The sequence below is a fragment of the Gossypium hirsutum genome, chromosome D09, assembly GCF_007990345.1.
Source record: "Gossypium hirsutum isolate 1008001.06 chromosome D09, Gossypium_hirsutum_v2.1, whole genome shotgun sequence".
Taxonomy (NCBI): domain Eukaryota; kingdom Viridiplantae; phylum Streptophyta; class Magnoliopsida; order Malvales; family Malvaceae; genus Gossypium; species Gossypium hirsutum.
Genome location: NC_053445.1, coordinates 40533355 through 40675993, shown reverse-complemented (window position 1 = coordinate 40675993; position 142639 = coordinate 40533355). Strand labels below are relative to the sequence as shown.

General features: G+C 33.2%; 12 protein-coding genes and 1 pseudogene across 28 annotated transcripts; 3 read left to right on the top strand and 10 right to left on the bottom strand.

Annotated features, from left to right (window-relative positions):
- Positions 1 to 3364: 3364 nt before the first annotated feature.
- LOC107891385 (serine carboxypeptidase-like 45) lies at positions 3365 to 6234 on the bottom strand. Of its 2 annotated transcripts, none has more exons than XM_016816168.2 (10): positions 5580 to 6234; positions 5292 to 5393; positions 5120 to 5215; positions 4924 to 5016; positions 4747 to 4817; positions 4312 to 4656; positions 4091 to 4215; positions 3925 to 4014; positions 3723 to 3840; positions 3365 to 3632 (listed from the first exon to the last, which is right to left on the bottom strand). In XM_016816168.2, the coding sequence occupies exons 1-10, from the start codon at positions 5809 to 5811 to the stop codon at positions 3486 to 3488; spliced, it is 1419 nt and encodes a 472-aa protein (XP_016671657.2). In that variant the 5' UTR covers positions 5812 to 6234; the 3' UTR covers positions 3365 to 3485. The 2 variants fall into 2 exon arrangements, with proteins under 2 accessions (XP_016671657.2, XP_040956601.1); XM_041100667.1 differs by having other exon boundaries at positions 5292 to 5366; positions 5580 to 5931.
- Positions 6235 to 14164: 7930 nt separating this feature from the next.
- LOC107891387 (ran-binding protein M homolog) lies at positions 14165 to 21606 on the top strand. The gene is made up of 10 exons (XM_041100666.1): positions 14165 to 14829; positions 15888 to 16034; positions 16136 to 16228; positions 17455 to 17500; positions 17685 to 17761; positions 18807 to 18969; positions 19519 to 19587; positions 20384 to 20443; positions 20661 to 20747; positions 21090 to 21606. The coding sequence occupies exons 1-10, from the start codon at positions 14429 to 14431 to the stop codon at positions 21351 to 21353; spliced, it is 1407 nt and encodes a 468-aa protein (XP_040956600.1). The 5' UTR covers positions 14165 to 14428; the 3' UTR covers positions 21354 to 21606.
- Positions 21607 to 21752: 146 nt separating this feature from the next.
- LOC107891386 (uncharacterized) lies at positions 21753 to 24852 on the top strand. The gene is made up of 5 exons (XM_016816169.2): positions 21753 to 22544; positions 23108 to 23569; positions 23876 to 24253; positions 24333 to 24400; positions 24479 to 24852. The coding sequence occupies exons 1-5, from the start codon at positions 21978 to 21980 to the stop codon at positions 24696 to 24698; spliced, it is 1695 nt and encodes a 564-aa protein (XP_016671658.2). The 5' UTR covers positions 21753 to 21977; the 3' UTR covers positions 24699 to 24852.
- Positions 24853 to 45205: 20353 nt separating this feature from the next.
- LOC107891389 (CDPK-related kinase 7) lies at positions 45206 to 51920 on the bottom strand. Of its 2 annotated transcripts, none has more exons than XM_016816171.2 (11): positions 50724 to 51920; positions 50005 to 50135; positions 49439 to 49480; positions 49236 to 49344; positions 48315 to 48393; positions 47945 to 48241; positions 47564 to 47676; positions 46745 to 46852; positions 46606 to 46668; positions 46316 to 46483; positions 45206 to 45885 (listed from the first exon to the last, which is right to left on the bottom strand). In XM_016816171.2, exons 1-11 carry the CDS (start codon positions 51204 to 51206, stop codon positions 45748 to 45750), a joined length of 1731 nt encoding a protein of 576 aa, XP_016671660.2. In that variant the 5' UTR covers positions 51207 to 51920; the 3' UTR covers positions 45206 to 45747. The 2 variants fall into 2 exon arrangements, with proteins under 2 accessions (XP_016671660.2, XP_016671661.2); XM_016816172.2 differs by having other exon boundaries at positions 45206 to 45988; positions 50724 to 51903.
- A 10675-nt stretch (positions 51921 to 62595) lies between these two features.
- LOC107892895 (uncharacterized) lies at positions 62596 to 65854 on the bottom strand. Of its 4 annotated transcripts, none has more exons than XR_005918125.1 (5): positions 65559 to 65854; positions 64060 to 64230; positions 63451 to 63621; positions 63251 to 63349; positions 62596 to 63175 (listed from the first exon to the last, which is right to left on the bottom strand). XR_005918125.1 is itself a non-coding variant. In XM_016817916.2 (4 exons), exons 1-3 carry the CDS (start codon positions 64103 to 64105, stop codon positions 63270 to 63272), a joined length of 321 nt encoding a protein of 106 aa, XP_016673405.1. In that variant the 5' UTR covers positions 64106 to 64730; the 3' UTR covers positions 62596 to 63175; positions 63251 to 63269. The 4 variants fall into 4 exon arrangements, 1 of the variants encoding a protein (XP_016673405.1); XR_005918126.1 differs by having other exon boundaries at positions 65563 to 65854; XR_005918127.1 differs by having other exon boundaries at positions 64060 to 64226; positions 65563 to 65854.
- Positions 65855 to 68826: 2972 nt separating this feature from the next.
- On the bottom strand, positions 68827 to 70094 carry LOC107891391 (uncharacterized). 3 transcript variants are annotated; one of them, XM_041100665.1, is made up of 2 exons: positions 69814 to 70094; positions 68827 to 69705 (listed from the first exon to the last, which is right to left on the bottom strand). In XM_041100665.1, exon 2 carries the CDS (start codon positions 69685 to 69687, stop codon positions 68998 to 69000), a length of 690 nt encoding a protein of 229 aa, XP_040956599.1. In that variant the 5' UTR covers positions 69688 to 69705; positions 69814 to 70094; the 3' UTR covers positions 68827 to 68997. The 3 variants fall into 3 exon arrangements, with proteins under 3 accessions (XP_040956599.1, XP_040956598.1, XP_016671663.1); XM_041100664.1 differs by having other exon boundaries at positions 68827 to 69724; positions 69814 to 70093; XM_016816174.2 differs by having other exon boundaries at positions 68827 to 69717; positions 69814 to 70093.
- Positions 70095 to 73532: 3438 nt separating this feature from the next.
- On the bottom strand, positions 73533 to 78612 carry LOC107891393 (probable E3 ubiquitin-protein ligase RHC1A). Of its 6 annotated transcripts, none has more exons than XM_041100657.1 (3): positions 78377 to 78541; positions 77318 to 77406; positions 73533 to 74868 (listed from the first exon to the last, which is right to left on the bottom strand). In XM_041100657.1, exon 3 carries the CDS (start codon positions 74774 to 74776, stop codon positions 73841 to 73843), a length of 936 nt encoding a protein of 311 aa, XP_040956591.1. In that variant the 5' UTR covers positions 74777 to 74868; positions 77318 to 77406; positions 78377 to 78541; the 3' UTR covers positions 73533 to 73840. The 6 variants fall into 6 exon arrangements, with proteins under 6 accessions (XP_040956591.1, XP_040956593.1, XP_040956595.1 ...); XM_041100659.1 differs by lacking the exon at positions 77318 to 77406 and adding an exon at positions 78022 to 78056 and having other exon boundaries at positions 78377 to 78422; XM_041100661.1 differs by having other exon boundaries at positions 75879 to 77406; positions 78377 to 78422.
- LOC107891392 (uncharacterized) lies at positions 74824 to 86404 on the bottom strand. Its single transcript, XM_041100221.1, has 10 exons — positions 86258 to 86404; positions 85890 to 85979; positions 83404 to 83469; positions 82912 to 83003; positions 82067 to 82132; positions 81875 to 81941; positions 81393 to 81481; positions 80747 to 80873; positions 74954 to 75025; positions 74824 to 74868 (listed from the first exon to the last, which is right to left on the bottom strand). Exons 1-10 carry the CDS (start codon positions 86402 to 86404, stop codon positions 74824 to 74826), a joined length of 861 nt encoding a protein of 286 aa, XP_040956155.1.
- Positions 86258 to 93241, bottom strand: LOC121220888 (uncharacterized). The gene is made up of 11 exons (XM_041100662.1): positions 93070 to 93241; positions 92883 to 92982; positions 92733 to 92786; positions 92566 to 92618; positions 91657 to 91690; positions 90730 to 90820; positions 89240 to 89331; positions 89020 to 89094; positions 87708 to 87799; positions 87057 to 87150; positions 86258 to 86387 (listed from the first exon to the last, which is right to left on the bottom strand). Exons 1-10 carry the CDS (start codon positions 93126 to 93128, stop codon positions 87144 to 87146), a joined length of 657 nt encoding a protein of 218 aa, XP_040956596.1. The 5' UTR covers positions 93129 to 93241; the 3' UTR covers positions 86258 to 86387; positions 87057 to 87143.
- A 1257-nt stretch (positions 93242 to 94498) lies between these two features.
- On the top strand, positions 94499 to 98921 carry LOC107891394 (uncharacterized). The gene is made up of 4 exons (XM_016816179.2): positions 94499 to 95245; positions 97212 to 97495; positions 97747 to 97974; positions 98050 to 98921. The coding sequence occupies exons 1-4, from the start codon at positions 94834 to 94836 to the stop codon at positions 98557 to 98559; spliced, it is 1434 nt and encodes a 477-aa protein (XP_016671668.1). The 5' UTR covers positions 94499 to 94833; the 3' UTR covers positions 98560 to 98921.
- Positions 98922 to 107042: 8121 nt separating this feature from the next.
- Positions 107043 to 109788, bottom strand: LOC107892897 (AP2-like ethylene-responsive transcription factor PLT1; annotated as a pseudogene).
- Positions 109789 to 116422: 6634 nt separating this feature from the next.
- LOC107891395 (arogenate dehydrogenase 1, chloroplastic) lies at positions 116423 to 118085 on the bottom strand. Its single transcript, XM_016816180.2, has 7 exons — positions 117862 to 118085; positions 117607 to 117775; positions 117370 to 117525; positions 117208 to 117290; positions 117032 to 117101; positions 116862 to 116936; positions 116423 to 116769 (listed from the first exon to the last, which is right to left on the bottom strand). The coding sequence occupies exons 1-7, from the start codon at positions 118038 to 118040 to the stop codon at positions 116683 to 116685; spliced, it is 819 nt and encodes a 272-aa protein (XP_016671669.2). The 5' UTR covers positions 118041 to 118085; the 3' UTR covers positions 116423 to 116682.
- A 1333-nt stretch (positions 118086 to 119418) lies between these two features.
- LOC107891396 (xanthine dehydrogenase 1) lies at positions 119419 to 136366 on the bottom strand. Of its 5 annotated transcripts, none has more exons than XM_016816182.2 (15): positions 136251 to 136366; positions 135974 to 136144; positions 129533 to 129632; positions 129311 to 129419; positions 127286 to 128791; positions 126596 to 126838; positions 125977 to 126291; positions 124394 to 124633; positions 123782 to 124066; positions 123472 to 123693; positions 122729 to 122890; positions 121892 to 122026; positions 121055 to 121291; positions 120370 to 120543; positions 119419 to 119739 (listed from the first exon to the last, which is right to left on the bottom strand). In XM_016816182.2, exons 2-15 carry the CDS (start codon positions 136107 to 136109, stop codon positions 119497 to 119499), a joined length of 4107 nt encoding a protein of 1368 aa, XP_016671671.2. In that variant the 5' UTR covers positions 136110 to 136144; positions 136251 to 136366; the 3' UTR covers positions 119419 to 119496. The 5 variants fall into 5 exon arrangements, with proteins under 5 accessions (XP_016671671.2, XP_016671670.2, XP_040956587.1 ...); XM_016816181.2 differs by having other exon boundaries at positions 136220 to 136334; XM_041100653.1 differs by lacking the exon at positions 136251 to 136366 and having other exon boundaries at positions 135974 to 136228.
- Positions 136367 to 142639: the final 6273 nt, after the last annotated feature.

Genomic DNA, 142639 nt, shown 5'->3' with positions numbered 1-142639 from the left:
TTCCTTTATTATTTTTTAGAAAAATCTTCATTTCGAGAAATCAATGCGTCACATCCAATACGTTAGGACACAATGTGTTGAATTCCCAATAATGAATTCTTATTGATTAAAGAGAAATGCTCGATTGTTAGATTTAACGAAGAAAATCGAAACCCAATACGTTAGGGCTCAATTTCCTTGAAAATCCTAAATACGAGCATTACCTCAATTTTGAAAAGTTTTATTTTAAAATTAAATAAGAGATAGTGTAATATTATGTTAAATATGTAAATAAATGCCCCTTAAACAAATATCAATAATAAATACAACAATTCCATAGAAATAATATGAATAATCAGATAAACAAATAAAATAATGACGCGCAAAATATCTAATAAATAAGCAAGATAATAATAAAAATATGCAAACATAAATTAATAAGCAAATGATGAAAAAAATATACATGTACACACAAAAAATACATAAGTTTAAAACAATTAAAATAATATCAAAATTAATTAAATAAATTAAACATGTGTACACAAAATATACGAAAAATATTGGTTTTTTAAAAGGTATAAATATCTAAAAACCTATATATGTAAAATAATGATAATTACTTATAAAAATCATAAAATAAAAAAACATTATTGAAATATATAAAAAAAAGACTAAATTGAATCATAAGTAAAATTCGGGGGTAAATCCGCAAATAAATAAAGTCTGAAGGACTAGATTGAACGCGCAAACAATGTAGAGGGGCTGGAAGGGAAATTTTCCCTTCTCCTCTAAACGACGTCGTTCACCTTAGGACGAAATTGAAAACAATAATAAATTAACGGGAAAATTAACAAAATAAAAATTTAATTGTAGAAAACATTAAAAAGCGGAGGGGCTGAAAGCGCAATTTGCCCCTCCACTAAAAAACGCGCGGATCCTAGGCCGGGTCGGGTCGGAGCCGGGTCGGTCTCCTCAAAACGACGTCGTTTTGGGCGTCTGGGGGCTCTCCAAAACGACGCCGTTTTGGTGCCCTATAAATATCCCCAATTCTCAAAAAAAAATTCATTTTGAAACCCTTTAAAAAAACAAAAAAAAACTTTAAAAACACTCTCAGCCCCTCAGGCCTCCGACCATCGGTCGGTCATCGGCCGGTCACCGGCCACCGAGCCGGCCGCCGATCTCTGGTGGCGGTACCGCCGTCTGCGGTGGCCGGAAAGGGGAAAAATTTCTCGGTTTGACCCTCTAGACCCCCTGAGCCTAATTTCGGGCTCAAGTCCCACAAAACACCAACGGAAGTGCCCCTAAAAGCACTAAAACCTTTCGGCTTCCGGTCGTCTTTCATCGGAGATGACATCCTCAGCCATCCACGGCGATCTAGGGCCCCAAAACACAGGTTGTGTATTCTCTTCCCCTATTTATTTTATTCGCATGCATATAATGGTAAAAAAAATACAACAATAAGTAAAAACTGCAAACAACCTTTGATTCGTTTGTCTCTCTCTTTGTGTTGTAAAAAAATAAGCTTTTTTATTGATTTCGAAATCCGAATCCCCCCTTTTACAATGTATTGGAATAGCGTTTTTATAGCCGAATGAAAAAATTAAAAGAAGAAACAATATCTTTTTTCTTTTGATTTGATTTGCAAATCTCTGATTTTATTTTCCATATACTGTTTGTTTCCATTTTCGTACAGGTATGAAGATTCGGCCCTTACTGATGGTTGCGGCGCGAGGATCTGCCCTAGAAACCTTAGGGGTTTCTGAATTTGCTTTGGGCTTCTGTTTGGTTTGGGCCTCAGTTGGGTTTGGGCCACATAGGTTTGGGCCACCTTGGGCCCTTTAGATCCGGGCCGAAATAGGGTGTTACACATACTTTGATTTATTGTTGTTTTTCTTTCAGACTTTGAAATTATTGTTTACTTGGGGTTTGTTGTTGATTTTTGGGCTATATTGTATTAGGGGTGAAGCTAAAAAATTCTTTTAGATAGGGTCGAAATTAAATTATAATTTTTACTATAATAAAAATATAATTTTTAAAAGATTAAATCAAAATTTTATCATTTTTAAAAGAGGTCAAAATGTAATTTTATTTTTATTAATTTAAAATTTTAAAAATTTTAAATAATCAAAATAAAAAAATCATTTTAAAAGTGCGGGCCCTACTAACCTCTAAGATTCGCCTGCCTGTCTTGTATCAACTCCTTTCTTTATTATTATTATTAATGACTCTCATTAATGGTTAAATTACTTTATCATATTTATAGTTAAGTTCGCTGGATTAAGGGTAGTTGTTTTTCCGTCTAATGTTTTGATCCTTTGATTTGGTTTTGTTCAAAAATTACTAAATGGAGAGATTGTTGGAGCTGTTATGATTGTAGTTATAACAACAGTTATAATTGTGCCCATAACTGTTCAAGAACTATAACTTCTCATATTTATTAGTAGTAATCTTTTGAAGTAAAACATTTGAGCCATGGTTAAGGTGATTTTATGGAAGTATGTTGGGGCATTTATGTTTGCCAATTTAATGTATAAATAAATCATTGAAGGTTGGATTGATCCAGATCATACAAATCAGATCTCTTATTTTATAGAGATTAGAACGAGTGATTTGAAGAAATATCTTGAAGATATTTTATTTGGTTATTTTAGTGGGGATTATAATTGTGATCGATATGTATGTTAGCAAGTCAAGAATGCTTATATATGTAAGATTTGTATAGGTTAGTAGCACTTTATTCTTTTCATAACGATTTTGTTTAGTAAGTGCATTTTTGTAGGAAAAATAATTGAATCATTTGGTTTTACAGTTGAGTTTTCAAAAGAAAAACTTAATAACAGTGAGTAGTAAGACTTAAATCATTCTTTGTACGCGATTGAAGATAGGGAATTAACAAATAAACGCAAATAATTACCGAACTGCTTAATTGATTGTCTTCAATTGTTATAAAACAGCTCCTTTTATCCCTTACAAAAGCTGTTGCTACATGTACTAACTAGGCTTAGAAGTCGTTATTTGCAGCACTCAAAGTCTAAGGTCAGAAGAAAATAAAAGCCTTAATATACGGGACCATGGAATAGACCATGAAAGTAAACAACAAAATTTAGAAGATAAAACATGGAATCCAATGTTGAGCTATGTATAAAGTGTGAAACCATTTTCCAATTTGTCAGGCTGACCCCCCAACATCCTTTTTCGAATGTTGCAAAAGTAATTGCTTTCAAGGCCATGCCAAAAAAGAAGTGTGAAAAAGCTAGCAACAATTCAATAAGACGCCATGGAAGGAATCTGAGATGCAAATGCAAATGGAAATTAAAACAAAAGAAAGGGGTAGTATATTGTTAATCCATGGATATTTGTTTTTTGATTGGAAAGCACATCCGTGTATGAAAACTTTCATTATTTAATTATTAAAGATTGCCAATGGCAGTAGAATGGATACCGACACTTAGTTTGGAGAATACATAATGCTGAAATAAAAAAGGCATATGGATCCATGGGAACGCTCAAGCTTCTGGCAGTGGTTTCCCACTAAGAACTGCCTTAAACAGTGCCATTGATCGCTCTGGCTGTGAAGCTGGAGCGGTGTGTGAAGCTCCTCTGATGGTGGCAAAGGACAAGATATCACCATAAACTTGTGTCCACCCACCAACCTGGGGAAGCAAAAACGGTTGAAGAATGTAATTAATAATATTTGGTTTCCATTGGTTTACTGGTATAACTCATATTGTGACTTGGCTTACTTGTTTCCCTTCGAACCAAGGTCGGTAAGGCACCGTTGTTTTAAGTCCCAATGCTTTGGCTAGTTTATACACTAAGTTTCTGGTACCAGTAAATGGGATAACAGAATCCTGATCTCCACTGTCATAGCATGGTGATAATGATTTAAGTCCAATTACTGTATAAGGTAAAAGCTACAGCCATTTATAAACAAGCATATAATACCTGTAAACCATGACGGGAATACCGGACTTCACTATTTTACCAACAGTATAAATTGTTGGTGTCTCTAGGTCGTCCATGTATTGCACAATCCTGGAATTAGGACATCAAGTCAGTACCAACTACCAACTAATACCGGTCTTCACTAGGAATATTGAGAAATGATTACTTGTTACATAAGTTCCAGCCGGTGATTCCAACAAGTTTTGCATGTAAAGCTTTCTGCACATCTTTCCTGTTCAAGTATTTGGTTGTTTTGTCTTCTATACAAGGGTCTGCTTCCACTTTAACTTGCTAATCACCGTGAAATATCAGTAAATTGATAAATAAGGAAAGGTTATATAAAATGGCTTGCAATGTTGGCTATTGCAATATAAGCCTTAATTTCACCTGTTGACTGAACCCATCCAGTTGAGAATGAAGAGATGATGAAAACTGAGGTCCTAAAAACATGGGATGACTGAATATTGCCATCGGTGACTGACCAGATGATAGACATACATCGGCAATCACATCGTATTTGTCAACAGATTTACCAAGTTCCTCTGCAACTTCACTGTAAACAGATAGACAATCAGATGAAAACGACTGTGTCAAAGCCTCCCTCATGAGTCGAGAAGAGTTGCAAAACGAAAGGAGTAGCTCATAAGCTGAATCTGATATTAGGCCATGAGACCAATAATATTGATCTGCAGAGTTCATATCTGTAACGAATTCTAGAAGCGGATTCCCTATCTGCATTCATGAAGATTAAACAAAAAGTTCTATTTAGGCAAAATTCAAGTTCAGTAAAGTGGGATAAACTGCAAATTTCCATGTGCTTACAGCTATCCCTTTCAGATTCAGCTTCAGATTGGAGTGAATGATGTGCAGTGTAAGTTGTGGAACATAGTGCCCTGTTATGGTATAAGTCATTAATGTCTGTCCAGTTTGGGGAAGAAGCATATAACTCATAAGCTAATCAAATTTTTAAGTAGTTGCATTAATCTGAGATGAACATACCTGCATAACTTTCTCCTGTGATGTAGAAATCTCTATTCTTGTATTGAGGGAACATCAGTAACCACCTCTCCAGGAAAACAAAATTGTCTCTTGCTTGAAAATTAGACCACAACATTGAAATCCATTTCCTTGTTAGAAGTCTGATGAATACAATCAATTTCTAGCATCCTTTAAGCCAGTTTATATATATATATACCTACTACTTCATCGTTTAAATCGGTGTAAAATGAGTTATTAGCCGAATAAGAGAAGCCAACTCCTGCCGGTGACTCGAGGTACAGCATATTAGCTTCTGCAACAAAATACTGTCAAAGATTAATTGAATGAAGTAAGAAAGTAATAGCTAACTAGTAATGCTGTAGCAAGACCTTTATTCCAACTGTGGACGTTTTTGGTTAAAGTCTTTCCATTTGGCTTAAAGGGTCCATGTTCAATAAAAGCTCCTGCTCCAACAGATGAACAACCAGGGCCTTGAAGAATCAAACAAAACTATACATCAATCTTCCCAAAATATATTCTTTTACTCAAAAAGAGAAAAACTGGCATGCACATCAATGAATGAATTATGGAAAGGGTGCAGAGAAAAGTGAAAGTGGGTTAGTTAATAAATGAATGATTTAAAACTCTAACAGGTAACAGTGCATGTAAAAGTTTACCTCCGTTTAGCCAAAGGACAAGTGGTTTAGAAGCAGGGATGGTTTCTGCTTCAACAAAGTAGTAAAACAGAGCTCTCTGCCTGTGCGGCTTCTCATCATGGACGGTAACATAGCCAGAGAAGTGTTGGAAACTGACTTTGGGTTGGCCAGGCAAAGCTACTATTTTATCAGCTCTGGAGAAACAAACATGCAGAAGAAGAGTAACAAAGCCTACCCATTTCCCAGATTTCATGTTTTACAAGAAGGGTGTGGTAAAAGAATATGACTAAGCCGGTCTCAAATACTCAATTATTAATATCAAGAAAATTATTGACAGGCAAAAGATACTAGTGGCACCCCACCATGGAAAATCGGATGACCCCGGGCCAACTCACAATAACCCTATAAATTAACTGTAAAATCTGTGCATACACTTGACATTATAATTCTAGTTATTAACACTTTACAGCTAAAAAGAAAAACAATATAGTACTAATATTTAAAAACAGAAGATTGAGTTGGTGCCAGGAAGTGATAAAAATGAATTCAGTCCATAAATTCATTAAATTGATTATTGTTCATGTTTAGAAAGTGAAGAACACGGAAGAACAAACCTAAAGGGATGCTCAAACGCACTCCCATGCTAAAATCACTGTTTGGAGGAAGAATTTGCAGTCTTTTGAAGAGCTATAGTTGGGAGAACCTTTATCTCTTTACCTGGTCGTACTCTCCCTTACAGCTGTTCATTAGTCCTCGTTCAAAATAGGGTGAGCATTCGATCGAATCGAATCGAAAAAAAAAATTTCGAGTTAATCGAGTTTTCGAATCTCATTTTATCATCTTAACTTTATTTGAAGTTTTCTCGAATCGAGTCGAGTGAGATGAAATTCGAATCGAATATATTTGTTCGAGTTAAATTTTAAAAAATAATTTTGGGTCTTTGTAACCACTATCACCAATCGTAATAAAATTTGTCCACCTTAATCAATTTTTTTATTAACTTTCATCACCTCATAATTTATTTATTAATTTTTTAAATATTGGTTAGCTTCTCTACTTGCTTATTTGTTTCAATTATCTTCAGATTCTTGTATTTTGGAATTAAAAATATATTAAATGTAAAAATATGATTTTTTAATAAAAGTTATTTTAAAAATAAAATGTGAAATTGATACCAATATAAAATTTTAACACGAATATTTTATGACATAATTAATAATTCAATTTTAATATAAATATTCAATATGACTAAACAATTCAATAATATAAATAATATAAAATGTGAAATTTAATTTAATAATATAAATAGTAGATATAAATAAAATTATTACTATTTGTGTTTAGTGATTTTTTTTAGATAATTTTGATTTTTTATTTGAGAGTAAAGGGTGAGAAGTAAAAGTTTAGGGGGAAAATAAAAAAATTTGGGGAATAAAAGTTTGAGGGAAAGTAAATAGGGGAGTAAAATTTTGGAGGAAAAATATTAAAAAAAATTGGAGGGGGGAGGGTTTAGGGTAGATGAGAGATGGGATGGGAAGGGAATAAAAGTTTTAGGGGAAAAGTGGGAGGGAGTAAAAATTTTGGGGGAAAATAAAAGGTTTTGAGGGTTTTGGGAGTAAAATTTTGAGAAAAAGTAAATGGGAGAGTAAAATTTTGGTGGGAAATGGATTTTGGGTAGATTAGGTGGTTGGGAGGGGAGGGGAGTAAAAGTTTTGAGAGGAAAGTGAGAATGAGTAAAAGTTTTGAGAGAAAAGTAAAAAGATTTGGGAGTTTGGGTAAAAATGTAAAAATTATGAGTCAAGTGTTTCAACTAGAGGTGCTCATGGGTCGGGCCGGGCCGGGCCCATAAAAAGATTTCGGCCCGGCCCGAAATATGTGCCTGAAATTTTGCCCAGGCCCGGTCCGAGAAAAAAATCATAAGCCCGGGCCGGCCCGGCCCGGCCCATTTTTTTAATAAATACCAAAAAATTATTTTAAAAATTAAAAAAAGTATTTTAAAAATATTTTAAAATTAAAAAATAATAAAAAAAAGTATTTTAAAAATATTTTAAAATTAAAAAAATTTAAAAAATAAATATATTTATTATATCGGGCCGGGCTGGGCCTGGGCCAAAAAGTGGTGCCCAAGGCCTTTTTGCCCAAGCCCATATTTCGGGCCTATATTTTTACCCAAATCCTCCAATATTTCGGGCGGACCGTCGGGTCGGGTCGGGCCGCCCGGCCCATGAGCACCTCTAGTTTCAACCTAGCTTATTTTCTAATTTGCTAAAATATTATATTACGTAATTTATAACATAAAAAAATTAAATCATATGAATATATAATATTCTAATGTAAACATTCAAAAAATGTTAACATGCCAATATAATATTTTAATAAATGAAAAAATATATTAAATTAAAAATATTAAATTTTTTTCTTTTCGAAAAGAAAAAGAATATAATTTTTAACAAAATTTTTAAAATTAATATGGGTGAGCTTAAAATGAGTTTAAGTTAATCATTTACAAATATGAGTGAATTTTAAAAAATCTTTTAAACCCATATTTTAGGTCTAACCAAATTTAATCAATTATAAAATATGTTAATATTATACTTAAATCTATCCGAAACTCAATTCCTACCGTAAATTCCTCCACTGTCGCCAGCCACAAATTAAGGCCCTATGAATGAAGATACGCTGGTTATATGGGTTTGATGTAACCTACATGAGCTTGATGTGCCCATTTGGGAGGCTAGAGAGTTCCTCAATTGGGCTGTGATGTACTTGGCAAAGCGACTTTTGCCCAATAACTTATATACACATGTAACTGGTTACTTTTATTTTTTGGATAAAGTGATATTGTCAAATGGTGAGAGCACACGTGTTGTTTTTAAATATTTGCTAAAGTTAAGATTAGAGAGTAATTTATCAACTTTTGATAGTGAGACCTTCAACAACCAAAAGATAAGAAAATGAGGGAAAATGAGAAACTCTATAAATTTTTGGACATGTTCAAAGCATTAAACATTAATTTGTTGTTGCTATAAGTGTCAGAGATAAATGCGTAGATACATTAAGTTTTTCAAGGAAATCATATCCAAAAATTAGAAGAGAAAAGGTTGAGAAAGAATTGAGTTAAACGTTGAGCGTAGTATGCATATATTGAAAACAATTATGACTATGCTCAAACAACGAAGAAGCCTTGTTGTCTTGATAATAATAAGAGGTATAAATTTAGGATTAGCTTTGTGTTACTTATGTGCAAATATTCATTGTCCCGATAATAATACGAGTCAACTAATTTGACCCCTTATTTCGAATTGATACCTCAGTTAATTCCCAATCCAATCAGTTTGACCGACCAATCCAATTTTTTTCTTATCATAGGGGTTCATAGAAATCGAATCTAGTTGAACTTAAGTATTTATATATATATGATATCAATGTAGTATATATTTGTACAACAATTTAGGTCATAATGTTTTGCAATTTTGGTCTCAAATATTATTCAGATTTCTTCATATTATTTTAAAAGGTTAATGTTTTAGATTTTTTTTTTAATTTTGAAAGATAACATTGTTGTTATTATTTATACTATAATACCCATATCTATATAAATTTTATATCAATTTAGTTGTAAAATATCTAAAAATAGATTTTTAATAAAAATATTAAAAAAATTCTTATTGGTTCAACCGTCCAATCAACCTGTTAATTTGTACCAGTTATCAGGTCAGCCAGTCTAATGCCTTTCTCCATATCGATACCTTGGTCGATTCCCGATTCGACTGGCCGGTCTAATCCTGTTCAAACAACAATGTTCAAAATTCTCATAAATAATTAAATTAAAAAAAAGTTTTTAATGCTTATAATTAGATGAAATCCAATTATGCTTATAATTAAAAAAATTCAATAACAAATGCTAACTAAAAAAAATTGGATTTAACAAATCCATTTTTTTATATATATTTTAATATATGTTAGATTGAATTCCAATGAGTTTGTCTACTTCATTCTTACAATTTATATAATAATTAAAATTCAAGAAGTTGTCAAACGAAGCACTAAGGAAGTTTTTCGCTTATCTTCAATAATAAACTCTTACTGTAAGTTTTGCTCCAGTTTATTAAGAGTTGTTGATAGTAAGCTTACCTAATTTTATTAACTTATAGGGTTAATTAAAGGTCACTAAAGTTCTTGACATCAAAGAAGGCTTAACCATCTATCTTTCTACCTTCTCACCATCCATCTTCCAACTAAACTGACTTGGTTTTATTGAATTCTCATGTTGTTGAAAGAGTATCTAATCCCTTTTGCCACAAGCTACCTTGTACCCCATTCTTTAATTTCTCTATTCTATCTTCTTAATTCTTGTTCAATTCAATTCTAAGTTTTAGTCATTGATTTCTAATACTCTTCTTATTGAAATTCCATAATTGAATTGAAGAATACCCTTAGTGCATTGAACCTTTGTCACAAGTTCCTTAGGAAACAAGAAAGAGTCCAATTACTTTGAATTGATTGTTCGGACTTCAAAATTCAATTTTGAGCTTCCACATCATTTGGTATCAAAGCTCATGTCCGACTGTTCCATCCTAATCCTTGATTCTACACCATGTTATCTAAGAAAAGCCCTTGAAGCTTTATTACAAACACAATTTGAAAAAAAACTGACAAGATTCACTTCCTAACCCTTTTCTTTAATTTTTGTATATCTAATTTGAACTTTTTTAACTTTTTCAAAATTTATTTCAATGACTATTTGGATTGAATAAATAAAAAAAGACGATAAATTCGAAAAAAACATATTATTTTGTTAATCTAATTGGATTTCGAGTTGAAATTTTTCAGATAATACATTTTTATATATTTGTTGATTTTATCTTAAACTTTCATAATTTTTAGACACTTAGAACACAAAAACTAATCATTCGAAGTTGAATAGTTGTTTTTCTAGGTTTTCACCATTATTTCTTATTTGTTGGATTTAGGATTCATTGAATACTTGCTTTTATTGATTCTTATGTATTAACTAACTCATTCTCCTCCTAATGTTAGCATGATTTAAAGAAGTTGCACATCCCTTCATACAACTTACTTCATTATTTGGAGCCCTTTCTTGACATCCGAATAATTAAGATTTGATTAAGAACTTAATAATTTACGAAGTCTTGCTCCTTTTTTGAGTGTGTAGATTATCAAATTTTCTTTTGAAAGTTAATAACGAGGATTTGTTTTACTCTCACCCTATTTTCTTTCTTTGTGTGAGTATTTTTTTTATTTTATATTGAGACACATTCATGTACAAAATCATTTAAATTTTATTATTAAATAATCGAGATGATCTTGGATTTAATAAAAAACTTTAAATTTCGCTATACACCCAATTCATTTTTCAACAATATAGGGACTTTATTACCCCTAATAAACCAAGCATTATCTATTAGACCCATAGGAGTTTTCCTTAGTAATACCAATAGCAATAATAAAGGAGAAGTAGAGCAAGCTAAACTCATCACTCTTAGATTTGGAAAGAACTTAGAGAATTCTAAGGAAATTGGAAATGAAGCTAAAGAAGGAACGAGTAAAGTTGAGCCTTTAGACAAATTTAAACCTATAGAAGTAAACAATAGTTAGAGCAAAATCATGCCACCACTAAAGTCTGAGTATGGTGATAAAAATTATATTAAGCATAAACTAATAGGTGAACCATTAGAAAACCCTTAACCACCTTTTCCTTAATGGTTAGAGGTTAAGAAATGTGAAAGTTAAAATTTCTTAAATTATTAGAAGTTTTCAAATGCTTCATAATTAATGCACCTCTATTTGAAGTGTTTAAAACAATGTCTCGGTATAAAAAATTCTTTTGGAAGATAATGTTTGAGAAAAAAAAAGAAGCTTTCTTAAATAGGGGGATTATCATTAGTGAGGAGTGTAGTGTCTTAATTTCTCGTAGGATCCCTCCTAAGTCAAAAGACCTAGTTAGTTTTTTAATTTTGCATTGATAGGAGGAATGCATGTAGGAAGAGCACTTTGTGATTTAAGAGCTAGTGTTAATTTGATTCATCCATTTGCTTGTAGAAAACTTGGGTTAGAAAAATTTTAAGCATATTACTCTTTGCAACCAATGGACTAAACCTTAGTGTATCCGATAAGCATTACAAAAGATGTGCTTGAAAGATTGATAAATTCATTCCTACTAGTTGAGGGGGAGGATGCATTGCTAGATGTTGCTGAAACTTTTATTATTGATGTCACATACTAAAAATCGGGTTCTTAAATTGAGAGTTTGAGACAGATACTGAAATTACGATCATAAATAATTAAAATAAAATAATCAAGTTTTATTTTATTAATTAATCTAAACAAAAGTTAATTATGAGGTTTAATATGAAAACAATGTGTTTTAATTGAGTTTAGACCTAATTGTAAAATGAGAAAAATAGGGAGTGACCAAAAGGCAAAATTGCACAATTTTTGAAAAATTAGTCTTCTACTTTGAGTCATTCAAGTCTAATTTTCTCTTAAACCTAAACCCATTCAAATTTTTCTCAAAACCACAATCAGAAAGTTACCCATTTTACATTTATTAACCTCTCAAACATCAAAATAACCCTTAATATCAAAGGAAAACCATGTTTTCTTCCCCAATTTTGTCATTGTTCTTTTGTGTTCAAATCCCAAATAAGAGTTGTAGATCGTCGTTTTCAACGGATTAAGATAATATTCTGACTTTTTAGGATTAAATAAAGAGCATTGTTAATTCAAATTGAGTTTTAAATGATTGTATGAAGATTTAATGTTTTTAAAGCAAGATTGGATTAGAAAATGACAAATCTCGAAATTTTGAGTAAACTTGTGTTTTCAAAGTGATTTTTGGTTCATTCTAACCTAATTAGAAGGTATTCCATCTCAATTTGATAGGTTCTTACCGAATTTTTAAGAATCAAGCATTTTCCACCTTTTACATGTTATTGAGAACTTCAATTTTTCGAAAATTTTAGAACCATGGATTTAGGTAAAATTAGTGGTTTAGAGCTGAAATTAAATTATATTTAGGGTGTTTGAAATTGAAATTGAGGATTAGAAACGAGATTAGAATGTTGAAACTTCAATTCCGACAAAACTAGCTAGTTTTCGACAGTGAGAAATGAGAGACTTGATTTGTGTTTTCCTTGTTGTTTGGTTGTGTTTAAGGCTGTTTTTAATGAATTTGGAATCTGTTTGTTATGTGTGTAAAGTACTGGATCAATCAAGAGCCACTCCGAGCAAGTTTAAAAGCAAGGAAAAACTTATTTGAGCTTTGTGTTCGGAGTCACTGTTGGTATGCGCGATTCGTAGTGTTAATCAGGATCTTAGGATTAGCCCAAACCCTTGTCTTAAGTTCTAAGAGTAAGTCTTTCCTAACCCTACTTAAAAAAAAACCCTAACTTAAAAAAATGGACACGAAAAATACTTCTAACTAGAAGCATTTTCCTAAAATTAACCTAGTCTCGTAATTTTTGAAAAAATAGCCTAATCTAGTATTTTTTTTAATTTCGGCATTTTTAGGAAATTCAACCAAAATTATATAGTGTCGTTTGATTGACCTACGCCGACAAAATTAACAATCAAACTTGGTCAACATTAACAAAAATATTTGGTTGATTAATTTATATTTTTAAAGGTTCAATTGGGTGGTAATTTTTATTGGGAGGTTAATTGGTTTTTTTTTTCATTGGTGGCTATTTTATTAATAAGTCAATAGTAAATAGTAAAAAACATTCTATCACTTCAAAAGTTTTTCTAAATTTTTCTTGTATATATATTATATAAATTATAGATTATAAGAAGATTATAAATTATAGAAATAAATTATAAATATAGATGCTTAAATTTTACAATAATATTTTTTATAAAAATATTAAAATATGTTATAGGTTTTTATACTTTTCATAAATTTAAAATTTAATTTTTTTATTTTTATTTTTTAGAAATTTAATTTCAGATTTTAAAATTCAAATATAATTATTAACCGAATAAATTGATTGATGTAGTATTTTAAAATTAAAAAAATAATTGTTGAAGATAAAAATATATGAACTAAAATAGGGAAATTTATCACATATTTAACGATATTTGATTAATTCATTATATATAAACTCGGTTAGCGGCAGTTAGACTTACTCATGGGCCCGCCCGAAAAGTGAGAGGGTTTGAGCAAAAATATAGGCTTGAAAAATGAGTTTGGACAAAAAAATAAGGCCCATTTTCATGGGTAAGACTTTTTTGGCCCAAGCTCATAGTTTTTTTTTATTTTTTTACTGTTGTTTTGCTATTTTCTTATTTTTTTTACTATTTTGCTACAATTTTACTATTATGTTGCTACTATTTTGTTGTATAACTCTTGTTTTATTATTAATTTTGTTATTATCTTAGAGACAAGTAAGTTATAGATATTTAGTTGTTAAGTTACATCTATTTTAGTGTTATTTAAGTATATATATTTTTTAAAATTTATTATTAATTTGTTGAAAAATATTTATTTTAATATTTTTAATGAAAAAATATATAAAAGATTAATACGGGCCGAGCTGGATCCAAACTTTAATATTTTAACCTTTTAAAACTCATATTTCGAATCCAACCTAGCCTCGATCCGGCCATGATCACGTCTAGCGACACTAAATTGTAGTTAAAAGAGGCCGTTTTAGAATTTCCCCAAAGTTTTGGTTGCTTCTTAAGTCAGTTCTCTCCTCAAAGTAGAAAGGAAATAAAATCCATTGCCATCTGAAAATCTTCTTTTCAATTAAGACTGTTCAGAGAAAAAGGAACGAAAAAGGCACAGCTCAAAATCAGATGATTGCTTGAAAATAAATTTAGGTTTCCTTGGTTGGGCTTCCATAGAAATGAACTCCAGTAATACAAACAATGGCCAAAGCAACAACGGGAAGAGCAGCAGACTTGATGGCATAAACCGAGATCTAGGCTTATACTTCTTGGAGCTAGCTCGGCTACGCTCCTCTGCGGCTCCGACGGAGATGGAGGAGGATGAGGAGGAGGCTCCGGAAGAGCTCAACACGATCAATAGCTCGGGAGGGTTCCTGGTGGTGGCGCCTGATAAGTTGTCGGTGAGGTATACGACTGTTAACCTCCATGGTCACGACGTCGGTGTGGTTCAAGCTAATAAGCCGGCTCCAGTGAAGTGTCTGCTTTATTACTTCGAGATTTATGTGAAGGACGCTGGGGCTAAGGGACAAATTGCCATTGGATTCACCAATGAAGGCTTCAAGATGCGGAGGCAGCCCGGGTAAGCTACGGTTTTTATACTGAATAATGTTGTTCATAGGAAGGAGTTTTAACTGAAGTGTTGGTGATTATTATAGTTCAAAGTTAAGAGTTCTGTTGTTGTTTTAAATCGTTTTCTTTTAGTTGTTGAAAGAAGAAGAAGAGAAAAAGGGGGTAGGGGATCAATTCGTTGATTATGACGCAGTAGGGGAGAAGAAAAGCAAGGAATAGGATAGAGTGATATTTTGTTTTCTTTTACTGCTGCTTTATAGTTTTACTAGTTTTATTTATTTTTTAAATTAATGTCTGATTAGTTGTTGGAAAAGCGAAGAAATGTGGGGGAAAAAAATGTTTTTACTACTTTATATTTATATTTATTACTGTGTAACATAGAAAAAACGTTAAAAAAATTATTCTGTGTGTGTGTGTGTTTGTAGTTTCGCAGTATGTATGATTGTGTATTGCTTGAGAATGGAAGAAAAACATAAAGATATTTAATCCTGGGTACTCTCTTGTTTCTTTCCTTTTTGTTTCAACGGGTGTTTCCTGAGTCTGGAAAAAGAGGGAAAGAAAGAGAAGGAAGATAGGATGAAGCTCTTAGTAAGTGAACATATGTTAATTGTATGGAAAAAAGGAAAACATAAATTATTTGACGTGGAAGTGCTGCAACTTACTGCAGGAAGAAAAAGAAATGATCTTGTATGGAGGCTTTTCTGTTGTTAATTCAGTTAAGTTGCATTTTTGTCTGGTTTTGAAGAGAGGTTCAGGATATCGAGAGAAATGAGGAAGGAAGAGTAAACGCCTCCTAGGTGAGAGGATGTCTTTTTATTGCTTGAGAATGTGTAGGTAGGAACAAAGAGAGAATGAGCTTTGTCTTTATAAATACCTTTTTACAGTTTTAGATTCTATTTTTTGACCCTGTCAGCAACAAAAGGTTGTTTAACAGAGAAAGAAATTTATTAAGACAGCTTTTGTGTAGGTGTTCTTGATTGGGTTTGTCAATTTTCTGAAACTAAGGAAAAAAATATTTGTCTTCACTTCTTATATGTAATATCAAAGTATTCTTCTTGACTATGGCAGATGGGAAGTAAACAGTTGTGGGTATCATGGGGATGATGGATTGCTATATCGTGGACAAGGAAAGGGAGATGCTTTCGGTCCAACATATACAACAGGAGATACTGTTGGTGGTGGCATTAACTATGCTTCACAGGAATTCTTTTTCACGTAAGATACAATTGTCATTGGGCTTCTATTTGCTTGACTTTTAAGGTATATTCATTCCTGAAGATCCTCACGATTTTCTAAGCTCATTATGTTGATGCCAGTAAAAATGGGGTGTTAGTTGGAACAGTTTGCAAGGAAAAGGAAATGAAGGGTCGCTTATTTCCTACAATTGCAGTTCACAGCCAAAATGAGGAGTATGCATACCTTCTGTTTAGTTTACTTATATGAATTCTCTTTTATATGTTGTGATAAGACACCCATATTTGTTTTGAGTGTGGAATAAGAATAATGGAGATATCATTTTACTCTCTTCTTTCCTCTCATTTAGTTAATTGACCGTGTTGCTATTTTGCTTCTTGACACATTGAGGTTTCTTTCAATAAATGAGTGGTAATGTGCTAGTGATTACACTTCTATTTCTGGCATTGTCCATGGTCTAGTAAAGCTATTTTGAGGTTAAATTTGGCTTAAACTTCCTCTTAGGTTGGGAGTAGATAATTGATTCTTTTTAGATACACGAATGTAGCTAGTTTATTGCTGGAGATTGTACAAGCTTTTTTCTTGATAGTGGGGGTACAATAGTGAGTTACAAACTAAATGGCATTAAGTGGAAATAAAAATTCCAGACCTCAAATTGAGCTTGAATGTTGCTTGAGCCTGAAAATAAATTGTCAAACTGAAATTGAGCAATTGCTTGATACTTGTTTGCTCATCTTGTTTGAAGCTGTATCCTTGGATCGGTAGTGCATTTTCTTTTGATACATCAATATACCAGATATTTCCTTGATCTGGTAGCCATTGGGTTGGATTTACTAATTCCTAGTTGGTTATTGGATTTGTATGAAGCCCCAAAAAAGATGGTTGGAATATGAATTGATAGTGTAAATTGCTACAAGCCCTGCATACAGATAATTCCATTTGAAGTTTTCTATAATGAGGACTCCCCTTGATACCTACTAAATATTAAGAAGTTGATTGCTACCAGATGTGATGTCCGTGAGAGACATGTATATTTTCAGAACTTGGGGAATGTTAGATATATATATTTTGAGGGTGGGGAATGTTATAATTAGGAATATCATGAAGGGGCAATTTCATGGTATTGTGCTAGAAGTACATGTTTATGATTTTTATCTTTAAATGTTGAAAATAATCTGTCATAATTATGTTAGTTCTAAAAATTAAATGCACTCTTCTTGTTCAATGTCTGCTAGTAGATTGTCCATTTTGATCATGGGCTACCGGTTCCTTGATTGTTATGAACTCCTAAAATGCAGTTATGATGCATCTTATCTACTTGTTTAATTTTCCTTGTCCATTGGCTAATATCATTTCACAGTTCATCACAATGCAAATAGATATTGTCATAGTGTTTTTAACCTTGATTATTTGTATGACATTCTTATTTCAAAATGTGCAGGGTTCATGTCAACTTTGGGCAAAAGAAATTTGCTTTTGATTTGAAGGCAAGTTATGCTTCCTTATTTTGCAGCATGCTTTATTTTTTATGAATGTATGGTAACTTGGATTTTAGTATATCTTGGTCCTCTCCGCCTGTCACCTTAAGGGATTTCTTAAGGTTGGTTTGTTTGTTATTTTATTTTATTTATTTTTTATCTTCAAATTTATATGTTTGATGCCTTGCATCAGGAATATGAAGCTCAAGAGAGGTTGAAGCGGCAGATGACTATTGAAAAGATATCTCTTCCACCAAATATTAGTTATGGGTAAGTTTTTCTTTTGCTGCTAAAAGTATTTTCTGCCTCATGCTTGTCTGATTACTATTGGATGCTTTGATGTTTGTGGTTAAAGAAGTGTGACATCTTTAAATTTGAGGTACTGGTTTTATAATGTAATAATTCTATAAAACAGAAGCTTGTGGGCGACACGATGATGAAAATTGTTACGGTCCCGACTGGTGGATCTTGTCACAGGATTCACAGGCAAACCGTCAATCTTAGCAGGGCTCTTTCCCTAATTTCTATTTCTATATCGCAAATGACCAATGATGAACAAGTGGAACTTGTTGAAGGGAGTTTTAGACCTTAGACTCGTTAGAGAGAATCTTAAATCTTGTAATTGTTTAATTCGATATATATATATCATTCACTTGTCAAATCACCTCTTAAATAACGGTTACATACTTCAATTTAAAGACTTACTAAGGAAGTAATCCTACTAAGGAAAGACCTAAAGAAAGCAAGAAGTACTCATAATTACAATATTTAATACTTCCCTAATAAGATAATCGTAAAATTGATTCCTAATAAATAAAATTACCAACACTATCTGCTGCTGTTCTACTTTTGTGCATCTTACGACACAAATGTTTTTCCGACAAATGCGTCTGCCACAAAAATTCTAATAACACAGTGTTGCTTGCTGAAAATAGTTCTGTTTGTCTTCATCCTTGTGCTACCTCATGAGTTAAGAGCAGCTTAGAGGAATCTAAAAAGGTTCGAAGGACCAAAAATATTGAGTACAAGTTAAATTTTTAGCACTTGGAGGATAAAGTGTAATACTGTTAAATCAGATAAATAAAAGTAGATGCATAGAAGTTATATGTAATTGGATTTACTCTTTGGCCATAGCTTAAAGTTCTTAAAAAATAGTTTTTTAGTTGTAGAGCCTTAAGTTGGGGCTATTTGCCTCTCTTTGAGTGGGTGTAAAAGTCAACTTGAGAAAACTTATTACTCTTTATCATATTAAGCTGAATTATTAGTATGGCATAGTGCATATTTTAATATATACCTTTCTATTATTATTGAACAGGCTTGTTCGCTCTTACTTGCTACATTATGGCTATGAAGATACACTCAGTTCATTTGATTTGGCTAGTAAAAGCACTATACCCCCTGTCTATATAGCTCAAGAAAATGGCTTTGACGAGCAGGATATCGGATATGCACTAAATCAGAGAAAGATTCTACGACAGGTTTGTAATTGTTTGACAATTCACAGTGCTGTATTATAGTTGTAATTTAGTTATGTGTTTTCTGTTGGAGTTGTTCCCTTAACTTTTCTAATAATTGAACAGAAAATTTAGACATGTGGCCAATGAAGTTGGCTAAAGCCAGTTATTTTGAGCATTAATAGTTAAGTTTGCCTTTTGTGTAGTCACATCCTTCACTCATTTTTTGCTAGGTTACGAGAGTCTCATTTTGCTGTTAGTTTTAAATCTCCAGTAACTTGGGTGTAAGCTAACTGTTTTGTAAGGATGGGTGTTCCCATTGTGTAAATACCATATTCATGGGCTCAAACTTTTTTTGTTGCTCCAAGCCCCACCAAAAAAAAAAAGAAAAAGAAGTAGCAAGAGTCAACTAATGAATATTTATTCTTCTGTTAGCACCTTCAATGTTATATATATAAGACTATCTTTTCTTTTTTGAATATTTGTTACCTGTAATCTACTATGCTTCCTTTGATCCCTTTCTTCTGCTGTTCTGGTTAAATTAGTGATTATTGTGTTTTTGTTGCAATGAAGCTCATCAGGAATGGTGAGATTGATGCAGCAATTAGCAAACTTCGTGATTGGTATCCCCAAATTGTTCAGGTCTGTACACTATTCGATTTTATCTACTGTTGTGAAAACATATATCGACTGTCATAAGAGGATTAAGTTATGTTGTCAATGCATGTGAATGGGACTTGTATGTGGCTCCTTTAATGTCATTCTAGAACATTGTTTCTTTGTTCTGTTAAAGCATTTATATATATTTTTTGGCAGTTAAAATATGCAGTTAGTCCTTGGTACTTTACAAGGATTAATGACATATTTTAACCTTTTTTGTCTCTTGATTCTTTCTTTTCCGGTTCCATTTTTGTTGTTTTGGCCATTGGGAACTCAAGGAGTGCCCTGCATTTATAAATATCAAATTTAACTTGCATTCTTGCCTTTTACTTCAATAATTCTTGTCATTCCTTCTTTCCCTTTTCCTCTGTCCCTATATTAAGGCTAGGATAGAGATGTTTAAACTGGGTCAGGTTAGCCAGTGATACAACAGAATATGCTAATATTCTTGTCATTTCATCCTTGGAAGAGAAAGAGGGAGGAATTGTATATTATTCTACTTTCAAAGCAAGCAATTACATTAAAACTCATGATTTCTCTCCTCGAACCTTAGGGTTTGACTTGGATATTAGTCACAACATTTATGATTTTCTTTGTCTTCTGATTGTTTGCTACTAATGTATGTTCAATTAGCTACAAATTTCTGCCGAACATAAATTGTAAGTGGTGAAGAAAGTGTTGTGGCAGTCCTCTTGTTCATTATTCCATGTATACTTGAAATAGCTTTAGTGTTTTGGATTTATACACAAACCTTTCTGTTATGTCATGCTACATGCAGGATGACAAATCTGCTACTTGCTTTCTGCTGCACTGCCAAAAATTTATCGAATTGGTTCGGGTACATTTTCTTTCCTATATATTAGCTTATCTAGTGATTAGCATCTTTAGTTTTTTTTATGAAAACGACACTAATTACAGAAAAAATATTATCCATCATGTTTTGAAATCTGATGGAAAATATCTTGCTGGATATACCTTGTTGTCTTTTTCACTTCTTGAGACTTCTAACCTAAATTCTCAGTTCTGATATATTGGGAGATACTTCCTGTGTGTAGGTAGGAGCACTTGAAGAGGCTGTTAAGTATGGAAGAATTGAATTGGCAAATTTTTTTCGGTTGGCTGGATTTGATGATTTAGTGCAGGTAGATAATTCTTTTTCTTATACTTTCCCTTTGGTCTATATTGAGAGTTGCATTTTGAATATGTGAGATGACAAACATTATGTTAGGGATGGGCCTAGCTTGTGAATTTCCTTTTATTTTTAGTTTATATTAATTCATTTTGACATGCATATGAGCTGATATAATTTTGTTTTCCCTTTCTGTGTATATTTTAAGAAAATTAAAATTGACAAAAGCTTGTCATTTCTCGTATGTACTTTTAGACATGGTTAACATCTATTTCCACGTAGTGCATGTGAAGAAGAAGGAATGTAGAATCAAAAGGCTTCCCAAAGCTAATATATGAGTTGGTTTTTCAATTAGGACTGTGCTGCTCTGCTGGCATATGAACATCCACAGGAGTCCTGTGTGGGATACCTTCTAGAAGAGTCGCAACGTGATCTTGTGGCAGACACAGTTAATGCGATGATATTGTCAACAAATCCGAACACGCAAGATATGGAAGGGTGCTTACAGTCGTATCTTGAGAGATTACTGAGGCAGCTAACAGCTTGCTGTTTGGAGAGAAGGTCGGCAAATGGGGAACAGGGTGAAGCATTTCTTTTACGTCGTGTTCTTAACAGCTGATGTGATGATGTTTGACTAATTCCATCCCAATTTACAAGACCTTGTTATATACAGAGTAGAGAGCATCCCTTATTCTCTCTCAACATGGTGCTGTTTCTCCTTGTGCTTGTAAGATTTATTTATTTTCTTTTGAATTTTTTTTTAGTCTTTGAAATGATAAATTTCTAATTTGCTGGATGCGGATTCCAATGTGAATATTTGTATTCTAAGGATCTTACTCACATGAAATGAATGTGTGGATAATTTAAATGAATCGCTTACTTTGTAAAAAATGAATTTTTTATTTTATAATTTAATAATTAAGCTGGTTAACGAGTATGTAGGTAAGAGCAAAAAGAGAAAGAAAACCCTAAAACAACCATTCCCGGTTCTCAAGACAAAATGTTGTGAAATAATAATAAATAAATCCAAAACCCTATTCTTAACAAAAAGGAAAAAGGAGCTGGCTGGCACCATCATTACCAACAGCAAAACCCTTGGTTTTTCTTTCCCTCTCCTTCCCGCCTCTTCTCTTTGAGGGTTTCCTTTCTATTTTCTCTCGTCTTATCTTCTTCAGTTTTACATTTTTTGAATTGACTAGATACCCTAACATCAGACAAAAAGATAGTGAAATGCGTTTGAGGGATGCAGAAACTGATAAGAAGAACCCCTTCTGCTCCTCCCCTGCTTTCCACTTCTTCCCTTAAACCCTCTCCCCCTTCTCTCTCTCTCTCTCTTTCTCTTCCTCTCCCTTTCTCCACCCCTGCTTCTTCTTCTACTATTTCTTTTTCAATGCCCACTGCCACTCTCCCAGGTTGTGGCTCTTCTCTCGCCGCCGCCGCCGCTCTTACAAACAAAACTTCCTCTCTTTCCCGGCGCTTCTACACCACTGCTAGTTATCTCTATCAGCCCCGTTTAAATACAAGAACCTCTCTACGGGCTTGGCCTGGGAGAGTTGGTATCCGGCCGGCTTGGTGCCATTCCAGTGGGATAGAGGAGCAGTTGAGTCCAATTGAAACTTCCAAGGATTTGAATGAAATTGAAGAGGAAGATAAGCCGATAAGGTTGAATAGAAGGCAAAAGGGTTCTGGAGTTTTGGTGGGGAGTCCGGATTTGTTGACGATTCCGGGCGTTGGACCTAGGAATTTGAGGAAGCTTGTTGAGAATGGGATTCAAGGTGTTGCTGAGCTCAAGCAGTTGTACAAGGACAAGGTTTTCTCTTTCTTTCTTTCCTGCTATTATCTATGGGAAGTTTATTTGGTACCGAACTGTTTAATTGGAGCTGGGGTTTTTGTTTTTATTTTATACTGGTTTTAATGTGTATGTTTTGGTTAGTTTTTCATGCTGATGATGTCGAAAATTGATTTAAACAGTGGTTTTGGATTCATTAAAGTCCATTTGGTTGAAGTTTTTAGTGTTTAAGATGTGAGTTTTTCCCCATTTTTTTTCATGAGAGTCCAACTCCTTTCCATTACTTTCCAGTTCCTTTTTCATCATAATACACAGGCATGGCTTCCACAATTCATCGGTGGTTTCTACTTATGTGAATGGTAGTTATGGGTGTATTGGAAAGCAAGGGATAGAGAACTAAATGAAGCTCAATCTGTATCTAAAATGGTTCAAATGGTTGTTGACTCCCTAAACGCGAGGACCGGAATTTTTTATTTAATTGATTGTAAAAACTTGTGTTTTTTATTGGCATGGAAGAAACCATTTTTTGTATGATTATTTTGTTAGATTGTTTTTCGAATTGAACTTTACCTTTTCCTTGGCAGTTTTTTGGAAAGGCTAGTCAGAAGATGGTTGAGTATTTACAAAGTTCTGTTGGGATTATCCACAGAAATCATGCCGAGAGTATAACAACTTTTATTAAGGAGAGTGTGGATGAAGAACTGAAGGATTCGAACTCAGATACAAAGCCAGCTTCAAAGAAACGGTTAACATTCTGTGTTGAAGGGAATATCAGTGTTGGAAAGACAACGTTCCTTCAAAGAATAGCTAATGAAACACTGGAGCTGCGCGATCTTGTTGAGATTGTTCCAGAACCCATTGATAAGTGGCAGAATGTTGGACCTGACCATTTCAATATATTAGATGCGTTTTATGCTGAACCACAGAGGTATGCCTATACCTTTCAAAATTATGTCTTTGTTACAAGGGTTATGCAGGAGAGAGAGTCATCTGGGGGTCTTAAGCCGCTCAGGTTAATGGAAAGGAGTGTTTTCAGTGACAGAATGGTAAGCATAGAGTAGTTTCTTCTTCTTACTTTTTTTCCTGTGTTATTATGATGTGATGATAGAGTTTCTCTGTGTTGTCATGTTCTGCTTTTCAAGAAGTTTTCTTTAGTCTATGTTTTTATCTTGATGTAGGAAAGCGAAATATTAGTTCTTTTTTATGAATTTTCTGTTCAACAATGACCAAAGTCATTGGATTTTAATCCTTGCAGTTTTCTCTTTTCTCCTTTGGTTTATTCCAATCAAGAGGAAGAAAGCTGACCTAAGAGTTTCAAGGTTGATAACTTTATCTCATTTTTACTTATTAAGGTGTTTGTACGAGCTGTTCATGAAGCAAATTGGATGAATGAGATGGAGATCAGCATTTATGACTCATGGTTTGATCCAGTTGTATCATGCTTGCCGGGGCTTATTCCTGATGGTTTTATCTATCTAAGGGCAAGTCCTGATACATGCCATAAGAGGATGATGCTGCGAAAAAGAGCAGAAGAGGGTGGGGTGAGCCTAGATTATCTGCGTGGCTTGCATGAAAAGCATGAGAGCTGGCTTTTACCTTTTGAAAGTGGAAATCATGGAGTACTGTCTGTTAGTAAGTTACCCATTCATGTGGATAGCTCTTTGCACCCTGATATCAGAGATCGAGTGTTCTTTTTAGAGGGTAATCATATGCATTCTAGCATTCAGAAGGTATGATGGTTTCCTTTCTGTGTGGAATTTAGATTAGATTGCTTTCCTCATTTGAATTGTTATCTTTTTCTATGAACAGGTTCCTGCTTTGGTGCTTGACTGTGAACCCAACATAGATTTCAGCAGAGATATTGAAGCAAAGAGACAGTAAGATAACATGACCTTTAGTTTTTCGTCATATTAGCCTTTAGATATTAACTGATTCCTGAACTGGCTCTGGTGAAGGTATGCTCTCCAAGTTGCAGAATTCTTTGAATTTGTGAAGAAAAAGAAAGAAATCTCAACTACTAAAGCTGGGGAAGAAGGCCAAGGGGGCAGTCAACCTCAGATTATACTGCCTCATGCAGGTGGATTATGGGTACCAGATGGAAAACATTTCCCAGATGCCGCTCTAAAATCTCTAGAATTCCGGCGAGCCATGTCCTACATGTCTGGATCAGGCTAGTCAGCTTTTTTTTTTTTTCAGATCTAAAGGTGTCTCTTACTGGTGGATGTAGGATGTCTCGTGTAAAAATGTTTGACCATTATTAACCTTTAGGAATGTAGAGATGTTGAAATGCTTGGACAGTTTTCTTTAAATGCATTGGTCGTTGGTGTAATGGTGCTTTGCTTTCCTGTGGTAGTAACCATTCTAATGAATCATGAAATGGAATCGAGATCCTACGGATATGATATACCCAAAAGTTCTATTGAAAAATAGATAAAAAAAAAAAAGAGGATAGGCGCAAGGAATTGGGATCTCTCCGTTTCCAAGCGAAGAAAACACAATTTTGTTTCAATTTTTTGTCCTTAGCGAAAGGAAAAAAAAGTACAAATTCTTTATTTGTGGAGGTAGAAAGTTCTTCTAGGGCTGTCTCTTCTACATTATCTTCTACCTCCTTTATTGGGTTGTTGCCTGCTTTGATTCCCAGTTTTACCGTTGGTTCATTAAGTTCTTTAATTCCCAACACTTTGGATGTTAGTCATATAGTTTAAATTTATTTCTTGTTAGTCAGTAGTTATTTTTCTATTATTTTCTGTTACTGCATTTTCTACTTGTATATAACAGTACGATTGCATCAAATATACTTGAGCAATTTTCTTTTACTCTCATTCTACATGGTATCAGATGTGATTTTTCTTTCTCTGTTATAATTTTCTTGTAACTTTCTTGCTTTCTACACAATCTGTTTCCTTAATTTTCTTTTCCCACGATGGCACTCCATGATCCTACCCTACCTTCTAGCCCATACTACCTGCATCCAAATGAAAATCCAGTTTTAATTCTTGTTTCTCCCGTCTTATCAAGCTCGAACTATCACTCTTGGTCTCGAGCAATGACAATGACACTTTTATCCAAGAACAAGCTCCAGTTTGTTGATGGCACCATCATAGCTCCGTTTCGAATAGATCCTCTTTATTCAGCCTGGGAACGATGCAATACTATGGTGCTTTCTTGGTTGCACCATTCCATCTCGCCTTCAATCACGAACAGTGTTCTTTGGCTCGATTTTGCTTATGATGTTTGGCGTGATCTCTGTGAACGTTTTTCTCAGGGAGATGTTTTTCGCATTTTTGATCTCCAAGAAGAGATCAATGCTTTCAAGCAAGATGATCGCTCAGTCACTGATTATTTTACTAAGTTGAAGATCCTCTGGGATGAGTTGATGAATTTTCGACCAATTCCAGTTTGTTCTTGTCCAACATCTTGTTCTTGTGGTGCATTTGCCACTCTTCAGAAATATCATGATAATGATTATGTTATTCGGTTTCTTAAAGGTCTCCATGACCGGTTTGCTGCTGTTCGTTCTCAAATCATGCTCATCGATCCGTTGCCTACGATCAACAAAGCATTTTCCTTGGTTATTCAACAAGAACGTCACCTTCTTGCTGGCTTTTCTCAACTGTTTGTTAGTAACACATTGCGCCAGCACACTTCTTCAAAGAAATCTCAGGCCAAATCGTCTACTGATTCAGGGTCAATGTACCTTTTGTGGCAAATCCAGGCATACTGTTGATACTTGCTATGAGAAGCATGGTTATCCACTGGTTATAAGTCTCGTAGTTGGGCTTCTCGTGCACACACAGTACTTAATGATTGTGCTGCACAACCTTTGGACTCTTCGCAGCCTGTTGATATCTTGCCATCTAATTCTTTTGTTACTTTGACACAAGATCAGTTACAACAGCTACTTGCATTGCTTCCAACATCTACCTCCCCACCCCATGTTACCAATACTGCCTCTTCCTTACAACCAAAACCTTCCACATCCTCAGGTAACCTCTTTTCTTTTCAATCCCATCATTGGATCATCGACACTGGTGTGACTGATCACATTACCCATTCTTTATCATTTTTTGCTTCTTTTCATTCCATTAAACCTGTATATATAAATCTTCCAAATGGCACCAAAGTTTGTGCTCTAATTTCTGGTACAGTCATTTTTAGTAATAGCCTTTACATTACTAATGTTCTTTATGTTCCTCAATTCACTTTTAATCTTTTATTTGTAACTAAACTCACTGCTACTTTACCTTGTTCTTTTACTTTTCACAAAACTTATTGTACTTTACAGGCTTTTCCCTCTTCGAAGATGATTGGTACAGCTAAAGTGCTCAATGGTCTTTATATTTTAGACTCACCAGCTCAAACCTTTTCTATTCCTGCTCCCATTGCCCTGTCAGCTACCACAACTTCATGTTCCCTTTGACATCATCGTCTTGGTCATTTTTCCGATTCTAGATTGAAACTACTTTCCCCTTACATTCCTTCTTTGTCCATACAAAATAATGAAACTTGTAAAGCCTGTCATTTGGCAAAACAAAAGAAAATACCTTTTCCTGTAAACAATTCCGTTTCCAATAAAATTTTTGACCTTGTTCATATTGATATTTGGGGCCCAACTAATGTTGTTTCTATCACTGGTCATCGTTATTTTCTAACCATTGTTGATGACTTTAGTCGTTTTACTTGGATTATTTTATTGAAAGTAAAATCTAAAGTTCGAACTCACATTCAGAATTTTTTCACACTTGTTGAAACTCAATTTTCATTAAATATTAAAGTCATTCGAACTGACAATGGCTGTGAGTTTGATATTCCAGCTTTTTATGCTTCCAAAGGCATTATTCATCAAACTTCATGTGTTGAAACTCCACAACAAAACGGTCTTGTTGAACGTAAGCACCAACATATTTTCAATGTTTCACGGGCTCTCTTATTTCATTCTAATTTGCCTAAACATTTTTGGGGAGATGCTGTTCTTCATTCTGTTTTTCTCATTAATCGCACCCCAACTCCTTTTTTGGCAACCTTACTCCTTTTGACAAATTATACCAAACACAGCCATCTTTTCAGCACCTACGTGTCTTTGGTTGTCTTTGCTTTGCAATCACTCTCATTGCTCATTGCCATAAGTTTGATCCTCGAGCACGTGACTGTATTTTCCTTAGATTTCCACCACATGTCAAAGGTTATATTCTTTTTGACCTATCAACCCATGCCATTTTTGTCTCAAGAAATGTTCATTTCCATGAATCTGTTTTTCCTTTTTCTCATCAACCATCTTCTTCTTCTTCCACCCCACACTTAACCTTTGACCTCACCATTACCTATGATTTGCCACTTCAATCACAAATTTCACCTCCTATTCTTTCACAACCCTCTAGGCCACCTCGTCTTAGGAAGCCACCTTCATATTTTGACCAGTATCACTGCTTTTTAAGCAAAGTTGCTACCAATCATCTTCGATGTTTCACACCTTTTACTCTTGCTATCAATGCTTCTTCTACACCTACAACCTATTTGCAAGCTAGTAAAATTCCCCATTGGCAAGAAGCAATGCAAGCTGAAATTTCTGCTCTTGAACAAAATAACACCTGGATCATTACAGACCTACCTCCAGGCAAGATTGCAATTGGTTGTAAATGGGTCTATCGAGTGAAATATTGAGCCGATGATTCTATTGAGCGTTACAAGGCTCGTTTGGTTGCAAAGGGTTCACACAAACTGAGGGTGTTGATTATTTTGATACTTTTCCCCTGTGGCCAAGATTACTACTGTCCGATTATTGCTTGCCATTGCTGCTTCCAAAAACTGGTTTTTGCACCATCTTGAAGTTAACAATGCGTTTTTGCATGGAGATTTGACTGAAGAGGTTTATATGCTTTTGCCTTCTGCTTTTGCTTCTTCCAATTCACATAAGGTCTGTAAGTTGTAAAAATCATTATATGGTCTAAAGCAGGCAAGTCGACAGTGGTTTGCTAAACTCACAGCAACTCTTACTTCTATTGGTTATGTTCGATCTAGTTCTGATTTCTCCTTGTTTGTTAAAAAGGATACATTTCTTTTACTGCATTATTGGTCTATGTTGATGATGTTATTCTGGCTAGTGATCATTTAGATGAAATAACAAGCGTAAAAGCCTTCTTGAATTCTGTTTTTAGCATCAAAGACTTGGGTGATCTCAAGTATTTTCTTGGCTTTGAAGTTGCTCGCAGTTCTGCTGGTTTTCATCTTTGTCAGCAGAAATATGTTCTCGACCTACTGTCTGATTTTGGTTTCTCAGATTGCAAGCCTGTTACGACTCCTATGGCCACCAAAATCCCTCGCAATGCTTCTGCCAAATTGTTTCCTGATAATACTATTTTCAGGAAACTTATTGGACGACTATTATATTTGGTTTCTACTAGACCTGACCTTGCTTTCGCTGTTCAACAGTTGAGTCAGTTCTTGGACCGGCATACAATCACTCATCTTCAAGTTGCTCATCGTATTCTTCGCTACCTAAAAGACTGTATTGACTTTGGTATTTTCTTTTCTGCTTCTTCCTCGCCTATACTGAAGGCCTTTAGTGACTCTGATTGGGCTGGTTGTCCCCTCACACGCTGTTCTGTGGCTGGATATTGCCTATTTTATGGCGATTCTCTTGTTAGTTGAAAAGCCAAGAAGCAAAGCACTGTGTCACACTCCTCCTCAGAAGTAGAATATCGGGCCCTTGCATCTACTGTTTGTGAAATTCAGTGGCTTCGATCTCTTTTGTCTGACTTGCATTTGTTTATTTCTAGGCCTACTGCTTTGTTTTGTGACAACGATTCTGCTCTTCAAATTGCTGCAAACCCTACGTTTCATGAATGTACTAAACATACTGAAATCGACTGTCATCTTGTTCGTGAGAAGGTGTTGTCCGGTGTTGTTAAATTGCTTCCTTGTTCTTCAAAGGATCAACTTGCTGACATCTTTACTAAAGCTCTAGCTGCTGCTCCTTTTCAGCTTATTTTGTCCAAGCTGGGATTGTTTTCCATTCACTCTCCAGCTTGAGGGGGGCTGTTAGTCATATAGTTTAAATTTATTTCTTGTTAGTCAGTTAGTAGTTATTTTTCTGTTATTTTCTGTTACTGCATTTTCTACTTGTATATAACAGTATGATTGCATCAAATATACTTGAGCAATTTTCTTTTACTCTCATTCTACATTGGATCCAATTATGGTTGACCCTCTGCGAAGTATTCCTCCATTAACAATTGTGGCCTCACAACCAGTTGTGCATGAGGCTGCTCCTATCATCTCTTCATCAGCCTTTACCTCCGCAATAGGTTAGTCTATCTAATGTGGATATTATCTCAATGAAAAATGCACTGTTGCAAAATTTGAGATATTTCAAGACTCAAATTCCACTTTCTTAAAAAAGACAGACATTTGTTTATAAGCCTTGGACTAGTAAAATTAAGTTGAGAAAGTACACTCGTGCATTGGGTTCAAAAGAGTTTTTATGTTTTTGTTTTTGAAATTATTTTTTATTGAAATTTTTTGGACTTAAAAAAAGTGAACTTAACTTGTGATATCTATGTTTAGCTAAGCTAAAAATAACTACAAAAAATATCCTTATGAACAATATCCAACATACTTCAAGCTATTTAACTCGTATTTTTATTTATTAAATTGATGAATATTTACAACATGTGCAATAGTTATACCTTTGTTGTAATGATGATGCAAGCACATTAGCTTAAGCTACCTACGCCACCTGTGTTAGTGTTCCAGATATAGTTGGGGGAGTTGAAAATTGTTAGGTTGTATTCCTAGTAAGAAAAACCCAAATGTTACATCTTCTCCCTTGGAGAGATGTACTTTCCATTGAATTCTGATAAGGTGATGATGTGAGCAATAGCATTGATTCCTAAAGAGATACGAGATGTTGGTTCTATTACTGTTCCAATAGAAGTTATGGGGGCGTGAAGGAATCTTATAGCAGAGTAAACTTTTACTTTTTGCAACTGATAAAGATGTGAACATTAATTAATAAGTAGTTAGTTGAGTTGAACCAAGAGAGGTTAAAGCTAAAAATGAGATTCAAGAAGTTTGTTACAGATGTTGAATTGTACAAGATGTTGAGAAGGGCAGCAACTACGAGAGAGGAAGGTTTAAATTTGAGTGTGAACATTTACAGGTTGAGAATGTGTTGGAATATTTTCAAATATTTATAGTATCCCAATAACTATAAATGAATGGGTGTAATTAATCAAAAGATAAAACTTTTGGTCATTGGTCAAAAGTTATATCATTTGATTTTTTAAAAAAGAATTATAACTATTCAAAAAATACTATTTGAATAGTTACAAAATTAAATGAATAATTATTATTATTTATTTATTCATAAAGACACCTATTGAAAGATGTCTCTATGAAGAGACATGAAAATTCCTATAAATAGGAATGGGATTTCATTTGGAAATCATATCAACAAATTCTAATATTATTTCTTCTCTTCCTTCATTTTCTAATATTATTAGATTATTCTATAAAGTATTGCTGCAGAAATCCTTTGTAGAAATTGAGTTTTTGTTATACATTACTCAGTGCATAGTGGACTATTCTCGTCAGTGCAAAACGCAAATAGTCATTGGAGTCATTGTATCCTCGAGGTTAATTTGCTTGGAACTCGTTTGCACACTGAAGATAAGTGGGGGCGAATATAACCTTAAAGATAATGGCTTGATACACGCCTTGGAGCCTGTCCTATTTCTTCTTTTTCTTTTCGAGTTCCGATCGTGTGTTTGAGATTTTTCCTTACCGGAGTTTTGTACTAACAATTTTAAGGTTATATTTCATGATGACTACCACAACACATGAAAGTGGAACACTAAGGGAGTTGGCTTCCAACTTTGTTAAACTTGATCGTTTTGATGGTGGCAATTTTCGACGATGGCAGAAAAAGATGCACTTTTTGTTATCAACTTTGAAGATTGCTTATGTTTTGGATACTCCAAGACCTAAAGAGAATGAAAATGAATCTGTTGCTGCAACCCGAGAAAGACAAAAATGGGACAATGCTGATTACATGTGCATGGGCCACATATTGAATGGTTTATCTGATGGTCTGTTCGACACCTACCAAAACGACGTCACCGCTAAAGAATTATGGGACAAATTGGAGGCAAGATACATGACCGAAGATGTTACAAGTAAGAAATTTCTTGTCAGTCGTTTCAATAATTATCAAATGGTTGATGGTTGTTTTGTTATGGAACAATTTCGTGATATTGAAAATATGCTGAATCAATTTAAGCAATATGATATGAAAATGGATGAAATGATTGTGGTATCCTCCATAATAGACAAACTTCTTCCATCTTGGAAAAACTTTAAAAGAAGTCTAAAACATAAGAAAGAGGAAATATCTCTTGAGGCTTTGGCAAATCATCTTCGTATTGAAGAAGAGTATCGAAAACAAGATCAGAACCTAAATTCTGAAAATGCCAAAGTACATGTTACGGAGGAAGTACAGACTACTAAACCATTCAAGAGAAAGTTCAATCAGACTGATAGAGCACCTAAGTTCAAAAAGAAACAAAAGGGCTCATGCTATTATTGTGGAAAGCCGGGACATTTCAAGAATGAATGTCGATTTTTAAAGAAGAAATCATCTTCTAAGGCTGATAATAACAAAAAGTTCGTTGCAATGATATCTGAAATTAATATGGCACAAGATGATAATACATGGTGGATTGATACCGGAGCAACCAAACATGTGTGCAAAGACAAAAGCATGTTCACAAAGTTCACACAATGTGAAAATGACAATGTCTTGTACATGGGAAATTCTTCCACCGCAACAATTAAAGGCAAAGGGTCTGTTGAACTACAATTCACTTCTGGAAAGGTTTTAACCTTAAATAATGTATATTATGTACCAGAAGTTAGGAAAAATTTAGTGTCTGGAAGTCTGTTGAATAAGTTTGGTTTCAAACTTGTTTTTGAGGCAGATAAGTTTATTTTGTCTAAGGGAGGAATTTTTGTGGGAAAAGGGTATATGTATGAAAGCATGTTCAAACTTAATATTATTAATAAGAATAAAAATACTATTTCTACTTATATGGTTGAATCATTTTGTTTGTGGCATTATAGATTAGGTCATTTGAATTATAGAAAATTGAATGACATGTATAAATTAGATTTAATTCCTGTTTTTAATAATAATATTGAAAAATGCAATACTTGTATGTTGACTAAAATTACAAGAAATCCTTTCCCTAAGGTTAAAAGGAAAACAAAATTGCTTGATTTGATACATAGTGATTTATGTGACTTGCATAATACTCCTACATTAGGTGGAAAGAAATATTTTGTTACTTTTATTGATGATTGTTCTAGATATTGTTATGTATATTTATTGCATTCAAAAGATGAAGCGCTTGATAAATTTAAAGTTTATAAATCTGAAGTTGAACTTCAGTGTGAATCATTTATCAAGTACTTAAGATCGGATAGAGGTGGAGAATACTATAATCCAAGTTATTTTGAACTCACTGGAATTGTCCATCAAGTTTCAGCCCCTTACACACCACAACAAAATGGTGTAGCTGAAAGGAAAAATAGAGTCTTAATTGAAATGGTAAATTCAATGTTATCATATTCAGGTCTTGGACAGGGTTTTTGGGGAGAAGCTGTTCTAACAGCTTGTCATATATTGAATAGAGTTCCTAATAAGGAAACTAAAATAACCCCCTATGAACAATGGAAGAAAAGGAAACCAAACCTTAATTATTTAAAGGTTTGGGGTTGTAGAGCTATTGTAAAAGTTCCAACACCTAAATGTAAAAAGTTAGGTGAAAGAGGAATTGAATGCATATTTATAGGTTATGCACATAATAGCAAGGCATATAGGTTCATAGTAATTGAACCAAATGATTCAATTTCAATTAATACGGTTATTGAATCAAGAGATGCTATTTTTGATGAAAATAGATTTAATTCTATATCAAGACAATTACAACCACAACAATTGATTCATTCTTCAAATGAGAATGAGATTCCATTGAAACAAATTGATAATAATGATGAATCTTGTCAAGAATTAAGAAGAAGTAAGAGGATTAAAAAGGTCAAAGATTTTGGACCAGATTTCATTATGTTTCTTGTAGAAGGAAAAGGTGAAAGTATATGCAATAAGATACCTTATTGTTATAATACCGAATCTGATCCTATTACATTTGAAGAAGCAGTGAAATCTCAAGACTCTGCTTTTTGGAAAGAAGCAATAAATGATGAAATGGATTCAATAATGGGAAATCAAATTTGGATCTTAGTTGATCTTCCACCAGGTTCCAAACCAATAGGTTGTAAATGGATCTTCAAAAAGAAAATGAAGGTCGATGGAACCATTGATAAATTTAAAGCAAGGTTGGTAGCAAAAGGTTTTACACAAAGACAAGGTATTGATTACTTTGATACCTATGCTCTAGTAGCAAGAATTGTTACAATTAGACTATTAATATCACTTACCTCTATATATAATTTGGTTGTTAACCAAATGGATGTTAAAACTGCATTTTTAAATGGTGAATTGGAAGAGGAAGTGTACATGGAGCAACCGGAAGGATTTGTTGTTCCAGGACAAGAGCATAAGGTATGTAAGCTTGTTAAATCTTTATATGGGCTTAAACAAGCACCAAAACAATGGCACCAAAAGTTTGACAAGGTTGTTTTAGCTAATGGCTATAAAATAAATGAATCTGATAAGTGCATATATAGTAAATTTGATAATGGAAAGGGTGTTATAATTTGCTTATATGTAGATGACATGCTCATTTTTGGCACAGATTTGGAACAAATAGAAAACACAAAGAAATTCTTGTCAAACAACTTTGCTATGAAGGATATGGGTGTAGCAGATGTTATTCTTGGGATTAAAATAACCCGAGATGAAAGCACTATAGCTTTATCACAATCACATTACATTGAAAATGTGCTTAAAAAGTTTGATCTTTTCAACTGTATACCAGCATCTACACCCATGGATCCTCAATTAAAATTAGTATCTAATGCTGGTAGGAAAATTGATCAATTGAAATATGCAAGTCTAATTGGTTGTCTTATGTACATAATGACTTGTACAAGACCAGATATTGCATATGCTATTGGAAAATTGAGTAGATACACAAGTAATCCAAGTAGTTTGCATTGGCAAGCTTTAAATAGAGTACTTAGGTACTTAAAGAAAACTATTAACTATGGATTGTGTTATAATGGATATCCTCCAATTTTAGAAGGGTATTCGGATGCTAGTTGGATTACAAGTTTGGAAGATCATGCATCTACTAGTGGGTGGATCTTCATTCTTGGTGGAGGAGTCATTTCTTGGGGTTCCAAGAAACAAACATGTATTACTGATTCCACCATGGCAGCAGAATTTATTGCATTAGCCGCTGCATCTAAAGAAGCAGAATGGTTAAGAAATTTGCTTTATGATGTACCTTTATGGCTTAAGCCAATTTCACCTATTTCTATCCGTTGTGATAGTGAGGCTACTCTAGCAAAGGCATATAGCCAAGTATATAATGGAAAGTCTAGACACATTGGATTAAGACATAGTTATGTCCAACAATTAATCTCTGATGGAGTGATCACTATTAATTATGTGAGGTCAAGTGAAAATTTGGCAGATCCTTTGACAAAAAGTCTTGCTAGAGATGCAGTAAAAAGGACCTCAAAAGGGATGGGACTCAAGCCTATTAATTAGAGTCACCCATGATGGAAACTCGACTCAACGCTTGGTATAACGTCAAGTCTTGAGTTCAATGAGACAAAGTACATCATTAATATGTGACTGTTAGCACTATAAATAAATCCATCCTAAGATTAAAGTGCTAGGTACCCGTAATGATAAGGGAAGGATGAGTAATGTATAAGGGAAGGATGAGTAATGTACTCTTAATGGACCCATAACATAAATATGTTAGAGTGTTATAATTACGGGAACACTTTTGATGGGATCTACCTATGTGAGTGGAAGTGTGGCCGCTTCTAGGAGCTTAAGGGCTTGGCTCTGACAGCACTCATGAAAAGAGGACATAGACACATGGCTATAATAGTGTCCCTAGATACTATGCATTGACTGATGTTGAAATCATTGTGTGAGATGTGTTCAGTTAATCAAATGGAATAGTTGGTTCAAAGCTTAGTCTACCATACAATTTCGATTAACTTTAACATGTTTTCACTAAGTGAAGGTTCAATCGTAAGACACCTTTATTTATGAAAATTGATTTCCAAGAATATCAAAATCTAAATATTTTGAAAATGGGGGGAGATTGTTGGAATATTTTCAAATATTTATAGTATCCCAATAACTATAAATGAATGGGTGTAATTAATCAAAAGATAAAACTTTTGGTCATTGGTCAAAAGTTATATCATTTGATTTTTTAAAAAAGAATTATAACTATTCAAAAAATATTATTTGAATAGTTACAAAATTAAATGAATAATTATTATTATTTATTTATTCATAAAGACACCTATTGAAAGATGTCTCTATGAAGAGACATGAAAGTTCCTATAAATAGGAATGGGATTTTATTTGGAAATCATATCAACAAATTCTAATATTATTTCTTCTCTTCCTTCATTTTCTAATATTATTAGATTATTCTATAAAGTATTGCTGCAGAAATCCTTTGTAGAAATTGAATTTTTGTTATACATTACTCAGTGCATAGTGGACTATTCTCGTCAGTGCAAAACGCAAATAGTCATTGGCTTTATTGTATCCTCGAGGTTAATTTGCTTGGAACTCGTTTGCACACTGAAGATAAGTGGGGGCGAATATAACCTTAAAGATAGTGGCTTGATACACGCCTTGGAGCCTGTCCTATTTCTTCTTTTTCTTTTCGAGTTCCGATCGTGTGTTCGAGATTTTTCCTTACCGGAGTTTTGTACTAACAGAATGAAGCCTTGAAAAAGGAGAAACTTGGGTTACAAATTGAGGCCATGTACAAAGAAAAGATAGAGAAACATGTGCCAAGGGTGGAGTCAATGGGGCGAGATCATGCTGCTGAGTTAGTGAGAGTACAAGAGTCTTATATGTCGGAAGTAGTAGCAATCAAGCAGGAGTTTGATGAGATGCTGGCAAACCTCGCCCAAGAAATTGTCTATAAAGAAAAAGTTAGAATATGCAAGTTTTTCTTTGGTTGCCAATGACAGTTTGATAGCCACTGTCACAAAAGATGCTAAAACTGAGATAGCAGATAAAATACCTTATGTGCCATGGTACCATATTATGTCACGGGTTACAGATCAAATCCTGTGACGAATATGCAAAGAACGTCTGATGGAAATCAATTGATGAAATAGGGCTCATTTGACCCACTTAAACTGGCCCAATTCATGGAACATGTGGAGAAGCCCATCTAGTTGAAGTCTTAGTGACCAAGTGAAGCACTTAGGGCTACCATGGCAAATAAGGAAACTAGTCTTAGAAGATATGTAATTCGATAATGATTGATTTTGTAATCTTAAAGGATTGAGTCAATCCCTTAAGAATCTCAATTGTAGATAGGCTTTAATCTTCACTGTCGATGTAACTCAATATGTACCGTTGGTTTTGGAGGAGCTCAACTATAAATAGAGGTCTTCCTCCCCTTATTTGTAATCATCCCAAAATACGCAGTTGTAATCTTTCATAGTTATTATTATTGAGAGCATTTACTCAAACACTTGGCTTGCTTTTACTTTTCTGTGGCATTTTCTGTTCTTTTGTTACTATTTTGTTTTGACTTCGTTTCCGCTTTATATTCGGTGTCTTGGAGAATTTCCATTGAGGATTCTCATTTTGTGAGAGTTAGGCTGACTTAGGCGGATTTGAACCCAAGAAATCGCCTATGGTCGTACGATTGTGAGACTAAAGTTTTAGCCTCGTGACAATTGGTATCAAAGCTAAGGTTTTGAAGGCGTTGATTGAGAAGACGAAAGGAGTAGACGAGCAAAATGAGCCAATGGAAACTTGTGAGAGGGCCAAGAAAACTAGTCGACCGAAGGGCATATTGTTGGCTATGGAAAAATGAGTGGTTAATCTCGAGGAGTTCATGAGGGATATGAGGGAGACACTCGAGGTAGTAATGGGACGCACTACAAAGTTGGACCCGATGAAAGAGCAACTTAGGGAAACGATGTTGGAGTCTCTCGGTTCTAATGTGGAAGAGATGCAAATGGTGCTTAATTCTACTATGAATAAACTAACAGTAAGGGACAATACTCTCAAGGTCATGGTGATGGCTTTGAGCACAAGAATTGAAGAGCTCGAAGGAGAGCTTGTTGTATGTCGAGTCATCGTGGGTAGAGGAGTGTTGGGTGCAACACTAAACCGAGAGATAGATGTCTCCAAACCGGATAAGTTCAAAAGGGCAATGTCTGTAAGGGAAGTGGACAACTTCTTATAGGAGATGGATCAATACTTTCGTGTTGTGGGCATCAAGTATGATGATACTAAGGTAAATATTATTGCTAGATATTTTACTGATTTTGCTCTTCTTTGGTAGAGGCGTAGGTCCACAGATAAAAAATATGGTTAGGCTACGATTGGGACTTGGGAGGAGTTCCATAGTGAATTCAAGGGGAAGTTTTACCTAGAGTATGTCGAGGATAAGGTTCTAGTTAAGTTGCGCTGGCTTACACAACAACACATAGTTAAGGATAGGGGTGAGCAAAACTTGATTCGACTCGAAAAAATAAAAAAATTTTGAATTTCGAGTTAAATGAATCGAGTTATTCGAGTCAACTCGAATTTTTTTTTTGAATTTCGAGTTCGAATCGAGTTTGGTTTTTGAATTCGAATAAACCAAATATCAAACTATAATAATTTACATTATTATCCCAAACTCCTAAACCTCTTCACTTTCCTCCCAAAACTTTTACTCCCTCCTACTTTCCCTCCATAACTTTTGCTCCCATCTCATCTCACCCTCTTTCTACCTCAAACCCATCCCTCTCCCATTTTTTTTTTGAATATTCCCCTCCCAAAATTTTACTCTCCCATTTATTTTCCCCTAAAATTTTACTCTCTCAACCTCCAAAACTTTTTATTTTTCCCTAAACTTTTACTTCTCACCCTTTACCCCAAATAAAAAATTAAAATCATCCAAAAAAATTCCTAAATCTAAATAATAATTTTATTTATATCTACAATTTATATTATTAAATTAAATTTTACATTTTGTACTATTTATATTGAATTATTTTATCATATTGACTTTTTATAATTTTTTGCTAAAATTGAATTATTGATGATGCCATAAAATATTCGTGTTAAAATTTTATATTGGTATCAATTTCACATTTTATCTTAAAGATAGTTTTTATTAAAAAATCATATTTTTTACATTTAATATATTTTTTAATTTCAAAATACATAGTGACAATAATCAAAAGATAATTTAAGCAACTAAGCAAGCAAAGAAGTTAAACCGTATATAAAATATTAACAAATAAATTATAAGGGGATGAAAGCTAATAACAAATTTGATTACGGTGGATGACATTGATTACAAGGACCTAAAATATATATTTTTTAATTTAACTCGAACAAATATATTCGATTCGATTTGATTCGATTCGAATTCCATCTCACTCGACTCGATTCAAGAAAATTTTAAATCGAGTTAGGATGATAAAATATGATTCTTCAACTTGATTAACTCGAAATTTTTTCATTTGATTTGATTCGATCGAACGCTCACCCCTAGTTAGGGAGTATGTGAAGGAGTTTAGTGAGTTGATGCTCCAAATCACTGATTTGAGGGAAAAAACATTCTTCTATTTGATGGATGGATTGAAACCGTGGGTGAAGTAGGAATTGGAACATCGAGGGGCCCTAGAACTATCCAAAGCCATGATCGTGGTAGAGTCCTTAATCGAGCTTGTTCTGAGGAAAGACAAGTTCGAGTCTTCTAAGCCCAAGGAGAAGGGAGGGACGATGAAGAAGGACAAACTAGGTATAACAATGGTAATAGTGGTAATGAGAAACCACAAAATAGGAAGGGGAAACCCAACAACCCGCAGGAAAAAAAAAGAGCGAGATAAATTCCTGACTTTGCAGAATAGACTGAACCAACTCTTGAACCTAACATGACTACCCCAATGTTTAGAACTCATTCGCTTAGCCCAAATCTTCAAGATGAGTTGTCAAAGTTGATGGACTTATTACAGTATATGCAGTGGCAGCAACAAGCTTATTGGAGATACTAAAAAATACAGGATGACTCAATTAGATATGCTTTTAAGAAAATATTTCACAACCCGTTTGTTTTTGCGCCTTAATTTCCAGACTTTATATTCGATCCATGGACTCCAATGTCGAGGAAGGAACAAGGCAATTCAAGTAAAAATAAGGACGATGAAGCAAAAGATGGGTCGGATTCTAAGGGATCTGCAAATAAATAAAAAGGGGGATCTTGTCTTTACTTTATTTTACTTTTTAGGATATTTTAAGTTTTTAGTTTTAAGCTTTTAGGATATTCTTATTTCTCGCATAATAAAAGAAGAGGTTGAAATCATTAATAAAATTGAACAATTTGCAAAATAAAAATGTGGCAATATATATGTACATGTCTAGGATTGAATCTATCTAGGAGAAGCTTGGTATTTAAGTAGTCAAACTTGACTCACCCCTTTTTCCTGGGATCCTACCTAGCATACAATATTAATTCACTTCTATATTTGCGTTCCTTCTATATATTGTTTTTAATAATGAAGACATTGATCATCGTAAGTAGGGGACCAAAAATTGAAATTGTTTTTTTTTTCAGAATTCATTTTTCCTATCCAATTATGATCAAGTTATATTTTACTCAAAAATTTAAATTTTTGTTAATTATGTTAAACTTTAGTATAAATAAAGTTATATTATCTCAATATTTGTTATGTTAGCTGACTTATGACATAAATGTTACTCTTAATAAAGTACGCAAATCAGACCATGAAATTTTTAATTTCTTAGAAAAGCTAAGCATGCATGAAAGTTTAGGTCTCTATAATTGACTTAGTAATTTCTTGAGGCGAAATCTTCGGAGACATGGAATTTTGAAAATTATTTAGGCAGACTTTGTTTGAACCGTTTAAGCCTTTCAAGTCAACCTTAATGAATATTTATCCCAACCCAACTTTGAGACTATATGGCCTGATTTTATTCAAACCTTGCAATAATAAGCCATTCATTATCTCATAATTATCTTTAAATTTGTCCCAAACACTAGACTCAGTTTATCTAGACTATTCTCTAAAAATAAGTTTGGGGGAGTTGAGAAGAAGTATCAAATGCTCAAAAAATTTGTGGTACATGCGGTAATATGCTCGAATGTGTGAAAAAGAGAGAGAGCATATGTAGTAATAAAAATAGATGTACAAGGAGCATGTGTACTCAAGTGCAAAATTAGTTGGTGAAGTTGGAGGTATTTATTCCGAAGGTCTGATGGAAACTAAGTCTAGGGTTTTTAGCTTAAAATTATCTATCTTTTACCTACCCTTAGCCAAGCTACGTTACAACCTATTTAAAATACCTATTGATTCAAATTTATATGGTGACTACATTAGTGGAGAGAAATTGCAAAACTCACCTACCCCTAGCCAAGCTACGTTACAACCTATTTAAAATACTTATTGATTCAAATTTCTATTGTGACTACATTAGTGGAGAGAAATTGCAAAACTCAACTTATGAAGGCATAATTAAACTTAGGGATTGCAACTTAGTCTTAAATAAGGAAATAAGAGTTAAATGGTATGAATTTAGTATATATTTATTAAGAAAACATTTAGTTATTCTTGCTGTCATGGTAATAATTGAGAATAATTTTGAGCAATATGTATACTTAAGTTACATAGTTTCAAAATTTTTGTTCTTGAGTATAATTACACTAAACTCATAATTGTGGGAAATGATTTTTGAAGAAATTTTTCAAAGGTTATTTCTTTAAAATTATTTTGCAATTTGTGCATTACTTGGGACGAGTAATGAATTAAGTTTGGGGTGTGGAAACACAAAATTATATAGACTTTTTCAACACCTTTTGAGCATTAATTCATACAAGTTCTAAGTAATTTTTGTCGAATTTTATACTTTTATTACTAAATAATTAATTTGATCTCAATTATTAAACAATGTAATCACCTTGCATAACTTATAAGATTGTTGTGATTATAATATAGGAATATATTTAATTCGCTCTGTCTTATACTTGCTTATGAAAATTGATTGATTAATCTAGCAACAATGGATGTTCGAGATTGTAGGAACCCACGGCAACATGTCCACAGTTGGGGATACATTGAGGACAACACCTCGTTAACATATTTTATTAATTTTTTTCACAATTTTGTTGATTTTTATTGTACACAAATTTATTCCTTATCTTTTTTTTTGTACAAAATATGTTCATTCTTTTGTATACCTCACAGATTGTTTAGTCGCATTAAATGTTTTACTTTTAATTTTTCATAGAAATTAAGTGATAGATAATTTCTACCGCATCAAATATTGTGCTTGCTATGGTGAAATAACGAATAATGATAAACCAGGTGTAATGGGTAGGTTGAGGCTCTCTCTCAAGGTATCGAATTTAATTTTTGGGTATAGTTTATTTAATATTATTAAATTATGAGTTGATTTACATTGTAATAATTTACCTCTAAAATTTTATAAAATTATCATTGAATGTTTGATATCAAATATTATGGATGGAAAATTTCTATACAATATACATTACAATTTAACAAAGTAAATTATGAGTTGCAACACAAATATATAAAAAATGACCATATTTTATTGATACCAATTATATTTACATCACAAAAGTAAAGGAAAAAAATCATTGGCGTCGTCAGCCCAAATGTGTGCAACAGAACGGTGGTTGACGGTTGCGGATAGGATTTCTTCGTACAAGTTGGGGTGTCGGCTTCTCCTCTTCATCGTATTCATTGTCTTCATCTTCACTTCGACCTTCTTCTTCAACTTCATCTCCTTCCTCTGTGGTTGAGTGTGGTTCCATCCTCGTCTCTCGTCGTGTCTCCTCCATTCTACAATAAGGTAGTTGCAAAGATAAGCCACATTGATAAAATAATAACGCGGGGGGGGGGGAGGGGGAGGGGTGTTTGCAACACTATCGATGGATAAATGTATGGTGTCACATAAGCCAGTTACACATAATATCCAGAAATCGTTGTTGTTGGTGGATACGTCGGCATTTGTGTTGGCATCGATATCGTCATTGGGGCGTAATATACTGGGGATGGAGGTGTTGCGAAAAATACACCTAGAGGAGGTGTAGATGCAAGATGTTGCAATGGTGCATAATGCGGTGCTTGTGTAAAATAAATGGGGTTAGGGAAAGTAACAAGAAAATATAGAGTGAACTGATCGAGATGTGGTGCAGACATCGATACCTCTTGTTGGGTTGGAGCTGATGATGAACTCATCATGCCATGTGCATCGGACCTATGATTCTGGGGTGGTCGTCGTGGCCTCCTTGGACGAATTTGTTTACTCCTCTCCTCCATCGACAATAGATATGGCTTCTCGGTGTGTTGAAACCATGGCATGTACTCCACAGAGGTAGTCGTCTCTGGTGCAAAAAAAGGTTCGCACATGGGTATGAGATCATTCCTATGATCCCAATGTAAATATATTCCTTGTGGAATTCCCACCAATTTTCGTCGATTTCCCCCCGCAAGTCAAGCTTTTGCAGTGCTTCGGTGTCTTGCAATGGCGGTAGAATATTTTATTTTCAGCCAAATTGTCGCATCACTTGATCAAATTCATGCATCTCTACCGTCGTGTAAACTATCAATGGCTCCTTCGCATCTCACATACTCCAATTGGCCAAATATTCGGGTGGGATGCATTGTGCGATTGTCGGATCAGCGTATGACATCCATTCAAACTATAGGACACAAGTATAAATTTTGTTATTTACAAAATATTAAATTCCAAATCATTGCATAATTATTATATGTTCGAAAATTTCAATAACTAATCTCGGCTTTTAAGCGTTGATCTAACAGAAGCTAGATATTTTCGAGCTATTCTAGTAGTCCCACATAACTCGACCCAAAGTTCCACCTACACAAACCATATGTTAATTCAAACATATAATAAATAAACAAAATTTACTATGGTAACTATATGATAATCAAATGAATTTTACCTTGTCACCAATGGTAATGTACAAGGGGTGTCCACTTGGGGACGTAAAAATGGTAGTCCCCACCATGCTTATGACTACAGCAAGAGCAGACAATTACCGATGACATCTTATCTGGTTCTATCGTCCAGCACAACTCTCGATACAACGTGGGCAACACGGTTAATCCCCAACTCAGTTGACTGCATTCTTTGAAGTTGACCGGATGTAGTAGCCACCTTATGTGTATCAAAGTTTAAGATTATCGAGCATTAGAATGCCCCCGATTATCCGTAGGATGAATACTCGGGCGTATTATTCTTTTTTTATGGCAGTCACGTGCTTATCAAGTTCATCGAAATTATCTTTCAACCATTTCATCTTTAGTCGGTTACCTTGAAACTTATTCAGCACCTTCCCTAAAAATGTCTCGCAAAGGTCTTCCTCATCGGGAGCAACCATTGCCCCCGTAACAACTCGCCCATCCACCGATAAATCGAGTTGTAAAGCTACGTCCTCGAGTGTGATTACACACTCACTACATGGAAGATGAAATGTATGTGTCTCAGGTCTCCATCTTTCCACCAACACGTTGATAAGTGTGGGATCCAATTTACAACCCCTGAGCATACGAAACGCATGTAAGAATCCCGCATCTTGCAAATGACAACGAATTTCATTAGGTGCGCTCTTTGATAAATTGTGTATGAACACCTCCAAAACTGATCATCCGCCTATTTATATCAACCAAATATTTTAAAATTAACTTAATTAAAATTAATAAAAATAAAAAATTTCCTTACCATTATTGATTGCGCAGCGGAAACGTGTTTGTCGTCGAAACGAATAAGAGAACTTACTCGTGAAAAATTAATCAAAATGAATAATTTATGAAATAATAAAATAAAACTAGAATACTTTTATACAAATTTATTGTAAAATTTGGAACTAATTTTGAGAGAACGAAGAGAATCAAGAGAATTAGATTTGAGTGAAAAGAGTGAAAAATAGTTTGGGTACATATAAGAAAAAAAGTTACCGTTGGGCCATTTATAATTTTACTGTTGGTCGGATTTGAAATTTGACCGTTGGGGGAAATCACGTACAGCTAAACGCGCTTTCCTGCCAAGAGGAAAATACATCCAACTGAGCACGCTTACTCTCTCTCCAAAATCAACCTATTTCCCTAAATTAAAAAAAAAACCAGTCCTTTTTACCGTTAGTCATTAACAACATAAGCTTCTCTGTTCGATTACGATTAATTTGAAATTTTTTTAAAAAATAACTGTTCATTTGCTTAAAAAATGAAAAAACAGGAAAGCAAAAAGCGGCCGGCATTAAAAACTAAATTTATTTGTCATTATTCATGTCAAATATGCCTTATCATTTGTCATTATGTATGTCAACGTTCATATTCCGAATTTAATCCTCCTTTCGCTACCTATTGATAAAAAAATTATCAATACTTAATACACATGACAAATTAAGATGTGTAATATTAATTAGCCTCAAAATCACACGTCCCAAAACACCTTTAAAATGGGGTGAATTTTATACATAAATGACACTCCATCCATCCATCCATCCATCCATCCACTACAATTTGTTTCAGGTACAAAGCAAACCCAAGCCTAAACACAGAAAAAATAGTTAAATCAATGGAGTCTCCATCCATTTGAATTTGAGTCTCAAGCTTCAAGGACATAAATTGAACTAAGGGATAGGATGAAACATCTAAGGGTTGGGAGAAAGACTAAACAACAATGATCATATTTATTATATATAATAATTGTTTTACTATTTTGGCAACTGAGAGAAGATATGCAAGAGTGGGAAGAAAAACAATCCTAGACCTACACCCCCCAAAAAGAGAGACGATGAGAAAAGATGGTGCAAACTGCTTGCTGCAGAAACATAAAGGGCATGTCAGATTGGCCTTTAAGCTCTATTTTCTTTTCTTCCGCGATTGAATTCAGATGTCGCATTAGCTTTGCTTCAGATTTGAGCACGCATTTGTTTTCTCAATAGTGAGGAGAAGAGATAAAACGTGGTCCAATTCAACATCAAGATTTCTGAAATGTGCGTGAAGATACTCCATGTAGAAGTCTAACAAATCCCAAGAAACTAAGCTTCCCATCTGAGTGTCTAATCCAATCTTGAAGAACAACGTGAACCGGCACTGATGAGCTAAGTCCAAGTTCCTGGAACATACCCAAATAATATACCCTTTAGCACTACAGGACATGAGATTCGGCAAGCCTTGGTTGTCCCTCAAAAATTTGTAAAATAAGACTCTTCAAATATCTGGCAAAATTACTCAGTTCAATGGCACTTATCAGCAAACTATGCTCTTGGTAATCAAAATATAGGACAAATGGAAGAATCTCAACTGAGTGCTCTATATGTCTCTCATCTTAATGTTTTGCTGCAACAAAATTTTCTCAAATACTGAAATCCAGTTTAGGGTTCAACCATTTCTTTTTAATATACTGCCCTAAATTATTGGGCATATAAATCCCTATGTTCCCCACATCCTAAGCCATGTTATAGGTAATTGCCTTCAATTTTACAACACCTAAGCCAGGAATACTATGACAAAGAAACAGAGAGAGACAAGCAGGGAAGACTTACCGAGGCAAGTTCCTCTATCATAATGGGCCTGTTTCCGTCCTTATCAAACAAATAATATGCACGCCTTGCATGCTGTTCCCATGTTTCCATTCCTTCTAGCTGATGCACACTTACTGCAGAAGCACAAAATTCTTCGAAGTCCAATTTTCTATACTGAATAGAACTAATCTGCACAATACACAAGAGTAAAACAAGCTGTTAGTATTATCAGTTTGAACATGTTGGAAGCATATTTTATCAAAGGCTCTCCTCAGGGAAAAGGATGAAGTAGATGAACTAGGAAGCTTTACCATGTTGACATAATCAAGGACCCGCGAATCCTTCATAGCATCAGTAGAGTTCTTCAACATCACCTGCAAGTTCCAATCTATTTAGAATGACTTAAAATGGATAAACAATTAAAGGAAACGATTACAGAAAGAACCAGACCGTCTTAAAATTCTGCATCAGAATAAATCCACTTTTGTTAGGCCCTAACAATGAGAATTGTTCCCGGAGATAAGCAAGCTGTGGGATAGTCAACGTCTTTGCAAGAGCCTGCCATAATAGGGAAATTTCATCCAACATACCCATAGTCACCAAGGCTAGTCTTTACATCTTTATATCAAGAAGTGAGGCTAATCTTAAGAAATTTAATAAGTTAAACTGAAATATAATAGAATCATTTAGTGTACAAAATGTCAATAATTCAGCATCTCTCAACTAGTATACCTTATATTATAAGCTCAACCAAGTTCTATTTCATTTTACTTTGTCCTGTAGCTGTGTTAGTGAGTGCCGAGTGTTTGGAAGGAGCACAACAGAAGCACTGAAGTGCTTCAAGTGGTTTCGTTGGATCTTAGGAAACCCAACAGCAAACCAGATGCATTTTTGGCCTCCAAAAAAAATTATAATTTAATTATGACTCACAAGAAAATTTTCTGGCTTTGCCCCTAGCAAGAATGATGTACCGGAAGTATTGAAGAGCACAATAATATCTTTTTAATGTGTCAATTTTCAGGATAATTTCCTTACTCCCTAAATTGGTGCTAAAGTTCGCCCTTGTAAGATATATATGCATATATATATATATATAGAGAGAGAGAGAGAGAAACTATTAATATGGATATTGTCAGGTTCTTATAATTGAAGATACAACACCGCAATATCTATTTAATTTTGATGAAGGGCATTTCTACAGTTCTTGCAGAGTTAGATGATCTAGAAAGTTTGTGTCAGCAAAAGATGAACCTTTTAGGGTATACTTACCCCCAATGCTGCTCTTCGTAGTGTAGAGGAGCCTATATAAGCTTTAACGAGCCTGCATATTATCATATCTGATGGTATCTTTATGTCATGAAAGTTTGCCAACCATGGATGACCTAAGCATAAACATGAACAGTGTTATATTTAAGATAAAAAATAAAATAAACCCCTCAAGTTGATCATCATTATAAATAATCATACTTTCAGGTGGAGTCTACTTATGGAAGAAAAATTGTAACAGTACTTTCTATATTCATATCATTTCCTTGAAAGATGGGAAACTAGTAAAACAACTGGAACTTCGAGTGCCCTCAGATAATTGTTGTTACTCTATACAAGGTGAACAAATTGGGATTAGCGATATAAATAGTTTGAGCAACTTACTCAGAGCCTGAGCAGCAGTTAGTCTCTTACGGTAGTCCTTGTTCAACAATCTCTTTACAAAATCTATCGAGTCAGGGGATAAAGATGGCCAAGGGGCTTCATCAAAGCTTGGATCAGCTTTAAGGACAGCTCGAAAGATGCCAGATTCTGTTCGTGCCCAAAATGGTCGACTTCCACAAAGAAGTATATAAGCAATTACTCCGATACTCCACATGTCAGCCTCAGTCCCATACGATCTATGTAGTACTTCAGGAGCAACATAATATGCACTTCCTACGATATCATTCAATCTTTCATCTGGAAAATCCTACAATAGGTCAAAACCCACCCTTTGAACAGAAACAGAGAAACACCAACAAGTAGTTCTAACCTGGCTTCACATAGTCTGAAAGTCCAAAATCAATTGCCTTTAGAGGAGAACCCTCATCTTTAGTAGTGAAAAGAAAATTCTGAAACCAAAAAATAGCACATTAGTGTCACCATCATATATGGCAACCATAATGTGAGAATTATCACGCCAAAATGAACATTTTATCATTACACATCTAATTAAATAACTTCACAATCCAGTTCTGAAACTCCATTCACTCATTGTATTCTAGATGGGAATTTTCAAATCAAACAATATACTGTAACAATTTATGTCCCTTTAAATGAGAGAACACTAATAGTGATGATGAAAAAGTAAACACGTGGTTTCTAATTTGGTGACTAATAAGCATCTGACAAAGAAAAGGTTGAGATCCTGTCCCTTATTTTTTTGTCCATCACATTCAAATACACTAACCATCGTCATTCATGTGTAGGAGTTCAAAGGCTGCAGAAGTTCAAAACATAATATAGCCAAATGAATAAAGAGATGCTTTATGAGAACTTCAGGCAGGATTTTAAAGCAAGTGCACTTAAAACCCAAGACTGACACGGTGGGAAGAGATTAAAATGAAAGTCAACCAAGAAAAATATATCTGTAGCAGTTCGCTAGAGTAATTCTTCAGAAAATCGAAGTAGCAACTCATCCTGAAAAGGATTAAAGCATTCAAATATTAAACTCCATTATTATTAAATAGAGGGTGTAGAAAAGAATAGCCGTTAAGCATATTATAACCACTCTCACAAAGGCCAACCACATTGTTGCAATGCAAATTTAGAGATATAAACAAGGTGAATCAGGCTTCCACACTATTTACTTTTCTTTAATAGTTCAATTAGTCCTAGGATGGAGATCATGAAACTTGATGTTCAGGGTGACAAAGAGCATGGTCATAATGCCTGACACGAATGAGTCAATTACCTCAGGCTTAAGGTCACGGTGAACTACACCTTGAAGATGACAAAAGGCCACAACACTTAAAATCTGAACCATGACAGCCTTAGCATCTTCTTCAGGGTATTTTCCACCCCTAGAGAGCACAAGCAAAATCCACACTCTCAGAAAGTTGTAAAACAGGTCAAACATTTTACAATAAAAGAAAAAACTAAGAGGAGCACATGTACCTTGAAAGTATTCTATCTAGAAGTTCGCCACCCTTGCACAATCTGAAAACCATTAAAAGTAATAGGGAATAAGCTCCAGAAGTGTAACGAGTAGATTTTTTCAGCCGAAAGAAGAAAGAGAAACAGGAGAAAAGAAGACATTAAGAACAACAAGCCATCATGTAATGGAAACAAAACAACCTTCTTTCATAATTTGAGATTTGCTATAATGAATGTTTCCAGGTAGAAGGATATGCTTTGACCAGATGTGAACCATTTGGTTAACTAATTTCATGAATAATATCTAAAGCAGTTACTTAAAAGCTTTAATATCGTTTAAGGTTTACAGTCTCATACAAATTGACTGTATAGCTGTTAAACTCCAAAGCTATTGCTGATCACTGAAGCGCACAGTGAAAATCATTTTGGAGAAAATTGGTTGCATCTATCAATATGATTTGCGTGCCTTACTTCCCATGGAGTCTAAAATAGAACAGTCCATCACACGATTACAAAATTATAAGAAAAAAGCACGAATGTAAGACAATGAAAGCTACATTAAGAAAATCCTATCGGCTCAAACTTACTCCATTACTATGTAAACATTTTCATCATCTTCATAGGCATCATAGAACTGAACCAAGTTCTTATGACCAGTTAAAGCTCGTAGTATCTTCACCTCTCGTCTTACATCCTCTATGGCAATTGCAGTGGTCATCTGCATTGTGTCAGAATAGAGCTCGTTAGTTTTTAGAATAAGTAGCCAAGACAACTGTCTCTATTACAAACTGTCATCTCTCAAGTCATGCTAAATTATCTGGAGGGCATATATAGGTCCTGCGAAGTCCTAAGACTGGAGGAGGAAATAAAAAACATAACACGTCTAGGACCATAGTTCACTATAATCTAATTTGAAATGTAATAATAACTATACAAAAAGAATGCTGAGAACCCCTTGATTTAACAGACAAATACAATATTAGCAAACAAAAACTGCTTTAGCATGAATTGGATATAATTACCAATATCAGGAACCGAGCTGAATATAACTGATTGAAGATAATAGGATCATATGATAAATGGAACTATAAACAAAATCCATCAAATCCAAATACTTTCCAACAATCAACAGCTAAACGGGTGATATCAAAGCAACAAAATGGATATCTGAGATACAGCTGAAGAGTTAATAGAGTGGTAAGATTATATTTAGATCAAAAGATCCTTAATCCCTGAAAATTACTTATCAATGCAAATGGAAAATTGACCAAAAAAAGAGAGAGTAAAGTTAAGATGAAAATTAGACCTTGGACTTAGGAATAACTTTGACAGCGGCGTCATTGCCTTTGAGGCTTCCTTTCTTGGCCTTAGCGGAGCAAGTATATCCAAAATGTCCACGCCCCACTTCCTCACCAAGCTCATAATGAGACGTAAAATGCTTCGAAAACCCAAAACTCTTATTCAAACCAACCTCACACTCACTTCCTTCAGGGATTGAGGCCTCGTTAGGCTTAATTGAGCCATGCCTTCTTGCCAGCAATGACTTGATATGCTTTGCAGGAGAGGGGGGAGGGAATGGCCGTTTGAAGAAGCGAAGAGGAGTAGAATTCACACTGGGTACAGCTGGGGATGTCTTGAAGAGGCTGGGCAATGGACTTGGACTGTAAAATGGGAAATTTGATGACTTTGAGGAGTTGGAATTTGGTGCTGCATCCTTTTCAGCTGGGATTGAGATGTCCCTTGATTGCTTTTGTTGGTTTTCAATGGGTTTTCCATGGCAGAGTCCCATTATAGGAATTAGTCCCCCAGAACCAAATAATAATAATAATAATAATAATAATAATAAGTTCAACTCTTTGATCAAGAAAAAAAAACACTAGGAAAAGGGCAAGAAATCAAACGGAAAGTAAAAAAACTGAAGAGAGAAAAAAGGATTTAATCTGGTGTGTTCTTGAGGTGAAAACACACTTCAGCTTCACTGTTCGATCCAAGGAAAGGAAAAAAAATATGTATAAGCGGGAAAGATCAAGCACAGTAAAAATATTTCAGAAAAAAACCCAAGAAAATTCCAAAGCAAAAAAAAAAAAAAAAGAGTACCCAAGAAGGAGAATTTACTTTAGGGAAAAAAAACTAATAAGTAAAAAAAAGCAATTCAACTTTACTGATCATACAAAAACAATGCCAGAAGGTAGTGAAGGAGGAGCAGAATTTTGGTTTGATGGAAGAAGAAGAAGAAGAAGAGAATGAAAGAGTAAAAAAAAAAGAGAGAAAGAGAAAATATTACTCCACCAACAAGGAAAGAATAAGGAAGAGGGAAAAGATGAGAGAAAGAAATAAAAAAGGAAAAGGGAAAGTAAGGTAAAGATGCTTAGCAGAGGCAGCAAGAAAAGCAGAGGAAAAAAAGAAAAAAGGAAGAAACGGAGGGTTGTTTGTGTAGTGCTTTTTGTAAGCTTTATTTTTTGTTAATGGGGGATGTTTTTCTTTTTCATTGGTTTCCCTCAATTAATTGAATGGTAGGGTTGGGGTATTTGGATATATCCAGCCTGTCCTTTTTGCTTCCCATTTACATTTCATAGCTAACTCCTATCGATGTATTGCATACCATCCTGAAATACTTAAGATATTCGATATCGGTAAAATACAGATGTGAAAAGTGCAGGGAGTTTTGATTTGAAGGAATGCGGCAGCCCTTTTTTTATTCATCTCTGCTTTGACCTACTTTTTTTGTTCATTTGCTATTTTCCCCCCTTTTCTCTCTCTTTCTTATAATTAATTGTAATGCATGAAAAGTTTATGAAGAAATCAAAATGTTGAGAGCATGTGTGATAATAATTAGGACGCAATTATTTAATGAGTATTGTTGCATGAACAGTTTGTCAAACTCCCAAGATGGTTGAATTTGCAGATAGACTTTTTGCCAACCTAATCATGTTGAAAAAACCGTTCATATATAATATTGGTGTTGATTTGAATGAAAATGTATTACCAGCTTCACAAGCAATGTCAAAGCAGATTCATCCTCAGCAGAATTTGTCAAATTTTTGCTCTCTCCTTTTTCATTGTGTTTGGTGTGGTAATAGTTTGAAAAGAAGGCTTAGCTCCAATTTGTTGAATAATCATGGCGGTGTTGAGTTAGAGGACATTGAAATTCCAAGATAAATGCCACTTTTTTATGAGTTCTGATCATGGAAGGTGGCGTTTGCCAAAACAGAACTCCTTTTCACTTTCACCCTTTTAACATTTCATTCCAACTTTTAACTTGCAAATTTAACATTATAAATATAATTTTACTCCATTTTCAAAGAAAAAACAAAGAACAAAGAGGGATGCAATCATGTTTAGCTTTAGTTTCATAGTTTGGCTCACGTTAAATTTTTTTATTATTCATACATAACTTGTGGATTTTTTATTACTTTTTAAAAGTGTTTTTGAACCCAAAATAAAAATAATATAAAATTATATATTTAAATTTATAAGCACTATATTTTAATTATTATTAAAATATAGATTATACATTCAAATTAAATTTTATAAATAAGTAATAGTAATTACTTACAAATATTTAAAAATTATATTTTATATATTAAAAAATTATTAATGAGTTACAATATTTTTTATTTTTTTATTAAAATATCAATGAATTTGAGCTTTATTTAAATGCATGTTTTTTTACTTTACAACCTCATGTGTAAAATGAATATTTTATTTTTCAAAAGCACTTTTTGACTATAATACTAAACACTCAAATTTTAAACAAAGTTTTTTATAAGCGTTTTTTCACTGCACTTTCCAAAAGCAATGAGAAACTAGTCGTTACTTCATATACTTTAATTTTGTAATTTTCAATCCTTAATACTTTTTGAACTTTGAAATTTCAGTTCTTGCCAAATAATAGTTGTTAAATTCATTAAGTTATGTTATTTTCAAAATATAATGCTAAAAACATATTATCATATGTGTAGCATCATGTCAATGTGCTATTTTCACATATTACTTTAAAAAATGCAGTATATGGATCTAATGACTTTCATTTGCATCGAGACTAAAATTTTAAATATCGAGAAATATAGAGATTAAGAATGATCCAATTAAAGAATATGGATACAATTTACAACTTTTTCTAATAGCACCGACTAAAGTAGAACTTAACCACATAGATTTAACTACTATTGTTTGGTTAAGATTAAAATTTTAGAATTCAGAAAAATATACACTAAATTTGACCAAATGCGAAAAGTATATGAATTAAAATTGACCAAAAATAAAGTACATGAACTAAAATTCACAACTTATGTAAAGCACAAGGCCGATAGTAAAATTTAACAAAAATATTTCTCATTTTTAAAATTGAAAAGAAGTGAATATTTCTAATATAATTTAATATTAATAAGTATTGAGTACAATTATAAGACATATAAGAATTTGAATTCGAGAAACTCCCTTTAAAAACCACCTCATAATTCTCAAATTCACCTAAATTTTCTTCTTCTTCTTCTTTTGTTACTAGAATTAGATAATGTTAGTAAAATTAATATAGACATGTTCAAATTTGTCCCATTTAATAGGTTTTGGTTAATTATATTGGACTTAAGACATTTTTTTTTCAAGCTATTCTAATCTAATACAATTTATTATTAATTAACAAAAATAATTTATTTAAACTTAATTTTAAAATATATTACTACTAATATAAATTAACTTTTAATGTCTTCAGATATTGTACCTTTGGCACACAAGTAGAGGTGATCATGGGTTGGGCCGGACTGGGTTTGGATCGGGCCCCAGACAAAATTTTAGGCCCATTTTCTAGGCTCGATCTCGACCCTGCTCGAAATATGGGCCTAAAAATTTATCCAAACCCAAACCCAGCTCGGCCAGGGCCATATTAAATTTTACAACACCAAAAAAGTATATATTTAATATATATATATTTGTCCAAGCCCGAGCCCCGCCCTGCTCGAAATATGGGCCTAAAAATTTGTCCAAGCCCAAGCCCAGCTCGGCCCGACCCATATTAAATTTTACAACACCAAAAAAGTATATATTTAATATATATTTGATTAAAAAGTATATTTGATTAAAAATAAAAAATATATATTTAATATATAATTCAGGCCCAAGCCAAAAAAGTTTTACCCGAGGCCCGGCCTGTTTTCTAAACGGGCCTCGTTTTTTTGCCCAAACCCATATTTCAACCCTATATTTTTACCCGAACCCTCCCATTTTTTGGGCGGGCCATCGGGCTAGGCCGAGTAGCCCAACCCATTAAAAATTTGAATATTTGGTTAGTATTATTATCTAAATTATATTTGAATTCATGTTTACTATAAATAAATTTGAATATCATATAAAGTAATTAATTTGGTTATTTCAAATATCTATTTACTCCCATTCTTATTTCTATTTGATCCAAGTAAGCAACCTATCATTTTTATTATAACTTTTACCTACATCACCTTTTTGTATCTCTTTGTACAATTAATATTTTAACAATTTAACTGTTGAATTTATTATTCCGTTCATATAGATTATACATGTCAAATTTTATGTAAATTAAAAATTTATAATTATTTGTTTTAGATAAAAAAATTTAATTGTTCAATAAATATTAATATATATATATAGTATTTTAGCTCAATATGATAGAGATGTTGAATTGGTTTAAAGATCTACATGCATGACAAGTATAAGTATATCAATAAATTCAACGGTTGGAGCGTTAAAATATTAATTATACAAAGAGATATAATTAGTTTTACACCAGTGTAATTGGATCTCTCCCCTATACAGGGGTGAATCCAAAAAATATTTTAGCAGTGGTCGGAATTTAATTATAAATTTTTATAGATCAAAATATAAATTTATTATTTATTAATTTATAATTTAATCATTTTTAAAGGGCTAAAGTGCAATTTTATCATATTAATTTATAATTTCTTTATTTATAAGAGGATTGAATTGAAAACTTTTTATTTTAAGGAAGGCCAAAATGCAATTTCACTATATATGAACTTATAGGTTCAAAGACCCTGCCTCCCCCTTAAATTCACCTCTATCTCCATATAGAGAAAGATTTTATCTTGTAAATTGGTAGTTTAGTTAGGATATTGAGATCCTTCAATCAATAATAATCCTTATTTACCTCCTAATGATCAACCTCCAACTAACCCCATCCTTGAGCTTCGGTCAAGCACTAGTGCTAAAATGGCTCTAACCTTTTGTGGCGTTTTTAACACAAATGCCACTATAGTTCTAACCTTTTGCGGTGTTTGTTTACTAGCGCCACTAATGTACACATTTTGCGGCATTTTTGGTCCAAACGCCGCTAAAAGTCTGTTTTGCTATAGTGACTCCTCAAGATTAATAGAAAGATGCCATTAGCTAAAATGGCGATATTATGCTTTTTTGTGATAATTTCAACTTTTAAATTGAAGTTTAAAGCTTATCAAAATTCTATTGGATGGCTCTAGTTTTTGCTATTTTGTGCGACACTCCTTTAGGTATTATTAGGAGAGGTTTACTATTGTATTGTGATGTATTTGAGTGAGCGATTTGTGATAAGTGGGGTTTGTATTGGAGTTGCAATTACTTCTTTATAAAAGGGTAGATTGGGCTTAAGCCGATATGTGATTCAGGCAATTGTAGAATAAAATCGTCTACTGGCGAGGCTTTATAGATGTAGAACCATTGTGTCTGAACTGCATTGACAAATATTATATGTTAATTTTGCCCTTACAACTTTACTCTTTGTGTTACTCTGTATTTAACTTTTCTATTCGTTTTTGTTCTAACAACAATCGGAGCGAAACTATTTTTTGAAATATATAAATTATATGATGGAAAAGAAAAGGATTATGAAAAACAATACATATTAGCCCCTTGGGGTTTATTATCAATACTTGTTGTATGATAGTGGTGAGGAGTTTTATTATAGTAGAGGTCCACGTAACACCGAAAACAGAGGGCAAGTTAGAGAATGGATGCTTCTACTTTAAGCAGTTTGGTAGATAAAAAAGAGAGAAATTATTCTTATTCTTTGATACCCTCTTCTCCACCCCATCTTTTGTGATAGAATAAAGTTGATGCTTTGTTAGAGATATTATATATATTTGTAATGTTAAGGCAATGAAATTCCTTTTGTTTTTATTTTTAATAAATAAATAAATAAACACTAGGCTGAATCATAAGTTAACATGGAAGAACATGGGGGACAGATGTTTAAATAGAAGCAATTTGGTCAAATGTTTGTTAAAACCCATTTCATAATAAGAGTGAGGTTGCAATGCTATGGACAATCACCCTCCTTTGCTTTTAATTTTAGTTTTGGTTGAGCCTCAAGTTATGGAATCAATTTTTATTTTATTTTTCTTCAACCCTACAACTTTTTTTTTATCACTATAAAATAGATTGTAATTTGCCAACTGATAAAGAAAATTTAAAATTCAAACTTATGGAATATTATTTTTAATATATTAATCTAGATTCCATATTATTCTTACCATTAAAATGTGTACTCGTGTAAAATTTGATTCAATCTTTTTATTTTTCAATTTAAAAATTCTAGTCCCATCATTATCATCATTGGTAATTTCTGTCAGAATTTGTCAATTTAACATGTTTTTTTCTATCAATCATATGTCATGTCATATGAGGACAAACTAATTAAAATTTTAAGTTAAAAATTTTTTGACAGGAAATATTTACAATTTTAACGATTAGATTGATTTTTTTAAATAAAAAATAAAAAATTTTAATTTTTAACTATTAAATGCAACAACGATCTCAAATTTCTCAAAATCTGAAAACTAACAACATATTTTAACCTATTCACACAACTTAAAATGTTGTCATTATTGGATATAGTCCCAAGTTAAATGTTGACCCTAAATATTAAAAATCCAAGTGTTAGATACCTATTAGACGTGATCATGGGCCGGGCTACTCGCTTAGGAGTAAAGGCTCACTCAAAAAAATGAGAGGTTTGATAAAAAAATATAAGCCCAAAAAATAGACTTTGACAAAAACAAGGATAGCTTTCTAAACGGGTCAAGTCTTAGGTAGGATTTTTTTGGCCCAAGCCCTAATAAACTATTTTGTTGTTGTTTTGCTACTATTTCATTATTATATTTTTACTATTTTTTTGTTATTGTTTAGATATTGTATAACTAAAATATTATTGGGTGTGATATAAATAGGTTTAAAGCTTGAATTAAAGTCGCCTCTTTAATGGGAGGGTCTAGGACAAGTTAACTACGGGTGCATTTGATAAATTATTAAAAATGAAAATTTTTAATATTTAATTCTTTAAATTTCTTTGATAATTATTTTAATTTTTTACTTAAAACAAAATTTTCAACAAAAAAGTGTTGAATAAGATAAAAAGGTTGGTAGCTACATATTCGTTAATGTAGAAAATATTAAGTTTATTTTATTTTATTAAAAAATTAAAATAAATTACCATATTTATCTTTCATTTAAAACTACCCAAAATAATATAAAATAGGGTAAACTAGAAAAAAGTCATTTTTGTTTGCCTCAGATTACATTTTGGTCACTTATGTTTGAAATATCACGTTTTAGTTATTTACGTTATCATTTTGTTATGAAGTGGTCATTTTATCGTTAAACTCCATTACCTCCCTAACGACAGTCCTACATGGTAGTCCAAATGGGTTTTAAATACTAACTTGGATGCCTAATTGCTAGGATGAAAATAGGTTTTTAATCAAATACATTTAATTTGGACTGCCATATAGGACATCCAAGTTGGCATTTAAAACTCATTTGGACTGCCACGTAAGACTGATGAGGGAGGTAACGAAGTTAACGGTAGAATGATCACTTCATAACAAAACGATAACGTAAGTGACTAAAATGAAACATTTCAAACATAAGTAACTAAAATATAATCTAAGGCAAACAAAAGTGACTATTTTTGTAGTTTACCTTATAAAATATTATATTAATAAGATTAAAATTAAAAAATAAATAATATTTTAAAAATCAATATTTAATTTTATCAAACACTTATATTTACTAAATTATCAAACAATTTTTAATATAAATTTAGCACTTATAAAATTTAACAGCAAAAATCCTGTAATGGCCTAAATTCAAGGTTATCGGAACAGTGGTTTCGAACCACAAATTCGATGAGGAAAAATTTATTTTTCTTATATTTTTATGGTCTACGATTTCACAAAATGATTTCGTGAAAATTTCGTTCAAAAATTTCGACGTTTGGGTACTCAATTTAGTCAAAAGGACTAAATTGTAAAAAGTGCAAAAGTTGAGTTCTACATGTTAGAGGTGTACAATTGTTATGAAACTTTAAATTGGAGGTCCTTATATGGTAATTAGACCATTTTTTAAGTCGGTAGACAAAAATGGACATGAGATTAGTGAAATAGGAAATTTTTAAGTTAGGGGCAATTTGGTAATCTAGTAATAAAAAGAATTAAAAAGGGAAAAAGATGGCCAAAAATATCATCTTCTTCATAGTGAACGAAATCAGCAAAGGGGAAGCCATATTTAGGGTTTTTCAAGGTTCCAATCTTCATAGTAAGTGATTCTAAGTCCCGTTTTTAATATTCTTTACGTTTTTGAGATCCTGGTAGCTTAATTTAGCTTATTCTAGCAATAATTTAACCTAGGGTTTATATTTGGAAAAATAATCATAGGTTAAAAGTGTTTATTTTGATGTTTTGTGATAGAATATGAAGCTAGAAATTATGTTAAACAACTTTTGCTAGTCGATTTTAAGCGAAAACGAGTAAAATCCCATAATCGGTAAAATACCTAATGTTCATAAATATATGTTAGAGTGGGAATTTGATGTTGTCATAGAAGAGAAAATGTTCAGCATGTTATAAAACATAAAAATAAGATATGAAGTTTAATTTCCGAGCCTTGGGGTAAAAGTTTAGGGGCAAAATCATAATTTGAAAAAGTTAGAGTCGAGGGCTGTTTTGATGAATGTGAGTATTAAATAAGTTAAAATTTCTATTTTCGATCAAGAAGAACGAAACTTGAGGTTAGACTAAGGGAAGAATAAAGTTGAAGACTAAGTTGGTGAATTGGGCTATATTTGGTACCGAGGCAAGTTTATGGTAAATAAATGCAATATTTGAATAATTATTACTAATGTTGTTAATTTCCAGCAATTATATATTTATTTTATGAAATTATTTAATGCTAACTCAAAATGATTTTGCTCGTACTTGATTTAACGAGGCCTTTTAACACTGATTCTCTATCATCTCATACTTGAGTTAGCATTAAATAATTTCATAAAATAAATATATAATTGCTGGAAATTAACATCATTAATAATAATTATTCAAATATTACATTTATTTATCGTAAACTTACCTCGGTACCAAATATAGCCCAATTCACCAACTTAGTCTTCAACTTTATTCTTCCCTTTGTCTAACCTCGAGTTTCGTTCTTCTTGATCTAAAATATCAAATTTAACTTATTTAATACTCACATTCATCAAAACAGCCCTTGACTCTAACTTTTTCAAAATTATGATTTTACCCCTAAACTTTTACATAATTACATTTTTGCCCCAAGGCTCGGAAATTAAACTTCATCTCTTATTCTTATGTTTTATAACATGCTGAAAATTTTTATCTTCTATGAAAACATCAAATTCCCACTCTAACATGTATTTATGAACATTAGGTATTTTACCGATTATGGGGTTTTACTCGTTTTCGCTTAAAATCGACTAGCAAAAGTTGTTTAACATAATTTTTAGCTTCATATTCTATCATAAAACATCAAAATAAACACTTTTAACCTATGGGTATTTTTCTAAATATAAACCCTAGGTTAAATTATTGCTAGAATAAGCTAAATTAAGCTACCGGGATCTCAAAAACGTAAATAACATTAAAAACGGGACTTAGAATCACTTACTATGAAGATTGGATCCTTGAAAAACCCTAAATATGGCTTCCCATTTGCTGATTTCGTTCACTATGAAGAAGATGATATTTTTGGCCATCTTTTTCCCTTTTTAATTCTTTTTATTACTAGATTACCAAATTGCTCCTAACTTAAAAATTTACTATTTCACTTATCTCATATCCATTTTTGTCTACTGACTTAACCAATGGTCTAATTACCATATAAGGACCTCCAATTTAAAGTTTCATAACAATTGTACACCTCTAACATGTAGAACTCAACTTTTTCACTTTTTACAATTTAGTCCTTTTGACTAAATTGAGTGCCCAAACGTCGAAATTTTTGAACGAAATTTTCATGAAATAATTTTGTGAAATCGTAGACCATAAAAATATAAGAAAAATAAATTTTTCCTCATCGGATTTATGGTCCCGAAACCACTGTTCCGATAACCTTGAATTTAGGCCATTACAAATCCAGTACTTAAATTTTCAGTTTATCAAGCACACCCTAAGTCTCCTCTCTCATGCATAAAATCATAGTACTTTGTATAATAAAATTATAAATCTATGATTCTATTAAATCTTGAATATAAAATTACATTGAGAACAAATTACTAATTTAAAAATTATAATTATAACTATTTTATTAACAATATTTTTATTATCAAGGGATGATTGTTATTACTTAGTTAAACTTTGGATCCATATTAAATTACACTTATTATTTTAGATTAATTATCCTTAAATTGGTGTTACAATTATATACCAATTAAAATTAATATTTAGCATTATAAATAAATACTTTAGCAAAGCATTTTCGTTCAAATAACATCTAAAAAAATATTGAAAAAAATATTTTAGCATTATTTAATAGGTTTTCTTTTCATCACCAAAAAGGTATGATTTTCATTATTAATTGAGATGCTTAGTTATTACTATTATAATTTAATATTTGATGATTTTACTATTATTTGATTTTAATAATATTACATAATGTAAATGTTGTTTATCAATGTCTTGTGATTTTAATAATATTAGGTTGTTTACCATTGATTATTTTATCTAATTACTTGATATTTTACTATCGGTTGTTTCCCACTTTCTTCTTTTCTTTACTTTTAAAATGTTATTCTATTCTCCCAATTATTTTCATACCCATCTCATTTTCATTTTCTAGATATATTTTCTATTTGCTCATTCTCTATTTTATAGAATAGGTTGTATTATCTCTAATGATTATTTTTAGTGTCATTTCAAGTAGGATCTTTTGTTCAATATTTAAAATAATAAACATTTAATTAGAGCAATTAGATCTGTAATTGTCTTTTTATTTTAATAATTGAGTCGAGCAATCAGATTATGAACTATATAGTTGAGTTTGTTAATTTGAATCAAGTCTTTCTATTTTGTAAAGTTATTGGGGAACTAAATCTTAAGAGTGTTTCTTAATATTATTCAATTGAAAAGGGTTAATTATAGAGATGTTCTCCTAGTTAATTTACAATCCAATGAATGGTTGGTGGTTTGAAGCTATTTTTTTTATCACTATAACCAACTTATTCATTCAATATGAAAATATCTATAACTTGTGATTAATTCGACACCCAAGACTATCATCACACCTGAGATTGGAATTTTTGACATTTGACTTATTATTTATTATTTTGAATTTCTATTATTTACATTTTGTTTTTTTATTATTTTTTGGAATATTTTAAAAAACCTTTCTTTCTTTTTTTTCTCACAGATCACTTAGTCGTTCCCACGATTAAGTCTTAGGGTCCGTTTGATTGCCAGAAAAATGTTTTCCGTAAAATGATTTCTGAAAAATGTTTTACTTTTCTGTAAAATGATTTACTGGAAAATATTTTCTGGTGTTTGATTGAATCTGTGTAAAATATTTTCTGCTGTTTGACAGATTTCCTGAAAATATTTTCCGAAAAAGTTGTTTTTACATATATTAATATATATTATAAAATTTTGTATTTTAAATTGTTTTTACATATATTGCAATGATTTATTTATAATAATACTTAATTATTAAGCTACAATATTAATCGTTATAAATTGAAAAAAAAATGCTTTCTTATTAGTTGGAAAAAAAGTGAAGAGAAATGGCTAAAAATTTACCTTTTTTATTTTATTATTTATTAAATGGGAAGTAAACTTCATACAATACAGCATTCTTGAGCAATAATTAAATTCCCAATAGACTAAACTTGTGATTAATTTGGTCAAAAATCAATCAAAGCTTAGGAGTTTGACACAATTAATTCAACCTTTCTCTATAAAATGAAGTATAAGCTTTATGGTAATCGAACATCTCTCTTAAGATCATCAAATGTTTTGTGAGAGTCAAAATTTCTAATGGTTAACCATTTACAAATGATGAAGTATTGTTGTCTAAGAGAGAGAGTAGTGATATATGTATACCATATAAACATACACTACTTTTTCTAAATGTCTGTACATATTAACAAACTTTAATACAACAATACAACTACATGTTGTTGTCTAAGAGAGAGAGTAGTGATATATGTATACCATATAAACATACACTACTTTTTCTAAATGTCTGTACATATTAACAAACTTTAATACAACAATACAACTACATGCATGGTATTGATCCTTTACCTCCTTTTATGTATGTATATGTACTAGTTGATGTAGAATTTTAAGGGCAAGACTGGCTTGAAGATTCTTCTTAAGTCGGCTCCTTCTTTCATGGGGAAAAAATACTGAATGAAGCTTGAATGAAGAAGAAGTCTCAACAACTTCAAGCTGCGTCATGATGATTGAGAAATTCTATTATACAAGGATACACTAGATCTACGGCCTGCATCAAAAGGAAGTGTAAATATTTAGGAGAAGCTAATTATGTTGCATCAAATATGAAAGTATTAAATCTTACTCGTTGGGCACCCACTATATCAGTGAGCAAAATGCAAACCACCTGGTTCTCCAAAAACTTTGTATGTGACCAATGGCTCGAGAATAAGCTTCACTATTTCTGCTCCATTGATATCATTACAAACTAAATGAGAAAAACAAAGCAAAGCAGAACAATAAAACTAGATGCAATTTAGATAGGAGGGATAAATTACACCATACCATATACCGCATCAGGCGGACATATCAGATCTTGGTCTCCGGCAATTGGTAAGACGGGGACATTGCTTTTACTGAGATGATTCTTGTAAAAGAATGTCCCACTCCTGTCACGCAATCCTCCCTCCTCAAAGGCTGTTGCTAGCTGCAAGAGAAGCTTGGCAGGCACTGTCTCTGTAAATTGTGCTTTAATTGTCATTCATGAAATGGTCCAAAAAAGTAGGAAGTACATAAAATCTAACTGTGCCAGGGTCAAAGGGAGATTTGAAGACTCATTTAAATTATTCTAGACTTGTCAAGGATGTAAGTATCAACGAGAAAGACATGAACGAGCAACTTTAATAGGTTGAAAGGGGAAAAAAATAGGACAAAATTATTTAAGTAGGATCCAACACAAGCTGACAAGCACATGAAAACGACAGCAGAGGAATCATCAACACATGGAACAGTGCCTTCTGAACTGAAAGACCCTACAATTTTCTGTGTACCGTTGTACTTCTAAAGCATTTTGAAGCGTTCATATAATATGATAGTTAAAAGCATCAATGCCAGAGTCTACATTTAGCATTTGTGCATTATCCTGGAAGCCAAAGGTGAAGCATATTTTCTTACTGAAGTTTTCCGTAACAAGCTTTTCAAACAACTTTGGCTGGAACATGTCCGGGGCAGAAATTTGAGGACTCAACCAAGACAGGAGGGAGGGTTAGCTGCAAAAGGATGGGTAGCAGCAAGCAATGTTCCAATTGGAATAACAGGAACATTTAGGACCTGTGCAGGGTCTGCCTACTCACCGAAGAGAAATAACATCAGATTATTGTCAATATATATACAAGCAGATAATAACACTTCACAGAGAAACAATGCTTAAGCAATTTCGCTTCAATAACACTTGTTAGGGGTAAAAGCAGTTTGAGTGACGATCTAGAAGACATATAGTCCAATGATGATGCAAACGTAGTGACTGCTGCCAATCCAGAATCCTTTCCTTCATAACCTTATAAAAACAAGACATTTTAGCACTCCTATATATTGTTCAAGATACAAAGTCCTAATCATACGTGGAAATAAGATCAAGTTGTTTCTGCACATCTTTTAGTGCTGTAGAAATGTTGTTTTGCATATCAAAAGCACGTGCTGGAGATGATCTTTCAGCTTCTTCAATTATATTTACAAGCTTTTCAATTAAATCCGTAATTTGACTGGAAAAATCATATCTTTTTTCTGTTTCTGAAAACCTCTTATTATCTGTACTAGAGGTGCTCATGGGCCGGGCGGCCCGGCCCGACGGCCCGCCCGAAATATGGGAGGGTTTGGGTAAAAATATAGGCCCGAAATATGGGCTTGGGCAAAAAAAGAGGCCCGTTTAGAAAACGGGCCGGGCCTCGGGCACCACTTTTTTGGCCCGGGCCCGGCTCGGCCCGGCCCGATATAATAAATATATTTATTTTTTAAATTTTTTTAATTTTAAAATATTTTTAAAATACTTTTTTTATTATTTTTTAATTTTAAAATATTTTTAAAATACTTTTTTTAATTTTTAAAATAAATTTTTGGTATTTATTAAAAAAATAGGCCGGGCCGGGCCGGGCTTGGGCTTATGATTTTTTTCTCGGGCCGGGCCTGGGCAAAATTTCAGGCCCATATTTCGGGCCGGGCCGAAATTTTTTTATGGGCCCGGCCCGAACTCGGCCCGGCCCATGAGCACCTCTAATCTGTACCCTTACCATAAAAATCCTTCCTCTGAGAAATAGAATCTAAAGGGTCTATATATTGTCCAAAATCCATTCCTTGTGTACTCAATCCAGCGCCTCTGAGTTCAAGAATCCAGGTATCATATCCTTGACCGCACATGAAGCGTGCGAACGAGGACTAAACATGAATTTGCATCATCAATAGACTTAAAAACAAGAACCCAAAGAAAGTTAAAAGCCTAGAAATGACAATCCAATAGAAGAAACTCTATAAACAGAACAAGCGTAACCCCATAAAGCCATAAGCTACGAAACCATAATCCAATGGAAGAAAAGTTAAGAACACCGAGAAATACAATTAAAAGCTAAAAATTAATAACAAAAAGAAACCCATAAAAGCTATGAGGTTTAGAAAATTACAAACCCATCACGTAGAAGCCTGGAAATTGCATTAATTCACCAACAGAAATAATTCAATGAGAATGAAGAATGGATTGGAATTCGGGTACAGGGTCGGAGCAGGAAGGATTGAGGGAATCGAAATGAAGAATGGATTGGAATAGGAGAAGCCACAGAAAATAAGTAGAAATGAAAGTGGAAATAGAAAACATACATTTCTAAAAAAAGTCTGCAAAGAAATTTTTGAAGCTGAGACGATGAGAGCGTAGAGAAGGAAATGGAAAATGTCTTACGGAAGGAAAATCGGAAAGACATTTTCCAAAACTAAGGAAGTGATTTTACTCGTATTTGTAAGAGGTTTTCCTTGTGGAATTCATTTTCCACCAAATAAACACCGAAAAATTCGGAAAACCAAATCCCACAATCAAACAGACCCTAAGGAAGTGATTTACCCGTGTTTGTAAAAGGTTTTCCTTGTGGAATTCATTTTCCACCAAACAAACGCCGAAAAATTCGAAAAACAATTCCGGAAAACCAAATCCCACAATCAAACGGACCCTTAATCACAGCAGACTTTAATGCTTTTTATTTAGTATATCTGGGATTCAACCCTACTTCCCTATTTACTAATTTGTTTAATTTTTAGGCATAGGAAATTAAAATTGATGGATTTGACACATAAAATTTTAACATCATTGTTAGAGATTGGTAGTAATTAGTTTTAATTTCTTTTGGTGACCATATTTCAAGGCACGTGTACACTCAAGTTTAATTTAGAAATCGAACTCGAAAAGATAGCCCATTCCCTAAAAAAAGGAAGTAAACTTCTAAAGTAAATAATGTTGGTAAAACATGAAAGGTGTGTGCATCGAAATTTTGAAACATTCATAACCAACTCAAATAGTTAAGAACAATTGATCATTGATAATCTAGCACATATATGTACTTTTGTCCACTTTGACAAGTTGGAGAAGTGGTTTCATGATTAAACTCAAATTATTTGCAAGGAACTACACTCTTTTACAGAAACAACGATATCTTGAGCTGCAAAATTACAAATTTAATTATACAAAAGCTGCTGCAAAAAGGACTTGAAGATATATAATTTGGGAGCAAGAGTTTTCCCAAAAGGTGGTCAGAAGGTCTCAAAAAGTCTAGTCGAAGATACCCTTGGGAAACCCAACAATTAGTCTTAAACTTTTTGCAGAGAACTGCATTGCTTTGCAAAAATGAACATATTTCAAACTACAATCCATAAAATCAGGTGATTCAAAACTATTTCGAAGATAACTCAAAGATCAACAATTAGACATTAAAATCACCCCAAAATCTAGTCGGAAATTTTTTAAAAGTCCAATTGAATTCAACCCTACAGAATCCTACGAGATTGATTTCAAATTCTCACATAACTTCAATCTCTACTTTCAACCGATTGGATTTTCTCCACTATTCTCTAACTCGTAGATTGTATGATGAATGGGCTTAGTTCCAAACACAAACACAAGTACTAAATTGGAATTTCTTAAAGAAAAGTGATTCTGACCCGACTCTATCTATTTTTTAGCCAAATAAGTGAATTGACAACTAAGATTTTGTAATTCTCATCAATTCATTAATATTCATCAATCTTTTCTCTTCAACCAGTATAAAATATTGATAGAGAGTTGATTAGAAGTCCTATTATTTAGAACTACAAATAAAATGAAGAGCTCTGGGCTGAAACAACCATATGGACGACAAACCGAGTCCAACAATGACTCATTACGATGTCCACCTTACTTGCTTGTGCGACAAGTGTATACACCTAATTTTATCCGAGCATTTCAATCTTGAGCTAATTGGGCTTTAAGTTTATTAGAAATGGACTCATTTGGATTTCTTGAGTAAAATCGAAATTTTAATGTAATTTTAAAACAAACTTAAATTTTGATTTAATTATTATTGTGGCTCAATATGTAAGCCCATGTTAAAAAAATCAAGTCCAAGCCTAAGTCAAGAATTAGGTCCAAGAATGAATCAGGCATCAAGTTTGAATCTAAAACAAAGGGTCAAGGCCCAATTTTAAGGCTTGGTTTATTTTGGGTCCAAAATCAGTCATTTTCTTAGATCCAAATTAGGGTTGAAGTTGAGTCCAAGTCTAAGTGGAGATCTTTTAGGGTTTTGGAACCACATGCCTTGGGAATTGGTGGAGTGCAGTAAGTGTATTTAAGTTGTTCATACACTGCTAACATCTTCTTGGTCCAATATCGAAAACATTTTGTTGCAAGTATGAAAGCTTAATGATTGTTAAGGTTCACATCAATTTTTTGCTCTCTCTATAGTTGGATTTTACTCTAATATTTTAAAATAATTTGAGTGCAACCGATATTTATCTAACTCGAAATTAATGCATTGTATTTTAGAATTACCATTTCCTGGTTGTCATGCGCAAGAGAGAGCGGGAAATAAGCTATTTTAAGGACAGTTTCTCCAAAACACCCTGCCTTCTGAAGTACATGTTTCCTGTATTCGCCATTTCCTTTTCAACAGAGGCATGGAGACAACTATCAGAGTACCAGGTGGTACTGCAGTAAGAGGAGACAGTAGAGAGGCGAACATGGCAACAACATCAACTAGCATAAGCTAACACAACAAGAAGAGTAGAATGAGGCAACTGTAGCCAGCAAGATTGCACAGGAGGATGAGGCAACCAAGAGGAGAATGAAGCAGCAGCAGACTGTAGTAGGCAGCATCATAATAAGAAGAGGCAACCGGGAGGAGAATAACAACCAATAGCAGCTACAGTAGGCAACAAAACCAATGGCTATATATATGAGGAAAACAACTAAACCAAATAACATAGATCGAGTTAAGTGGGTTGAAACAGAACTCTGCTACTAGCCAGCAACAAGGATGTTGTCCTTCATTAGCAAATCTTTTTATAGATAAGCAGATTGGAAGCTGAGAGGACCACTTAATCATCACTTTTTTCTTAATTTTCTAAAGCCAAACCATGAGTCATCATCACCTTTTATTTTCTAAAGCCAATCAATTAGGAACTCGTTTGTCTTTAACCCAGATACAACATAACAGACACAAAAACATGGTCCCTCCTCGACCCAGTTGCCTAATCTATTTACTTTTACGTATTTTAAATCAAAGGAAACAACAATGAGAATTAAAGATAGCCACTAATAACTTATTCATCGAAACATAAATAGATAAATAAGAAAAGAAAGAATTGACAGCCATGAAAGAGAAATACCATGTTTACCTGTCTGCTAAGTCCATAACCATTATGATTATGGTATGCATGAAAAATGACAAACACCATCCATCTGATCAATTGTTTTACTGTTGTTTTCACCCTCAGAAAAGTAAATGGATACCCATGGTACCTTGAATATTAGGGTTCTTGCTCTCTTCAATTTACAGATATTCTAGTTCATGGACAGCTAAACTCAACTAAGAAGTAATGTATTCATTTTTTCTTCTTTTTACCCTTCGGGTTACAGAAGAGTGAACCAAACCCAAAAAAACTCACCACCGATACATTGGAAATCGAAACAGAATTGACTCCAACTCCATTTCCATATGATCCATAATTGCTGCTCTTTAATGGAGACTTGTGTGTAGTAGAATTAGTGTAAGCATAAAATGCACCAGAAGAATGTGAGTGCGATGATTTTGTTGACAAAGATGGTTGCTTCTGCAAATGCTGCTTCTCGGTTTCTTTCGAAAGCATTGTTGGTTTTGGATTTGAAGCTGAACCAGTTGAATTGCTCCGGGAAAGAAAGTGAAGAGAGCGGATTAGGGTTTTGGTTCCAGAGTTGAGGCTAATGCTTCTCTTGAACTGCCACAAAGATTTGAATGCAGGCTTGTCATCTGCATCATCAATACTCATTGATAAAAATTCCTTCAATCTTTTCTTGGGAGGAGAAGGAACAGGAACAGGCTTTGCGACAACAGGGTTTTTCTTGATTTCCATGGGTAGAATCTTGCCATTAGAGAAGAGCTCATCAGCTGAAGACAATTCTTGGACAAAACTATCGCCAAAATTGAAAACGAAATCGGAACTCTGGTGATGATGATGATGATGACGTTCTTCAATGGCTTCTGCATTGAGATAGTAAGAAAACGAGATTCTTGGGCTGATTACTTCAATTGCCATAGTGAATAGTACTGTTACCTGCACCTTAGACTAACACCTGACTAATTGTCATGAAATCAAATGGAGTAAATGCGGTTTCGGTGCTAATAAAATGAAAAGACAGAGAAAGAGAGAGAGGGGGCATACAAAGTCAGCAATTGCAGGCTTTAACTTTTTCTTTTTCTGTCGATGTAGGAAACTGGGAGATCAATTATTCAGATTAAGGCGGAGAACCAATTGATTCCACTGTTCAATGTTTAACGGAAAGAAATATGAAAATAATAAAAAAAACAATGAAGGTTCTTCAATTAGCACCGAAAGGCCCTCCAAGAAAAGGATCTTCTCAACTTTCGTTTTACCATCATAATTACCCAACACTAATTCTCCACCTAATTCCTTTAATTTTCAACCTTTCCTAACATGTGACTTTCGAAAACAACCTAATAATTGCATTGGATGTAATTATAAATATGTGATCATCATTATTATAATTATTAAGTCTCTTGAAGCAGTGAAAACGTTCTACGATCAAAGATGTACAATGTGATTGAATTAAATGATGGAAGGGATTATTTGACATAAAAGCTAGTTGGAAATCAAAAGAGGCATGATAAGGAGTTGCTAGAATAGGTGGGGGAAAATGGCATAATCCATGTACAAAGGATCGTGACCATGGTGCGCAGAACAACTCGATGCAATTATTTGAGTAAACTGGGCTTGTTTTCCACCAAGATTACCTCAATTTTTGGAATATTGTGAAAAATCCATCTACGTAAAGCCTGTTGACTCAATAAACACTCCAATAAATTGTAGTTGTAAGGTTATTTTGTAATCTTAAAATAATATTAATGAGAGTTTAAATTTCTTAGGACTATTTTTGAGATAGACTTGAATTTGAATCGTTGATGTAATTTAATTTGCACTGTTAGATGTAAGGGAGCTCAACTATAAATATAGCCTTCCCCACCTCATTTGTGATCATTCATTACTTAGTAATACAATTGAAAGCATTTACTTAGAGCTTTCTTGTGCTTCCTTCCTTGAGATTTTCGCTTGTTTCACTTAGTTGTCTTTTATCATTAGTGCTTTAAAGAATTCTTATAACTCCCAAACTTTGAGGGTTTATGCTAACTTAGGCAAGTTGAAGTTACATAAGGCCGAATGGTTTGCTAAGCTAAAGTTTAGGCCTGTGACACTTAAATAAATTTTGGTCTAATATATAATTCTATATATGAACTTTAGTTTTGTGCAATTTTATGTATGGAATTTTGATTTGATCAAATTTTCACAAATTATTAACACAATTATTAATATAGCATCATTTTTTGCTTATCTATTACGTGCACAAATAATTATATTTATCCAATATAAATATAGTTTGATGTATTTATTTCTTTAAATGTGTATATTTGATTCAAACAAAAGTTTTATCTGTATAATTGCACCAAATCAAAATTAATGTATAATTTTGAGATTTGACTCATAATGAGTTACAAAATTTTATATATCTTTATTAAAATATCATAATAATAACGAATTTAAATATCTTTTAAATGCATGCTTTTTACATTACAACATCACGTCTAAAATGAAAATTTTATTTTATTTTTTAAATATTTTTTTTGTTTTCCCAAAAAAAGAACAATTAGAGTGAGCTCAATGATTAATCTAGACATTATATAAAAACAAGCAGTGATACTAAAATTTTAAAAAACATTTTTCATAATATTTTCTAAAGCACTCTTCAAAAACAATAGCAACCTTAATTTTTTTTGAAATCTCAGATTTATAGGTAACTAATTTGCATACCGATGAGATGCACATACATACTGTATCTATCAATTAAAATATATTTAAAAAATTGTAAAATTTGAAAAATAATATGTTTAAAAATTAAGTCATTTTATTTTAGCATTGTTTCACACTTTATAATTTAATACGAATGAAACATTTTTAAAAAGTAAACATGTAAAATATATTAATAAATAATAGTTATATAATAAATAAATTAAATTAAGCAACATGTAGAAATTAAAACCTAAATCATAATGACCTAATTATAAAAATCAAAATTAAACTTCAGTATTAAATCAAAAAATTTAAAACTTCAAATTAGAGATAAAATTGAAAGAACTGAAAACTATGTAGGACTTAAAATTTAAATAAATCATTTAATATTTTAGAATTGAATCACAAAAGCTATATATAATAAAAATAAGCTTAAAAATGAAATTAAATAGCAATAACCTAAAAATAAAAATATATCATACAACAAAAACGCTTATTTATGTAATTCAAAAAGTGAATACTCCCAAATTATAAAGGAAAAAATAATAATATCATATAAGATGCCACTGGCCTCAACATCACAAAGTTAAAAAAAAAAAAAACGCATGTATAATATTATAATTTTTTTTAAAAAAAGTATAACATTTCATTGATAATATGGTTATAAAATTAAAACAAAATAATATATATAAATTTAATTTTAAAAATATGATAATTGATATTAAAATGAATTAAAAAAATATTTAGAAATTATTTTTAAAAAACAATAATTATAATAATAAACTGTGTGAAATTCTATTTTTATATATAGTCACTAATTTACGAATCGTTAATTAAATTTAAATAATATGACCAATAATTAACTTATTGTATCATTATTTATATTTTTTTAATTTCTATTTCAATTTAAATAATGTAATTAACTTTTAAAAGTAGTGATAAATTTAAGAACACCTTTTTTAAACGGTTTTATAATTTATACTACTTTATTAAATAAAATTGTAAGTTGAATTTATGAATTGTTGAATATAAGAAAATCGGGATGACTTATTGTGAAAATATAACTTGCTGAAATGCTATTGAAATAATTTAAGAGGGGAAGGGATTTATATTACAATTTCCCCTCCCACTGCTTACTTTCTTTCCTTTATTTAATCTCGCACACCATTTGTAACTTCTAAGTCTACATTGTAATATTATTTTATTTTATTTTAAAGTCTTTTTTTTTTGTAAATTCTTTTTAGGTAATGTCTTTTTACTAAAGCCTTGTTTGATGATAGAGTGTTTGGAAATTTTTTAAAAATTAATATTTTCATAATTTAATTTTTTAAATATGTTTGATAACCTACAATAAAAACTGTTGGATAAATTTTTTTTTAAATATGGAAAATAATAAGTAGATAATGACCTATTTATCATTTAATAGAGAGCAAATTCTATTTCTTTATTATATTTCATTTAAGATTATATTATCTTATCAAATAATCTAATTATATTCTGTATGTAATTTTAATTAATATACTAAACAAAATTTATAACTTAAATTCAACCCTTGATTTTTTTAACATTTAATTTTTCAATTTATCTATATAACTTTTTTCTGAAAATCTAATTACGTTAATTAATCCATAATTTTAAACTATTACCAACTTAAAGGTGAATCGGTTAAAATCGTAATTAAATCAAGGGGTTGAATGCTTGTATTTTAGAAAGTAACCCAATTAAAATGTGAAATTAAACAAATATATAAAAAAAATTATATAAAAATATTTTAAAAGTTAAATGCATGCCACATGGTTCACCTGTCAAAATTCTAGATGGATCTTTTTTAACCCAAATTCTAGATGGATTATATTTTTAGAGGCTTATATTACTCTTTTGGACAGCCTTTCCGTACAATTTAATTAAATAAATTATTAAAAATTATAAAAATAAAGAAATTTAATTCAGTAGAACAATCCAATTACAACAATCACCCACAGACTCCCTCAAATTTATAATTCCAAGTTTAAACCCTAAATAAATTGGTGGGATAGAGAGTGTGTTTTCATAGATTAAAGCAAATAGTATAAAGCTCGTGATGTAACTTGGTTAGTATTAACTCAACCAAACTTGTAAACCCATATCATACATGATGCTTAGTTTATTGAAACATGGAAGCATAGCATAGCATAGCATAGCATGCCATCAAGACTGCAGTTATTGAGTTATAGTCCTCATAGTAGATTGAAAACCCACAAGTACTGGCTAAAGAGTGAAACACAGTTTGCAGGACGAAATTGACCTCATTCACTTTTACAGAGACAGACTCTTTTAAGATCCCTCAATCCACATTCAGTGCAACTAATTTTTGCCCAAACACTACAGGTACACACAACTACAGACCTCAGTCAAAAGGCCATCCATTATACCCCATCGACTGATTGTTCTCATGCACATGCCGTGGGGAACTACTTCCCGCGGCTCCATTATGGCTAGAGCTTGAATTTGATGAACGGAATGGCCAGAAATATGAAAATGGATTACGTCTGCTGCTTTGGCTCTCCCTTCCACTGGAACTACTTCCAAAATTGCTGCTCCTACTTTGACCCCTGGGGTTATAACTCTGGCTGCTACCTGATCCTTGTGGTGGCAATTCTTGACGGCAAACAGGGCACGAGTTGTGCTGCACCAGCCATGGGATAATGCAATCCGAATGATATAAATGGTTACATGGCATTTGTCTTGCTTCAGACCCCAATTCAAATTTATCTTTGCATACAGGGCAGTGCGAGTCAGAATGAAGATGCCTCCGAGTAATCTTAACAGTGGGCATTGCATCAATTGAAGATCGAGTTGCTGGGGGAGGGCCCCTACGATCATTAGCTGACAGCTGTTCAAACAATTCTTCTAATCCTGGACCTATGAAATAATTTCCAGCATTACCTCTTGTAAAGCCAATTCCAGGAGCCCCATTAAACAGAGCTTCAAACCCACCATTCCCTGACAACCTAAAAGGAATTTGGCCACCAAACACCAACAAAGGACCAAATGGTGGATTATGCTCAAGAATTGAATCTGTTCTTCCCCTGATATTATGGTTAAAACTTCTATCAGCCAATCTCTGCCTCATGAAGGCAGAAAAAGCATCCATGAGACCAAATCTCTGACCACGATCTTCATCACCAGGAACTCCAAAAAAATCCATGGGACTGATAGGCACCATTTCATCCAGTTCTTGAACAAACCCCCCACCACAATAGCAGCAAACTGAATCATGCCCCTGAAGGATAACTGGGCGCCTGCATCTATAACACCAATGGGTATTTCTTCCAGTTGACATTTCCCTCTCTTTGAGAAAGTCTGAAAGAGAAAATCCCTCAAATGTCCTTACACACTCAGTTTATCTGTTTCTTCAGCATAACCTATTACAACCTGCAAAGTGATGTACCAATATGAAATTATCATATTGACTTATGTCCACTTCAAAGAATAAAAAGAACAATAGCATTTGCTTTACTTCTATTTCACCACAAAAATGAAGATACACAGATTCCAGAGAATTAGCATTACACCCTTCATCTGATTCATGCTACAACAGGTACAAATAAAGCATTCTGGCAAAATTAGACGAGATTGATTTGGATGCAAAACGGAATAAAAATTCTTTCTTTCTCTTTCCTAAATAATACATAATTACTCTTACCAAAAAAATGATGCAGAAAAAGTAAATTGATTATTTATTTCTGACAAAAGTTTTCAGTGTCAGCAGTCAGTACTAAACTGTTATGAAAGTATCAGCTGAGGCTACTAGCAGAAGCAAGAGTGATGAGATGCATGTAAGGAAAGGAACTACAGCAAGAAATGTACAGCTGGAGGTCAAGCATTGCACGAAAGGAGAACTGATAGAGATGGATGAACTCAGGAGAAAGTTGACAAAAGTAGATGGATGGAGCAAAAATCATGTACAACAACCTGCTGAGCCAGAAAGATCTTAATGGTCAGCTTAAATTCTGTTTTCAAACCACACTAATCATATACTGTTCAAGTACTAAATTCTTATTGTCTATTGTTTTCAACTCTTAGCAAGGAATTATTGTTAGATATTATATATGCATAGTTTCTGTATTAAGAGATTATGACTGAACAGACTCACATTTCCTTTTTCTTCTCTGGCCTCTCTTCTCAATTCTTGATTAAGTAAAAATTTGGTTTCAGAGCTAGTCAAGATTCAGCCATAGAAGCTGGAAAAGCACAAGAAATACAAAGAAATGGCAGAAGGAACTAGACTCAATACCCATTCTAGATTCAACTGGACACAGTTAAGACATCTAACAACCAGAAAGATGCTAACTTTGTGGAAAATCAAGAGCATATCAGTAGAATTTTGGAGTTAATGGATAAAAAAGGACTACTAGCAAACCAGAATCCTGGGAGCACAGTACCTATGCTCATTTAGATTCCACTGTAGCTACTCAGTCAAGGTGAAGGCAAGAAATCTGTAGAAGTTACAGTCACTGATGCAAAAGTTAAATATACCTATAAGCATCATGATTCTGGTTTACTAGACAACCATGCTTTACCTGAAACCAGTAAACCAGCTTATAGAACAATGAGACCAACATATCATGATTCAGTCAGATGCACATCTTACAAGGGATAATGGTGAGCCATTCAGCGATCTTAAGAGAGTAAAGTTGGGAGATTAAACTATATCATTGACACAATCGCATTGAGAGTTCTGCGGCTGTTGGTTGGGCTGGATCCAAGATTGATATGAGGACTACTACCGTTTATTGTGTCTTTGCTGGTGAAAAGTTCGTATAATGTAAAAGCAAAATGTTGTATCTTGATATGATGTAGAATCTGAGTACAAGACTATGACACATTCTACGTGTGAGATCATGTGGAAACATCATAATTAAAACTATAGTGTGAAAATCAAACTGTTCTTCATATCACCTCGAGTCCAATTAGTTATGAAGGAACCAAACACATCAAGATTAATTGTCACTTCATTCGTGAGAAGATTCTAGAAAATTTAATCTCCATTGTCTATGTGAAGAAAGAGAAGAACTTGTTAATTTGTTTACAAAAGCATAGGACGGAAAACAAGTTGACTATCTGTGTAACATGCTGGGTATGATCAATATCTATGCTCTTACTTGAAAGTATTTGTTGTGTATAGTTGTATTTCCATAAATGTTAGCATGTTTATAGGAGAATAATAAGAGCAGATTTGTAAGGATTAAATGTATAGATAAATCTTTTATCTCTTTCGATAGCTTTTCACAAGGAGGGAAAACAGACACAGCTTTGAGGAGAAAAGCGTCAGAGTTGCTTCAAATTGATTTTTGGGGAGAAATTACAAAAGCTGATGGGAAAAGAGCCACAATAATCGGCAGGATTGTATATGTTAACATCTAAATGTAATGCAGCAGAAATACCAGCAGAGTTACTGCCAGTACTTGCCTTCCTACTTAGATGAGTTCAAGGAACCTTCAGAATTACCACCTGCAAGGTTACATGACCTTACTATTTACCTAACCCCTAAACCTGTAAACCTCAGACCTTACAGATTTCCTTACTACCATAAGATCGAAGAGCAGAAACAAGTTGCAGACATGATGTCGTCCTCAATAATACAAACCAAAAAGAGCTCCCTAATCTTTACTTGCTGGGGAAGAAAAAAGATGAGACATGAAGATTATGCATTAATTATAGACAACCCAAAACCATTTAGGATAAATTCCCAATTCCCAAGGTCGAGTACTTGCTAGATCAGCTAAAGGGTAATACATTTTTCGCAAAAACAGATTTAAGATCTAGCTATTGGCAGACCAGAATCAAGAAAGAAGACATTCCAAAGACGCTCAACACTAACCTCTTATGAAAATATCAACCAAGGCCACTAACAGGAGTAAGAATGCTGAGGTAGAGGCTAGGAAAGGAGCTACAGCAAGAAATGTATAGCTGGAGGTCAAGCATAGAAAGAAATTAGAACCGTTAGGAGCTGGATAAACAAGAAGGAAATTGACAAAAGGAGCTAAAGGGAGAGAGAATCAGGCATAGCAACCTGCTGAGATGGAAGTTAGCTTAAATTCTTTTTTGTAACCACACAGATCATATATTGGCCAAGTCTTAATTTCTTATTGGCCATTACTTTCAGCTGTTAGCTAAGGAATTATTATCAGACACTGTACATGAACAAACTCATATTCCCTTCTTTCTCCTCTTATTTTCTAGCCTCTCTTCTCAATTCTTGATTAAATAACACAACCCAAGCTCCCTGATTTCTGATCTTCCTAAAACGTACAATAAACTAGACATGGAAACAAGATTCACTAACAAAGGAGCTGCCAGGAAATAATAGAAAAAAGATGAATCAACAATTAAACCCAAAAAAAAATCTCTAATCAGAGCTCAATCCTAACAAAGTAAAAAAAGGCGAAGAAGAAATAATAGAAAAAAGATGAATCAACAATTAAACCCAAAACAAAATCTCTAATCAGAGCTCAATCCTAACAAAAGTAAATAAAGGCGAAGAAAAGGATTGCTTTTATTTTTTTGCTTTAGAATTAAACCAACCTCGTTTATTCAGCAATAATTTCTTCGAGGGTTAACTACGATCAAGAAAACAAATGAAAGAAAAATTAAGGAAAAAATTCATCTTAAATACTAACAGTTGAGTCTAAGTTAGTGTGAGTCCAAGCTAAGATCAAGCAATCATTTAAGCCCAACACTCAATATCCACATCATAACACAAAACTGTAGCTCAAATTGATCAGTTAAGACAAAGTTGAAAAACGAAGGGCTTCGATTTTTCTTTTTTATTATTTAAAAAAAAATCTGTATTACATGAAACAAAAATTAGAGAGAATAAAGGAAGGAAAACATAAGAGTAATCGATCAGAGACGAGACATTAGAGAAATATGCAGATACCTCGAGGAGATCAGAGATGAATTTTTCCAAGAGATAAATAAAAATTGAGATATGGAATTTGAGGTTCTTTTAACTTCTTTTTTTCCACAAAGATAGCATTTTTTATTTGGGCTCAAATGCATATTTAGCCCTTGAACTTGACATCTCTCTCAAATTGGTACTTAAAACTCTTGTTATTTCTTAGATTCTACATTCTAATATTCTATTTTGAAAAAGGTTGAAAATATAACAGTTTCCGGACATACGAGAAAAGAGTCCAGCCGAGCATATTTGGTGGTAAATTCTTTATTTTACTTAAAAATATATATTTTTTATAAATAAACACCCAATCAATAACCTAAAATTCCCCAAAATGTTGTTTTAATTTTTTAAAACAAAGTTAAAAATATATTATATGGATATAAATCAAAGGATTTCAAGTGGTGGTATGAATACCTACCTAAATTCTTTTAACTTTCCCCACATTTAGTTTAATTTAATACACTTCAAAACATAATTTTATTTCTTATACCCTTTCAACATCTATATTTTAATTTAATCAATTTTAAACTATACTTTTTAAATTTTAAAATTTTAATTCACACCAAATAATAATTAGATCTATTTGATTAAATTCTACTATTAATCTTATAATATATGTAAAATTATTCATGTTCTCCAATCAAATTATTTTTAATCACTATATTTTTCGAATTTCAAAATTTCAATCTTGATGTAAACTACAATCGTTAAATGCTTTAGCTAGCTTTTTTTATATATATAAATAAAATGTGATAATAACAAGTCAATATAAGATTACATACAAAATAATATATTTCATGTACTAAATTTTAGAAACAATAGAACTTTAACTTTATGAATTTAATAGTTACCATTTGATTGAGATTAAAATTTTAAAATTCGAAAAGTATAAAAATTAAAATGATTAAAATTTTAAAACTCAAAAAGTATAAAAACTAAAAATCACGAAAACTAATTTACAATATATTGGCACAATTACTGAGCATAAAGGAATGTTTAGTTAATCTAACATATTCTACAACCAAGCAATAGGTACAATAGGTACTTGCATCAACAAGTTCATTTAGTTTCCATACAATTATACCAATCAAATGCTAGAGAAGAATAAAATGGTTGATAAAGAGTATTTAGTATTTACACATAATAAAGCAGTGCTTGTGTTTAAGAAAAACTAGTGTTTATGAAGAGACTAGTGCACGGCCCAATTATTCCTTTGGACTTCGACCTCAAGACTTCTGTCTATGAAACTAGTATGCATTTCAATCAAGCAGGTAGATGATGTGTATCCAAGTTTAGATCTATCCATTTAACAGTTGTAAGTTACCTGCTTTAATGTTTTTCTGCTTTCTGACCACCTTTGGTGTGCTGTAAATCTGTATCTAACAGGGACCAGTTACCTAACTTTAAGGGCATTCTTTGTCACTTACACAATTTTGCCTCAAAATGCCCAGCGTGTTTGAGATACGACGAGCAAAGATGAATGCTGAAACCAATCATTCAACCAAAATCAGTTTGGGTGTTTCGATAAAATCAGGAAGGTTGACTGATAACATTCAATAAGAATTTTGAAATTGAAACTCTAAAGTCGATGATATAAGCCTACAAAGATTTCAATACAACAAATAATAAATGGCGTAAACTATGTTACCGCTTTGAGCGGACTTCATATACAAATCATTTCCTTAAATTGCATGTTTTGTTTTTGCCACACAAAGTGTTACCAACTATATTACATCCCAATTCCCAAGCATGGAGTAAAACAGCTTCAGAAACAAACTCAAACAACTGAAGGTTACGCTCTCGTTAGTATCATAGAATTATAAGGTTTGTTTTTATTACATGCAACATTTAAATGATCAATTGACCTGGTACCGATAGACAGACACCCTACTTTTTGTACCTAGTGCTTCACAAAACGATCTTAAATCAAAATAAATGATCATAATGATTTGGTTTTTATAAATCAATACTCGGTGATGGAAAGAATAGCGCTTTGCTTACTAGAAAGAAGATGCAATGTTAATTGATTTTCTAACAACCAACCATGATCAATAACAAAACAAGAGTCCATACGGTTAAAGGGTCTACCTTGCTCTCCGATTAGAATTTCAGCATAAGGCCATTCTCTTTTAAAGTTTTAATTCCTGAAAGTTTTCTTTTCCTTTTATTTTTAACGGATGCCCTTGTTCATGTCCTTGTGGGAATATCTAATTTTAGTCCATCAAACTCATGCATACATGCTCTACTTTCAGTAACTTATACCAGAGAAAGGAGGTAGGCTGAGAGTTAAAAAGAAGCTAAATCAATCACCTTATAAATACGGTATGGGGGTCAAAATAAAAGACTAACCTTTGTCCCAGCTATGATGGTACCATTAAGAGGATGACTTGCACATGTGGTAACACCTTCAGACAATGGAACAAAAATATTTTTCTTTCTTTGGTGGTTCATCTTAGACAAACTCTCCACATCCTCCCTAGAACGAGAAAAGATAAACAAAAAAAATGTTGAAAAAGAAACCAACTCCTGAAAGCAACATGGACAACATGCATAATATGTATAAGATTATTTCTTTGACTACATACAAATATGGCATACAAGGACTTGTGTGTGTATGTTAGTACATACATAAAAACAAGCATGAACATGCACCCTTGCATGAGTGGTGCCTCCTACATGAAAGTAGCGCTGTTAATATTAAATATCTAATGTAGCATCAAAAAGTAAGGCCTATTGCACCCCGCACCTTTCCTCTGGACCATGGTGAGAAAACAACATATTGCCTAACAAGAACATCATTGAATACACCAGGGAGTACACCCGCAAAAAATTAGAAAAAAATTATGACTACAGGCAGAACAGCTTGTTTTGATTCAATATTATACAAGAACAATACTAAAGATTTGACATGCATTGACCGAACAAGCAAATATGAATTGTCCATCCTCCAGAGAATCAGATGACTCAAGCAAGAAAGCCTTAAGGAGCCCCTTACCTGTAGTCCACATGGCTAGGAGAGCTTGTATCGGGATAGAAATCTAAAATATGTATGCCACAATCATATGATGATCCTACCGCATAAATCTGCAGTAAACAAATAATGGTGTGAGATAATATATATAATCGTTTGGGTCCCTATTGTTAAGAAATCCAGAAAAAGGCTATTTGATGCATATGATGCTAAGTATTGAAGGATGCTGTTAATCAAAATAGTACTGCATTACTTAAAACTGTATGTGAGGAAACAATCATAATAAGTCGCCAAAAGTACGAAACTATTATTACAAATAATAAAAAATTTTGAAGCTTATATGAAGATGATTTAGCTGATTATTGCACAATGCTCAAAAGTTGGGTTTCCTTTAATGTGCCAGGAAATTTATTTCCCCTTAAAGGAACTTGATGATTATCTTGAGTTCAGTGAACAGTTATGCATAGTGGTAATGGCTAACTGGACCAGTGATAATACATCCTTACAGAAGATGTTGGTAGCCATGATGGTTTTCTCAAGTACAGTAGATCAGTTGATATGCTGGCTCCATTCCTAACAAATCAAATTAAAAAAGCAAAGTAGAGAACAAGAAATAAACGTCCAGTAAGCAAATACAAGTTCCCATCCCAATGTCACAAAAATAGGACAAAGTTGTAAGTTTATACAGCTTTACTTACAACCAAGCTGGAGGAGGGCAATGAACATGCGTAACTCTTAAATTGTAAATATCCAAAACACCTGACCTGCATGACATGAGGAATTGAAAAGAAGAAAAGTCAAAGTTGGGCTTCGAATTTTCTTTGTCTCCAATGCATCATGATAGAAGCAAAAGGACATTTGAATTATGCATAAACACAGAGTAGGTTGTGTCCTGAGGCCAACAGTAATTTAATTATGACTTTCTAATTTAGCTGTTTACGCAATGGATTCTGAACATGTTTAGTTCCCTACAGAAACTCTAGCAAGGACCTTAAGAAACGCTCCATGCTTTCTTGGTATTTCAACCTAAAACAGAAGTCGCTCCTAGAAAATGTTTCTTTCTCGAGAATAAAATCTTTGGCCAGTTATGAGCACAATCAGTAGATTCAAGATCAACACCAATGTATAGGTATGCAAAATCATTTGCCATGAGTCTAAGAATGCCATGTCATTTTTTTACTTTTTATTTCTGGATTAGAAAAATAAAGAAATAATCAAGGAGAGAAAGGAAAGAGAAGGAAGGAGAGAGCAGGGGAGGCTGGCCTGAGACAGATCATTGTCATTTGACAACAGAGGATGCAAGAGGTGCAATTTGTTTAAGGAATGAAAATTTGAGTACTTAGTTGTGGTTTTTATTTCTTTAGACACCAAATCAGAAATTTCAATATAGTTCGGGTACCACATGTAATTAACCCTAAAAACTTTGTTTTATTTGCTTATTCAGAACTGATAGATCACATGAATAAATGTCATAAGCATAACCAACAATACAAACTAAATTATTAATTAAGGAAATTAATTATGCATTCTTTCCACAACTTACCAACCATCATCTAGATGGAATGCCAGTTGATACGGGCAAGAAGGATCAAGATCAATGGAGTGTATTTCTTTTGGGACAATATCTGATTGTGCCTGAAAATTGAAGGGAATATATCATTCAAAAACTTGTTTCACATTATGAAAAGGAACAAGGAGCGGGGTTTATTCCGATTTTACTTTAACATGATAGTTTGCTCCCATGTAACCTATTAACTCTTCAGTCAACAAATTGTTACATGAACAACTTATTTCACATCATATAACTACTGATATTTCTCGCAGTTCCTGATCAAAAAGGGCAATCCCAATTCATTAGAGATGTTAAATGCTGTTCAGTGTTCCGTCAAGGTACATGTCAGGCTATTGGACATTCATAAAATGGTCCTTCATAGGCGATTGCATTATCTAAGGGGCCTTTGAAAGAAAAATCAAACAGAAGCAAACGTGTTTCCTGAAGAAAAAGAACATGGCCTGGAAATTTTTCACAGCATACCTTTAAAGATCCAATCTTTGCCAGCTTTGAGGCCAACTTGAAAGATACTAGAGGTGGGAGACCAGCCTGAACAATGGAAAACATTGTTAATGTCACTACAAGAATAAATAAGATACTACAAATTTGTCAACTTCCAAAGCTATATTAACCATATGCATAAAGATATGTCATCAATAACTGGTTCCTGGCAGTGAAGAAAAGGTGGCTTAGGATGGCTTTTGTATGCTTGAGCAGTTTTTCTTGAGATTGGATCTTAGTGCCAGCAACAGTCTGGAAGACTTTTTCCAATATGCCACATATTAAAAGCAGGTGACAAACAAAGATTTCATCATAGAGGGGTGGCTGATGAAGTACAAACAGCTACTCCATATATAAAATCATGGAGATCTAGCATAAGGTAAATGCAAAAGTAAAAGCTGACTAATATCTATTGTGCAGCTTTATTATAATTAAGTTTTAAAATTGTTCAATATTCAGTATTATTTGAATCATCCATGCTAATAGCATGGTTTGGTTTTGACTTATATTGAACTACAACATATAAAAGGTAAAAGATCTGACAACTTACAAAAGTAGGAACATTGATTTGGATAACTTTAAAGCTGCGATTGTTTCACTAAAAACAACTTCCAGAAAATGATTTCTGGAAAATGGACTAATTTTTGGAAAAGCTGATATTTTTGGTGTCTGGATAATTTTGCATAAAATATTTTCCGACAAATTTTCATGTAATCATTTCTAAAAGTTGTTCCTAGTGAAATAAACACAACATAAATATATTTACTACAAAAAATTATAGTAACATATCCTTTTGATAATAAAAATTTATTTTATAATAAAATAATATTTTACAATAATTAATATCATATATAAACTTTTTTGGCCAACTATATCATATATAAACCTAATAATAAATAATGTCTAATTAGTAAGTTTAAATTACATATATTACATATATGAGAATGCATAGTGACACGTTACAGTTGAAAGAAGTAAATAAAGCTAAGCATTATTTAAATAAATACTCATATTTATATAATTAAAATATTCATATTTTATACTATAAAAAATTTATTATAAAAAATTTATAAATTGTAATATATATTTATCATTAAAATATTAATATAATTAATTTTCAATAATACATTAAGAATACTATTTAAAATTTAAGATTATTATTGTTAAAATTTATTATTAAAATCAAAATGTAAAATTAAATAATTTATTAAAAAATAAATTATATTAATAATTCATTATATTATTAAATATAAATAATTAAATATGAATGTTTAATAATATTAAACATTATAATATTTTAATATGTTTAAATATTTAAAAATTTTAAAAATTAAAATTAAAATTTATTATTAATATAATAATTCTAGGCTTTATTTAAGTTATTTTTTATATAAAAATAAAAATACTTATAAAGGAACTCTTTTCCGGAAAATGACTTACACTTTTCAAAATGATAAGTCAGGAAAAGAGTTTACTTTCCGTTGACTAAGTTATTTTCTGTTGACCAAACTGTTTTCCACAAAACAAACACAAAAAAATGCAAAAGATATTTTCTGTAAGTCATTTTCCATGAAACAAACGCACCCTAAAAGTACAACCCAAACCTTTTCTCTAAGTTTGAAATCTAGATTTATTTAAATGAATATTTATCAAAGGGGCTGGATTTAGTATTTGGTACAAATATTTTAGGAGTAACAGTGTTGATTGAGGTCTTTGGCAATAATTTATTGACTAGTGGTTGGCACAGAGAATTTAGGTGTAATTCTTGCATTCTGTAATAATGCCCATTATTGGGGCCTAATGTCATGCTTTGTGATACTTTTCTATTTTTAGAATTTTATTATGTATAAATAGAGGCTGTTGTAACTAACAAGAAGCATAGAAAAGCATAAAGATTTTATCTCTCAAAAATTTTGTTTTATTCTCGTTCTCAATGAACTCTGTCTCCTAGAATTTCTTTCCCAACGTGGCATCAAAGCAGCAGGTTCTAAACCATTTCTAAAAGAGAAAAAGGAGATACGAAACCTCCCAAATCAGCCATGGTAAGCGGTAGAGAAAACTCAATTTTGAAGGTAACATCCTACTTAAGAAAAGGTAATTATCCGAGTAATCTAAAGTGCTAGATACAAGAAAACCAGCATGTGGATTGTGGATTTAGGGGCAGCTAATCGTATGAAAGGAGATGCTACTAGGTTTCATAAATATAGTCCATATCATGATAATGTAATGGTATGTACTTTTGATGGGTCACTAAGGTAGCTAATATAGGTTCAGTTATTATCTACAACGATATAACCGTTAATTCATTACTATTTGTGTGACTTATTAGCTTGTGTGACTTCATTATCTAGTATCAATAAGGATATGGTGCAATCATGTTGTGGCATTACCAATTAGGTCATCTGAATTTCAAACATCTAAAGAAACTATTCCCTTATGCAACAAAGTTAGAACTTCAATTGTCTTACCTCATTATGACACTGAAAAGCAGCAGATGTTCTTCCTCCACGAAGATCCCACATATAGATATTTCCATCCTTACTAGCCCCAAAAATGGTCTGCTTAAATCATTTAATAACCGTAAGGATAATTTAAAAGCTAAAAAATAAAGTATAGTAATTTAATAACTTCACAAATTATTCTATTCTGCTAATTCCACATTATTTATTGCCAGCACTACATTAAGGGAAGAAATTTACAAAATATAGTATAAAACTTAAATAAACCAAATACCAAACATAGATTTCTTAACAAAACTAGATTGAGATATGTATTCTACAATTTCAGATAAGTAAAATTAATAATTAACAAAAAGAGAGCTCTTCATTTAATTAACCTGATTATCCACATGTAGTTGGATAGTATTGAGTGTGCTACGAGAACCAGTAATGAGTTCAAGAGAAGGAAGAGGGCTCTTTCTTTTATCCCATACATTGACTACACCATGCGTGTCAGAGGCAATTAACCTATAGTAACCAGCCATTGGGAAAGAAAGCAGGGGAAACAAAAATTTAAATCAATTCGACACAAAAATTGGCATATTGAAAAGATGACAGCCATTATGTGTTTCATAAACATTTTCGGAAACTAAAAGAAAAAAAAGGGAAAAAAAAATCAGCAGTGAAAATAAAACATTTCATTTACAAATCCATGAATCATCAGAAAAATCAAATACTGTGTCAAGTAAAATAAGTGCTGCTTGAATCAATAATATATTAGTTAACTAGGCTTTAGAACACAAAAAGTGGGTTCAACTCCTCGATGATACTAATTCCAAAGTTCAATTGCTTAAAAACTTCAGTCACAAAGCAGCTGAATTATAAATTAGTTTGTTGCTAGGTCAGTTAGGATCCCGAATCCCAGGGAATTATAGATCTCAGCAATCTAAAGCTATGTTGCTTAAACTTGAGTGTGTGTTGGATATGCATATGTATCTAACACGAATATGGTTAGATTTTTCTAAGTTTTCCATGTATCTAGTGGATCCTTGAAGGCCAACATGAGTTTTGAAAATGGATATTTCAAGAAAATCGGAGAGCCCAAGCAACACAGCTCTAAATATTTATGAGTGTACATGTCACCAAAAAGATGAAGAAGTTAATAACAAAGGGGGCAGTAACTAGCTTGTTTCTCACCAACAAAGCCTCTTGACTCTCTTCCACAGCAAAGCTGGCTAAACAAGTTCCTGAAATTTGTTACCAACATGTATTTGTACCTAAAATTCAAGTCCTAGTTCACATATGAAAAGGAAGGCCAATGACTTTTTTTTAGATTTTTTGTTAGAAAAATATAAACAATATGAAAATTTTAAAACAACCTAAATAAGATGATTCAAAATAATAGCTCTCCATGTTTCTAGTCTAGTGGAAACTAGACTATGCTGTCTTGACCTTCATGTTCTTATCCTAAAGATGAAATTCAGTTATTCTTGTAGAGAACAAAAACATCAAGTTTTCTTTTTAGCCCAAGATTAAAGCTTAAGTTTAATACGAAGGAACCTGCAAAAGAAAGGCATAAAGAATGTTCCATGCAAACCTCTAATGAACTATTTATGGCACAGAAAACGTATATATAAATAAAACATAATATCTTGATAACAGGGCACTCAAATTTGCTTCCCAAAATGATAATGCTTTTCTGTTTTTTGTACTTCACTACCAAAGGTGGTTTCTCAAATATGAAAGGATCAATTTAACTAACTCAATAGTATAACTTCAAAAACCAGGCTCATATTTATTAAAGATAAGCCTGAACAACTACTATAGTTTTCTAACCCTTTCACCAACCTTGAATTATCAGTTGTTGTAAAAGCTATCTCACATAGACCCTTATAGACTTCAGAACCAAGAACAGACAGAGTGCGTCTTGTTCTTAATACCTGGGTTAACAAAGAAGAAAATTGTCATGATACATTGAAAGGTATAATCAGAGATAAGCAAACCGTAAGAATCCCTTGACAAATAAATTTTGAAGACAAGAATAAAACAAATAACTGTAATTTTATTTAAAGACCTGAAACTCCCTAAGTTGCATATTGGAAAACAGGATCAAGTAAGAGCTAAACTGTTGGATGGGCAGATAATCAAATGTTGACTAATTGACAGCTGATAACTGACAGTGTATATAGCTGATTTCTAGGGATTTAATTGATTCAATTACCTTGTGTTTAAGGATTTAATTTTCCTTTTTCTTCCTATTTTTCTATCTAAATACCATTGGCTTTGTTTCTGTTCCTGGATATTTACTTGCTGTATGGTTTTTTTTTTCCATGCTTTATTTTTCCTGTCATAATTTGGTTTGCAAGTTGAGCATTTATGATATCCATAGACCAACTAGAGGGGGATTGACAACTTAATTTACAACTGACCAAATTAACACTGAAAGCTTGTGATGGAAATTACAGGAACTAAATTTAAAGTTTAACATGATTATAGTCTGAATCATAGGGCTTAGATCACTGATTTTTATGGATTTCTCCAGATTTACATCTTTACAATTTCCTTAGTTAGGTTTATACAACTTGTATAAATACCAATGTAAATGTTAAGTTAAATGCACAAGTGAATTCTTTCTCACATATATTTCTTTTTATTTTTCATAATATTCTGATCATCAACAATAGATTGACATACTCTATCTTGAACCATATCAATGTTACATGAATGATTATTTATTCCAAAAGCTTTAAGTTGATAAAAAGAAAAAGAAACAATTAGTTTATTTAAGTTCCAAGCATCTGTCGCTCACATACTTGATGAATGATTAATGGGCTTAAATGTGAAACCAAATAGAAAGAGAAATTGCAACCTGAAGAACTAGAACAGAAATGCATAGATTGATGGGTGAGACACAAAGTAAAAATGTATAAAAGGGGGAAATGATTGTCAGACTTCAAACTTGAAAGCTTTGATTGCATGTTAAATTGGATTATCAATTTGCTGGGGAAAATAAAAAAAGTTTCGGAAATAACCCAACCATTACATTTAAATGCCAACAATCACATAGACATGATGAACCTACAAGGAGCTAATCCACATGGTACATTGATAATAATCACTTCCAATAATGAGAGTTATCAAACATGAGAGAGAAACTTACCTCAACTGGTTTAGAAGAGATGTAACCAATATCAAAGATAAGCACTTCATTACTTTTCAGAGAAGTACATGCAACCTAGCAAAGTAAACAAGAACGTTATGCTAGCCACTACCTTTTGCATATGGCAAGTGCAAAAAAGAAAGAAAAAAAGTAAAATGTCTGATGACCATATGCAACATCTAACCACATAAAAGTTTGAAGATATGTAAGTGAATAGAACCTCATCTTGGTTAGCATGATTCCACCAAACATCATCAAGTTGTCGTTGCAAATTGAGGTGCATTAAATGCTTACTTTCATCTTCAAGTAAGCCTATTCCAAAGAAATAACTAAAAACAAAAGTAAGGTGCAAGGATAATAAATTATCATAACAAAACATAAGTATGAATTTACATAGGAAATCGTAATTAAATTTGAAACAAGAAAAAATATGTAAAATATGTTTACACGCTTCAAAAAGAACTGAGATGATGCACAGTTTACTTGAAATTGAAGAAATAAGGAGTTTGGAGTAATTAATAAGAATTCTTCAATCCCACCAAGTTTATCGTCATCCTTGGTTCAAGGTTATTGAATAATAAGAGGAAGTGAAAGTTATACTTGTAAAACAAAAACCATTAATCAACTACGCATGACCGTTGTAGATGTTGAGAATATTATGCAAACTGTTAAGTGGTTTTATCACACACCTATTAAGCATTAAATTTCCGGTGGTCTTATATTGAAGTTGAACCCCTTCCGGTTATTACCAATTGGTTTTAGGTTGAACTTTTAATATGATATCAGAGCTCAAATTTTGTCATGTTGTTCTTCCTAATCCAAGTGAGATTGGTGAGCCCTAATGAGGTTGTCCAGGAGTAGCCTCTTTGAGCTACATGTGAGGGGAGTATTAACCAGTGTCATCCCACATTTGTTAAATATTAGATTTTGTATAATCTTATATTAAAGTTGGACGCTTCAACCTATAACCAACTGATTTTAGACTGAATGCTTAACGTGATTTTATTAAATTTCTTGTGGGCTTGTATTAAAGTTGAATCCCTTCATACCAATTGATTTTAGGTGGCTGCTTAACATAATATTAAAACTGGTCAAATTAGCCAAAAAAAACGGTTAAAAGACTGTTTGACCAAATTTATGTTAGTTTAAATATTTAATTTTGTTATTACAAATTATAAAATACATGTTTATGTTATTATTATTATTTATTTGTGTTCAGTATTTTTTTCCTTTTCTGAATTTTTCTGATTTTTATGAACCAATCCATTGATGGCATGTAACTACAAATAAACAACCACTAAACATTACAGACTAGGCATGTTTAATGTACCTAACACAACAATATGCAAAAAGGGACACGTCAAAGTTCAAACTATGTTTTTGGATAAATAATTTGAATCATCAGCATCAATTACCTAGGAATATGGGCACCATGTTTAAAGAGGCATACCAAATGAACAATTTTAGTGAGATGTCTCTCTCCTTGTGCAAAACCACAATTTTAAATACCAGAATTTCTTTTACATTTTCTACATGCATGACTTGCATGTACCCACAAATTTAAGGACATTGCCACAAAATCATTTTAATGATTTCAATTTTCAATTAGACTAATGTACACAACTCATGATATAATGTACATTAGACTTTTATGCAAACATGTTAGGGGAAGGGGAAGGGGGAAGTGGAAAGTAAGTTTATTAAACTTACGTGGCAACGAACCAGTACTCTGGCAATATAGAGTCTCAAAGTCATGAACGGTTAAGCACCCTGATTTTGTCACAGAAACTATGTATATTCCCTGTATACAATTATTGATTAAAGTATTAGAGAGAGCAGAAAAGAAAGAAGAGAAAAAAAGGAACACTAAAAATGCAGTGAAAAGGAAAAGGGTAGATAGGATAATAAAATTAAGAAATAGAAGTGTCTCTTGTTAATTTGATTAACTATTTGTCACAAAAAGTGCAACATAGCATGTAAAATTAGATGAGTTATTCAGTAGGGGGTGCATAGGCATTTCATACACATAACACAAGACTCTAAAAGCCACAACCAAAGTTTTCAAGCCTTAATCAGTATAAAGGCTTAGAGAGAGTTTATAATACAGATACAGATATCACCTGAACTAATGGACACAACAATCCATAACGAACAATGATTCTACATGCCCCAAGACCCTAAACAACAGGATCCAGATTGACATTATTTCAAAACTTGTTATAATTTGGTCATGCGTATTTGTCCTCAATTGGACACCACCATAGTTAGAACTTGAATTTCCAAATTGGAAACCTCAAGTTCGAATCTTGGAGGGGAGGTACTATTACCGTGAAATGTTGGCTTCCCTTAAACTCAAAGTTCTGCTTCAAAACATGGCTTGATAAGTTCTAAATATGTATTCAAGCCAAACTTTAAACAATATAACTAGGTCTATATATGCTGTTTCAAATTTTATTGTATGTCCAAATATTCTTAACTATCTAAATCAACTTATATGTCATTCTTAAAATGCAAGCTATACAAGAACATGAGAAATGTGTATAAACCAAAAGACCATCAAGAAACACAATTAGCAGGAAAATTATCATGAATACACATTGGAAGCTGTAATTTTATGATTAGAACAGTAGGTTTCACCTTATTGTCTAAGTCAATTGCAGATATTCCTTGCCTGAAAAAGAAGGTTAGTAAGCTATCTTTTGAAATGAAACAAGAAGGATGAATAAATTAAAATCTGAGAGAGAATATCAAAAGGTTTCACTAACATATTTCATTTTTAAAGGAACTTGAAAATGCACTTTTGAATGTTAAACAAAAGGATGATTAATTGATTATATGAATTGAATTCTCTAGAGTATGACTTGTAGTAACTAAAAATTGTAGATGGAAATAAACCTAGTAAAGAAAGGCCAAATCAAATTATCAGTGGTTCTTAATTCTAAACCAAAATAAATTCGGAATTAAATTAAAATGTCTAACAAGCACCTCTGAACTAAAGAGAAAAAAACTGCACTTTAAAACTCAGCCCAAGCAAACATTGGGACTTGAAATACTATGTTGTAAGTTCGTATATCTAAAATTTTATTCTCTCAAAAATGAGTTTCTAACTAAATGATATCTTCTCAAAACTTCAGCACTGTGCCAAACTATCCCTAATGCAACTTGAAACATTGGCTTTTTCTAACAATGGATAACAATAGAACTCTACCAACATCAGGTGAAAAAGAAAGCTTGAGACTTAATTTATAGGCATCATTATTACTGATTTTTCCCGGATGAATGTTTTTTTTAGTTGTACTTCTGTCTAGCAGATGGGTTATGTTCCATGAGTGATTCTACAAGAAATTATGATTTTGAATAAAGATTAATAATCATTATGCATTTCGCTTCTTGAAGAATTATCATAAAGCAAAGGTAAAATATGAAAGCAAAACAATTGATCTTAAATGAAAATTTTGTAAAGATTTGATACCAAATATAAAAATCATAAATATATGTACATCTTCACTAGATAAAGACGAAAAAAAAAAGGTAAGAAGCACAAACATTCGGAACGGAAGCTGGCGATCTGAATTCACAGCATTGTTAATCTGATTCATCTAAAAACAGGTGTTTAGAGTCATAAACCAACGGATTAAACAAAGGAAGAAAAGAGAACAAAATAAATTGCAAAAGAACAAATTGTTAATGACCCAAAATAATTTGATGCATACATGAGTTTGACATGGCTTTCCATCAATGTGATAAAAATGCGAAAACGCCCCAATCTAAGTCATCGCAAAGCAAAGATCAGTAATTCAACAAAACCAACCGTTAAGAAGAAGTAAAAATACAAAAATGCAGAAGAAGAAGACTTGAAAGACCTCAGCATAAGAGTGCATGAGGAGATCAGAGATACTGTGGCGGTATTTGGGATCGAATTTTCCGTTCAATTCGAGATTGCTTCTCCGCCATGGACGCGGCCTATGTATTGGAAAGAACATTTTGAGATTCACCCACTATTAAAGAATCAGAGAAATAGAAAAGAGAAAATAAGAAAGAGTTGGTTACCTTGGTTTGAGTTTAGGGTTTTCAGTTGAGGGTTTGGAAGTAACCAAATAACTATCCATTACAAAGAACAAATGAATGCAATCAATGAGGATTTGCTACTTATGTTTGCATTTCCTTTTTCCCGCCATTGGGGTTTACCGCTTAAAGCAAAACCTTTTTTTTTCATAAATAAATGGTCGGTTTTGAGTATCCAATTTAAATAAATGGAATAAATACTAATATTAATATCGATGCTCAATGCTTCCTATAAAAACTAACACAATTATAAAATAAGTCAGCCCATTAATTAATTAATTCCAAATATTAATATTTTTAACCGAATAAATTTTGATATATAAAAAATAAGTTAGCCCAACTTGTAGGTTTAAATCATATTGTGTTAAAAAATAATTACTATATAAAGGGTAAATTATTAAAATGATCACTTTTGTTTACCTTGAATTACATTTTCGTCTTTTATGTTTGAAATGTTAAGTTTTAATCACTTATATTAATGTTTTGTAACATTTTAGTCATCGAGCCGATAATTGTTGTTAACGGTAAGCTAATATGGCACGTTAAATTATCATTTCAAATAAAAAATTTAGGTTAAATTATACGATTGGTCCCCATATTTTTTTGTTTTGAGTAATTTAATTTTTATTTTTTATATTCTTTTAACTTTCTTTTTTTATTCTTATTTTCCATTTTCGTTTTGACCAATTGTATAATTTGACCTAAATTTTTCGTTTGAAATGATGATTTAACGTGCCACTTCAGCTTACCGTTACACCTTAACAACAATTAATGCTCAGTGATTAAAATATTACAACACGATAACATAAGTGACTAAAATGTAATATGAGACAAACAAAAGTGACCATTTTAACCGTTTATCCTTTAAGCAATTATTAATAACATTTTTATAATTTTTAAACTTTTTATACTTTTGAATTCATTTAAAAATAAATCTAGACAAATGGGTGTCCAAATTCAAATGAAGATAGACAACTTTATATTCAAGTGTATTACATATATAAAATTTATTAATTATTTTTTATAATTTTTAAAAAACATTTTTTAAATTCTTTCTATATAACATGTCACGTGTCATCTTTTGATGATTATCGTTAATCACATCAACTTCTTTAATGATCAAATCGTTAGTTACATCAATTTTTTTAATGATCAAATCGATCAATTAACTGTTTCAGTTGAAAGAGTTTAATTAATTATATTCATTATCATTAAGGATATACAAATTTTTTAGGGTTAAACTAATTTTTTAGTTTTTACTAATTTCTTTTTTAACCCTAAAACCTTACTAAGGTATATCAATTGTTAGTAAGGTATAAAAGCTTCAATTATGACTCAAAAACTTTTTAAAATAACAAATTAAAAAAATTATAGTAATAAAAGAATGGGTTAATTATAGAAAAGCCACTGCACAAATTCGTGGAAATTACTATTCCGTGTCTTAGCATTATTCAATGCTCGATAGCTTAATATTATTGAATTCCATTTTCAATCCTCTTCTCCTCCTTGACTTTGCCTTCCTCTGTCCCATCCCTTCCATTTTTCCCTTTTATTCGTCTTTGGTTTTAACTTCTTGAGCACCGTATCTACCCTTTTAAAATTAAAACAATTCTAATTGAATATCCCCTTCCATCGTCATATTCCCATTTCTCTCTCCCAAAATTCTCTCTCTTTGACTCTTTAATATGAGGTGTTGACCTTCCACAGGATTTCTGTAAGGATTATATAGCGTTTTGCCCGACCCGGAAAATGCCCATGGACCGAACCCTACAATCGGAGAGCATGAGATCGCCGACTGTACTCTCAATCGAATGTCTAAAAGGGAGCTCAAAAGCTGACGAATGGACCGGAGACATGCTCCAGACTGGCGATATTGTTGAAGAGATTCGTATTGGATCCGGTTCAGGACTTGCCCATAAGGCACCTTTTAAAGGCGGCAGGAGCGGGGTCCAGAGGGTTCTTCATAGCTCCTATAAGAACAAAGAGACCTCGATTCTCGTCCGAGTCAGGCGAGGCAACGACGAGTTCGCTCAGCTGCAAGCCTGTATCGTGCCGAACGAGTCTGGCGGGAAAAAGCAATATATGTTAAGGTCTATAGCGGATCCCAATTACGCTGTTGGATTCTTGGATCGCACCGAGTCCGAGTGCTTCGAGTTGCAAGGTGAGTTCTTTTTTCTTTTTACTACTATTTTGTTCGACAACCGAGTTGGCCCCTCGACTCGATTCTTGATTTATGTTTTCCTTTTTTCTTTATTCTTTCCTTATTATATTACAAAAATAAAAAAGAATCAAAAAGAAATTCTGAAAATTTCTGTTTAGACTTTAGATTTTTCGATTTTGCTGTTCAGATTCCCTGTTCCGTACAAATGCTGTCTTAAGACACGTGTAATAGTAATTTCTTTTCTTTCAAAATCTTTAGAATATTCATTATTTATATATTACAAATAAAATGTTTATTTTTTTTATTTTAAAGAAAATTAGTTGATATATTATAAAATTTGAAAGAAAATACACACCTTTGATTTAAGGTTTGGAATCTACTTGTTAAATTGAAATATTTCAAAGTCCATGCTTTGTTGTGGGTGATAATGGGAAAGCAGTTTCATATGCTATTTTAAATTAAAATGTGAAAAAGAATATGCATAAAATTATATAAGTTGAAATGTCTGAAAATAACAAAATCGTTTTATATTAGAAATCAACTTTAGAATTGTAAAAAGATTCTAAATTTTTTGGTGTGGTGTATCTGTCAATAATGCAATCCCAACGATATGTTTTCTCTCAAGTAGGATATATATATATATATTTTTTATGTTCATTGACCAAAAGTCTTTGTTTTTGTTTGATTACAACCCGTTAATGCTCAACTACTGACAAACCTAGCTTTTATTTATTCGTATCCGAGTTAGATTGGTGGGCTCTAGAGCTCAGACTAGAAAGCATAGCAACTTGAGAAAAAGCTTGCTCCCACCATCAAATAATTAGTTGGATCTTTTCTCTCTTGGGACTTATTCGAAAACGGAATTTATCAATATCTTTTTAGTCTCTTTCTGGCATAGAATTTCGTAACTTGAAATAATGAAAGACTAACTTCGCAACTGAAAAGAAAAATCCTTTTGGATGTGAATAGGGACAGCCTTGGTGACCATTTTAGTTCATGTTACCTGAAAGATGGCTTATGTCCTCAAGCTGACGATTGGTATCCACAAACTATGTTAACTGGACTTGGGTTTGAGTGTCAGATGCATATGTGTTCAATTCGGGTATGCTCAATTTTTTTTCTAAACTTTATCTGTGTATTCGGAGGGTTATGTTCCTGTATCATGTCCGAAGATCTATGTAATTCAAGAAAAATAAAGAGTTAGAGCAACATAGCCCACAAATACTATGATTCTTAATTTAAAAGCAGCTTTTGTAAGGGTAAAGAGCTCCTTTGTCTTTTCCATCTAGATGGTTCTTTTTCCTGATGCAAAGCTGCAAACTGTTGTGGTTTAGATGACACCAGTAGGATTTGTTATTATTTTCAAGATATTTTTCTCTCCTTTTAACATTTTCTTGTCCTTATTCCTGGCTATTTAAATATAGGGGACAGGATGCCATTGTACAACTTAGTTTAATCATCTGGCTATTTAAATATCCTGCAATACTTATGCAGTAAAAACAGCCTACATTTTGCCCCCTTACTGATTTTTTTACTATTCCTTATTTCTACCGGCATCAATGGCGAAAAAGATATTTGAAATTCTAGTATACTAACATGAATTAATCTACAAAATATGCTTCTATAAGTTTTAAATGAGCAGACATACATTGTCCTTGCCTATTGCCACTTAAAGGTCACTGTTCTCAGATTATCCAATAATTTGCGTTGCTGGATTTATACTTTTGAATAGAATAATTAACTCAGCAAGTCTGTTTGAGTAGATGAACGGAGTGTTGATGATCCCTTCTTTTTAACTCCATTTGGCCCATGGTAATTGATAATCTTTAATTACTGCAAAGAAGTTCTCTATAAGCATCAATAAATGTTATGCACTGGGCCATAACTTGTTGAAACCGGTTGCTTGAATCTTTGTCTTTAGTTTTTTCTAGTTTCTAATTCAATGTTAAACAAAATAACTTTGCAGCTTCAAGGAGCTCCAGGATGGTCAGTGAACTATCGAGGACAAGGCTTCAGGATGGATATGTCTCATATGCCTGGGAGAGGAGGATGCAGGAGGTGCTAGCTGTTCCCAACTCAAGCAGCTTTCTTTCTATTCTCCTCCTTCCAAAGGCTTCAGACCGAGTGGCCTCTCGATACAACGACTTGGAGGATACCCTTGCTCGAGCAAGTGCTTGGCTTTCTGCATCTCAGGTCTCTGGGGTCCCCATTGTTTTCATGAATATCCAGACTGAATCCTTGCTCACTAAGGTACCATGCAAAAGACTTAAAACCTCAGTAGCAAGTAAATATCTTCAATTGAAGTATTTTGGAATTGTTTCACCACCGACATTTGCAATCAACGGTTTTAGACCTTAGGGATGGGCTAAGGTTCAAGCCTTCAATGCAATTCTCTTATCTGAACTCTTAGGACTGCAGATTCTCAGGTTGATCAGTTAGGCAAACCGGTTCATGTTCATCTGATTATCGGGAACTAATCTTTCTTTAATTTTTTTGAGCAGATCTCAGGTGAAACAGCCTCAGCTACTGTAAATGCTGGCTCATTATCTGATTTATCCAACCTAGCCAATGCAAGCCTATATGGTTTTGAGGACTACCATGGAGTCGACATTGGAGTTGTTCGAGCAGTTCGGCTATGGTACTCCCCCCTTGTGGAAGAAGTTGCAATTGAGATCAAACTAAAAGAGGATGACACAAAGCTCGGTTTCGCCATTAGCCGCACAGAAGAGGTCTGCCATCTGATTCTCAATAATTGTGACTTTATTACAGAATTTGCTTATATATTGTTTTCTCTGTTATAACAGGGATTCATCTATATATCATCTGTAATCGATGATGATGAAAACGTGCCTTCGACAAGATCAGGACTCAGCACACTCTACAAAGAATCAGTGAGTGCATCTAGGCTGCTGGTTGTCTCAAGATTATCAAATCAGAAGGTGCTTCCATGGATGGTTTCTTCAACCGGAGCTATTCGATGCTTTGATACTGTCTCCCTAAGTCAGAAGCTCTCACTACACCGACATGCCAGCATTCCGATTCTAATGCACGTCTTCTCGTGGGATCAGTCGTTGGTTTCTCGAGGTTCTAGCAGTGCCAGGAATTGGGATCCCTCTCCATTAGTGTTACCATTGCCCCAGGAAGTTAGATTAGCCCACCAACCTAATGATAATCAAGTACTGCCTCTGCCACCTGGTGAACCAAATGAAAGCATAACCACAAGTGAGCAGCCGGACCGCCGATTACAGCGAGATACTGCTGGTGAGGTCTCCTTCAGATTTCATAACTTTTCACTTCCTAACAACTGGGTATGATTTTAAATTTCCTACTTCAGTGTGTATATATCAAAAAGTTTAAGGAGTAGAGGAGTCCATTGATTGAAGCTAGTTCCATACGGTTAGGCTTGATCTAGAAAATCCCGAATAAACTGGTAGATATAGTTCGCACATCATAGTTAGAAATAGATACATGTTTTACATGTATATGACGCATTTTTATACTGTTGGTGTGTACATCATACAGGAGCTTTGGGGCGTTGAATGGCCTGTCTTTTGTATGCTTTGTTCTTTTGAAGCGCCTTTCCCCCCCTTTTGTTAGCATTTTCTTATATTTGAAGCTCGCTATGGATTTATATGTTGATGGTGAATCATATATGATATAATGGTCATTTTGTCAATTTGACCTTTATTCTTTTTTAGTTAAATTTGACCATTAACCTTTTAAAAATGAATAAAATTATTTTTCTTTAATGAAAATGTTGACTACACATTAATTTTTTAATAATGTTGGCGTGGTAACTTGTATGAATTTTACATGTATTTTATGTTGACAATACGTTATTTATCTTATATACCACACGTCAACAAATGATTTTAAATTTATAAAAATATTCAAAAAATTAAAAAAGTCTGAAATCTAAAAAATGCTATAAGATGTTCATAAAAAAAAAGCACGAAGTATACATAAATTGTTATGTTTAAAAATTTTAACGTTTTAGTTAGTGCTTTAGTTAAAAAAACAACAATTCAACTTTTTAAAGATTGATGGCCAATTTTGACTTTTTTTAAGAGGTTAATGGTCAAATTAGTTAAAAAAGGGTTAAATTGACAAAAAAAATGTAAATATTAAGAGTTAAAATTACCATTATACCATCATATAGTGATATGTTATTGATAATATAACAAATACTTGTATAAATCATCAAAAATAAATGGCTTAAATGTGAATTTAGCTTTAGAACTTGTTAGGTTCTCGTAGATAGGTATTATCTTTGATTGTTACTTTAACTCTTTTTTCTTTACGTAACAATTTTTATAGTTAATTGAATAAATCACTGTAGGTGGCGGATACCTTAATTATGATAAAAAAGACGAAAATTAGATTAAGCTATATTATACATTTGTAACATCTTTTATCTGACCTGATTGTCGGGATAAGGTACCGGAATGTTACATTCATTGTCGAAGCAACTACGTTAACATCTTATCAATAAAATATTCATATTGATTAAAAATATGATTTCTATCTTAGCTGAGCTTAAAACGAGCTTTAGAAAACTTTCAGGCAAAACAAAACTCAAATCAGAACAAAAGGATGAATACTCAAGCATTCGAGAGCTTGTCACGATGTCAAAGATATCCCTCGTTTCGACGTGATTTACTGTTTTGAGCTTGTTGTGACTACATCCCATCGTCACAACGTTAGTGCTCGTTGCGACTACACAAAATTTCTTGTCACGACGTCAAACCTACAATTTCACATTCAAATATACCAATTACCAACATAAAACCTTACTCAAATCACCATAAACAACTTCAAAGGTATCCAAAATACAAAGTTTACAATTTAAGCCATGACATCTATGTTTTCAAAACATGCATCCAAAATACATCTAGCATTATCGTATTGTACATGTCATAACTAAAGTCCAAAATTTAGTTCGTACTCTTCCCGGGCTTGGTGATGTGATGAGATGAGTAACCTTTGACTTCAATTCTAACCCTTCGATATAACTTTACCTACGCGATAAAAGAAACATATTAAGCCGGTGAAGGCTTAATAAGCACTAGAAGTAATCAAAACTCAATAAATAATAATCCAAATAACTTAACCATAATATAATTACACTTATGAACTTAACCTTACATAAGTTTTCATCCCATTAAATCTAAATCTTTTATTAAAGATATTATTACTTACCATAATACGTTTAACACTGCTTCCTCTCATTATTGTCATCACCCATAGCAGACTATATAGAATATTCAGGATATACGAAACAAATACAGAGGTGCATCGATATACACTAATGGAACAAAGAGCACAAATGTGCTAAACGGAGAACACTGACGTGCTAAAATCAGAGAGCGTGCTAAAGTTCCCTAATGTTATGCCACTGATATTCTAATAGTTCTAACTTTGCCTACTTGAGCAATAATACACTTGTGAAGAATTATACTCACTTTTCTTCTCTTTACAATTTAGTCCTTAAATTGAACACACATAAATAACATATTTTTACTATAGTTTTCCCACACAAAATACAAAAGATTAAGACATACACCATTTATGTCTCTTTAAAATTCTTTACAGGTATGTTCATAACATATTCCATGATTTTTTCACAATTTAATCCTTTTTTATTCACATAATAAATTCATAATTAATCTAGTTAATTATCCAATCATATTAAACATCTTAAGAAAATAATGTAAAGTACTTGTAGTACTTACAACAAAAACTTGATATAATATATTTAATTCTCTTTTCAATCCTTGGCATATTGTGTTTCTTTTCCTTCAGTTTGGTCCTCAACTTTCTTCTCTTGTTCTTCAATCCATATCAAAACATATAAAACCCACATGTTAAAATCACAATCAAATAACGTTGCTATGCTATTTATTGAAATAAACATGTATGTCATGGAGATTTCACCATTGCTTATCTCAATCTCTTGAAACTAAAATCTAGTTCTTATTTTCTCTCTCCTCTATAGCAATTATGGAGTCTCTTCTCATGAAGTTAAGGTGACAACTAGACTTTTATTGATTCTTCTAAAGAAACTTGAAGGTTTAAGTTTGAAAAGGTTCAAAAAATGGTAGAAGGACTTATTTAGAAAAAAAGTGAGTTGAAATGGGAGTGACGGTTTGGCATCTCAAGAGAGCTATTCATCTTTTCTCCATATTTCTTCATAGTTCCTCAAAAATATCTCACCATTTAAAAGAATTGATCAAAATGCTAGTAAGTTCTCTAACTATACATCTTTACATTTTGATCCTAATCATTATGACTTACCATTTTATCCTTCATCTTTCCTCCAATACCAAGCATGAACCGATAAATTTTCTTCTTGGTCTTCCCTTGATTCCTACTAATTCCATAAAATTCCGTAACTTTTAATTTTCCTATTTTTGTCTCAATATTTTCTATTATATTACAATTTAACCATTGTGTCAAATATTTTTTTCTTATATCTAAGAAATATTTTTCTAATTTCTATAGGCTCTAATCACTTCTTAAATTATCACTCAAAATTTTACCCGATATAGTACTGTACCCAAATCCTCTTTTATTTAAAAAAAGTTGATAAAAAATTCTCAAACTCCTAATTCACTCCGGCCCCCTTTGATACCACTTAAAATAAGTTATCTCATTTGTTTCTTAACATCGGAGACGGATTCAACAAAGAATGGGAGAGTTTGAGCGAATTACTAAACCGTGGGCCTTTCTTTAAAGTTGCCAGCTCTCTCCCTTCTTCTTTCTAAACACAAGGACCCAAAGTGCACTGCTTATCCTCATCATTGTTAAAACCGAAAGAAATGAGCTGAAAATCAGCAACATTTTCAGAAATGAGCCCCACTTCTTCCTGCCTATCATCTTCAGTATTTTCCACCAATGAGGAGGGAGGTACTTGCCACCTTCCTCCCATTCCACCTCATGGTTTTAATCTCCCTTCAGTTTAATACCATGCACTCAAACAATCAACCAACAAGTCTATTAAGATTTACTGTGTGTGTGTCATCCTCGACTTTAATCACTTCACCTCATCCATCAACTGTAGAATGAAAGTAAAAAGAAATTGCTCAATGTATTTGATACAAAAGATACTGTTATATACAAGTGGAAATGAAAAAATAACAGAAAGAGGATAACAGAAAATATAACTGCTAACTGCTAACTAATTAACAAGATTTTAAATAAAGCTATATGACTAACAGCCCCCCTCAAGCTAGTGAGTGGATAGGAAACAGTCCTAGCTTGGACAAAATAGACTGAAAAGGAGCAGCAGCAAGGGTTTTAGTGAAAATATCAGCAAGTTGGTCCTTGGAAGAACAAGGAAGTAGTTTAACAACACCGGACAACACCTTTTCACGAACAATATGACAGTCAATTTCGATGTGTTTAGTACGTTCATGAAATGTAGGATTGGCAGCAATTTGAAGAGCAGAACTGTTGTCACAAAATAGAGCAGTAGGGCCAGGAAGAGATAAATGCAAGTCACATAGAAGAAATCGAAGCCACTGAATTTCACAAGCAGTAGATGCAAGGGCACGATATTCTGCTTCGAAAGAGGATCGGGATACAGTGCTTTGCTTCTTAGCTTTCCAACTAACAAGAGAATCTCCATAAAAAAGGCAATAACCAGTTACAGAACGTCTTGTAAGAGGACAGCCAGCCCAGTCCGAGTCACTAAAGGCCTTCAGTATAGGTGCGGAAGAAGCAGAAAAGAAAAGTCCAAAATCAAGGCAGCCTTTCAGGTAACGGAGAACACGATGAGCAGCTTGAAGATGAGCAACTGTGGGCTGATCCAAAAACTGACTCAACTGCTGGATTGCAAAAGCGATGTCAGGTCGAGTAGAGACAAGATACAGTAGACGACCAATGAGTTTTCTGAAGATAGTATTATCAGGAAGCAATTCGTCAGAAGCATCACGAGGGAGTTTGGTAACCATAGGAGTCGTAATAGGCTTGCAATCAGAGAAGCCAAAGTCAGACAGGAGGTCAAGAGTATACTTTCGCTGACAAAGAGAAATGCCAGCAGAACTGCGAGCAACTTCAAGACCAAGAAAATACTGCAGATCACCTAAATCCTTTATGCTGAAAGTAGAATCCAGAAAATCTTTTACTCGTGTTATTTCATTGAAATGATCACCAGCTAGAATGACATCATCAACATAAACTAGTAAGGCAGTGAAAGAAGTGTCATCCTTTTTAACAAACAATGAGAAATCTGAAGTAGATTGAACATAACCAATAGAAGTGAGCGCTGTTGTGAGTTTAGCAAACCATTGGCGACTTGCTTGCTTTAGGCCATATAACGACTTTTGCAATTTACAGACCTTATGTGGAGTAGAGGAAGCAAAACCAGGGGGCAAAACCATATAAACTTCTTCAATCAAATCTCCATGCAAAAACGTATTATTGACATCAAGTTGGTGCAAAAACCAGTTCTTGGAAGCAGCAATAGCAAGCAGTAAATGAACAGTAGTAAGCTTGGCGACAGGGGAAAAAGTATCAAAATAATCGACTCCCTCGGTTTGTGTAAATCCCTTGGCAACCAAGCGAGCCTTGTAACGCTCAATAGAACCATCAGCTTGATATTTCACTCGATAGACCCATTTACAGCCAATGGCAGTCTTGCCTGGAGGTAAATCCGTAATGATCCAAGTGTTATTTTGTTCTAGAGCAGAAATTTCAGCTTGCATTGCTTTTTGCCAATGAGGAATTTTACTAGCTTGTAAATATGTAGTTGGTATAGAAGAGGCATTAAGAACAAGGGTAAAGGGTGTAGAGTATTGACAATGATTGGTAGCAGCATTGCTTAAAAAACAGTGATATTGGTCTAAATATGATGGTCGTTTCCTAAGACGAGGTGGCCTAGAGGGTTGCGAGGGTACGGGAGGTGAAACCTGTGGTTGAAGTGGCAAATCATAAGTAATGGAGGGGTCAAAGGTTAATTGTGGGATGGAGGAGGAAGAAGATGGTTGAGAGGAAAAAGGAAAAACATACTCATGAAAATGAACGTTTCTTGAGACAAAAATGACATGAGTTGACAGATCAAAAAGAATGTAACCTTTGACATGTGGTGGGAATCCAAGAAAAACACACTCATGAGCTCGAGGATCAAATTTGTGGCGATGAGCAGTAAGGGTGATTGCAAAACAAAGACAGCCAAAAACCCGTAAGTGCTGAAAAGATGGTTTAGTTTGGTATAAATGGTCAAAAGGAGTGAGGTTAGCTAAAAGAGGTGTTGGGGTGCGGTTGATAAGAAAAACTGAATGAAGAACAGCATGTCCCCAAAAATGCTTAGGTAAACCAGCATGAAATAATAGAGCTCGTGAGACATTGAGAATATGTTGGTGCTTACGTTCAACAAGACCGTTTTGTTGCGGGGTTTCAACACAAGAGGTTTGATGAATAACGCCTTTGGAAGCACAAAAAGCTGGAATGGAAAACTCACTGCCATTATTAGTTCGAATGACTTTAATTTTGGATGAAAATTGAGTTTCAACAAGGGTAAAAAAATTCTGAATATGGGTACGAACTTCAGATTTTGTTCTTAATAAGATAATCCAAGTAAAACGACTGAAATCATCAACAATAGTAAGAAAGTAACGATGACCAGTAATAGAAACAATATCGGTTGGGCCCCAAATATCCATATGAACAAGGGCAAATTTTTCATTGGATACAGAAGTGCTTACAGGAAAGGATATTTTCTTTTGTTTTGCCAAATGACAAGCTTTACAAGGTGCATTAGGTGATATGGACAAGGAAGGTATGTAAGGAGAAAGTAGCTTCAATCTGGAGTCAGAAAGATGACCGAGACAAGGATGCCAAAGGGAACATGACGTGTTGGTAGCTGATAAGGCAATTGGTGTGGTAATAGAGAGAGTTTGAGCTGGTGAGTCCAAAATATAGAGACCATGTAGAACTTTAGCTGTACCAATCATCGTCAAAGATGGAAGGGCCTGTAAAGAGCAATAAGTTTTGTGAAAAGTAAAAGAGCAAGGTAGTGTAGCAGTGAGTTTGGTTACAGATAAAAGATTGAAAGTAAATTGGGGAACATAAAGAACATTAGTAATGTATAGGCTATTACTAAAAATGACTGTACCAGAAATTCGAGCACAAACTTTGGTACCATTTGGAAGATTAATATATACTGGTTTAATGGAATGAAAAGAGGCAAAAAAAGATAAAGAGTGTGTAATGTGATCAGTTGCACCAATATCAATGATCCAATGGTGGGGTTGAAAAGAAAAGAGGTTACCTGAAGATACAGAAGGCTGTAAAGGTAAAGAAGAGACGGTATTGGTAACATGAGTAGGGGAGGTAGAAGATGGAAGCAATGTAAGGAGCTGCTGTAACTGATCTTGTGTCAAAGTAACAGGAGAATCAGGTGGCAAAATAGCAACAGACTGTGAAGCGTCCAAAGATGGTGCCTCACCATCAGTAAGTACTGCGTGTGCACGAGAAGTCCGACCACGAGACTTGTAACCAGGTGGATAACCATGCTTCTCATAGCATGTATCAACAGTATGCCTGGATTTGCCACAAAAGGTGCACTGCCGTGAGTCAGAAGCCGATTTCGGCTGAGATTTCCTTGAAGAAGGATGTTGGCGCAGTGTGTTACTGACAAACAGTTGGGAAGAGCTAGCAGCAAGTAGGTGACGTTCGTGTTGAATAACCAAAGAAAACGCTTTGTTGATCGTAGGCAACGGATCAATGAGCATGATTTGAGAACGAACAGCAGCAAAACGATCATGGAGACCTTTAAGGAATCGAATCACATAATCATTATCATGATACTTTTGAAGAGTAGCAAAAACACCACAAGAGCAAGATGTGGGACAAGAACAAACTGGAATTGGTCTAAAATTCATCAATTCATCCCAGAGGATCTTTAACTCAGTAAAATAATCAGTGACTGAGCGATCATCTTGTTTGAATACATTGATTTCTTCTTGAAGATCAGAAATGCGAAAAACATCTCCCTGAGAAAAACGTTCCCGGAGATCGCGCCAAACATCAGAAGCAAAATCAAGCCAAAGAACACTGTTCATGATCGAAGGTGAGATGGAATGGTGCAACCAAGAAAGCACCATAGTATTACATCGTTCTCAAGCTGAGTAAAGAGGGTCTGTTCGAAGCGGAACTGTGATGGTGCCATTAACAAACTGGAGCTTGTTCTTGGATAAAAGTGCCATTGTCATTGCTCGAGACCAAGAATGATGATTCGAGCTTGATAGGACGGGAGAAACAAGAACCAAAGCTGGGTTTTCATTTGGATGAAGATAGTATGGACTAGAAGGTAATGTATGATCATGGAGGGCCATCGTAGGAAAGGAAAATCAAGAAGAAAATTGTTTGGAAAACAAGAAATGACAAGGAATTATAATAGAGAAATATCAGCTCTGATACCATGTAGAATGAAAGTAAAAAGAAATTGCTCAATGTATTTGATACAAAAGATACTGTTATATACAAGTGGAAATGAAAAAATAACAGAAAGAGGATAACAGAAAATATAACTGCTAACTGCTAACTAATTAACAAGATTTTAAATAAAGCTACATGACTAACATCAACAATAGATTGGAACACAGTAGGATGTCATAACTGTAACGGAAAGTCTTCAACTCGGCAAGCCACACTGACTGGAATCGGTTCAAGGGTCGCTAACCATTGTTGCTGTTGAATACTTTGCCATCAAAAGATTTATAATAAAATTGATGTTAAATGACCTAATGACAACAAGTTTGAATAGATAATGCATGATCCAACATACGTAATTAGATTGAATAGAAGTGAGTCTTCTCCATATTGACTAATTTGATATTTCCAGATCCGAATACAAAATTGGGTCCAACTTCAACCCATAAACATATATCCAATTAAATTGGATTTGGAATAAGAAATTTGTAGTAAGACGCACAGAACAAGAAGCAATACAGAAACAAAAATTAAAAGCCTTTTTATCCAAGTTTTGCATTGAAAATTTTCTTAAGTGTTATTAGTTGAAACAGAAATAATGATGGATCTGTGTAATAATATAGTTCCAGCCGCATTTCCTCCCAAACATGGTCACTATCACTCATTCCACATTGGGTAAACTCCGGGATTTGAGCCCTGAACTGAGTCCACAGACCACCCGCCATATCCCCCAGACTGCATATCATAATCAACCTTCACCAATCCTACCTCCTCCGTCGAGTTGCCCACATAACCTCCACTGTAACTTCCACTAGAGCCTGAGCCGCCATTATTATCCACCACAGATGGTGAAGAACAGCTCAGGTTCATCAAACCATGAAGTAAAGCTGGGTTGTTTTGAATGTAGGTATTGTTGTAAAACTGCTGGTGCAATTGCAGCTGTGTTTGAATGTAATTATGGTGAAAGGTGGAGGAGGAGGTGTCTTCTTGAGTGTATTGAGAGTTAATGTCGTGGTTTTGTAATGTTAGCAATGGTTGTTGTTGCGGTTGATGATCAAATTGCATTAGAGGGTAAGCTTGTGGTAACCTACTCGTGCTTGAGCTTCCATATTGGAAACTTGAACCCAAAGCAATCATTTCTTCACGCTTCCTTGATGATTCAAGTGCTTGAGCTTCCTTTAGCCGTTTTGCAGCTCCTCCCCTATTGGCAATGTATTGCTCTCTAGAATGGCTTTTACATCATACCGATTCATGTCGAAGTTAGTGACTGCATTAAGTCCTCTGAATTTAATCGCTGCAATGTCATAAGCTTCCGCTGCTTCCTCTTCGGCACCTGTTTGTTTTAATTAGTAACAAAATGCTGTGCAAATGATATATATATATATATCCTATCAACTTATATATAATGATGTGCAAATGATACTTACTGAAAGTTCCTAGGTAAAGATCTTTGTTTCCTGCAACTCTGCCTATCCTGGCTTGCCATCTGCCATGCTGATGATGTCTGTATAAAGATACCAAGTTTGTTAGAGAGGGAGAGCCATGCATAGGCGCTACCTGTTCATTTTGATAGTATATATATAATATACCTCGTTACTCCACGGTACATGGATGCACCCCTTGAAAAACCACTGCTCTTCCTGATCATAACATTACAAACATATTAAACATGTGTATTTATATTGTCTAATAACGATTTAACCTTCAGTTTGAAACAAAATCTCTTACTGAATATATGTATGTACCTTCTAATGGCAGCGACAAATTCTTGTCTAGTCATGTGCTTCATTTCTTCTATCTCCTTCTCATAATTACTAATCTTGAAAAACACAAGAAACTTCATTGTTAAAACTAGAGATTTAACTTTAAGTGCACTACTTAACTTAATTACATATGCAGCGGTATTCATATACCGGAAAATTAGTGGTGGTGGATGTTCCCCAATACTTGAGTGCAGCAAGATCATAAGCCCTAGCTGCTTTCTCTTCTTTGTCATATCCACCTGCTCAACATGGATTTAAACCAGTTTTGAAACCAAAATTTGAAGAAGTATATATATATATATATATAGAGAGAGAGAGAGAGAGAGAGAGAGAGAGAGGAGTACTGTACTCACCCAAGTATACTGGTATATCAATGATGCAAATCATCAATCAAAGGTAAACCATGAAAAAATTAGAATAGAGAAATGGGTTAGGAAACATTAAACTTAGTGCTTATAGTATAGCTGAAGATGTCAATGAAACCCTAGAAGAAGTCCGGGCTCTACCTTGTCTTCCTTTCCTCGATTGCCCTTCTCTCCTACAACTATTATCCCATAGATGAGCTTCATATCTTCCAGTCCATCTATGCCTGCACTTGCAACAAGTATACATACACATATATCCCTTTCAAAATCTAAATTAATAATATATATAAGTATTCTTTTTGTTTGGTTGATGGAATGATCCAAAAACTCGCCTTGTGACACCACGGTATATGGAGGTTCTTTGCCCAAAAGTGTCACAGGTTCTTCTAGTGGGAGCCTCGACGATATTAGCACTGTTTTCAGCGCTGGTTGAACCCTTGCCACTACCCATAGATAATGCCAGTGACTGCAAATTGGTAGCATTCTCTAGCAACTCATAGTTGTTGTTGGAAGCTATTACAGTAGTACCGTTTTGCACTTGAACGATATTGTTGTGTTGAAATGAATAGTCAGCAGGATGATTAGATTGATGAATTGCGTTGAAGGCCACAAGATCTAAGGATGGAGTTTGGGATTTTGAAACTCCAAGGAAGTCTGCAACCTTTGGAACTTCACTTGTATTATCGTGGGTGTTTATCAGGTTCCATTCTGTGAATATATATATATATTTCAGGAGGAGGAATTAGATTGAAAAACAAGGGAGATAAAAAAAATAGAGGTATAGAATATGATATGTATACCTTGAGTTTGGAAAGGATTCTCCATATTATCATTCACTAACCCTACATTGAACTGATGATGATCATGAGATTGAGAGGAGTGTAATGAAGAATTAGAGGGAGAAAGAGGAAAAGAAAGCCAGTTGTTGGAATTCATGGAGCCAATATCATGTTCCAAATCAAAGACTTTGCTTTGCACCCCTCCAAAAATCTAGTGCAAGTAAAGACACCAAAGAGAATGAGTATTGAAGGGCTCCGAAGTGATTACTGACTAGCCTTTGACCCTCTCTCTTTCTTGGTGGCAAAAGAATCATATAGAAGATGTAGTGTAGTATTTGCTATATACATCACATTTTAAAAGAGACCCGTTTTGCAAGGGTCATTTCAAGTGTGGAAGCAATGGTTTCCAACACTTGAGCATGAAATAATAATTGTTTAATAGTATTTTATAAGAAATTCAAAATAATTGAGTCTTTGTAGTGTAGCAAGACAAACCCACAGTTCCAAGTGGGAAAATCCCCTTACCCTTTAAACTTAAATCTTTGAATTGCCCCCACTTGGGTTTATTGGAACTCTCGGGGACCTCGTTCTAAGGAATGCATGACTCCCGAAAACCCAGCATTCCCACACTCTGCAAATCATGTCCTACTCTAATTTCAATACATTGACTACTCTCCACTCCTCTCTCTTTGCTTTCATAACAATCACTACTAAATATATGAAGAGATGAGATCAAAACTTATCAATCTTTTCTCAAATATGTGTATCAATGCCAAAATATCTATATATTTATTATTAAAATTATGTTACTATCCTTGAAAAGATTAATTTTCATGTGGACAGTAAAATATGGATATATAATAACGTTAATTCGTATAAAAAATTATATGTATTACATAGATTTATATTTAAGGCACAATGACTTATTTGACCTTCTAACTTTACAAAAAAAAATTAACCATTCATTTAGCTTTTCGTCTCTTTTAACTCTTAAACTTGTGTTGTTTGTCAGATCACTCTAAAATTGATAGAAATTTAATGTCGGTTAACTTTGCTAACGTGACATACATATGGATGCCACGTCGGCGTTTAATTCATTTATTTTAAAATTTTTAAAATTTAAAAATTCAAAAAGTATTTTTAAAAATTAAAAAATATTAAAAAAATTATAATTTTTTAAAAAAAATTTAAAAAATTAATTAAATGTTGATAAGTTATTCACGTGTATTCAGTGTCAGCTGTTAACTTTTCCATATGTTTTGAGATGATTAGAGAAAAAACGCAAATTGAAGGGTTAAAAAGATTAAAAAATAAACTAAAGGTAATTATGGGTTTAACTTAATTAAAGATATAAATAAAGAAGGATTTAATGAAAAGATTTGGTTTAGATTCCCAAATCAACGTATGTTGTAATTGGTTATTGCATCCCGTGAAAAAGTAAAAGGCTAACGTGGATTAGAGTATAGTTGCCTTCTGTAATCCAATTCCATCAACTATTTCATTATTTTAGTTTAAATGGCTTTACACACCATGTACAGACAAATTCCTTATAAATATCAATTTTATTCACCTCATAACCTATATTAATATTTTATGTTCATTTTGCCCCCAATAAGTGTGTAAATACATTATTGATGAAGTTAAAAATGGACTTCATTTGTTATACTTAATTTTTATTTTCTTTTTTAAAGTAATATTTATTTTATTTTCACTGCTTTTTTGTTATGTTTGGTATGAGTATTATTCTTTCACTATATTTTAATATATGAATTAATAATTTTTAGCCACTCACATGATTTGTTTGAAAAAGACAAGGATTTTTTTTTACTTATTTTACAATAGTTTTTACTTATATTTCTAATTCTAAGTTTAAATTTATACTAACTATTTTTTATTTTATTTTATGTCTAATTATTATAACATATGTCTTTTCCTCGTGTTATTATACTAATAATTAAATTAGATGTGTAAACTTTATTTATAAATTTTAACTTTTTTGAAAATGTATTAAATAATTTTCATATGTATATATTTGTTAAAAATATATTTCTTACATTATATACATATATGGAGATCAGGTTGGTGACTCCAAGGTTGCAAAAGATGATATTAAAGAAATTTATAATATTGTCACATGGATGATCTGCATGTTGAATTACTTTATAAAAGGTTGATCCATTTTTTAAGTGATTAGATATGGAAAATGAGAGTGATACGTCTTAGTCAGTTGGTTCAGCAATTATTTGTCAGTAAATCTATGCCCCTACAATTTGGAAACTCAAAAATTATCAAAGTTGAGTGTGTCCAAGAGGAGAGAAACTTCTTAAATTAATTAATTATGCATTGCTGAAATAATAATAATAATAATACCCAAGGGCATAGTTGACATTTCAACTTTTATTCAATATGCAATGTGATACCTGTACAGAAAAAAATGTCTAATTTAGTGCTAGTACAGTTCTATCATATATCAATACTCCCCCCAGCTTTAATATCATTTAATTTACATGCTAACTTGACAACAATGAATAAATGAATAGCGGTTGCCATCATACGATTAGCTTTAGATTTTAAATATGATTTTTTTTTGTTCAGTTTTCAACGAGAAAATTTTAGTTTTTTTTATTGTATTTATTGTTTAAAAATAGAAATAAAAGATAAATATCAAATAATTTGATCAACTTATAATAATCATATTCAAAACCCAAAATCAGTCATATATAACAACATGTGGCATTCATTTATTCGTTGTTGGTAAGTTAGCATGTAAATTAAACAATGTTAAAGCTTTGGGGTATATTATATACATGGCAGAAGAGTACAAGTGCTAAATTGTATATTTTCTTTGTACAAGTACCATATTGCACATTGAATGAAAATTTAAAGATAAATTGTGACATTAATCCTAACAACAATAACAATAATTATCTATACTACAATTTAAACCATTGATTGAGTTAGTGTCATAAGTCAATTGGGTACCAACTCGATTAGAGAAATTATTAAAAAATATCGTTTTGTATATAAAATAAGTTGTATTATTCTAAGGTACGTTAGTCTTTTTATTTAAAGAAACGATAAATAAGTTGCATATGATGAAATTTGAACCATTGACATTGGTAAAATTATCATGGAGACCCTTGTATTAGGTGTCAAATTGAGTTTTCCCCTCTACTAAAAAATGAACAATTAGTGCCTATATGTTAGATCAAAGAGCAAATTGGTCTTTTATATTAAAAATTTCCATCTATTTTTTACTATTAAAAACTCATGTGGTACTTAACAAAAAAACTAGATTGTTACACGTGGTAGGCCACATGTACCTCATGCCGATGTTGTACCTCTATGGTAGTTTTATTCATAACATTTGCATCAATAAAACTTTAATTTTATCACTCAACCAATACTTTATCTTAAAATATTTTGCACATTTTAATTTTATCATGCATACTTTATTACCTCTATCAATTGTATATATTTATAATGTTATTAATTGAGTTGGTGTCACAAGTTAACTCGACATCAATTCAAGATTGATGATAACACTATGATAAGCAGTTGTAGTACATTTCATACACTTAATATGACATATTTACATGTTTAAATTTTGTTTTACTCACAATTTAATCTTTATTACTCGAATATCGTACATATTATATATGTTGTTATTAACTAGTTTTAAATTATATACTTAATTATTTATCGTTAAACATACGATTATATTCTAAATATATAATTTTTATTGTAGACTTAAAAGGTATGATATATAATTAATATGAAATACAATAAAAACATTTAATTTCCACCCTTGATAAAATAAGAAGAATCACCTGTCATTCCATTCTAGAGGCCAAAATGTTGTAAATATTTTAAGACGGTCAACCCAACGCACAACAGCCGACCAGCAATTCATCTAGTCTCAGATAACATTAGATATTATTTGAATATAGTAAATATTATGATGTAACACGAAAATTAAGATGATGATTCATGATTATTTAAGTGGTTATAGCAAAAAAACTTATATAAATGAAATTATTTATACATCAAGATTTACATATACAAAAATATATATATATAGATCCTCAAAAAATATTTTTTAAAATTATTAATACATCAAAATTTTCTTATATTTTAAATATGATAAAATATTAAATTTAGTCTGTAATTAAAAAAAAACGAAAAGATATTTAATTTGTTGGAATTGGGATCAGCCACCGCCCACATGTTGTAAATGAATTAAATGGAGACGTCGTTTCAGATATTAGCGTCCAATTTGACCAACACGTTCCTGTTTTTTTTGATTCACTCACTAATTAAACTCATAATTACTTATTTACCCAAAAAATTATTTTAGTTGTGGATTTAATTTTTTAACTCTTTTAATATTTCAGTTTATAGATTTTATCAAATCACTTAAAAATGGATGAAAATAAATGTTAACAAAAAGATAGTTAACAAGTGTTAACTTTAATGATGTATCATATACGTGGATTGTCATGTGGATGAATATGTAAATATTTAATTAATTTTTTAAAATTAAAAAATATTTTTTAAATTTTTAAATTTTAATAATTTTTAAATTCAAAAAATAGTTCTTATATTTTTTTTGAATTTTTAAAAATTAATTAAAGGCTGACGTGTCATCCACATGGCAATCCACGCGTATGCCATGTCAACAAAGTTAAAAATATTAACTTTTTTATTCATTTGACAAATTACACAAGTTTAAGAATTAAAAAAAATAAAAAAATAAATAGAAGATTAAAATAATTTTTTATAAAATTGGAGGGCTAAATAAATTATTATCCCTTAATTAATTACGTACCACTGTATTTTTATTTTAAAATATTGAATTTTAACTTTTATAAATTTTAAATGTAGCATGATTATGAAATAAGTATTTTTTATTTTAAAATGTTACGCCAATAAATTTAATAAAATAATAACAATAGTAATAGTTAGATTAAATTTTAGAATTTACAAATAAAATACTAAATTTCTAAAAATAAAGCTACAAAGATTATATTAAACTTGTGAACAGTATGACAATTTTTAACTTTTAGGAATAATTTGTTTAGGCTTTTGCAGCTTTTTGTTTTCAAAAGGTTCAGACTGAGGCAGCAGGCAGGTCTCAGATGAACCAATTATTCGTTTTTGCATGCTTGCACAAATAAACATGCTCTACCATAGATAGGGGAGGTTCTTTGTATAATAGTTGTGACAGGTGCAAACCTTGTCCAATTTGGTTCTAGAGGGACAGGGGCGCCTGCCAGGATTTCAATGAAGATTCAGAAGAACAACCAAGTGGTTATACTCCTTTTTTTTGATAAGTCAAGTGGTTATACTCCTTAATCCTAAAAGGCAGTACATAAGAAGAGGAGAGGTCGCTGTTGCTAATTAATTGTGGTATTCCGCTGCCAGACCATGCGGTAGAAAGTTGTTTTGATCATACTGAAATTGCTCGAGTTATGAATGCAGCTGGCAGGCAGGCAGCGAGATGCTCTACCCGAGGTTAGTTGTGCTCCAGTCTTCATGAAGTGCATATTTTTATCTCATCAACTTGATTGGTATTTAAGCTATTTTTGGATGCATTGTTGGATTGATTTAAGGTTGTTTCCTTTTTCTTATTGTAAAATTAAGAAGCAATTTGTGCTATGCTTCATCAATATCAACCACTAAATACAGTTTGTGAACTTCTCTTGTAACTCAAGTTCTTTTTCACAGTTGTGGTTCAAAAGAAAATCTTGATGTTGTCACACTTTTATACTGAAGACACACACAGACCCACATGCACAAAGACACACAGCATTAATTTAATAAATCAATTTGTGATTATTTAAACATGTACGAAAGTTTAGTTTATACACTTTTTTGATGAAATATTTTTTATACATTATATAGGAAAATGACAATGCTTGGCCTATTTTTAAGCTGCAAAGTAAGGTTTCTATCCTTTCTAGACTATTGAAAAATATCAGGAGATAGCGTTTTTGAAATGACAATCTTTCCTATGTATTTCTGCAAGTTACTTGAAAAGTCAGCATTTTTGCAAAATTTAATGAGTCAACTATACATCGAGTTGAATTTATCATGTTTTTCAGAAGTAAGAAGTTGATTTTATTTAATTATTACAAGTAGAAAACACCGTTTTCCCCCCCGAGTATAACAGTTCCCCAGAGTTCCTCAAGTAATTTTCTCATTTCTTGTTGCTGGAAGAATATTTCCATGAAATTATTGTATGTTCAGGATGAAACAGGATAAGTTGTTTGATGATGCTTTTTTAATTAAAAGTTCCTTAACCTTTTGTTATGGTTTTGATTTACATGAAATTGTTCAACGCAGAATCTCTGTATTTTCTTGATTATTATAATTATCAGTTATCTATTTCCCAAGGACAAATATCTTCTTCTCATAAGGATTATTTGTGAATAATGTGTCATAGGACCTTCAGATGGGGCTTGACCTTCAGAGGTACTGGACAACCTTTTTGATGTGGAGCAATATCCTCTTATTTCATAGCTCACCCATCGGTTCCAGGTATATTTACTTTCTAGAAATGAAATTTATTGCAATTATGTTTTGTTATTGTAGATTAATGTCTATCATAGTTTCATAAAATTGCAACTCTTGTGCGGATGATAAGCCATATGCAATTTGAAAAAGAAAAAATTCTTCGGAGAAATTGTCCAAAGATTGTCCAAGTTGAACATGGCACCTCTTGTTTGCATTTCCTTAGGATTATTAAACTTAATGTTCAATATCATATTTAGATCCTTTAGATCATGTCATGTTATTGCAAGATCATCATAACTTGATAGAATTTATCTAAATGGAGAAGGAACAACCTAATCCTTTATTTTGAGACCTTTTCTCGAAAACAAGTTGTGTTGGCTTAAGAACTCTTGCATATTAATTTTCTCAAGGTAGGTTTTGGCATCAAGAACATTGCCTTGTGGGGTCACTTACATATTTTGCATTCATCATGACAGTCTAGCAATGCATTTAAAGAACAGAATTGGAGAAAAATAATGAATCTACTGAGTTGATAATTACTAGAAGGTTTCAATTAGCAAAAAGTCCATGCCAATCCATCATTAGACCGAGCTAAGACTTTGTTGTTCGCTCATCTTCTTAAGCAGCCTCTGCTTGACCTTTTCAAAAGACTGCTCTAGGTTCATCAGCTGCATCATTGTAGACAGCATTAGTGTTCCTAAATTGATTGATAGTAAGATTGGATGCTTGCTTTCGGTTACATGGATAGCTACCTACGTACCTCTTGTTGAGCAAACCTGTTATGGATGAATAACCCACTGAACAGATCGAAACTATCATTGGTAGCGCTCTCCTTCTGCAATCATTATCATATTAATGCATCTCCTTTTTGAGAATGTTGGAGGAGCTAAATGAAAATTGCATTAGTTTAAGACATCTTATTGAGCTTACCAATTTAACAAGTGTTTCGAAGCTTTTGGTGTTCATGGATGTGGATTCAATTCCCATTTCCGCCAAAATCCTATCAAAGTAAGATGCATAAATTTTTATCACAAGCAGTCTCCCCATTGTAGTTGGTTTACCCGATGAACCAGCATTGAAATAAGATAAAGATGAGTAAAACATACCTGCCGATTGAATGGGAAAGAAATTGACTTCTAGCGGCAACTTTGTCATGTTCTTCACAAGACATTTCCACCATTCTGCAACCCTTTTCCAATATATTCTCTAATTAACCAATGCATCCACTCTGTAAATTGCATTAATTCCGAGCATTTGATTTAGATTACCTCAGATTCAAAGATGTGTAGGAAGCTGGAGCACCTAGTTTCATTCCTCACCCGAACTTTCTCATACACTAAAGGAAGATCTTTCCATCCATTTTTTCCACTTTCAGGTCCAAACATTGGATGAGTGCAGAGCACGTCCATATTCTCTGGCAAAACCTGAAAAAAAAAAAACACCATTTTCAACCTGGACAAAAGAAATATGATCAAGGGGGTTGAAGCAAAATCATAATATCATACTTGCAATAAAACGTTTCTTGGGTGTTCTTTGACCGAGAGCACATCGACAAACAACGTGTGGCGTTTGAGGCGACGTAATGGCATTGAGTTGAGCACCTCCGATAGAGATAGGATTGACGTGCATATCAATATCACATCATTATCTGCTTCAAGAAATGGAATTACGTCCCTAAAAACGCAGAAACAAGGGTTTCACAAAAGAATCAATGTGTAGTGTTGGCTTTGCGTTTAATTGAAGTTGAGAGTAGGATCTACCTGAAGAAGGGAACATCCAATTGATGACAAAGCTGGGAATAATCTGTCCGAGAAGTTGCCCTAGTAGTATGGCCTTGTTTGATCATTGTCTTTGCCAGGAACTGCCCAAATGTACCAAAACCGACGATGCCTATTTTTAGAGTTTGCAGAGGCAAGGACGACGACGACGACGACGACATGGCAGACGAAAACTCAGCAAAGAAAGATGGAGGGTTATACAGATTTGGATGTGTTAGTGTGTTATTAAGTCAAGAGCCGTGCTTTAGTAGGGATATTTATCGAAACTTTGGCAGAGGCGGCACGTTGATTCCCCGCTATTCTATCTTACCTGTCTCTCTGACAAAAATGTATTTTTAAATTAATTACATAAATTTTTCTATTCAAAATTTCATTACTCAATTTACGGAATTCAATTCTGAATCTACATTTTTTGGCACTAGTTAAAGTCCGGACATTACAGTTTGCTTCAAAAATTTGTGGTTTAAACAGTTTTTCATATATATATATATTACTTTTAAAACAATTTTTTTTATTTTAATTAATTATCATGAACTTGAAGGGCAAAAAGGAGGAGAATTGGCGGGAATTTCTCTAGGTTTTCAATTCCATTATTTGTTTTGGGGGAAAATATTTAGAGAGAAAACATTTTAGTTGGTTATTGTTTATATATTATTATTTCACGATTTTTTTTTTCAATTCTTTGAGATTCTGTGAACTATTGATTTGTTAGCATTTGATTTTTATATTTCGATATTCATATAATTAAATTATTAAAAATAAATACATAAAATTAATAAAAGAACACATTTAAAGAAAACTTGGACAATTAGACGTCTAAATTCATCTAAATTTTGATATTTTTTTGTCTAGATTCAATCTTGACGTGAAATAATAATTTATAATTTTATTTTTGTATAAGTTTATATATTTTAAATATTTCTTTTTATCTTTCTTTTAATGTTTTTTCACATGACGTTTTATTGATTGCCAATGTCGCGTCATCATATTCTAACGACATTACAAAAAGATATCAAAGTATGTAACATATTCAAAATTTAGGTATGAATCCGTCATGTTCAAAGGATATGCAAATATTAGGAAAAGAAGATTATATAGTAAAGTATTTTAAATTGTAGATCAACTAAAATAATTTTACCCTTTCTTTTCAAAAAGATGCTTCTCTTTTTACTTTCCCCCCAAATTGGTTTAATTAAGGAAAGGTTCCAAGAAGAATCTCAAATGCACCTACTTTTCACTCATTCCTCTTAATTCGTATATTACAAGAAATAAATATAAAGCTGTGTTTGTGAATTCAAAGATTTAAATGATTTGATTAGCCATCCATAATTGGAATGATAATTAGCTTCAAATCCAACTTTTTAGTTTGATTTGCCATTTTAATATGATGTTGGGCTTCAAATTCTGTAATCAGAGGCCATATTTTCTTTTGGACATGTAAATAGCAATGCTATAATTTATCTTCCTTTCAATTTTAAAGAGAATTTGATTCTCTCTCTCTTCAGTTTCCATGGTTCACGCACATTTGACACCAACATCTGATCTTAAATCCCTTACTTTCATAAATTATGCGTTCACGAAATCTCTACCCACTTTAGAGTAGAGTTACATGATTTCTCAAACACTAAGCTTTGGGTGGAAATCAGAGCTTACAAATGGTGCTGTAAATTCATCTAGACATGCCATTCTGATTCGTTCCGGTGTTGCGGGATTATCAAGCGGAAACCACCCTGTATGACCTGTTTCTGCTCTGGCAGCTAAAATCGCGTCTTTGATGGCGAAGAAAACAGATGAAGCCATAAAAAACGGAGGCTCCCCAACAGCTTTTGATGAGTGAATGGCTTTTACATTTGGATTACCCTGCCCATCAGCACATAAACACATAAACAAAAGACTTCAGATTATCTATAATACATGGTGGTAAAGCACAAAGTTCAGCTGCAAATGGAATCAGATACATCCCACAATGATTAGTCTCTCAGTAATTATCCAAAAAAAGAACATATATATATATGTATATCTCATAGCTACTCATATTCTACATGGGACACATCCCACACTGAAAAGCCTTCAATTCCTCCTCTTCCAATCAAACTCTACAATTTATCTATGATAAATCAAATAAGCAATCTTTTTTTATCTATTTTAGTATCAGAGAAAATATAAAAAGAATTTTTAAACAAAGATGTCTACTTGCATCAACAACATTGCTCCATCAATCTTCTTTTTTCATGTAAAAAGGAAAATTACCATGATAGCAGCTATGTCATGGGCTGTGTAAAGTTAAACAAAGACAACTCTCACTAGTTCTACCATCCCTTTAAACATGTTTGCAGATGACTAACATCCTTAAAAGAGAAACAATTTTCTTTTAATTCCTAGTTCCCAATCTGGCTTTCAGATGAAACACTGATATGGTGTTCAGAAAGAGAACAAAAATGAACAAAAACAATTTCGTATGGACATACACCACTTTAGAAGCAAATTTACCTTCAATAGAGAAACATTAAACTTGAATGGAACATCGTTAAGAGAAGGGATTTTGTAACTTCCAGGCCCACATGTATACAAGCAGCCAGGTGGAATCCATTTATGAGCTGCATCACCCCACTTAAGTTCTTCCAAGGCAACCCAACCCAGACCTTGGATAAATGCTCCTTCAACCTGCACCAAGAAATCAACATGTTAAAACATTAGCTTGTCAATGAGAAAAACTTAAAGGCTGGAAGTCAATGACCAGTAATTAAACAAATAAAGGGGGATATAACATATATGAGTTTTAGTTAACATATTCCCTTTATTGTTTCTTGTTTTGAACAGGGACTCAATGCTACTAGCTATTACTAGAACACCATGTTCACATTAACCTGCTTTGGGAGACACAGTATGACTACTTTTCTAATAAAGGAAGCACATAAAACACCATTCTCATTGCTTCTACATTCCATCCATCTCTGAACCAATATTTCTTCGCTTTATACATGTATAACTACAATCATATGCTAGTATGTTTAAGTTACTTCTTGAAAACTATATTTGTAATATGACAAAAACATTCAGAATCTCAGAACAATTACATATCCAAGAAAAGCCAAAGAGACGGTCATATTAAGCTTTTTCACGGTGAATAAACATTTCAATTTGAAAAGTATGATAAAGAAGCAAAGGAATAAACCTGGCCAACATCAATTGCTGGATTGAGAGAATATCCTAGATCCATGAAAATATTTGCGGTTCTAGTGTGGAAATCTCCAGTCAATGTATCAATTTCAACCTCAGCGAATGCAGCTCCATAGGTAAAATAACTGAACGGCTTTCCTTTACCGGTGCTCCAATCAAAGCCAATATTAGGCGTGATATAAAATCCATGGGCAGAAAGGTCTATTCGCTCCAAGTAACATGCAGTGACCAGCTAGGCAAAATTAAAAGAATACCAAAGCATGTCACAAACATTAACTTGTGTTTCTTTACTAAATGGACATCAAATATCGACTACCATCACTTTACCAAATAACTGCATCATCAAACTCCCCTAAAGCTCAGTCAAATAAGCCTTAATTAACTGATTTTTTTTCTTTTAAATGCCAATGCCCTCAACTTGAAAACATATGCATCAATATGAGAAAGTAAGTGATTTGTGGAATGAAAAGTAGAAGACCAAAATCTAAAATTTGTTATCTCAACTTTCCCTACAAAATAAACCACTCTGGATAAGTAGTTCCAGCTTAACCTTTGGTCTGAAAAACTATGGAATCAACTAAATTATACCAAAGATAACGAGTATCAATCATACTAAAGCCCATTTTATTAACTTTGTGATAGTACAATTTGCTTACAAAATACAGCAAAAGGAAAGGAACCTATCAACTTTGGCCACAACCTTCATAAATGCTTACCACTATTCAACGGGAGGAGGCTGGGAAGAAGTTCTAAAAAATAAATTATTCTTTAAAACAGTAGCGTAGACAATAATATGCAGTAATTTATATGAAAAATACAGACAAAATAATACCTCAGCAAAAGAACCAAAATTATGCTGAGAAGCAATTGGTTCCATACGTGCCTTTATCTGCTCACATGCATCCAAAGCTGCAGCAGCATACATATCAGAACTAGCAGAAGCTGCTGTTGGAGAAGCATTAGGAACCTATCCAGCATAAGACAGATGCAACAAGAAATTAGAAAATAGTATACTACGGAAATGGTTATTAATGTTCACAAGACAGGTGACTAATATAAACAGAAGTTAATACCATCTAATGACAAGAGAACACAGTTCTCGACTTAAGCCAATCTTTTATGTATTCCTGGAATTACTGATAATGCAAGCTTTAGGCTGCCAGACTAGTTTGTCACATTTATTTGTAACCCACACATCAATATACCATTTCATGTTTCAGCTATAAAATTGAAGATTAAATATATCTACAGTTGATGATAACGAAGCAAAGATGTAATGGATCAACAGAAATGTATCCTGAAATATTTGAAGCAGGGAAACTATTAGAAATCTCTCTTCATGTTAGGGTTCAGTTAAAACTTCTATCATCAAATTTTAGGTGACATCATTGACCTCCCAAAAACATCTGTGATTTTGAGTGTCACGAACACTGAAATGGTATGCTTTATAAATTGGTTTAGATTCAGTCTTAGTAACTTCTTATTTCATGGTACTGTTATCATCTTGCTGAGGCCAAGGACCCATGAAAGGCCGCCACATAAACGTAAATTAAAAATTTGTGAAGACAGCCAATGGTAATACTGCAATGTTTCCCCTGGGGTTAGCAAATGGTAATTCAGGTAAATATAAAAAAGAAAGAACTGCAATGTTGCAGACTTAGCTTTCTACCTTGTCAGTACTTGTCTCTGATATAAAGACTGAACTGAGAGGGATATTGAAGGCAGATGCAGCAACTTGAGCAACTTTTGTATGTAAACCTTGCCCCATCTCAACACCTCCATGTGTAACTAAAACAGTTCCATCAGTGTAGACATTAACAAGAGCTCCCGCCTACAGTGATTGGAAACATATTTACACAATAAAAATTCATGATCATTGAGATAACAACATGATTCTGAAAGAAATACATAGTGATAGGCCATACTTTACATAGCAAACACATTGTTTCTTTCATATTATGTACATGTATAATTTTTCTTTATTTTATATATTGTTTACTTTTAAGTAGAAAATTGTATTCATCTTGACAGGCAACAGAAATACTTGCATGTTATCATATGCCTGAAATATCTAAAGTTGAAATCGGAATTCAGGACCCAACCATATTTGATACCACTCCAAGAAAAACTATGCAACTAATAAAGAAATTATAAGAATAAATTTTGAGATGCTGCAGTACACATAAATTCCTAGCTACATGTATGCCTGCTGTACATCTATTAGAAAGAGGCTCAAAATGTGCTTTACTTGACCTCATGTATGCCTGCTCCCTGATATGCATTAGCTGTAGAGAAACTACAGGCATATTATTCCTAGGAAGATATCAATAAAACAAATATAGCCCACAAAAAAATTGTAGACACAAAATCTGTACATAAAAACAACCCTAAATAGGTAGTTTCAAATGTTACCTGATTCATAAACTTAGTTGTAAAGGATATGCCAAATTTCGTTGGAATCATAGCAATACCACGCTTCTTCCACCGATTATGAAGATTAAATCCATCAACTTCTTCTCGAACCTTCAGAAAGTCGCAAGATACTTTCAGCTCATTCCAGATCGGAGCCAGAGTACAGTGTTCTAATTGTTGACCATAATGCAATATTGATCCTTCACCTTGAAAGTTAATCTCCTGATCCAATTTCCAATAATGAGTCATTATATCATTTTTTTAAATGCGCCATGATTGAGTAATAAAGCAACATAAATATAAAACTTACCCTAATCTCTTCTGGACTCTTTTTAAGTTCTAAAGCAATTCTTTGAATCCAATTCTCAGCTATAAGCATACCTTGAGGACCACCAAATCCTCGGAATGCAGTGTTACTTGGAAAATTAGTGAAGCAAACACTTCCAAAGATTCTGACATTTGGTATCTCATAGACATTGTCTGAGTGAAACATAGCACGCTCAAGTACCGCAAGGGACAGATCCAGTGAATTTCCAGCGTTATTGTAGATTTCAAGATCCAAAGCCAGAACCTTTCCCTTATTTGTAAATCCAACCTAGATGAAGTAATTTTATTCTACCGTTAGGCTATGAGATCATAAAAATAAAGTCAAGTACAGAAACGTGCAAATAAAATGAGTGCAACTGGTGGAATTCACCTGGGTTGTATAAACAACTATAATCTATTCAAAGATGCTCAAGGCCAAAAGGTTTTTTCACTTCCTCTTATTTTCACAATTAAAAGATTTAAACACAGACCAAAAACAAAAAAACCAAAAAGAAAAGAAAAGAAAATAAAAGAAAAATAAATATACCAAACTATTACAATATTGAAATGTTTCAGTAGATTGATCCATCCTTTTATCACACTAAGTGGTCAGTACCTTGTACTTTCCGAGAAAGCTATGGCGCTGGCCCGTTGTAATCATGTCTATATCTCTATCTAGTGTTAATTTCACGGGTCTATTCATCAGATAAGATGGCACAGCCGCAGCAGCAGCAAGGAAAGCTGATCTAGTCTCCTTTCCACCAAATCCACCACCAATCCTTTTAGTTTTACAAACTACTTTAGACATAGGAAGACCAAGAACATGAGAAACATATTTCTGGTGCTTCTGAGGGGCCTACACATAAATAATGACAAAATCACACTATATCCCAAAAATATAATGAAAAAAGATGTAAAGAGAAGCCATAATATAAAGCATTTAGTAGACAAAGCACTTGAAAAAGCATCCTTAACGCAGGAGCTTAATTTTATAATGTTTTATTTTATTATTTCACTATATTTCATAATATTTAGTTTAAAGTATTAGATATCATTTTTGGACAGCTAGGATTATTATTTCTAGGGGGTAAGTCTAGGATTAATAATAAATCTTTATTTGCAAGAAAGTCTAATATATATATGCTGTAACAGATTTCCAGCAACAACTTTTCTGATTATTATCTTTGAATTAATAAAGAAACCTAGAGGTTTTCTATAACCCTCAGTTTTCTGGAGTTTCAACTTGTTCCCTACTTGTTTGTTCAGCCTAATTCCATTGGTTCTCTGCTGGTTTTTTTTTCCTCAAACCACTTCAATCCTACTTACCTTTTAGGTTAGGAAAGAATATGAGCAGAACCCACATGCACATAATGAACACAATGGGGAAAGAAAATACTAATAAACAAGGGAAACTAAATAAGACAAGCAAATCAAAGAGAAAAATTACAAGCCTGGTAGCTAACAAAATAGACTCAAATTAGGAGCTGTAAAAGACACAACACTATATACACGAGCTGAAATTAGGACGTGTAAAATATTAACCCTGTATTGGATCCTCTATCCAAAGAGTTACTACAGCAGTATGGCCTTACTTAAAGAATGGGTCTGAAATAACATTGCTGTTTTAAAACTCTGGAAAGCCTCTGATGTCACTCATAAGCATTCCTAGATTCTACCAAGTTTTATATCTTGAATTAATTAGCTCAAAAACATGTTGAGGAGAATTACTGGTTTTGTTTCGGTACATAATTACTGGTTTTATGAGTCACTTCATATGCACAACAGTTGCAATCAACATTACTGAGTTTAGAAATGCTGAGTGCTGAATAAAAGGTAGTGATCAATCAACAATATCCCTGCATAGAGATGGGAGAACTGGTTCATAATTTAAAATGCCCTAACTACGGTACATGCTATATAATATGTCATTTTTGAACTTTTCACCCATTATTTATCCACATTTCCCTACATCTACATTTCTAGCACATAAGAATTCCCAGTTATTTCATGAAAAATGAAATAGCAGAACATTTCTAATAATCTAATTGGTAACTGTTAAAAGTGGAATACTGAATTTTATAAATAATTTGAGTCAAGAAAGAGATTCTATGCTTTATCAAATTTTATCTAATTCAATCCAAGCAGGACAGATGAATAAAGAAATATAACCAATGAAATTATAAGTTTTGGTATTCTTACTTGAGTGGATGAAATCATATGAACTTCATTGCCACTGTCCAGAGTCCAAATTAAGCTGCTATGTGGCTCCAAATAGAAGTGTTCTTGACCACCCACTTGAACCTTCCCCTCTATGATCATTTCACATTGATCTGATTGGAAACAGAGATCTACATCCCCTTTTTTCAGACACTTCTGCGAGTTGGGATGAAAACTTTCTGCTCTGACTGCATCCTCTATTGACAAGATTGCTGGGAGCTCTTCATACTCCACATGAACTTTTCTTGCTGCTAGTTTAGCATTCTCATGGGTTTCAGCCACAACAATTCCTATAACCTGTATAAATTATAAAAGCAGTTTGAATGCGATGTGTTTAAAAAACAAATCAAGCAATTCAGTTGGCTCTCCTCAGATTAGTATGAGTTGACTATTGAAGTTTAGCCTAAGAGTTATCTCAAGCTTCCACTGGTACTGCGTGGATGTCACATCTGATGTACCTTTAGTAGTGAAGGGCTAAAGGTTGGTTTCAGTTGCTTTGTCAAGCACACAAGGAAACCTGTCTCTATCCTCTCAAGGTTTGTGAAGGATTGCCACGAAGAATTATTAAACAAAATAAGTTGTATTCAATAAGCTCTTTTACCTGCCCCACACAAGTGACAAATTCTGAAGCAAATAGCTCCTCATCCAAGACAACTGGTCCAATTTTATTACTACCAGGAACATCCTTGGCAAAGAAGATGCCAGCAAATCCGGGTGAAGCCTTGGCACCTGAATCATCTATGGATAATATTCGAGCATGAGGCTTTTTGCTCAAAACTAATGCTGCATGCAAACCATTAGGAGGCATTGGTGAGTCATCAGCATATTCTGCCTGTCCAGTAACCTGATGACATGATACCATGAACACTGTCATGAAGATAATGCTGGAGATAAAACTCGGTGAAAAGTAAGAATCAAAAGCACTTAGTCAATATCTGTTAACAGCAGGAGAGAGTACTATGCAATCTGTTGCTAATGATGTGTCCAGGTGGCCTAATACAAAAAACATAAAGAGAGCACAGGAACCAAATAGAGCTTGGAACAGTAAAATTTGATTTTGTCAGCCATCATCCAATACAAGAAAAAAATTTCATACACATAGGTTTAAGAATGCAAGCATCAACAGCAGGGTACACATATGTGATCAGTAACAAAACATCAGAAACTAGCATAATTCTAAAAGAAAATATAACCAGAACCCTTCATTTTGAACTCTCCACTTAAAATTGGTTTAAATAACCTTGAAACTACAAACCCAGTAGTAAGAAGTATAGCTTGTGAATTTGCATACCTGAAGCCTGGATGATAGATGAACCTCAGGTGAACCTACAGATGTTCCATGTTTCCTGATTTCATAGTCCTGACTTGCAACTAGTGGTAGGCGGTGGAATGACTTTATAGCTGACAAATCTGATAATGATACACTTTCCTTAATGGATTTCTTTCCCTCAATTTGATGTGAAACCCAAAGGAAAAATTTAAAGAAGAAGCTAAGGGTCAAAGATTTTCGAAACTCCACCATCCCACCAGGAGCATCTTCCTTGAGCACAATATCAGTTCGTAAGACATTCAAAGCACCCTGTAGCACATCCTGGTTCCATTTCTTTCCAATTAAAAATTCTTTTGTTTTAATTGCACATAAAGAGAGTGGTGCCACCCCGCCATAAGCAACTGATGCATCTGAAATAACCCATTCTTCACTTTTCTCCTGCAGACAGACACGCATTCCAGCATTCACAATAGCAATATCATCATCCCTTCTATGTGCCTGTTTAAATTCTTTGACATATTCAAAGGGCCTAGTCCAAGGTAAGAATATTGACAATAATATTTCGTTACTGGTCAAATCCACTTTACGGTAGCCAAGGAAGAAATTTTCTGCCAGAGTGGTTCTAATATTTCCATTGCAGTCAATGATTCGAAATTTTGCTCTAGCGGCAATCCAAAGTGGGTTTAAGTCTGAAATTGGACTAGCTGTACACACATTTCCTCCAACAGATGCAACATTTCTTATTTGAGTCCCAGCAAACCACTTCAACTGCTCAATGAAAACTTTGCATGCTGATGTTTCATTAGCAGGACGTTGAGTTATAACCTCTCTAAATAAATTTAAGAGTTCAGTCAGTCTTACTGCAGAACCTATCTCTATTCCATCATCCTTAACATTTATAATATTGAGTTCAGGAACATGTGCAACAGAGATCAAAACTTGATATGGCATTCTCTTCAGCCTCATCTCAATACCAACTTCAGTATTACCTACTAACAATTTAGCATTTGGGTATTTCTCCTTCAACTCAAGCACATCGTTCACCGTTAAGGGACGGTACCATTTAAGCCCTCCCAGTCCACTCAAATTTAAAGGAGTTAATCTCCTTCGTAACAGCTCAGGAGGAAAAATAAATTCCTTGTCTGTATATGCGCTTCCATCTACCTCACTGTAAGAGATAGGTTTATATCTAGTACTACAAATAGGTTGTTCATTGGTGCCTATATCATGTACAGCTTTTGACCCACATGAACATGGCTTACCTGTTGAAGGGCAAATAAACTCACCTTCCTGAAGGCTAAGTGAAGATATATCAGTATATAATGCATTATTGGTTTTGGAAAAAACCCGAAATGCATCAACAATCGGTCTGTAACCAGTGCAACGACACAAGTTTCCAGCAAGAGATTCTTCAATTTGCTCTTCAGTAGGAGGTGTTTCACTAGACCGCAATAATGCATACAATGACATGATAAATCCAGGAGTGCAAAATCCACATTGGGAGCCGTGAGAACGTGCCAATGATTCCTGCAGAAATCCATGAAAGTCACAATGAAATAGCTGAACATTCTTTCCTTTAAGGATTCTAGTTGGTTTTTAAAGCATATCTCTTAAGTTCAAATAATTTGAACCAGACATACTTTAATTTCTCTTATCTTTCCCATGACATTAACAATATTTTCATCAAGCTAAGTTTTAGGAAAAAATGGAATTTAGAAGCATCATTGCCATATATTACATCTAATTAGACACCAGATGCATTTCTTGATTACATACGCTCATGTTATGCAATCAGCAATCTTGATTACAAAAGAAAAGTTAAACTTGATGCAGAATTTGTATAGTGTACCCAAAACAACAGAAGAATACAAGATATTCTCTCACATATACCACAAGCAATCAAAATACCCCTTCACTCTTCAACCATGATCTACATGCCATACAAATAAAATAGAGGTCCAGCCAAGATTTAAGCCAATTTCTATAAATAGAATTAAAAGTAAGCACCATTAAGAGCATGCCAACAGAAGAAGGAACATATATTACTTGTATGGGGTGCAAGCCACGTTTGTGGTTCCCAAGTCCCTCCACTGTAATAACATGCATTCCTTCTACAGAATAAAGAGGAGCCAAGCAGGCATTGACAGCATAATGCCTGAAATAAGTTTTCAAAGCATTTATCTTATATAGATTCTGAGAAATGGAGGAAAGCATTTAGTTACATCATCATAAAAATTTGGAAGAAAGAAGGCAGATAGAAAGACTCACATGCATTTCTTTGTCTTTCTGTCGTAATGAGAAATCATCACAGTACAAGCCCCACAACCACCTTCACCGCAGCCAAGCTTCGTTCCTGTCAATCCAATGTCTTTACTGACCAAAAGAACCTGATTAGGTATTTGCTACTCTACTTTCTGGTTATAACATTAAAAGGTAAAAACACATAAAAGAGGAAGAGAGAATGGAGAGAATAAAATGAATAAGAGAAACCACAACAGAAACTAATAACTTATATTGAGAAAGGATATCTGGAACATCCTACTCCAGAATCTAGTCCTTACAAGTATTAAAATGTTTAATTAAACAGAATATATATATGTTAGAAATAGGCTTTTTCTATTATATTTTCTCACAAGGAATTACACTAATATTTATATACATAATGAGCCTAACTTAGGAAATTCTATACTAGGAAAGAGACTAATTCTAGGGATGCTGTCCCTTAAAAACAGCCTTAAAGTTCGGGATAACAATTAATAAAATATTTACAAAATCCTATCTTACACACTCAAGATTCCTTATTAGGAAACTGTAATCTGACACTCCCCCTCAAGCTGGGAAGTGGATATCATCCATTCTCAGCTTGCTTACTAGTTTCTGAAAGATCTTCCCAGATAATCCTTTGATAAGTATGTCTGCCAGTTGACCATCAGTGGACACAAATGGAGTGCAAATTAAGCCACTGTCAAGTTTCTCCTTTATAAAATGTCTGTCAACCTCAACGTGCTTCGTACGATCATGTTGAACTGGATTATGTGCAATATTGATAGCAGACTTATTATCATAATTCAACTTCATTGGACATTCCCACTTGATCTTCAAATCTTCCAAAATAATTTTCAGCCATAATAATTCACAAATTCCAAGAGCCATCGCCCTAAATTCAGCTTCTGCACTAGATCTAGCCACAACATTCTGTTTTTTACTCCTCTAAGTCACAAGGTTGCCTCCTAGAAAAGTGCAATAGCCCGAGGTTGATCTTCTATAAACCATAGACCCTGCATAATCTGCATCAGTACAGGCTTCAAGGGTTAAATTCTCCCCTTTGTTAAATAGGATTCCTTTGCCTGGAGTGCCTTTTAAGTACTGTAGAATCTGATACACAGCTCGAAGATGTGATTCTTTGGGGTTGTGCATGAACTGACTTACAACACCAACTGCATAGGCAATATCCGGTCTAGTATGTGACAAGTAAATGAGTTTCCCCACAAGTCTTTGATATGAACCTTTATCAACTGCTACATCTTCTAATGCATCTCCAAGTCTGTGGTTCACCTCTATGGGTGTCTCTGCTGGTTTACATCCCAACTTGCCCGTCTCTGTCAACAAATCAATTATGTATTTTTGCTGAGATATGAAGATTCCTTCCCAAGAGTGTGCTACTTCAATACCAAGGAAATATTTTAACTTACCAAGCTCATTGACTTCAAATTCTTTTACTAGGCATTTCTTTAAATTTTCCATTCCTTCCAGATCATCACCAGTCACTATAATGTCATCTACATAGACTAATAAAGCGGTCATTCCCCCTAAAGATGAGTGTTTTACAAACAAAGTGTGATCTCCTTGACTCTGTTTATACCCCAACTTGAGCATTACTTTGATAAATCTTTCAAACCAAGCTCTCGGGGACTGTTTTAGTCCGTACAAAGCCTTTTTTAGTCTGCAAACTACCTGTCCTGTATTTGGACCGAATCTTGGTGGAACATCCATATAGACTTCCTCCTCAAGATCACCATGTAAAAAGGCGTTTTTGATGTCAAATTGCTGTAATTTCCAGCCTCGGTTAGCAGCAAGTGACAACAACACTCTCACAATGTTCATCTTTGCAACAGGGGCAAATGTCTCAAGGTAGTCTATTCCATACATTTGAGTGTACCCTTTAGCAACCAATCTTACTTTGTACCTCTCCAAAGAACCATCTGACTTATATTTCACTATGTACACCCAACGACATTCAACTGGTTTCTTTCCTCTCGGTAATTTTACCAAATCCCATGTCTTATTTTTTTCAAGGGCTTCCATTTCAATTTTCATGGCATTTTTCCAATTTTCATCATCTAATGCCTCGGATACAGTTTTGGGAATGGAGATAGAATTTAGGCTAGTAAGAAAGGCTTTGTGGTTATGGGACAAATTTTTGTAAGACATGATTAAGTACAAGGGATGTTTTGTGCAGGCTCTAGTTCCTTTTCTAATAGCAATGGGAAAATCATAGTCTCTCTGATCTGAATTTTTAGTAGTATTCAAAGTAGGTTCAGCAATTACCTCAGGTTGTAGAGTAGCAGGTTGTATATCCAAAGAAGATGATTGAACTTGCACCGGTGCCTTCTTCCTTGAGTAAACCAGTAAAGGACGAGTAGTGTCCTGAATCCCTTTTTGTGATTAGGGTGTATTAGGCTCTCTTTCGGGTTGCATAGGTTCAAGTTGGGCAGGCTGGTTGGTACGCAATGACTGAGTGTTTGGCTGCTGGACAGGAGCTGGAAAATCAAGAAGAAAGAATTCTCTATCCTTATCTTCTATGAATAAGATCTCCCCCTGAAGATAAGGACGAGTAAAGAAATTCTCTTGTTTTGCAAAAGTAACATCCGCTGAAACATAAAATTTTTTGGTGGCTGGATGATAGATTTGTACCCTTTTTGTGTAGAAGAATAACCGAGAAAGACACATTTGACAGCTCGTGGATCGAGTTTTCCCCTAATTTGAGAATGTACATGTACAAAGGCAACACATCCAAATATTTTGGAAGTAAGATTTGAGGTATTGAAATCAGGAAAGAATTTTGCTAGAACTTGCGTAGGACTTTGAGATTCAAGGACTTTTGTAGGCAATCTATTTATCATACGAGTAACAGTTAAAACAGCCTCCCTCAGTATTGTTTAGAGACATTTTTTTGAAACAAGAGAGCTCTGGTAATAGCTAAAATGTGACCATTCTTTCTTTCGGCAACACCATTTTGTTGGGGTGTGCTAACACAAGATGACTCATGTATAATGCCTTTTTCTTGAAAATATGGGGAGAGAAATTGATTGAAATAGTCCTTGGCATTGTCTGAAACCTTTTTATTTCAGCTCCAAATTGTGTTTTGATCATGTTGTAAAAGGTTGAAAAGACAGACCTTAAATCAGATTTTTGTTTTAAAAGAAAAATCCAAGACACACGAGTACAATCATCAATAAAGGATACAAACCACCGAGCCCCATAGATGTTTGAAATAGTGGATGGTCCCCAAATATCACTATGGATAAAAGTAAAAAGGAGCAGATGTTCTTTTATTGCTTACCGGAAAAGAGGTACGTTTATGTTTGGCAAGTTCACAGACATCACAATGGAATTTTTCAACAGTTATCCCTTTGAACAATGAAGGAAACATAATTTTAAGGACTCTAAATGATGGATGAACAAGGCGGAGGTGATGGAGCCAAATTTGGTCTTTATTGGTTTTAACAGATTTGGATATGAAAGATAATGGTGAGGAATTCAGAGCACTAACTTCTCCACTGGATTCTTCAAGATAGTATAGGCCATTAACTTCCGTAGCATGTCCAATCATCCTCCTCGTATTCTGTTCCTTAGCATGTCTAGCTATCCTTCTATATGTGCTCACCCTTGTTCCTTTGGTTGTCCACCGGTTTCTGAAAAAAAAAAATTTAATTGTCTGTGGCTTCCCATGGAGCTTCTAGCATTTTTCTTTAGTGTGACGGGATTTTTTACAGTAGGTGAACCATACAGACTTCCTTTTAATGGGCCTTGTAAGTTCTGTCTGCCTACTATCTTCGCTAGTTGGTTGCTCCAGGCCAAATCTCCTCTCATGTACAGCTTTTGTAGCTAAGACAGAACTATCCACTTGACTATTCTCAATCATAACTCCTCTTCTTCCTTCTTCAGCACGAACAATCGTGATTGTCTCATTTAGTGACGATAGCTCCTCTTTTCCAAGTATTTGGACTCTTACTGCATCAAACTCAACATTTAGTCCAACAAGAAAATCATAAATTCGATCCTTTTCAACGAACCTTTTCAGGAGTGCTGCATCTGCACTGCACTTCATCTGAATGCACTGGTAATGATCCATCTCTTGCCATAAGCTTTGCAACAGATTGGAATACTCCGTGATTGACTGACTTCCTTGCTTGGTAGATGAAATCTTAGTCTTGATTTCATAGATTTGAGCAGCATCTCGAACTTTAGAATAAGTTTGCTTCACAGCCTCCCATATATCTTTGGATGTGTTAAGAAACATGCATGTATCACTGATTTCTGGCATCATAGAATTCCATAAGCAAGACATTACCATAAAGTCTTGTTCATCCCAAGCATCAAACTTAGGATCTCTTTCTTTAGGTCCCGTTTCAAGTAAGTGACTCAGCTTTCCTCTTCCCTTCAAGAACGTGCGAACCAGCTGAGACCACTTCAGGTAATTCTTCCCATTTAACCTGTAGGCTACTTGGATGTTCTGCAACTCACTTGTTGGGTTGGAGTTGTTCATAGAGACTTCTGAAATATTCCCATTGATATTGGTTTGGACAATTTCAGCCATATTTCTTTTGAACAAAATATACAGGCTTGAGGGTTGAGCGGGAGTTAAAAAAAATGCCAGACAAAAGAAAAAATTCCCAAAAATCGGGCTAATCTGATACCATGTTAGAAATAAGCTTTTTCTATTATATTTTCTCACAAGGAATCACACTAATATTTATATACATAGTGAGCCTAACTTAGGAAACTCTATACTGGGAAACAAACTAATTCTAGGGATGCTGTCCCTTAAAAACAGCCTTAAAGTTAGGGATAACAATTAATAAAATATTTACAGAATCCTATCCGATACACTCAAGATTCCTTATTAGGAAACTGTAATCTAGCAATATATATATATATGAGGTTCTAGAGGAAATGATATATGCATTTTCCACCAAATAATTCAGCTTCAGCTTCATACTGAATCAAAGGATAATGCAAAGTTGGGAAAAAAGTGAAGACCTCAACAGGAACCAACAAACTCAGAAAACTATTACTCTACAAGACACATAAACTTAGCAGTAACCACTAACCAAAGATATAACTCAGATGATATACTTCCTCAATGAAAAGGAATTATGCAAAGTAATTTAAGGTTCTAAAGTAAACTGTTTTAACAGACCCATAACCATCAAAAGAACCAAACTTAACCATTAGAAAAAGTGTAAAAGTTGAAATGTAAAAATGAAGAACCATATATATCTCAAATTAAATAACCATTAAAATTCAGAACACTACGCTCTCTGCCTAAAGAAAACATAATATCTGTTAGAAGGCAATTTGCAAAATATTAGAAGCTTCTGACACAGCAAGCAGAACATAATGGAAAGGTAGGATTAACTTGAGCTATTAAGTCAGTTTATACAATAAGTAAAAGAATCTTGCAATTAATCCTATAAATAAGTCTTCCATGTATTTTGTTATTCCAGAATGAAATATCCCTCCAGCATCCCAACAGTATCAACATGGTGAACAAGACACAATCTTCCCTAAAAAATAGGTGATGAATTGAAAGTATACATAGTGAAACACTTTATAGACAACTTGAGTAACAGGTACAGTTGATGAAAAAGAAGAAAAATGTCCTACCAGATTCTTTTAGCTTGCAGGTAACTAAAGATTCAAACTCTCTAACTCCAGTTTATAGGCACTCAAACATTTTCATGAACCTAATCATGATTTCGACTGAAAAGTAATGAGAAAGACTGATTAGTTAATTAACTGGTGAATCCAAGTTACCCTAGATGCTCGAATTAGAAAAATGTAAAAATGTAATCGAAGTTTCTATGATTCTTGTTCAATCCATGGACTTGGAAACCAGAACTTGATTCCAAGAGAAATCTAGTTCTTATAAAAGAAACTAGCAGACCGATGAACTAAGCCCTACGCCCTACCTATCTTATGACTAACTATAGAATTAATTATAGTTTTCTGAACTAATTTTTTTTCTTTTCTTTCAGTTTTCTCTGATTTCTTGAAAACTAACAACACGTCATGAAATGAAACCAAGTTCAATATCTCTAACTTATCCGTTTGGACCCAAAAGTTTTAAACTTCAATTCCTATTTCCAGTATCTCCAGAAAAGGTAAACAAAGTTCAGTACTGCAATAACGCAATCGAACGCCACTACAGATACTAGAAGAATAAATAATGCTTCCAGTAAGGCTAACATAGAAGTAGTAAGCTTAAATAAGCTCCACCCACTCTCAAATAACCGCGGGGGGGGGGGACTTCAACAAACGAAAAACACAAAAAACTGAAAGTAAGTTTTAACCCAAACTTGAAGTGAGCTGAGCTTGCAAGATTGAGAGGAAGAAAAAGAGAGGAAAAAAAAAAAGCTTTCCGATTCTTTTCTCCGATAATACTTTCAAGGAAAACCAAAAAAAATGGAACAAAAATATTATTACCTCTGAGGTACTCCAGCAGAGTCAAGTGAGCCAATCCATCAGGCAACACTTTGCGGACTCCATTAACGTATACGATAGCCTCCTTGGATTCCTCCCCAATCTGCCCCATTTCTTCTTCCTTCTTCAAAGACCCCATTTTGATAAGGATATGAAACCAGAAATAAATCAGCCCTGCGTAAGATCGAAAGTTAAAAATATTAATCGGGTTCAAGTGTTCAATTGAAATGATTGATTGTCAAAACATACAACGTCTTCGGTTAACCGGATAGAGACGTACTCCTTTTAGATGTGTATTGACGTCAACTTAATCGGAGGAAGATTCTCCCTGTATATTTTATTATTAACATCCATTTTACAATTTATGTTCTATTCTTGTAAGATTTTCAGACTTATATTAGTATATAAAAGTAATTTTTATTATATAAAAAATGATTGATTGAGTGATTAATATTATTATAAATATTTTTTATTTTTTATATAATATTTAAATAAAATAATTGAAAAATATTATTTGGATATAAGTATAAGATGGATAAATTTATATAAAAAAAACTTTTGTCTTTAATATAATTTTAATATAAAATATTTCCATGGATGTGTTAAAATATAATATTTTTTATTTACATTTAAAATATTTCAATTAACAAACATTAACAAAAATCATATAAAAATATCTAAATAAAATTTAAAAACTTCAAATTAATAAATTCAAAATAACTTAATTTTTTATTTCTTTATTTATATTTAAAATATTCTTCCTCCCATGCTTCCTTTTGATGGGCTCATGATTTGTATCCATTTATAATATGTTATAAATTTATCAATTTTATATATTTGAAATTTAATCCTTTATTTTTTATTTTTAAGAATTTTATCTCTTTATTTTTCAAATTTAAAAATTTAAGTTTACTAGTCATTGTCATTAAAATTCTTGTATAGATTCATTGGTAAGACATTTTGAAAAAAAAAATAGATTGGTCATGTTACAATAAAAATAATGTTGAAAATATCGATTAAGAGTTTTCTTAAAAAACTCATTCAAACTCGTTATGATAAAATAAATGTTTATTATAGTGTTATTAAGAAAAATTGACGTTTAACATTTTGATTTAAATAATTGACAATATTAACTATTTATACTAACTAGTGACATTGTAAAAGTAAAAGAATCAAATTAAATAATAAATTATAGTAGCATCATATTGGGGCTAAAACTAAAATTTGACTATCATCTTATAAAGAAAAATAAAACAAAAGGCGACCCCAAAAGAACTAGGTGAGTGGAAGACCGTTGTATTTTTTTTTGTGTGTGTGAAAAGAAAATATACTTTAAACTAGTTACAAAAACTATGATGTCCCCCTAACGGGGAGACTTCATACAAGTACACAATATGCTCCAAGTTTTGTATTTTTTGTATATTTAAAATTTAGTTCATATACTTTTATTTTTAAGAATTTATATTCTATTTTAAAAATTCATGTTTAAATATTAACATTGTTAGATTTTTTTTGTTAAATCTATTAGTGTGACATTCTAAAATTAAAAAAAAACTCACTATTTAATCATATGACAAAAATGTCATTGTAATGGATCTGAATTTAAAAGAGAATGGTGTTAAAAATTTTTAGTTTTTTAATTAGAATAAAGTATTTAGGCTAATTGATTACATTATAAATATTGGAATACCAAATTATGTTAAAAACTAAAATATAAAAATTAAATATCTAATTTGAGCATAGTATAGGGACATAAATTGAAATTTGACCATTTTTAAATAACTTCAAACGATAAAAGACAACTTTCGTATCTCTTCCGAGAGACATAACTTTCAATTGGAATAATTTTCAACTAATATATTTTAAATAGATATAACTATTAAAGTAAGAGCTACAATTATTCAAGTAACATCTCTTAAATTATGATGAGTGGTCATAATTCTTGATCAATAATCACAAGATATAATTTTTGATTAATTATATCTAGAATACAATAAATATTTAAAAATGTTCCAATATTTGGGTAGTTATTTCCAAAGCTGTCTCTTTTGGATGTTTAAGGGAGTCTCTATTGGCACTGATGGGCTACAGATCTCTCATCTGCAATTTGCAGATGACTTGACTCTGTTCTGCAGGTGACTAGCATTAAAAGAATCCTTGTATGCTTTGAGTTGGTTTCTGGCCTCAAGCTTGATTTAAAGAAGACTAGAATTTTTGGTGTCAACGTTGATGATTCTCACATACAGAGGTGGGCCTCGAATCTTAATTTCACTCCTGGTACCTTTCCCACTGATTATCTCGGCTTACTACTAGGTTGTAGGAATAACTCGGCTTCCTTATGGTGTCCCATTATTGAAAAGTTTCAGAACAGATTGGCTTATTGGAAATCTAAATTCCTTTCCACGGGGGGCAGATTGACACTCGTAAAGTCAGTTCTTTCCAGTCTTCCAATCTTCTATCTTTCTCTCTTTCAAATGCCTACTTCAGTCAACTCTCAACTCAACAATCTTATTGCAGAGTTCATTGGAGAGGCTACGGACAAAAGGGTGATTCATTGGGTAAAATAGGATCACTTATGTTTACCTAAGCTATATGACGGGCTAGGAATTATTGACTTGAAGGTTAAGAATGGCGCTCTCCTCAACAAGTGGCTTTGGAGATTTAGTATTGAGAAGAGTCACCTTTGGACTAGGGTCATCACAACCAAATACGAAAATTAATCGGCTCCTTTGCTTCCTGTTAATACTAATGCGGCTAATAAGTCGTGGATTTTGAGGAGCACCATCAAACCCCTCTCCTCTTCCTCTAACTCGTTTACTAAGGATATTAACTTTTATGTTGGCGATGGCAAGCTTATTGAATTCTGGTTTGATATATGGATTGGGAGCACTCTGCTAAAACTTGCTTTCCCTAGAATTTTTGCTTTAGCTGGCAAAAAGGAAGGCAATATCCATGAATTTGGATCTCGAGTGGCAACCATTGGCAGTGGTCTATTCCCCTCCGAAGGCCTCTATTTGACTGGGAACTCCAAGTCTGGGATGACTTTCAGCAAACTTTAAACAGCTGTAATATTGGACTTGCCCCCCTTTGACATTTTGAGGTGGTCACCTATTGCCAATGGCTTTTACAATCCCAAATATTATTGTGATATCTTGGCTATGAGAGGGGTTCCCCCTGATGATATTGGAGACACCTTTGGTGAGGGTTGCTCCCCCCCAAAAGTAGAATTTTTCATTTGAAAGCTGCTCCATGGTAGAATTCCTACTAAGCTTAAACTTTTGAAAAAAGGCATCACCTCCTTGTCTCCTACTATTTGTGCTCTCTGTCTCGATGAGGAGGAATCGGTCCACCACCTCTTTGTTCGTGTAGGATCACTTGAAGAGTTTAGCAAAACTGGTGTGCTGCGCGGGGTATCCATCTTGTCTTGCCTAAGGATCCTCGTTGGTTGTTTAGTATGTGGATCCATGCGTGTAATAATTGCCAGTCTGAGCCTGTGTGGAATATGTCTTTCTTTGCTATTGCTTGGACAATCTGGTTGCATCTTAATGAGGTTGTGTTTAACGGCAAACTGTGTGATCTTGATCAGCTCTATGACCTCACTGTTGTAAGAATCGGGTGGTGTTATGCTGAATGGCCAGGCTCCGTGGCTTCCACCTATGAGTTCCTCCTGTGTTCACCTTCTTTCAGTCCTCCATGTAAACCGAACATGAATATTTCGAATTGTCAATGGCGCCCAACTCCTTCTGGCTGCCTTAAATTTAACGTTGATGGGGGCTATTAGTGGCCAGTCTGGGGACGCTGTTATTAGAGGAATCATCAGGGAGGACAAGGGTGTATCAGAGATTTAAATTGCGGTCGCGGCCGAGTTTTCGGTCGCATTGCGTTTATCGCGGTTGCGGACATAACTTGATGGGGGCTATTAGTGGCCAGTCTGGGGACGCTGTTATTAGAGGAATCATCAGGGAGGACAAGGGTGTATCAGAGATTTAAATTGCGGTCGCGGCCGCGTTTTCGGTCGCATTGCGTTTATCGCGGTTGCGGACATAACGGATGCTATTGCGGTCATTGCAGGTATCGCGGTCGTGAATTTTTAAAAAAATTCACACAACTTATTGTAAAATATAATAGCGGTTTTCGCGGTAGCGGTTTTGGACAGTGCCGCTACCGCTATATAATGGCCGCTATTTCGGTAACGGACCGCTATTTAAATCTATGACCTGTGTATCTCTTATTACTTTTTCAAAGAGCATTGGGATATCGGATATTTTGCCTCAGCTGAATCCTTGGCAAACAAGGAAGCATGTTTGATTTTTTGTGCTTCTAGTTGGGTGCCCAATTTTAGGTTAATCATTGAATCCGACTACAACAATGCAATCAGCTGGCATCCAAAGCATGATTCAAGCCTGCCTAAGAATGCTCATGTATTAACATTGACTTCTAGCTCAGAAGCCAATAAGTTATTGATCGGTTGGAAAAATTGTAATTTTTTGGAAACTTTTAGGCATATTCTCGATTGATAAAGGTGGAGAGTTGAATCATAAAATTATGATTTTATATTCTACTCCATGAAACCTTTACAATGGTATATCATATGCTCAAAATAGTTTAGATTGATATTCAAAGTAAGTTACTTGTGAATATTTGTTGAGGAAAACAAAAACTTAAATCACACATTGGTTAAATACCAAATGTGAGATTTGTATATATATGAGAATTCACTTAATAAATGAATGATTAAATTTGAAACTTTGTCTCGGTCGAAAATTTTTAAAATTGATCCATATTGAATGCCTATAAAAGTCTAAAGTCCTCAAAATTTTTTGACATTCTCACACCAAGTTTATTTTGCTCGGGAAAATTCTTCTCTTTTTTCCTCCCCATATTTTCCAACGTTTCGGTGATAAAAGAATGCAATGTTTGTTCGTTGATCACTACAGATGTGCTACTGCTTCGGTCATCTTGTTGTTGTATTCTGGGAGACAGTTGACCAATGTTTCTCCAAGTACCATAGGAGTGGCCGAATCTATCTTAAGGAAACTGTATAAAATAGATCTCAACATTTAGTAAAAATCGATTCTTTTATTCGATTTATGATTTTCATTATCTTATTTATTGGTGTATCTGATATTTTAAATATAATTTTTTTTTATTTTATATAAATATCTATTTATTTATATATATACTTATTTGCTAACGTGTTTTTGTCAAACATGCACAATTTTAGCTTAATCATTGAATCCGACTACAACAATGCAATCAGCTGGCATCCAAAGCATGATTTAAGCCTGCCTAAGACAATGCTCATGTATTAACATTGACTTCTAGCTCATCCCTAGAGAAGACAATAACTTGTTGATCGGTTGGCTAAATCTGACATTTGTCGCTTTGAGGATCTACTCGTGATGGCTGCCCTTTGAGCTGGGTTCTGTGATATGGCTATCAATTCTGGCTCCTGGTCTGTTGCCTATTGCTGGCTCCATTTTTCCTGTTTCTTTATCAGATCTTGTTATTTTTGTTTCAGCCTGGTCTATTGTATGCGTCTCGTTTGCTGGCTGATGCTCGCAGAACTCCAGTTCCCGAGGCTTGTTAAAATATAGAAAATCTTCACCTTTCAAAGAAAATATTTATTCAAATATCATCTTCTTACAAGGACTCTGCAAATCAAATATCGTCTCATACTTAAACAGATTTGCATTACACAAAATTAAATGTTGTTACCATTTTGATGTTCTATTTTTGTTAGGGATGGCCTTTTAGTTTTATTTTGTAATAATAAAAATAAAAATATAAAATGAATTAAAAAAAAAAACAGAATAGGAAAAGTAAAAAAAGGAAAAAGGTGATTGGTGATTGGTGGGGCGTGGCCCTCACCATGCTGCCATGGTCATCCTTTGAGAGAGAGAATTGAGGGGAGAGTGGCACAAGGGAGCAGAAGCAGTGGAGAAAGAGAAAAGAAAGGAGGAGAAGAAAAAAGCTTGGCATTGTAGGTTATATTATGTTTTTATTTAACTTTGTTTGTATATTGGTTGAAGAATCTTTTAGAAAATGTGTTTGAGATTTTATTTGTTCTTTTTTTTCATGTTTTAATCTTAATACCTTATTTATTACTTTTTTTTTAATGCAAGGAATAAAAAAGAGATGACTGAACTTTCCATGGAAAAGAAGCACAAACTATTTTTAGTCTGATTTGCAAAGGCACTTGGGTTTAATTGTATATTATTGGATGAGATTTGTGTTTAACCCTTTGGAATTGATTATCAATATGAATTTTGTATTACTGTTGGATCAGATAAACATATGTATAGCCATTCGAGCTACTATCGATTTTATAATCAATTCAAATTACTTTTTTAATTAATAATGTTCCTTATGGTTCGTAGAATGCTTTTATTGTACAATATCGCACCAGATAATTCATACAATCTCATCCACCCTATAATATTTAAAGATATGTCATGGTTGGACCATAAAATACTGCCCAAAAATTACCTATGACCCTGTTGAAAAGACTTTAGTACAATCTTCTTGAGACTTAAATTTTGCAAGATGATAATCATTCTCTTAGCCCATCAAATGAAATGGCTGAGATGACTTCCAGAGAGCATATGTTGTATTTAAAAGTGTGTTGAAACCAATTCTTCTCCCAAAGAGTTTAATCACAACCATAGG

Bases quoted from the DNA above. Each gene is read 5' to 3' on its own strand.
- LOC107891385 (XM_016816168.2), bottom strand. From the start codon at position 5,811: ATGAAATCTGGGAAATGGGTAGGCTTTGTTACTCTTCTTCTGCATGTT. The intron at 5,017-5,119 runs GTATATATATAT...CTAATTTTCAAG, and splicing joins TTTAAACGATGAAGTAGTAG to CAAGAGACAATTTTGTTTTC. The intron at 3,633-3,722 runs GTAAGCCAAGTC...TTGCTTCCCCAG, and splicing joins CTTGGTTCGAAGGGAAACAA to GTTGGTGGGTGGACACAAGT.
- LOC107891387 (XM_041100666.1), top strand. From the start codon at position 14,429: ATGAACTCCAGTAATACAAACAATGGCCAAAGCAACAACGGGAAGAGC. The intron at 16,035-16,135 runs GTAAGATACAAT...TGTTGATGCCAG, and splicing joins TCACAGGAATTCTTTTTCAC to TAAAAATGGGGTGTTAGTTG. The intron at 17,762-18,806 runs GTAAGTTTTTCT...ATTATTGAACAG, and splicing joins CCACCAAATATTAGTTATGG to GCTTGTTCGCTCTTACTTGC.
- LOC107891386 (XM_016816169.2), top strand. From the start codon at position 21,978: ATGCAGAAACTGATAAGAAGAACCCCTTCTGCTCCTCCCCTGCTTTCC. The intron at 23,570-23,875 runs GTAAGCATAGAG...TTACTTATTAAG, and splicing joins GTGTTTTCAGTGACAGAATG to GTGTTTGTACGAGCTGTTCA. The intron at 24,401-24,478 runs GTAAGATAACAT...GCTCTGGTGAAG, and splicing joins GATATTGAAGCAAAGAGACA to GTATGCTCTCCAAGTTGCAG.
- LOC107891389 (XM_016816171.2), bottom strand. From the start codon at position 51,206: ATGGGACTCTGCCATGGAAAACCCATTGAAAACCAACAAAAGCAATCA. The intron at 50,136-50,723 runs GTCTAATTTTCA...GACACAATGCAG, and splicing joins AAGTTATTCCTAAGTCCAAG to ATGACCACTGCAATTGCCAT. The intron at 46,669-46,744 runs GTCTGGTTCTTT...TGGAACTTGCAG, and splicing joins TGATGCAGAATTTTAAGACG to GTGATGTTGAAGAACTCTAC.
- LOC107892895 (XM_016817916.2), bottom strand. From the start codon at position 64,105: ATGTTCCAGCCAAAGTTGTTTGAAAAGCTTGTTACGGAAAACTTCA. The intron at 63,622-64,059 runs GTAAGAAAATAT...CACAATTTACAG, and splicing joins GCTTGTTACGGAAAACTTCA to AGACAGTGCCTGCCAAGCTT. The intron at 63,374-63,450 runs GTATGGTGTAAT...TTTCTCATTTAG, and splicing joins TCCGCCTGATGCGGTATATG to TTTGTAATGATATCAATGGA.
- LOC107891391 (XM_041100665.1), bottom strand. From the start codon at position 69,687: ATGGCAATTGAAGTAATCAGCCCAAGAATCTCGTTTTCTTACTATCTC.
- LOC107891393 (XM_041100656.1), bottom strand. From the start codon at position 74,776: ATGTCAACTGGAAGAAATACCCATTGGTGTTATAGATGCAGGCGCCCA.
- LOC107891392 (XM_041100221.1), bottom strand. From the start codon at position 86,404: ATGGCTGGTTACTATAGGTTAATTGCCTCTGACACGCATGGTGTAGTC. The intron at 85,980-86,257 runs GTTAATTAAATG...TGATTTAAGCAG, and splicing joins AACTACATGTGGATAATCAG to ACCATTTTTGGGGCTAGTAA. The intron at 80,874-81,392 runs GTAAGGGGCTCC...TTCTCGTTCTAG, and splicing joins CCTAGCCATGTGGACTACAG to GGAGGATGTGGAGAGTTTGT.
- LOC121220888 (XM_041100662.1), bottom strand. From the start codon at position 93,128: ATGGATAGTTATTTGGTTACTTCCAAACCCTCAACTGAAAACCCTAAA. The intron at 89,332-90,729 runs GTAAGTTTAATA...TCTTTGGAATAG, and splicing joins GAGTACTGGTTCGTTGCCAC to GCTTACTTGAAGATGAAAGT. The intron at 89,095-89,239 runs GTTCTATTCACT...TTACTTTGCTAG, and splicing joins ATCATGCTAACCAAGATGAG to GTTGCATGTACTTCTCTGAA.
- LOC107891394 (XM_016816179.2), top strand. From the start codon at position 94,834: ATGCCCATGGACCGAACCCTACAATCGGAGAGCATGAGATCGCCGACT. The intron at 95,246-97,211 runs GTGAGTTCTTTT...ATAACTTTGCAG, and splicing joins CGAGTGCTTCGAGTTGCAAG to CTTCAAGGAGCTCCAGGATG. The intron at 97,496-97,746 runs GTACCATGCAAA...TTTTTTGAGCAG, and splicing joins CTGAATCCTTGCTCACTAAG to ATCTCAGGTGAAACAGCCTC.
- LOC107891395 (XM_016816180.2), bottom strand. From the start codon at position 118,040: ATGTCGTCGTCGTCGTCGTCGTCCTTGCCTCTGCAAACTCTAAAAATA. The intron at 117,526-117,606 runs GTATGATATTAT...TTTTTTTTTCAG, and splicing joins CAAGAAACGTTTTATTGCAA to GTTTTGCCAGAGAATATGGA. The intron at 116,770-116,861 runs GTACGTAGGTAG...ACAATGATGCAG, and splicing joins ACAGGTTTGCTCAACAAGAG to CTGATGAACCTAGAGCAGTC.
- LOC107891396 (XM_016816182.2), bottom strand. From the start codon at position 136,109: ATGGGGTCTTTGAAGAAGGAAGAAGAAATGGGGCAGATTGGGGAGGAA. The intron at 126,292-126,595 runs GTAAAAGAGCTT...TAATTTATACAG, and splicing joins TTGTCACTTGTGTGGGGCAG to GTTATAGGAATTGTTGTGGC. The intron at 119,740-120,369 runs GTAAATTTGCTT...GCTGATGGGCAG, and splicing joins TTAATGTTTCTCTATTGAAG to GGTAATCCAAATGTAAAAGC.